Below are 140,477 nucleotides of genomic sequence, written 5' to 3' on the forward strand. Positions count from 1 at the left end.
TACTTGTTCACCTGCAAAACATCACATCAAATCCTGTTAAGCTAATTGGGAAATACTTTTAAAATGGGAAAGCTGCTTTCACCTTTTCCATTTTGTCTAGCCATTTCTGAGTCTACAGAGATCTTGTCTCAACCATCACTTTAAGTGCTTATTTGTATTTGCTAGCATGCAAATTCCTTTTAAGAAATCCGCTGTCTTTGGATTAGAGGGCTGAATGGAAGCCTCAAATGCCAAAGAAATCAGCGCATTCATTTATTTGTCAACATTCCCTGATACAGTGATCCTGTGACGCATCAGTCAGATGCTCATTACCAAGAAGGAATGGGACTGCAGTCAGTGAAATGAAACTGAATCTAATGATGCATGCCAGCAGCAGGGGGAAAAAAAAAAGAAGAAGAAGAAAAAAATTGCTTTGAAAAAAAATATATATATAAGCAAACTGTTTCAGTTGTTTGTTTCTCCAAACCAGTACAGCCTCTGGTGTCACCCACCTTTGCTCCTTGCTGCTCTTGATACAAGTTGCTACAGCAACTTGTTGTTTATTTAAGGATTCAGCGGCAGAAAAGGAAAAACAAATGTGGAAAAGCTTACTGCTTTGCATGCTTTCACCTACTACAAAATACTGCCAATGGCTAAGAAAAGACAGAAAATGCACCAGCTGCTTTTGTGGGCTCTTGTGTAATTTCAGGAGGGCACACACTGCTGCCATGGCTCACCTGGCAGGGAAGTGACAGTTCAGTGCTGGTGAGAGTATGGCAAACACACGATGCTCAATTCTTCACTGGTCTTTCAACTCTGTATCTGTGTTATTACCTGGGCAGTACATAAGGACTAAGCCAAAACCAGAGGTAAGAATCAGCAGGGTAGTGTTGGTAAATGGCTGTGTTTTAATGAGAATGTTCTGCCTTAGTCCCCGAGTTTATGAACTATGTGTTTGTTCCTCTTTATTGCTCTTCTCCATCTTACAGGCTGTGAGCTACTCTAACTTAATACTCTTGCATTTCCATGTTCACACTGTTTTTCTCATGTCTTTTTTAACCTGACTCATATTTGCCACATTCTAGGCTCGGATGTGATTAAGAATCACCAGATGGTATTACTGGAGATGGCTTTGCTGATCTTATTTAAACAGACTTAGATTTCCTTCCTGAAGAAATGTTTATGCTCAAGCAAGATACATTGCTAGTCTCAGTTGTGGAAAGGCTGATGAATAAAAACTATTTTGTCTAAGTGAGGGGGTTTTTTGAAGACTGATGTGTGGATTCTGTCTGTTGATTACGTCTATGCAAGCAAGAAGCCAGAAGTCTTGTAAATCCAAAATGAATCTGTGGAGAAGCTGGCCGGCATTATTAAGTTTGTTGGGATCCTAAAAACAATTGTGAAGGTCTGACACTCTTGGGAGATGGACAGTCAAAGCAGCATGAAAGCTTTGCTGGATCACTGACAACCTACAGAAATGTACTGCTTTGAAAATCAGATCTTTATCAAAAGAGCTTTGGGCATGTATTGGCTGTGAGAGTTAAAATGGAAAAGCAGTTTTTCTTTCATCATGCTATGCACAGTAATCAGGAATAGAACAATTCAGTCTGATAACAGTTTTCACTCCTTTTCTTTTAGGGGAAAAACCCCATACTGAATAGCTCTTTGCTTTTCAGTACTTACCTTGTTTCTCTACGCTAATGTACAGCTTTCACTTGCTTTTTCGACTGCCACTTACACACTTTCTAAAGCACAGGGAAATTAGTTTTTCACACAAAAGGGAAGAGGTGTTTCATAAATAAGGAAAAGCAGGAGCTCACTTTTACTGCAGTCATTTGTCACAGAATGGGCAGGAAAAGTGAACAAGGTCTTTGTTTGGTGGCATTTTTAATACTCTTGAAAATACTCTGTAATATTCTCTGTAACCAGCCTCAGTTTAAGAACTACCTCTTGCTGCATCTGCAAAGAAATCTGCAGCAGTGAACTAGAAAGGATACATGTTAGAGGCCATATTATAGCATGAAGAAAAAGAGATCTAGGCATGGTTTTTCCAGGCTTTCACTTCCTCTTATTATTCTCTCCCAATGAGCCTTTAACCATCAGCTCCCTCACTGTATCCTCAGTGTCCTAGGTATAGACCCTTCTAGAAAAATGAAAGGTTTTCAGACCAAATGCAATTCTCACCTGGGTAGTGGGACTCTGCCCATACAGTTTAATAGCAGCCAGACTGGGCCTTGAGGACCTCACATTTCAGACTTTGGGACAACCGCTGTGATCACTGAAGAGCCTCATTTAGTACAACAGCCAGCCCATAACCTTCTCACCTCACTCAGGAGAGCACAGAGGTGTTTTAAGTGATGCCATGATTGTAAAGCTTCCAAAGTTACTTCATCATTTCAAAAACTGAGCTAATTAAGTGACAATAGCAAGTTTTGTGCTGCAAAGGAAACGAAAGAACATTTTCTTGCCTCGAGGTGATTATTGTTTAAGCCTTGATCCTGCCAAAGTTTATGCACCTGCTTAAGTACATAAACAGTTCTGCCAGCTCTTAGCTCACTCAGCCTGTGCTCACTGACTCCAGCCACAGCACTATCATCTCCATGCAGAAGGTCCTGCACAAATGTCTGCAGCATCCCTGGTGTTGAATCGCAGCACCCTGGAACATGAACAATGCCAAGGTCTGGATGGGTTGGTAGCGGACAGCTACAAATCATGGTCATCTTTCCAGATAAGTGGTGTGTGGAGCTGAAAACACCATGTTGGTGGGGAGAAGTGGAAGAGATTGGAGAAAGATTCACCATGTTTATCCTCAGCTGTATCAAACTTAAGCATCAAGTCTAAACTAATTGTACAGGCTGTTTTAATAGTCAATAGAGTGAAGTTAAGTGGCTCATCTAAGAGGTCAAAGTGGTGGCTGTACCTTGCTCCACTGATGACAGATGGAGGCTGGACAAGTAGCTTAGATAAGATACCCAATATTTATAGAGGCCTACATTTAGGTGAGTTGAATCCCACAATTAGTGTCTGATAAAGGGAATCTGAAAATGTGGCATATGTTTTTTGCACATGGACAAATATTGACACTACTGCTTCTCATTCATTTGTTGTGCCTGCAGCTGGCACCCAAGACACCAGTCCAATGCCAATGACAGACAGTGAGTAATGAGACTGATGTCTCACAAATTCCTCTTCCGTTTACCTTGAAACTAAAATAGCTTTAACAAATTAATAGAATTAAAATTAATACAAATTAACAAACCTCTTCAACATCAACCACACATATATAGAACAAACTCTAGTGTGGTAAAACATGTCCACTCAGTCTTTCAGAGTCTGTTGCTCTCTTGCTGACAGTAAAGCAATTAGATGATTTTTAGTTCTGGCTGTTTTGGGAGCAGTTGCCTGTACTACACCGACACCTATTACTGTTTCCGTAGGCCTAGAGACTGGAATGAGAAAGGGAAGCTAGAATTAAATCAGGCCCTCTTGGGTTTTATGGTCATGATGAGTGAAAGTGAAAATAGAGAAAAAAATCAATCCCAACACTGGCAGCATTCAGAACCCAAGTGACTGCGAGCTTAGGAGTAACATGGAATTCAAGCTCCTATTAATTTGCCCAGTCCCTCTCTCACCTTATTGTAAACCTTGACTCATTTGGATTACATCAATGGGACCAAACTCCTATAAAATTAATGTAAGATCTCAATGCAGCCCAAAGCCTCTGCTAAAAAAAAAGAAATAAAAAATTTTCTATATGCAAGGGTCCATTCCCCAGAGCTATTTTGTTCTGTATTTTCCCCTTTAAGTCTGAAAGAAAGGGGTCCTTTCAGCAAAACAAAAAGCAGTTATTCAGTGTTTCATATACTGACAACATTCATGCTCAGGAAGTCTTTGTTGATTGTGCCTGGCATGTATAGTAATAAAGTAAAAGCAACACAAAACTGTGCTGTCTCCATATCCTATGGATGACATGAGACTATTGTCCTGTTATATTTGAACAATGCACCCCTGCTCATGGAGAGTCTCCCCAACAACAGTGACCAGTTACCAGGGGTCAAGCAATCTCTTCAGCCAATTAAAAATAGCATTTGTAGACACTGCCTCATTCAGAGATTGTTTCTGGTTTGGAGCCTGATGAATGATAGAAAATAAGGCAGATGAAATGTTATATTACATTGGCGTAACATAAGTAAACAACAATTATCTCCTCAGCACAGTTTTTGTTTCAGTTTAAGCAGCATAGAACCAGACTTGAGTGCAATCTATCTGAGTGCTACAGTTCATTAAAAAAATGTTCAAAGAATTAATACATGTGTACATAGAGATTTAAAGCCTATATAAACATATTACAAGAGGGATATGGATGTGCTGGAGTGTGTCCAGAGAAGGGCCACGAGGATGATCAGAGGGCTGGAGCTCCTCTCCTATGGAGACAGACTCAGAGAGTTGGGGTTATTCAGTTTGGAGAGGAAAAGGCTCCGAGGAGACTTTATTGTGGCTTTCCAGTATCAGAAGCAGGCCTACAAGAAAGCTGGTGAGGGACATTATAGGATGTCAAGTAGTGATGGGACTAGGGGGAGTGGAGCGAAAGTAGAAATAGGTAGATTAAAATTGGATATTAGGAAGAAATTCTTCACCGTGAGGGCAGTGAGACACTGGAACAGGTTGCCTGGTGAGGTAGTGGAATCCCCATCCCTGGAAGTTTTTAAAGCCAAGCTGAATGGGGCTCCGAGCAACCTGCTCTAGTGTGAGGTGTCCCTGCCCATGGCAGGGGAGTTGGAACTGGATGATCTTTGAGGTCCCTTCCAACCCTAACAATTCTATGATTCTGTATGTATACATGCATATGCATATGAGTCTTAAATTAAAGACATATGAAAATCCTTAAATAAAAAACCTGAAGAATTCTGAAGTCCTGTAGACAAGAGACAGGAAAACCAGATGTGCAAGAATGATTTTTTTACCTCAATTTAGTATTTTTAGTACTAATTTTATAAATAGTAAATATGAACTACTCATTTTTAGCTGCTTGCTGCAGACCCTTACAATGTAAACACACAAACAAACAGACAGAAAACCACCACAAAAAACCTAGCCTCCTGATAATGTAAAAAACAGCCTGCTCTAGTCAGCAGGACAGAGGGATGATAAAACACAGTCAGTACTCCAAGGTCCCCACTGAGTTTGGTTCTGCGCAGCTAATAGGCTACACTCAGCCTTGAGCTGCAGCAGCTTCTGTAAGGCATAAATGAAAGCTGGGATCCTGGTGGCACCAACAAGCAATTTGAGCTTTAGCTGCTGTGTTTAACAGTTTCACAAAGCCATTTTCCTTATACATCAGACTGAGAGTAATTTCTGGTGCTCTTTCACCATCCCCTCTTGAACATTTCCTATGTATTTTTCTTTAATTATTTTCGAGATGGTTTCTTTTGTAATGCTGAGTTTGGCAACCGCCATTCCCCAAAACTCTTGTTCCTTTTTCTGCTGAGCTGTCATTGAATTTGAAACAGCACTTTCAGGGGTCTTTGACCTCCCTCTTCTCCAATACTTTAATAATTTTTGCCACCATAATCCTTACAGCCAGTTGCACAGGACTTTTTAATTTCCACATATTAAGGATCATTTTACTGCTATGCTTTGAAAATCCTTTGACAAATTTGTTTCAAGTTCAGAGCCTGAGCAGTGTTTCAATGTTCCCCTCAGTTCCTCTTTGTCAGTAAGCTGATATGCAGAGGGGATGCTTCTCTGCTAAAACTTCTTCCTGGCTCTTTTCTGTTATATAATAACAATCTTCTTCCAATTGTTTTCAGGGTTATTTTTCTGTATGGACTGAAGAGATGTATCTGTTAATTCCTGGATGTGCAGATAGTCAAATCACCTCAAGAATGCTGGTGAGTTGAGCACTCTCAACAGGCCTGGGGACTTCTTGTTCTTATTTATGTTATTCCTTCCCTTCTCCTTACTCCACCTTTGTACCCTCCTCTATCAATCTTCACCTCTGCCCTTAGGAGTTCCCTGACTTAATTGATGACATGAGTAACTTTAACACCATTATGACATATCTCTCCTACACCCATCAGAATGGCCTTGTTCAGCTGTGTCAGGAATAACCTCTGGCACTTGGTATCATTTGGTTCTCTCCCTTCGCCTTGTATTTGAATACAGGTAATGCAAATGTGAGAAGGGAAAGTAAATGCTTAAAGCACATTGGAACATTCAGGGGCACAATGTAAGCTGTTTTAAATAGCTGTGCAATTCCACCTTCCAGCAAGATCTGTCTTACAAGTAACTTAAAAAGTAAATAAATAAACCATGATTCTGGCCAGCAATGTGTATTATAAACTCTACAAAACCTCAGAGGTCTTTTTGTTGCCACCTTGCTGTTTCTGAGACAGGTGAGGACTGCTAAATCCTATTCCCAGAAGCCTTCTGGCACTGAACGAGAGGCCAGTAGGACCCACATGCTGGTTTGGCCTGACACAGAAGCAACAAACAGGCAAAAATTAATGTTCTTCTAATGGGAAAGGAATTGGTTTATAGAACAATGGAATCATAATTATTTGGGTTGGAAAACACTTCTAGGATCATCAAGTCCTACCATCATTTTGTCTCAAAAAAAAACATAAGTGAAAACACAAAATCTGAGGTTCTTCCTGTGGCCACTATTAGAAATTGACAATACACAGGAGTGGACAGAAGGCAGCAAGCATGCTGCAGGATCCAGCCCTCATTTCCAGTGTAGCTTTTTGCCTGAACACTCCCTTGCAAGGTGCATGAATTCAACAGGACTGAGTCACACAAAATTAAATGCAAGCTTGGCTCCATATGAGTTAACAAAAATGGCCACGTGTTTCTACAGAGGTATTAAAAGTATCCTGTTGACTAACTCAGCGTGTTTCTTGCTGCCCTGGATATCTTGCCTCTGTGGCTGCCAGAGAGGGAAAGAATCCTGATCTGTCTCACAGCCAAACCTTGGAGAATTAAACCCTTTGTCTCAGGAGCCTTTCACTTTCTCAGGCGGCCTTGAAAATCTGGAGAGAAATCAGAACCGATGGATGTTTTTGTCGTAAAAGAAATTTCATCATGATGTGTTCTGTCTCCTGAAGATGCTTCTCTTCACAGCCTGCCTCAAGTGGAAAATGCCAGAGCGCTGCAAGGGGCTGAAAGCTTTTAATGTCAACCTGTGAGTGTAAGTTTGATGTGGTCTCTAACCCCAGCAATAACAACCATCGGAAGACAGTGCTGCTCTTTTGAAAAATGACAGTTGGTCTTACGTGCTATCGATGGGTTGTTCTGCCATTTAGGCTATAAAGGACGTGAAGTTTTGTGCTTTGGGGCATAAACCAGCCCCTCTGATAGCCTTGGCAGCAGTGGAAACTTAGCAAATAAGAAGATTATAACGTGATTGTCCATTGTGGAGGTTTGTGTGTCTTTCTCTGAAGCATTTCATGCTGGCCACTGCTGGAGACAGGATATGACATTGGCTAGACTACTAATCTGATTTAGTATAACAGAGCTTTTATTCCTATTAAGCACATCTCAGCACAGAGTCAGGTTTCAACTAGTACTGATGACCATGGAACACTAAAACCACAGCCCAATCTACTCGTAGATACAGGCACAATTCTTCTCTAAGGGAAGGCTGCTTGGCAAAACTCTACTTACTTACTTATGCTATGTCATACCTTTCAAATGAGGAGCAAAATATCAGTTGTATACTTCATCATTTTCCTACATCAATTGCCAGAGTAATGATGATGAATGATTTTGTACCTCAACAGCTAAATTCACATGACAGTTTTGAAAGGGAGATTTAATGGAAATAAGATTTGAGTATCTGAGTACAGGATGAGGTCCTGAAAGCAGAATAGCCTTTTTAGCTCTCTGTGTTGTTAGCACTCCTCTTAAACAGCACTGCCCTTTTTGCTTGGTCCTTGAACGTGGGAAAGATTTGTTTTCAGATGTGAATGCCTGTAGCACTTTCTCGAGGTTTATCTGAAAGCTGATTCCAGACCTAGCATGCAGTTACGCTTTTTCAGGGTCTCTTGCTCCAGATGACGACTGCTGACCGCAGCTCTCATTTCCTCTCTGCGCAGAATGAATGCTATCAAAACAGCCTTTCTTAGTACGTGCCAAAAAGAAAAGGTCTTTTTCAGTTTGATATCGGATCCTGCTGGATTTCAAATGCAAGCAAAACTGGTGGGATTTACCCCTGTTGTCATACATAGCACAGCTTCTACCAGCACCTTTTTGTATTTATTTGCCCAACATAAAATGCTATGTAGCATCTACCAGCTGTGTTGGATCCTCCACATTTTTGTGTCGGGTGATCATAGGTGAGAGCCAGGGTAAAAACTCATGCAAGTGTGATATAAATGTCAACTATTGGCTAAATCCAGCACTGTGAAGCTTTGAGGATGGAAACTGACATTTGCTTGTCTTCTGCTATGTCTAATACAGTGGCATTCTGGCCTGCAGTCATAATTGTAGATTCAACTATGTGTTATCACTACTACTAGTACTAATGATTAAAAAGCTATCATTTTGATGTTGTCTCTTGGACTGCACAGCTGGGTGTCAGAGAGGAACTGATCTTCATCCATACAACACTTGGCAGAAAAGCTGACCAACTTAAGTGAATACACAAAGTAGTAAGGACAGTCTTCTGATTCCTCCTGTAATCTACTACTTCACCAACATGAAATGCATGATCCTTAATTTTAAGGGATTTTTACACCAGAGGCAAAATTAGCAAAAACCACAGAATCATACTGGTTTAGGCTGTATGTCTTCTGAATTCTTTCTTACAGTTCTGTCCTACAGAGGTACCTATCTGTATCATAGTATCATAGTATCATAGTATCTGTCAGGGTTGGAAGGGACCACAAGGATCATGTAGTTCCAGCCTCCCTGCCATGGGCAGGGACACCCCACACTACATCAGGCTGGCCAGAGCCTCATCCAGCCTGCTCTTAAACACCTCCAGGGATGGGGCCCCAACCACCTCCCTGGACAACCCATTCCAGGGCTTCACCACTCTCATGGTGAAGAATCTCCTCCTCACATCCAGCCTGAATCTCCCCACCTCCAGCTTCATTCCATTCCCCCTAGTCCTATCACTACCTGAGATCCTGAGAAGTTCCTCCCCAGCTTTCCTGTAGGCCCCCTTCAGATACTGGAAGGCCACAATTAGGTCACCTCTAAGCCTTCTCTTCTCCAGCCTAAACAGCCCCAACTCCTTCAGTCTGTCCTCATAGGAGAGGTGCTCCAGCCCTCTGATCATCCTTGTGGCCCTTCTCTGGACACGTTCCAGCACCTACATATTCCTCTTGTAATAGGGGCTCCAGAACTGGAGGCAGTACTCCAAGTGGGGTCTCATCAGAGCTGAGTAGAGGGGGAGGATCACCTCCCTCGACCTGCTAGCCACACTTCTCCTGATGTGCCACAGATGAGCTCAACCATCTAAATAATCTAAGAGAGTCATCTTCAATGCAGCAGATGTGCCCTGCTGCTGCCTGCTTGCCTTGCTGACCCCTCATCCAGTTTGCCTGTACTTGTTGTTGTCCTTGCTTGCCCGACTTGCTTCGGCACATGGACTTCCTGAAGCTCAAGCAAAGAGTGTTTCCATATAACCTTTAGCAATTCACCCTGTGAACAGTAAAGTATTGCAAAGCCCCTGCCTTCTTGTAGCAGAAGAGGTGGGAAGGGTCCATGTGCCTCAGCTGTCATGGCACCACCAAGGACAGAATTTTGAGTTGCCACCAATTTCAGTTTACATAAGGAGATGGTTATGAGCTGCAGTGCCTGAAAAGCAGGCAGTGGTACCTATTATCTTGCCTGTGCTATGAGACTGTTAGCAGGAAAGATAGGGGCAAAACTCCTCCTGGGTTAAACTAAGATCATCTCAAGGCACCAGTATAGGGCTGCTGTCTGCATAGAGTGAAGGTCTGCAGGATGGCCTTGGAGTAGATCTGAAGAGCCTGTTTAAACTTAAGCTGTTGTATGAAAGGGGTTTTTATGGTTTTTTTTTTCAGGGAAAAGCCCACATTAATCACATTCTAAGTATAAACTCTATTCAGCAAGATCTATTTATAGTGCTTCAGTCTGTTGCTGATTTAATCAGAAAGTTATGCATGCCCAGGAATGCATATTATCTGGGATGGAGAGAGATCTTCCCTTTGGACCCTCATCTGTAAGTGTTATTATTTAGATGATTTATGAAAATAAAATATTAAAATCACATTTTTTAAAAGATGAGAACCCCTTGTGTTTTCTCTCTCCTTCAAGGTCAGAGAAAAAGTAAGCAATGCTTCAAAAATGTGCTATTACTCCCACAAACACAATCCTTTTTATTCCCTTGGTGGCTAGAAGACCTGGCTATGATTGAAGTTAATGATATAAGGTACTACAAAAAAACATTTTTTTTCAGGGGAAAGTCACAGCCACAGCATCATTTGTGTTGGAAGGGACTTCTGGAGGTCATCTGGTCTAATCCCTTGCTCAAGCAAGGTCAGCCAGTGCAGTTTGTCCATGACCATATCTAGTTGGGGTTTGGATATCATCCACACACAGGCTTCACAGCCTCTTTGGGCAACCTGTGCCAGTGTTGGTTACCCTCACAGTAAAAATATAATAATTATTTTCTCATGCTCACATTGCATTTATTAATTCTCATCTGGTTCTCATTGCCTTGTTCTGTCAGAGAGCACCACTGAAAAGAGCCTGGCTCACTCTTATCCCTTTCCTCACACTTCCACTGCTGAGATCCCTCTGAGACAGAATCACAGAATCACTGTGGTTAGCAAAGACCTTTAAGATAATCAAGTCCAAGCATTATCTAACTCTACCAGGGCCACTATTGCACCATGTCCTTGAACATGTCTAGAATATAAACATGTCCAGATGGCTTTTAAATAGATCCAGGGATGGCAATTCAACCACTTCCCTGGGCATCCTGATCCAGTCTTGGATAATGCTTTTGGTATAGAAGTTTTCTCTAGTGTCTAACCTAAACCTCCCCTGTTGAAACTTTATGCTATTTCCTCTTTTCCTCTCAGTTGTGAGCTGTGAGAAGAGACCAACAACCACCTCCCTATAACTGCCTTTCAGGGGGTCATAGTAAGCAATAAGGTCTCCCCTCAGCCTCCTTTTCTTCAGACTAAATAACCCCAGCTCTTTCAGCTGCTCCTCACAAGATTATTCTCAAGACCTTTCACCAGCTTTGCTGCCTTTCTCTGGACCAACACCAGAAACCCGATGTCTCATACTGCAGCATCCAAAACTGAACACAGTACTGAAGATGTGGCCTCACCAGTGTGGAGTACAGTGGGACAATCACCCCTCTAGTCCTGCTGGCCACACTATTCCTGATGCAGGCCAAGATGCTGTTTGGCTTTCTTGGCCACTCACACACAGCCAAACAGCCCCAGCTCTCAACCTCTCCTCCTGTGAGAGAGAGCTCAGTCACTGCCTCCCCAAAAAAATGTACCATCTAAGCAAACCAGGCTGACAAGGGAGGGAGTGATGTGCCTGAAGTTACACAATGTGTGACAGCACAGGATCCTCATGGAGGCCATGTGTGTGGGGCCACCTCTGCAGGCCCCCAATTCTTCTCCCAGGCATCAAACAGGGCTGCTTGCTGTCAGATCTGTCTTCTGAAGCCATTAGCTTTGTGCTATTTTGGAATAGAGTATAAAGAAAAGAATTACAACCTCTGCTAGGGCCAGTGTCATGCCAGGGATTGCCTTTGCAAGTCCTAAAGAGGAAAGGCAGTCTTGAACTTTTACTGTTAAAGGGAACAACTCTAGTCTTAATTTCCTGTGGTTTTACATGAGGTCTGTCCCTGAAGGAACCAGGCTGCATCTATCACAAGCTCCATCTGCCTGATCTTTTTTTTTCCCCTCGGACAGCTTTACAGTATGAGCGTATGAATGTGTTTCTACACACTCTTCTCAAAAGGCCTACACATTTCTCCAGGTAGGTGTTTTGTCAGGTTTTCTCGTGGCTTTGAGGTGGGATATATTTTTCACCAGGTAGAGTCTTTTGTTTTTTTGTTTACTGCTGGTATCCAGGAGCAGCCTGGAATAAGGAATTAAATACCCACTGCAATACACCATTTCAGATAGCATGGATCCATAACGTGAAGCTTTTCAGGGAGCAGGATGACTTTTGAAGGGAGCATTTTGCATGCTGAGTGCTCTTTCTCCAGATGCTTCCAAGTTGGGAGTTATAATGACTGGTTGATCTTAGAAAGTCTTTTGCCATTGAAACGATTCCATGATTCTGTAATTTTCACTGTGAATCTTACAGGAGCTTTCTTCAACAAAACTAGGCAGTTCAGGGGGGGGGAAATGTAAGAAAAAAGAAAACCAAGAACCTTGGTATTTCAAATGCTAGAAAATAATGTAAGAAATGAGAAAGACACAGAAATGTTGTGCAGGCCTGGACTCGTGGATCTAGGGCACAAGATAAATAAAATGGTTTGATTTATGGTGGTTGTTTGTTGGTTGCTGGAGTTTGGGGGTTTGGGGATTTTGTTGTGTGTGGGTTGTTGTTGTGTGTTTTGGGGTTTTGGTTGGTTGGTTGGTTGGGTTTTTTGGAAGCTGCCCACGCTCTGGGAATGGGATCCATGAAGAAGGGGCTCCAGGGGCTCCACGGGAAGCCCGGAACGATCTGTAGGGACCGCAGACGTCATTGGGCAAACGACACCTAATTTGCCCGGGTGGCGGCTGGGGGTTTCCCAGCTGCCAGGGCGACGAAACGGCGGCCAGGCCCCCGCGGTGTCCCGGGGACCCCACGGTGCGCCCAAGCCACGGCACGGAGAGCGTGGGGCGACACGAAGGGCCCCGGCACCCAGCGGAGAGAGGCCCCGCACCACGGCGAACCGCTTCCCACCGTAGCAACCGTTGCTGAGGAGCGGGGGCGGGGCTGCGGTGCAGCGCGGCTCCGCGGGACCTTGCTGGCGCCGCCCCGCTCCCCTCGGCAGCCTACAAGCCCCATGGTGCCGCGCGGGGTGGCGGTGCGTGACGCGGCGGGAGCGGGGAAGGCGGAGGCGGAGGAGGGGGTCTGTCTCTCCCCTGCCGTGTCCCCTTTCTCGGCTCCGCGGACGCCATGTTGGTTTGAGCCGAAGATGACAGGGGGCGGCTGCGGGCGAGGATCGCGTTGAGGACTGGCAGCTCCGGTTCGCAGCGGGGCGAAGCAGCGCGGCTCGCGGGAAGGTGGGGCGCCCGGAGCCGCCGGACGACGAGGCGAGGGAGGGCGGGCGGGCTGAAGCGGCGGCGATGCGAGCGGAGACGCGAGCGGAGACCTAAGGCTGCGGGAGGCGGCCGCCGTTGAACGTCCCCCGGCCCCCGCCGAGTGCTGTCGCCGCCGGAGCGCTACGGGGGAGGGCATTCCCCTCCGGCCACCCCTCAGGCAGCTCTCCCCGGCCCGTCGCCCTGCCAGACCCTGTTGAATGTCGCACATCGCCTAGAGGGGATCCGAAGCCGGGCGTCCTGACCCCAGCCGCGAGCCCACCCCGGCCCTCCCGTCTTCCTGCCCCGCCGCCGAGGGCAGGACTGAGGTCCTGCCTGACTGCCTGCGCGACCGGGTCGCCTGCGCTGACTGAGGAGGTGACTTGGACGCACCATTATCCCGTGAATCATCCCGTCGTCATTTGTCAAGACTAGGAGAGAAGGAAGAGGGAGTGAGGGGGGAAAAGCCCGTACGCAGCTCATGTGGCGGTGTAGTCCTGCCTGGTCTACCTGGCACCGCTGGTGCTGCTGCTGCTGCCGCCGCTGCTGACAGGAATCTGCTGCCATCTCTGGTCTCCCGCTGGCTCCTCTGGTACAGCCCCGGCACCGCTTGTCCCTGGATATTTCTCCTCCTCAGCCGGCCGTCTCTCCGCTGTACATCGGGCACCTCTTCTTCGTAGGCAACGTGGAAGTTGCTGCCTCCGACATTAACACTGGTTTTGCTTAGTGAAGATCTCCGGCGGGCTCTTCTTGGTGCTTTTTTTTTTCCCCTTTAAATTTTATTTTTTATTTATTTTTTTTTTTTAAAGTTGATTTTAAGCCATTTAGGGTAACATCAAGATGTCCAGCAGCGTTCCAGCTGATATGGTAAGTCTTACGCTCCTCATTTGAAAGGATTACATTTAACATTTATTTCGGCCTGTTTTGTCAGAGACGGTGGAAAGACGTGGGGTGTGGGAACAAATAAACAAAAAGTCATGGTTAGACGTTTAGGGAACAAAAAGTTCCCAGTTCATACCCCCACCCCGCACAAAACCAGAATGCTGGTTCTGCTTTGCTTTTGGTAGCGACGTGGGAAATCTGCAGCGTCGCCTTCTGTGTAGCAAGGCAAGGGGGCATGTCTGCTTACTGTTACCTATGGCAGTTAATATCTGTCTGCTCTGCATTATTTCGTGTAGCACTGCTCTTCAGCTCTGCCGAGTATTTCTGGGGGGAAGAGAAAGGAGAAGTAGAACATTCAGAATGGTTGAAGCGACCAGTTTCCCTGTTTTTTCCTTCTTTCTGAACCAGCTGAAATATAGTCTCAATCTTCTTCCTTTTTCTCTAAAACTTCGCTTGTTTCTTACCCATGCTTTGTCTTCCCATGTTGATAAGAAGTTAATCTCATCACTTGCTGCCAGATCAAGAGCGAGAGAGAAATTCTCATGCTTTTATTTACATAGCGAGGTCCTTTGTGCACTAGCTGCAATCTGGACATTTTTCAAGGGCACTCCTTGTACTTCTTATGGCGGACTGTACTTCAGCCTGTATTGGATAGTCGTCTCGGTACATTTAAAATAGGAAGTTATAGCAAGGCATGAAGAGTGAGGATCAATCAGATCTGCTAGATAGTCTTTCTGTCCAGCACGACTTTTCCAATTTGTATGTATTTCCATAAATCACTTAACTGGGAGGGGGGAAAAAGTTGTGGCTGCAGTTTTGGTGTGTTAGTTCTTTGTTCTTACGGCAGAATATTTTCGTGTATCTGTTCGTATTTAAAGGTACTTTTATTCTATAAACAGTAGGCTTGTCCATGTATTTTTGTATTTCAAGATGAAGTTCTGAGAGTAAAACCTGTAGTGATAGCAGTAAAACCGAGTAGCCCTTTTTTTCAGCCATCAATATTACAATTAATGGTGCATATGTATGACAAAAGGGCTATTGAAATAATGGTATCCTTTAGTTGCTTGCTTTCAGTGTTTCCTTCACGGCTTTTGTACTGCGGTTGAAACGAGTGAATTCTGAACAAAAAGCAAAACCAGCAAGATCCTAGATGATTATCACATACAGTTTATTTTGGTTGGTTGTTTTTTTTTTCCCTCCCTCTACCTTTCTCGAATATCGTGAATAAAATTTGCCCCCTGGACAAGAAGGGGGAGATACCTCTGATACCCTTTCTGCTATCAGTTTTCATATATTTCTTTTTAGGATCTCTCTCTCTCTGAACATCCTTATCACTCACACGTGTCTGCCTGGCATTATATCACAGAAATCCTCGCCTGAGCTGTGGAGGGTTAGATGCAAATCTCTCAGTGCCGCTTTATAAATTGCCTGGAGGAGTCCTTTGAGGGTGACATGAAGCACTATTCTTCCCCCTCACCCTGGGCAGAGTGCACTGCCACCTTCACACTACTTTTAGGTCCTGCCTGCCAGGGGGGCATGATGCTGCCACTAGGTTTGTAGCGTTTGACATTTTATACAAAATACACGCATTTTAACATGGGTAAAATGCTATTTTATTTCTATGAAAAGTGTTTCCTTCTGTTGTTATGATGTAAGAATACTGCTGACAGGGATAACTAGGCCTAGTGATGCTCTGTTTCTTCAAATCCGGAAGAAGCTTGTTATACATCATGCTGTTTAAATACTGAGTCATTACAAAAACATTTCAATGGAGATGTTACCAATGTTGCTAGTATTGAACTAGATACATAGATACATTTTCGTCTGTTAGAATGATTTTGTTGAGTTTCTACATTATTAGCTGCAGTTTCTTTCTGCAAGTTTCAAGTGTGTGGTAGAAACACAGTGTCAACAGAGCTACTAAATATTACTTTGTAAAAAGAGTACTTGAAAACTCATTTTGAGTCTCCTTTTGACGCTGTCCTCCTTATTTCAAAGGAGATTGTTCATGAAAGAAAATATGGAATTGGTTTTGGGTTTTGTTTTTTTTTTTGATGGCTTTTTAAAGAGCAGCACTTACCAGGCTGTCACCTTCTTTTTTTTTTTTTTTTTTTTTTTGTATATGTTTTTATTTAATGTAGGATTTTGCAGTTTGCATTTCTCTTCCCCACCCACTGTGCAATTTGCATTTACAAAAAAACCCCAACATTTTCCATTCCTGTAGGAGTTGGCATCGATGTGATGGCATGTCATGGTACAAAGACTATCACACTTTAGTAAATCTGCTATGAATTACTTAAGGGTTATAATAATTATGGTTCAAACTGTTTACCTTATCATCATCATCATCATAAAACAATTATAATTGCTACTTCTCGCCAATGTGTTAATTTGTCTTCCTGTCCCATCGTTGTGAAGGATCTGCTATACATAAATTCATAGTAAATTTTCGAATCTTTGGTAAGTATGTAGGCATAATTTGGTCTAGCTCCCTTTTCTCTGACATTTAGTTGATTTCCTTCCAGAATTACAGCAAATTTTACAAGCTAACCATTTAAGCATCACTTCTTAAATAATTAACACAGTACTTTATCATTTACATTCCACTAATACATTGTATAGTGACACACCACATTCCGGGTATTTTAAGTTCGTGGCGCGTTATTCCTTAGCAATGTATGCTGCTTACAGGTTAAAAGTCCCACTGCTGGAATGAAACCTGCTAATATTGACTTCTCTACTTGAGTAGCTTCATTAACTTAATTGGGACTAGAAATGTATGAGACTGTGCTTGAAAACTACTGTTTATGTACAGCCTAATTTTATTTAGCTTTTTTTTTCCACTAATGATTGTAGTGGCAAGAGGGCATCTCTGAATATATCCAGTAATTTAATCAGGTAATTGATCACTTTTGCCATTTGGTAGCAGCTAGGACTTGTGAATTGCAAGGCTGTTTGTAAGTTGTATTTATTTTGTAATAATGAAGAGGCATGAAGTAGTTTGTGGACTTGTGAAGTAAATCACAGTGTTTTTTTTGAGTGGACCAAATGAAATTGGTTTGGTAGCTGTAGCTGCCTATTTTAAAACAAGCTCTGAAAAAAACTGTACTTAGTCCAGAAGTTATTACTCAGTAAAATAATCCCCTTTGTTTCAGTGAAGTTATCAAAAGAATATGGGCAGCTGCCTCTGTGTTCTGTGTGCCCCTGGTATTCTCTTTAGAGATAAAATTCTTTAGGGATCTTAGAAATTCAGAGTAAGGGACCTGTGTGACTGAAAACTGTAACTGTGTCCACTGTTCCTGTATTGGCGTGTTCTGTGTAGATACAAAAAGGCTCTGCCAGTGCTTTTTCCCCAGGTAGTTCTTTGCATGCCCTTTAGGATATCAAATTATTTTTCTGTCTGAGTAGTAATGGAGAATGATGCTTGTGGCCCAAGATGGTTTTGTTTGCTTGGGTGTTTTCTGCATTTGATAAACAGCAGAAGACTGAAATCTATCAAGCTCTTAAGCTGACGATCATTCCATTATTATGTACAGCTACTATACTTAAGAAATGTAGGCAGTATGGGAGAAATTATTGTTTAAAAACCCAGAACTTTTAGTGTGAGACATTTGCAGACATGAAAGAGGGTAGAGGCTGTGGTCTAAAACACTTCTATATAGAATAGAATTAACCAGGTTGGAAGAGACCTTTGAGATCATTGAGTCCAACCTATCACCCAACATGGACAGTGTTAGAACAAGGCAATAGGGTAGAAGAAGAGGAACAAGTAGAAATGCTGCTCAGTTCATGTCTTCTTGGTATTGACATCTTTAATGGATGTGTGTGTGTGTGCCTGTGCTCCTTTTTGGGAAATTTAGTATAGAATGGTGATGAATAGCTTAATGTATACAGGGACTTCCTTTTAAATACAAATTAATAGAGGTTAACAGGGGAGAAGGGTGAATGTGTAACTGATGCTACATCAGTAGTGGAAGCTTGGCAACCAGGAATAGGGTTAGACAGGAGGGACTAAGAGGAGCTGCTGATTGTATGGTGGTTGAGTTTTGTTGCCCATGATTCAGTCTAAACAATTATTTCATTTAAGAATAGTAACTGTGGTATCATTATAATGATTGGAACAAAGAATGAAAATACTTGTTCACTCATAGAATTTTAATGTATCAGAACAAAATAAGTTATGCGTTTCTGTTCTAATTTAATTTAACTACTTTCCCTTGTGCCTTCAAGTAGATCCTTTTTCTTGGTTTTGGAAATTATTGTATCCCCAAAGTAACCTTTGTGCATTAAGTTAGGCCTTTATGTTTGGGTTGGGTTTTTTTTTAATAATAATCTAATAATTTCTCTGTATTTTTGCACTCCCTATGTTGAACATTCTAATTTATCACATTCTGAGATAAAAATAGCTCATTGGGTTTTTCTGTATGGATATTTTTCCTTTCTTGATTTTTTCACTATTGTTTGCTGACTGTAGTAGATAAGAGTATTCTGACCTTTGTCATTCTCAGTGTTTTGGGTTTTTTGCCTCCTTTTGGAGAAGAAATTGATGGGATCTGTTATGAAGAAGAATGTCAAGAAGCTCCTTGCTGACTCCTTAAATACTGAGCCATCTTTTGTGGCATATTGAAGTTTCATGTAGGGAGATGAAGAACCTGTTTCTTTATCTGCAGCAGTGGCCAGGGATAACCGTGCCCAAGTTATCTTGAATGTATGTATTTGGGTATACTTCAAAATTATTTGTATTTACAATTGTCCTCCTCATCTGCTCCCCTTTTTTCTTCAGCATATTAAAAAAAAAAGTCTAACCTATTTATCTAATAATCAAAAAGAAATATCTTATTAATGACTGGCCTTCTTATGTATGACACTGTAGTGGAAATCCCACAGCATCCTAGCACATTAAACATACTTCAAAACAATGTTTGCATGTCCTTAATCTTATTTTCTTTGAGGATGGACATCTGTAAGCTGTGGATAAGATAATGACTGATATTTGTGCTGGGCTTTGGTTGCAGCACTATACTTCAGATAGAAGTGCAGGCTGGCAGTGTAAACTGTCTCTTCCTTCCTGCCACCCACCCTTGTTGTTGTTACCTGAATTGTTTCTCTCTACTTTTGTTGTCCAGCTCCATGTAATACTGGAGGGGATGTATGCTGAAGGACATTTAACTCCTCCTTGTTGGGAATACTGGAAAGTCATCAGTAGCTGCTGGCAGGTTCCAGCAGGGCTGAGAGATGCAGGGGGGGGGAAAAAGAATTATGAGTATCTGAGTGTAGCAAAATAATCACCTCTGCATCAGGAACATTGAATTATGCCTGTTAAAAATTGCCAGGCATCATCTGTGGGAACTGAGCAGCTCAGCCAGGACTTGAACAGGGACAAGTTGCAGCTCTTGGTTGTGGAATTAGGGACAACTTCAAGTACTGGTAATCTGTATTTCACCTTGGAGCTTGTGAATACTGTTCATGCATATATAACTTAATTTTTAGCTCATTCAAGGCCCATAGCTATCTTCCTTGGCTTGGCTTAAGGCTGTAGTAGGAAATTAGCCTGTCTGAATGCAGTCCTTGCAGCAGACTTGGTAAGCAGTGCTTTTATGGTATTGCAAACAAAATGACTAAGAGCATGCTTTTCTGTTTTGGGGTTGCCTTTTTTTTCTTTTCTTTTCTTTCTTTTTGTTCAACTGAGAGTTCTTATTAAGTGCAGCATCTGTGAATGCTGAAAGCCATGGTCATGGCATATACAGTAAGTGGGGTTTACTACTTTTACATTTCAGGTCAATCAGGTTTGTTTCTCAGTAAAAGTCAGAATGTAAACTTTTGGTTTGCCTCTATGCAATCACTTATGCAATAATGGGCAGAATGAAGAGTTGAGTTCTGACTCAGCCTGTGAGTGCTACTCTAGCTTGCAGGAATCCAGAAATATCTGAAATGTGACTAATCATTCTTGTGGTTTTATGTAAAAAAGATAGTAAGTCTTATTTTCAATCTTCTCTTTGTATGATACTGGATTTGCTAACTTGGTTATTTCTCCTAACTATGGTGAAAGGCAGAGCTGTTGATCAGTACTCTTTTCAATGTTAAGTCTGGTTTTGCAGCAATTATTTGAGCCTACTGAAGCAGCAAGCCTTCCATGCCACAATTTTGCATGCATAAATGTTAGCTCCCCATAATTATTAAAGGGATACGACTGAGTGCAGTGCTTTCATTTTAGAGGCGATTGAAAATGAGCAGAATGTCAATGAGAAATTTTAATGTCACCGTTCTCATGTCAAATCTAAACTCTGAGACCCCATCTCTTCATCAATTTTAACTGATAATTTAGAGGTCTGCCTTTTGAAATACAGCTATTGTTAAAAATTGCCCTGTAAATTCTGCTAGGAGGGCAGCCTTAATTTTTGACAACTTCTCTTATACGTGTCTTACAGAGCATTTTAAAGCCGAGACTGGAACGTTTTTCACTTGATATACCTCCAGACAAATTTAAATTCACAGCTGGAAAATTAACCATTGCAAGCCATGCTAGTGGAGAAGATACTGAGAGAAGAAAAGAATTAAGAATCAACACCCTGCAAGAAATGTTAAAAAAAGAAAAAAGAAAGAAAGAAAGAAGTAGCTGAGACATAGATTGGGTTCTGAAAATGCCATTGTACACTCCAATACCACGTGCTTGGGTTTTTTTTGGTTTGGGTTGGGTTTTTTTGTTATATCTGAAATTAAGTGGGGGGGAGGGGGAAGTTTTTAACAGGTTTTCTAAGGTTTTAGAGAAAAATACTTAGGAGGTCTCTTTAGTTTTGAGAGTAACAGAGAAAAAGTTAAGGCCTTCTTATAGGTCTGCTGGACCTCAGAGCTACAGTTCTGCAGAAATACTTAAATGCTGTTGCAGCTGAATGCTGATGTTTGTGGAAACCTGGTGTATTTTGTGGTCATTTACCAGGGTTGCGTTTAGCTCTTTGACAGAGGATAAATTTGCTACTTGTAAACCATCCACAGTGAAGGTGGACTCAATTTGTATTAATATCCAGTGTGTTGAAATCTGATTTAATCTGATTTTTAACAAATGTAGTGTGTGTTTTCCACTAATGGAAATGTTGTGTAAAATGGAGATTGGACAGATTACCCAAATCTGATGCTGCCATCAGTCTTGTAGGTTTTTTGGTGGTGTTTTTTTTTGGTGAGTTTGATTTAATTCATTTTTTTGTGGCTTTTTTGGTTTGTTGGTTGATTTGTGTTGGTGGGGTTGGTTTTTTGTTTTGTTTGGGTTGGGTTTTTTTTTAAACTTACTTGAGAAACTTACAGTTTCAAGTCAAATGGAAAGTTTGTGGCAGAGTTTAGCTGAGGCTTTGTTCCGTGATACTGTTGTTATGGAGACGGAAACAAGGAAGAAACTCCTTGAGTTTTATGTGTCCCATATGAATTAACCAAGTGAAAACAGACATTCTGCCTACTTCTTCCTACTTCTAGGTTTGTTCTACTATGAAAAAATATATCTGTGCCTTACTGAGATGTAAGTACCAAAATGGCACTTCATGTTCAGCAGTGCGGGGATGCAATCTGGAGATGTTTGTGTTGGTGTCCACCTGCTGTGACTGTTTCGATTTCTCCTAAGAGCTGATACCGATTACTGCTCAGGCTAATCTTATTTATGTCAATGGCTTGGACCACTGCTGAGGAACAAAGGTGGTCTTCTCCTGGAGTGCTCTTTAGCTGCAGCTGAGGATCTGGATTTTAGTCTGTGAATCTGTTGGCAGCTTGGATGAGAATGAAAGTTTACCTCAATTTTATTTATTTTCTTCATTTTAAGCACCATCCTGGGCTTTTCAGGATTTGCTGTTACATGCAAAATTGTCTCAAGCACTTGATAAAAGTGTACCATTAATTAAAAAGTAAACACAAGGAAACCAAATATGATTTTATTCCAGAGACTGAAAAGAACAAGGTGCTAAATCTAAAAAAGAACTGTATTTCAAAGTCATATATTCCAGCCTTGGTTGGTATCTCCTCAGTGGAGTTACGATATGGTAATACGTTGTGGTCTGGCAGAGATCCACATCACCATAATCACATATATTCTGGATGGTACTACTTAATCTGTCTCCAGAATATGACATATCTTTTAAATACAGAGAAATAATGGAATAGTGGTGAAATAGTGAAATGCAATGTTCGTCAGAAGTCTTCAGTAGCTGGAGGTGTAAATTTATGATTCTCTGCTTAAAGGTAGATTAGTGCCAGTCTAGATGTGCATCTATGTGGCATCTGCTGGTGAGCCTCAGAAAACTTGTTACAAATGGTAATTTTATAAAATAATTCTTCTAAAAGTCCTTTTGAGTATTTCTTTTAAGAGTAAATATTGTCTAATGTTTTTCAGGCATGTTTATCTTTTATATACTATAAGGGAGTGACGAGAAGCCTTTGTATGCTTTTAAAGCCTGGAGTACCTAGTTCCAGTATTTAAAAGAAAATATAAATATAAAGTAAAGAAAATATAAAGTATATAAAAGAAAAAATGATAGAATTCATATTTGTAGGGACAGCAAGATGAACGTGAAATTTAATTCTTGGTGTTGTGTGGTTGCATTTGATGCTCAACACATGACTTAAGGCTTATTAGATCCAAATATTTGTCATTTTGCTTTTGAAGGAACACATTTTTTTTCAGTCTGCAAATGAGTTACACGTCATAACAGCTGTAGTTGTGACAGCGAAAGCTCACCTCTCACTTCTGAAGCTGTTTTCTTGATCTCTGGTGGAAATGAAGTTTATAAGACTTGCGGGTTTTAGCAGTTTATAGTTTGTATACTTTCATGCTGTTTTTGGCAATAACCCCCAAATTTTCAGAAAGCTTTATTAAAAGATACTAAGTGAGGGGAATAAATGCCCATTCACTAACTCCATATGGTTCAGGAAGAATTACCATGAAATCACACACAAAATTAGTAACTTCCAATATCTGTATTGCAAACACATAAGTGACACTGAGGATGTGTTATGGTGTGTTTATAAGTATAATGAAAAAGCTGCTCTGTCAGTAGGGTTGTGTGCTCTCTTCCAAGGCCTTTCTAAGCTTTCCCTTGCATTAATTTTCTGGATTTGAAGTGTTGAATTTCAACGTCCCATATTAAGCAGGACTGATTGTAGGGCAGCATTGTGTCCAGTTTAGGTGCCCCCGATAGATTCTCAGTCTGGGCAGCCCTGCAGGTAAATTCTGCCTGAGGTCATGACGCCTTGCTCTCGTTAGTGTGGTTGGGGCACTGGAATCAGTGGCTTAGCTGTTACTGTGAACACCTAAAGAGATGGATTGTTTTCTATGTTACACAAATGGCAATATTTCTTGGAGTCATTCTAGTTGACTAACTCAGTCAACTAGATACAGTTGACTGTATCTAGTCAACTGGTCAGGACCTCTGTATATGTAATACAAGGTTTGTCTGCCTTGTTACCTTTGACCTTAAAAATGCATAGGGATGATTTGACTTGAATGTTCAAGGATTTTTGTACCAAAATGTGCTGTAACGTGGATTCTTCATGCTATAGATTTCCATGAGAAGCTATTTTTAAACCACCTTTATAATTTAAAGATGTGGCAAGCATTTTATGCGAGGAGCAACTCTATGCTAGATCACGTCAAGCTCAAGTGAAAATGAAGTGAAGCTTTTATCTAAAAAATAAACAGACTAGCATCTTTTAAAATTGTCTAGACACGAGACCAGGATTTTAAGGTGCAATATGTCAGATCTGGCACAAAGAGAGCGGCTTGTTACTGAGAAATTTGACTTGTTTTGAGGATCTCGTTTTCATAACTAATGTCAAGATGACTAGGCACTGTTATTAAAGAGAAACTGCAACTGTGTGTGATTTCTGTCTGCTTATTGTCTCTGGCCAGTATAGTCAGGAATGAATGTAAATCTGGAAATGGATATTTTGTTTTTTCCTCCTTACATATGTCTAAAATTATTGGGAGGTTTAAAATATGCACTGTAGTGGGTGCAGTACTAGGTAAACCATAAGTGGGGTTGTGATGAGGACTTCAGTAGCTATGGCAGTGGGTATTTGCAAAATCATTTTAGCTTGGCTATGGTTGCTTTTGCAGTCCCTGTAGAGGTGATTCAGGGGAAGAGTGTAGGTGCTCAAAACAGGGTAGCAGAGCGGTTTGGTGATGGGCTCTAATGTTTCTTCATTAGCAAGGATCTGAAAGATTCTAATTTTTCAGATTAATTGTAAAAAGAAAGGTTTAAGCATGCAGTTTTGTAATGAACTTGCATCATTCATCTCAGCTATGATGGGGCTCTTCACCTTTCTCCTGCGTGTCATTTTCATTCCTATAAAAACTGGGCCCTTTGTGCCCGTTTCTGCCGTGGTGGAGCTACCCAGGGAGATGTCCTTATAGAGAGGCCTATAGTGTAGGTTCCAGCACTCTGATGCTGGTACTTAAGATGCTAGAGTGTGTGCCTCTTGGGCTTATTGTGGGAGATGGGTAGGACTTGGAATTTTTTAAGTGGGGAATGTATAAAGTTTTGATTAGGGTAGACTTTAGATACACAGCTGTATCTTTCCCTGAGCTGACTATGAAGAGTATAAAAACATATCAATAGACAGTGGCAGCTCTAAGCTGAGGTTGTCTTTTTCAATACAAATTTGTGGGTTTTAAGCAAACATAGTTCATCTTGTATATTTTGCCACTGTGAGTATGGTCTATGTACCATAGAGCCATTTATGTTGTACATGGGAAAACTCATATGAAGAAGGAAGCCTTCCACTTGTAAAATGAAGTACAAAACTGGTCATATATAGCAGGATCAAGACTGTGCAACTATATTTATCCATCCTGTGGTATCAATGCATATTTGTGTCTCCTTCCAGAACCATGTGCTTTTCCCACTCACAGGATCTCTTCCTTATTCAGCACTTCCTCATTGTTCAGTGACTGGATCGATGCCTTACCTTCCTGTACTGCTCAAATTTTTCTTGGAAGATAATTCTTAGTTCATTTTGAGCCTTCCTGTGATACTAGTCTCCTTAACAAGCACATCATAAAAATCCATTTATTTGGGGAAAATGAGTTAGAGAAAAGGTTATTTATTAAAAAAAAAAAGAAAAGTGGATATTGCAGAATGTAATTTCACTTAAATGTACTCTTATAATAGATAACTCTGCACCAGAGTTGCAGGGAATTAATCCTTACGGTTTCAACTTCAGTCAGAAACAAAATGCAAAAACCCCAAAGATTTTCCTGTGACTTTGATTTATTTTTTCCATTTTTATTTTTTAAAAAAATGTTGTTGTGTATTTTAGTCAAATTCTGTTGAAATGTCTCTGGTCAATTCTGCTCTGGTGCATCTTCAGTGTCTTTCCATTTTGCTTGTAGAGAGTAGTCACATTGCATGACTACCAGCATTTTTGTTAAGCTAGCATGCTCTTTGATGTGAAAGTTATATTCCAGAAGACCTGTGGGCAGAGACTTACAATTACAAACCCATCAATAACATATTTATAAATGGATGTTTCCAAAAACACTTGGAGAAAGGTTGTAGCCATATCTAACAAGTTGTAAAAAGTGACTTTCAGGGCTTAATGCTTTAGGGGAAGCTGGTTTTCATACCTGCTTTGCTGCGGGGCTACGTTAGCATTTATTGCAACCTTTATTATTGATTGTGAATCACCTGATGTTTGAAAGATCAACCAAAGCCCTCCAGTAAAGAAACAGAAATTTTGAGCACTTTATTATCAACTATTGTCTCAACATAGCTGTCAACTTTCACGTTTCTACTTTCCAAATAGCGGGCTACCGATTCAAAGCAATCTTGAGAGGAGAAAACAAATCCACCACAGCAATTTGTGATGTTCAAGGACATGGGGATTTACTTCTGTTCTTAAGTTATCACATGCCCAATTCTGTATTTTGGTTTGGGGGATTTTTTTCAGGAAATGAAATGTAGTAAAGTCACTTTGCCCTATCCATAGAGTACAGAATGATTGTCAGTCAGTGCCTTTATCTGCAAATGTGCTGCTTGGTGAATTTCAATCTCAGTTAGAAAAAAAAAAGGCTAGCTCTGAAGTGAATAATTCAGTTCTGACTAATGCCAGATAAGGTGGAGTGAAGGTAAATAGTTTCCTTACTTCTGTAGTTGATTGTGCTGCTCCATATCTGCCTTGACTTTGATGTTTAAATTGGTGTCCTAAGTTATGAATTTTATTTATAATGAGCATGGGCTTAGGAGGTGATTTCTGTTCCCCTTTGTTGTTCTCTTCTGGAAAATAAAAAGCAAAATACCCCCAAAATAATCACCCACCCACACTCCACAAAACCCCCAAACAACAAGGAAACCCCAGATTTTCTGTTTTGTCTTACAGTCCTAGCACACAGAAATAAAGACAAGAGGGAAAGAAAACAGACATAGTTGATGCCTCTATTAGTACAGTTTTGAAGTGTTTAGGGGTTTGGTGGGTTTTTTTGTGTTGAGTTTGTTTGTTTGGATTTTTCCCCTGTTGCTAGTTGTTGTGCCGGAGATGGAAGATAAGAGATTTATACTTGAATGAATACAGCATTTTCTACAGTCTTTACTATCACACAGTTGTTTTTCATGTGAAATCAGATTGCAGCATGTCTAAAAAGTGGGATGCAGTTTTTAGGAAGAATCATAGCTCTTTGTTCTGGGTGTTTGAAATTTCCTGTACAAAAATCACTCACTTAAACGCAGTAGTCTTGTGATTTTGTTCTGTCTCTCACTTTGGAGTAAAGCCAACAGTTGTTTTATGATGCTGTATTGGAAGATGTATTGGCTAACCATAGAGTGTCCATGGTGCTCCTAGGATGGGGAAGAGAAACCTTTTGGATTGTTTCAAAACAGTTCTTGCTGGGTTGCAGGAAAACATGGTGTTCACTTTCTGCTAAAGGCATTTTGGACTGCTATAGCTGTTTGTGAGATGGGTGGGGGTGGCAGCTGAAAGGATTGCAGGGAGAAACCAAATCATGATTATACAGCCATCCAGTGACAAAGGTACAGGCACTAAACATAGCACTGTCAAAGCCTTCAGGCTTATTTATGGACAGTAATTTGCCACACAAAAATGATGGGCAGCAAAAAGCAGTTAAGGAGTCATAATTTTCTTTTATCATGCATACTCTTGTTGATTGAATTCTGTTGAATGAAGTTTTTGTGTGGTTTTGTGGAGTGTATCAGAGAGTAACAGGTTTCAGATGAAGTACATCCTCATCTTTCCTCTGCCTACCAGGGACAAACATACCCAAATCCATGCCTTAATATTTGCATTTCCAGTGCTGGTGCTGAATGAAGATGGAAAAGCAGTGTGTGTTACTTTGCAGGATATGTGTCCCTGTAAGCATTATCGCGCCTTCTGTCAAAAGTAAATGTTATACTACCAGATATAGGCTCTAAAGCAATAAGGCTTCACAGACTTGATTCAATTGCCTAAACATGGCATTTGAAGCCTGTTCACACTTGCCAATATGTCCAGAATGGGCAGAGAGAGCAGGCAGCAATGACACGACTTGTGGAAGACTCATGCCCTTCTGGAGGAAGCAGCCCAGGGAGTACTGGGCCCCTCAGTTTAGGAAAGATGTTGACTTGCTGGAACATGTCCCGAGAAGGGCAACAAAGCTGGGGAGCGGTTTGGAGCACAAGCCCTATGAGGAGAGGCTGAGGGAGCTGGGGTTGCTTGGCCTGGAGAAGAGGAGGCTCAGGAGAGACATTATTGCTGTCTACAACTACCTTAAGGGAGGTTGTGGACAGACAGTGGTTGGCCTCTTCTCCCAGGCAGCCAGTACCAGAACAAGAGGACCCGTCTCAAGCTGTGCCAGGGGAAGTTTAGACTGGGTGTTAGGAGGAAGTTCTTCATAGAGTGATTGCCCATTGGAATGTGCTACCTGGGGAGGTGGTGGAGTCACCATCACTGGAGGTGTTCAGGATGAGACTTGACAGGGTGCTTGCTTGCATGGTTTAGTTGATTAGGTAGTGTTGGATGATGGGTTGGACGGAATGATCTTGGAGGTCTCTTCCAACCTGGTCTGGTCTATTCTATTCCAGAAATAGCACTGGATGGATATGTTTAGGTAATTCCTTTGAACTCTGGGGACTTTGTAGACCCTCACTTGCAACACTTTCATACTGGTTTTCAGTAGGTTGTCTTTTCCTAGTTTGTATCCAATAAGTAGAGCTTCAAAATCATTAAATGTTTTAATTTACAGTAAATCACAGTTCTGACAGCTTTGTTATTTCCTACAGAAAACTTCAACATCTACAGTTGTAAACGCTGCAGTAGAGGGAACATTTTCCAGCATTTTGTTCCCTTTAGCATAGCAGATCTTCCTCTAATTACTACAATTATATGGAAATGTGAATCGTTGTAGGTGTACTACTGCCTGTTGTGAAGTAGGTGCAGTGTGACTGCAGATCTTTGCCAAGCCTGATCCAGTCTAGTCTGTTGCACATGATCTGTTAAAGAGAAGAAAATGGGAGTTATGATGTTGTCATAGTACATTTCAAAGTAAGTTACTGTGGTGGTTTGGCCCTGGCTGGAGATGTGATGGCCACCAAAGCCATTCTATCACTCCCCTTCTCAGATGGACAGTAGAGTGGGAAAATAAAACAAGAGACCCATGGGTCAGCATAGAAACAGTTTAGTAAGACAAAAGCAAAAGCCCTGTGTGGAAGCAAGAGCAAACAAAGAATATTATTCTCTACTTCCCATCAGCAGATGATGTCCAGCTGCTCCCTGGGAAGCTGTTGCTCTGGAGGACAAATGCCATCAATGAATGCCCCCACACTTCTGTCTTTCCCTTAGCTTTTCTGGCGAAGCTGAGGAGGAGACTCAGGGGTGACCTTATTGCTCTCTACAACTACCTGAAGGGAAGTTGTAGACAGATGGATGTTGGTCTCTTCTCCCAGGCAGCCAGCACCAGAGCAAGAGGACACAGTCTCAGGCTGTGCCAGGGGAGGTTTAGGTTGGATGTTAGGAAGAAGTTCTATACAGAGAGAGTGATTGGCCATTGGAATGGGCTGCCCAGGGAGATGGTGGAGTCACCATCATTGGAGGTGTTCAGGAGGAGACTTGATGGGCTGGTTGGTGCCATGGATTAGTTGTTTAGGTGGGTTGGATTGGTTGATGGGTTGGACGCGAGGATCTTGAAGGTCTCTTCCACCCTGGTCTGGTCTGGTCTAGTCTAGTCTATGGCATGGAATACCCCTTTGGTCAGTTTGGATCACCTGGCCTAGCCATGTCCCCTCCCAAGATCTTGCCCACCCCTCAGCCTGCTGGGGGGTTGAATGTTGGAAAAGCACATCCTTGGTGCTGTAAGAGCCCTCCTCAGCAGCAGCCAGAACACTTGTCAACACCCTTCCAGCTGCCACTACAAAACGCAGCACTACTAAAGGTGTTACAGGGAGAACTAATTCCATCTCAGCCAAACCCAATACAGTTACCAAACAAATCAAAGTTTCTGTACAACTGGGTTCATTTTGAAAATTGTCTGAAGTCAGTCCTTCAAAGTCCATCCTTTTTGTAATCCATTGTGTAAAATGGGACTTGAATGGTCTGTTCCAGGTACCACAGCAGAAACAGGGTGTGCTTTTGCCTAAGTGTGTGATTGCTTGTGGAGCACAGGCAAAAGAATATTGGCTATACAAATGCTATGTTCTTTTAAAGGTACTGAATTTTTTATAATGACATCTTGCAAAGAAAGTCAGACGTAGTGTTTGGGGTTTTATTAAATATGAGATTAAAAGAAGGAAGCTTACTGCTTGAAGCTTGACAGGTCTCTCTTGATAGTTGGCCTGAAATGTTTGCAAGATATTTCATGTCCTCAGAGCAGAAACTAATACGAGTGGGTTGAAAATTTGTGCTTACATAATTAAATAATGAAGATTAGGCTTTGGCATTACATAAGATATGAATGTGGGGAAGCTTGTTGTCATTGCCCTGTCAGGGTTTCTGTTGTATACTGGAGTAAATTTCTTACCTCTCATTTGATAAATACATGTGCAAAATGTATTTTGGAGGGCAGCTTTTGGTACATGTGTTTTGCTAAAGGCTGAGTTATGGATTGAATAGAGCCTTTATGCTGTGTTTCACATTAGCACTATTTGTTTGCCTTAATGAAACATTAATTGAGGTATTGGAGTGTGTTGTTTTGTTGTTTCTTTTAGTTAAGGTTAAAAACTAATGATCATAAATGAATTCTTTTTTTTTTCAGCCAAAATTGTAGTATTTGTAAAAGAGAAAACAGTATCCAAGCTACATCATGATTGTCTTGAAACTAAACATATTTTGTCTTTGTGTACTTAAAGGCTACATCTTATTTTGCTTAAACACTTCATGTTTTGGGGAATTTCATGTAGAGGAATAAAGATATCTGTATAAACATAGTCTTGGTTGCTTTGACAACACTAATCTTTGCATTTCTTCTTCGAGCAGACCTCTTTAGGATAGCTAGAATTGATATATCAGGAACCCTGGAAATAAGACTTGACCTGAAGAGCTGCAATTAACAATAAATAAATTTTTAAAAAATATCAAGTGTAAAGAAGCAGAGAAGTAGCAGCCAACAAGATTTTAATCCAGCTCTATCCATATTCTGTTGTAGATACACGGTCTGTTACACTTTATAATACAGCTTCTATTTGTGGATGAGTGTATCGTGATTGTTGAATGCAGGCAGCTTATTCAAAAGACTTTTATTGTTCAAATTAAGCTGAAAATGATCTGTAGGCTAAAGCAGTGACCTAGTTCTGGGTTTGCATGCTTTGGAAAGCATTCTATTTCCAAATCTGTGCACATATATGTTTTGGTTTAATTCTCTTTCCTTCTCTTTGAAGATTGATAATTAATAAATTATTTTTATCTTAGTAGTTACCTATCTACAAATGGAATATGCAAAATATTTTGTTCAATGTTACCCTTTAGGGTTTAATTTTTGTGGAAAGACAATTTTTCACTCAATGTATTAGAGAGAAAGTAAGCCTACCTAATTCATGCTGGCTCAGAAGTATCATGCACATTTGTAGCATCAGCATGCTGCCTGTGTAGGAAGAACGTGCTGCCTAATCTGTAAGCCAGGAGACGTTTAGGCTCGAGATGAGGAGAAAGTTCTTCACAGGGAGAGTTGTTAGCCATTGGAATGGGCTGCCCAGGGAGGTGGCACTTGGTGTCATGGTTTAGTCATAAGGTCTGTGGTGAAGGGTTGGACTTGATGATCTTTGAGGTCTCTTCCAACCTTGGTGATTCTGTATTTGAATTTTTAAGTTCAATAGTGTACACATTACTCTATCAGGAATGGTCAGGTCTCTGTAAATGAGCAAATTTATTATTAAGATGTATGACTATTAGTTTTTAAAAATCATTATGCAGAATTGCAATTAAGCAGCTGCAGACTCTTTTGCTTTGCTTTTCAGTCAGTGAAACGTGGGGCTGTGCTACTTCTCATAGTAGCTTGACTCCAGGTTGAGCTTGACATCTTGTGGCATTGAACTTCCTGGTTAAGGGTTCACAGGACATTGCAGACATTTATTTGCAAGTTTTAAGAAAGATCCCTACTATAAACCAAATATTTTTCAAGAAGATCATTTTGCTCTTCCCTATACCATGTGAAAATGATTAAGACTTTGATTTTATAAAGTAATAGAAGGGAATTGTACTTGTTATTTAAAACAAATCTCCTTTCCTATAAACTGTGATGTAAAACGAAGATGATGGAATAACTCTTTTGGCTGTGAAAACTGGGTGTGGTGGCATGGGGCTGCATGCCCAAGGAGTGTGTATATATAAAGTAGCTTGGTGGATATATGAACAAGGGGAAATTTTTTATCATTCAGGGTTCTTTTTCCTAGCAAGCAATATAATATTCAGACATATTCTATATATCATAGCTATATTCAGACACAGCTTTTTAGCTTGGCATTCTTTTAACTTTTTTTTGCTTGAAGTACAGGAATGTAAACCTTAAGCTCCTGATATTTCTAAGCATGGAATTTCTTTTTGTTGGTTGGTTGTTTTTCTTTGCAGACAGCAGAAGTGTGGAGTAGGATATAATCTACTGAAACATGTTTCGTTCTAAACATAAGTATATGTTCTACAATGAGTGCTTAGTTGTATTTAATTTGTGAAATATTCTAAGGCTACATTGTATCTCAGTTATGTTAAAAAAATTCTGTTTGGAGACTGAAGCAAAGACCAATTTCATAACCTGTGCCACCATCTGTTAAATACACCAGAAGCTTATTTTTTTTTCTGGATGGGTTTAGCCAGCTGTCCGTTTTGCACTGTTGCCTGGATGGAGGCGTGCATTTAAGAATAACACAGTAGGCTTTCTGTGAGTTGACAAAAAAGCTTTTTTTATTTTGATCTGAGACTCCTTTAGCTTGTCTGACACTTCCTTATATTTAGTCTCTGGCAGAGGAATGTATTTGAAACCTTTCCCCTGTTGCACTCCTCTAGTCTACGCTTTCATGTTCACCCACTTAGATCTGGAGCTGCTCCACAGGACAGGACGTGTGCCTTCACACCAAACCCTCTGCGAGGCATGCAAATGTGTTTGCTAGTAGCAACCCACAGTCCATTCTAATCCTATTGACATCTAACCCAAGTGGCATTTACTTAATCTGTCTGGCACTCTCCTTTCTTTGTCTGACCCTGCAGGATGATACAGCTTTTTGTAACCTTATTTTCTTTTAGGTAAGTGTTTCAGGATGGTAATACAGACCAGCAGAGTTTACTGAAATAATTTCTCTTTTCAAATGTTGCTCTTGTGACAAATAAGACCCTATTCAATAACAGTGGATTGCCTGAAGGTGACATGGCAGATTTTAGTGTTACATTGTCATTATGCTTAATTGCAATTTTTATAAGGGCTGATGAGACAAGGCAAAAAATGGGTATTTACAGAAATCTGGGAAGAATATTGTGCAGGTCAGTTAATAATTCTATTCTGCTGTTCAGTTTGCAGCAAAACAACCTGTATTCAGGAAAAAAGTAATGCAGGAAATGGTTTAGAAATAGAAAACAGCTCTTTGCTGACTGCCATTTAGAGATGATTTTAGAGCTAAAGTACAGCCTTAGAAATTAATTCTCTGACTTCCACAAGGGCTTTGCTTCTTTAAGATTGTCAAGTATCACCCAAGTAAAAATCTAGCAGAAATCACCTGAAGAAGCTACCTGAAGCAACACACTCTATTTTCTGATTTGGATTGCCATAAAATACGTTGTGTGCTGTGTCTGATCACCCACACCAAGAATGGCAAAGCTTCTTTCATTGCCTTGCTCTGCTCTGTCAGGTTGAGACTGCTGCATTGAGAAAGGATTTGGCTTCACTTCATGTGGAAATCTTTGTTTATTCTTCATCAGAGTTAGCTAGAGACGTCTGCACCACTTAAGAGCATGAAACCCCTGAATTCAGTATTGTGTATGAATACTCCAGTATAGTCTCATCCTGTCTAGCTTCATTTTCTGATCCTCTCAGAACAGCAGCACTCTTGTTTTGGTGCAGCTTGATGGAGCAGCATTTTGCTTTTTCTCCAGAGTGCAGATAAGCATATGAAATGGAAAGAAGAATTTGTCACTATTGTATGGAGGACATCTGTGCTACTAATGAAGCTACAGCATCAAAATATTTGAAATGCTTGCTATTCTTATATGCATGTGTCAGTTGGATAAAGTGAACTTGAGAATTAATTGCATCCAGTCTCTGCTGTTTGTACGTGGTTTGCTTTGGCTTAACTTTATTGGCCCAGCTAATCAGTGGCTTATTCTAGGAAGATCAAGGACCTCAGATCTACACGTTCAAAATCTCCTTTGCCCCAGCCTTTGTATTCAAAGTCTCACTGGAAGCTTTGTAGCTAAAACCAGGGTATATAAGGTGATTGCAAGACAGTCCATTTATCTCTGTTCCTGGCAGGTGGACAGTCAAACCAAGTGCTTATTGCCTTTGTTGAAATGTTTTGATGAACTGATGGTCAAAATTGTGCTATAAGCCCTATTCCTGCAATTTAGTTTCTCTCTCTACTTTCCCATCTAGTCAATTGTCTGTATGTAACTAGCTGTATAACACTTGCCCTCCACTGGCAAGGGTCCACCATGTCACAGAACCACAGTCATTATAGCAGGGTTTAGTTAGTGGTCATGCAGCTGAAAAAGGAATTGATTTAATGGAAATCACTACTGGAAATTCTTGCAAATCTTTCCCATACTTCCAGCTTTAAACCACTCATCTGATGATGTTAGGTTCACTAGGTCTAACCCTAGCACCGGGGAGAAAGGAGGAGCATCCCTTTCAATGGTAGCCTGCATCCACACAAGTTCAAATGTAACAGAAAATGCACTCTTCATAAAGAGACAAGCACGCTTACATTTATGTAACCACCAAAGTACTGAGACGATGCCAGTCGCCAAGCAGGATTGTAACAATGACATAGCTTAAAGGATTAGTTGCTTGTCAGGCAAAACAGAAGCACTCTCCTAATTTTTTATATTGTGTGTGTGTGTGGATTGAATATTAATAGTAAAAAGGCACACAAATACCTAAATACTCTTAATTTTAAATAGGTATTGCTGTTGTAAACTTCAGACAGAACCAAATAACCAAGAAGGGATTTAAGGAGATAAATTTCTTCTATTGTAATAGCTTCTTGATGTGATACTTATTTATTCACTCCTCACATTCCTGGTGCCATATTTATCAGACATTAATCTCCCTACTGGTGCTGCTTTGTGAGTGTATGTGTGAAAATGAGAAGAACAGTGAGAAATCTGTAGGAATAAAAATCATTTGGCCTGACAGAGGACATAATCTTTTTAATAAAGACACAATGTGCACGTGTGTGGAAGGCATTCGGGGTGTTCATCTATTCCTTCTGTATTGTTGGTTTGTTTGTTGTGTTGGATTCTTTTTTTTTCCCTTTTAACTCTTGGAGTCTCACAGAAAATTTGTGAGTCAGAGGTTGTTGCACAGAGATACAGTTCTACACCCATCACAAATTATCTTTCCAGAATTATTAGATGGGCTTAAACCTGATGGTGGGGCTGCCAAACTTGGTCTTTGAGGCTGTACTCCGTTTAGCAGTGCCTTGATATATGGAATGTGATTAATACAAATGGTATTTGAAAGCAGGAAGCTCTATATTTATTTATCATTGGGTTTTAAGGTTATAAGAGACCTATGTGTGTTGTGTAGCTCAAAGCAGAACTGGCTGTGGTGGCTCAAAGCAGGGCTGACTTAGGTGATTCTGATTGAGCCTTTGCCACTTAAGTTCTGGGTGCATCCAAAGAGGGTGATTCTGTTGCTTCTCAGGGCAAGGGCTTAAAAAGAGATCTCTCTTATCTGCATGTCCAAGTGGGAATTTCTCTTGCTGCAGCTTGTGACCATCAAGATCATACAAAATGCTGTTAAGTGCTTAGCTCTTCGAATAAGAACTTGCACCCAGAATACATCAGAATTCCTTGTATTTTGAAGTGTGTAAGTGATGAATTTGAAATGTATGGTAGATGAGGAGTTTGTCTATGCATAGGAATTGGAGAAATACACTTGTGAGTTGTTTTTTTTTCAGAAGAACCCACCATTCTGCATTCTTGATTGCTCTTCATTAGGGTATTTACCCTCATACATAGATGGAATGGTTTTGATTGGACAGATATTTATTGGAAAATGGGCTTTAGGTGAAATTTCACCAAAAAATTGTCCATCTCAGTTATTTAGATGAGAGCAGGAAAGAGAAAGTAAATTCATCTTTTGGGTTGAGGGACTTAAAAAGGAGCAAGACCCTGCCATTAAAAATAGAAGGCTAAATAAAAATAAAGGAAAGAATTCTCCTCAAATGCAAACCAGGCTTTTGTATGTGTGAAGCTTTGGAGAGGAGCACTTGATAAGATTTTTACAAGGATAAAACCCCAAACCAACCAACCCAGAAAAAACCCACAAATAAACAAACAAAACCAACCAACCAACCAAAGAAAGACTAACAAAGAAACCCAAGGAAAAGTCCATTCTCTTTTTTTTGTTGTTGCTGATTGTGACAGGGGAAAAGTACCCTAAGTTATGTTCTTCCATCATTTGGGAGTCAGAAGTTAAACTTTTATTCCTTGCATGTAGAGTAACCTGTGTTTTGTTCACTCATGTTCTCTTTAAGGTCTTGGGGATTTTATGTATTTAACTTTATTTCAAGCACCCAGGCTACTGAAAGAAACAAAAAAGGGGGAAAAAAAGACACCATGAATATGTCATATGTAGTCTTTTATGTCAATGATAATAAAAGAGGTGGGGAGGAAAGTGCCAATTGTTTGAGTTGCTCTGTAAAACAGTGCATGATATGCATTTCATAATTTGTTGAAAGCACATATTGCAGGTAAAATTCTCATCTCTGAAATATGCATCCTGGTGGTATTTGGTACTAACTGCTGGAAAGGAGGAAGGTCTTCTGGAGCAAGATAATAGTCTTTGCTTATGTTATGGAAAAAGAAAGGGACATCAGTTAGTGATCTTGTCTCTTGTTGGGCACGCGTGCTTCACTGTCACTATGGATGCTTCACTTGGATGTTCATGCTGTCACTATACTCTGCACATAACAAAGACTCTTTTATCTTAATCTCTATTCTCTTGGCTTTATATAAAATTCAGCTTTCTGAAGTGTGATAAAATGTTGTGTTCAGGTGTTCAAGCTGTGCATGGGCCTGGTGCATATGGACATGGTTTAGTGTTGACCCTTCAGTTCTGGGTTAGGGGTTGGACTGGGTGATCTTTGAATTCACTTCCAACCAGGTATATTTTGTGATTCTGTGAAAACACAGCCAACATTCTTAGTTTAATCCTGAAAGGCCATTGGATCCTGTACTCTTCCCATACAGATAACGTCACATCCAAGGTACGGTACTTCCACCTGCATATTATCAAACAATGTCATCCTCACAGCAGGCTGTGAAATTGCTGGGTGGTATTTTAGATGAAGGGACAGTATTTCAGACAACATCCTTCACTTTATGACTGTTTATGCATATCCAGTTTGCTCTTTCATTCTAACTCCGAGTGTATACAGGCAATGAGTCAATGAAGAAACGCATGTGTGTGGTATTTGCATATCAAGGGAATGTGAATGACTGCTTATTCCTGTTGATGTTTTTGATCCTTTCAGTTTTACATGCCTGTCACTCAAAGAATTTCAACAGTGGAAATGAAATTATAACATGAGAAAACACCCAACCAACCTATAAAGCTTTATAGGCTCATTAAAGGGTTTGGGTAATACTCCAGGGAAGTGAAGCTTCTGAAGATCTTAATTTTAATGAAAATGACACTGTGGGTTGAATATAATTTTTTTTCCTCTCCCTTTGAATATAAACCATGAAGAGAAAAGTTCATGCTGTTTTAATGAATTTTTAAAATGACCTTTTCATAATCTTAGTAGTTACAAGAAGTAATAAAAAAAGCACCAAAAATACCTTCAAATCCCAAATTACTTTCCGAACAGATATTTATTCCCTGCAATCTGTTTGTCTTTCTAAACAGATCCAAGAATTGGTTTATTAAGTTTACATTTATTCTCAGTATGAAGAGGAAGGAGAAGCAAAATGAGAATAAAGTTTAAGTAGGTTTATATATCAACAATTGAAAACATTCTGATAAGGCATGCCTTTCTTCCCTGGACTTCTGCCTGGCCTAAAAGTCCTAAAATTCCTGTTCTGGTTGTAGGAAATGCTATGTTAATTTGGGCATTATGTAGACAGCCATATGGCTGGAGAGAAACCAGAATTGTTTTAATTAAGTAATGGTGAAGATACTGTACACTACAGCATCCTACAGTGCCAGCTGGAAACTATGCCATGCCCCTTATCAAATTGCTGAAGCTTCCCTTTTTGAACTTTCTTCATCAGGGCTTTTTACAAGTTCCAGTTTCTCTAAGCATAGGGATTAGTTCATCCCTGTAATTAGGAAAATGAGTAGATAAGCAAGGAAGCTCATGATTGGATCATTAAGTTTAAGAGGTGGTGCTTAATGGTTAGTTTCCTACATGCAGATTGGTTACAAGCAGACCCACAGGGCTCTGTTGTAGGACCTGGTTTGTTTAATATCTTTATCAGTGACCTGAAAGAGGAGACAGACTCATTAAGTTTGTGAACACCAAAGTGCAGCTGCAGCTGACCTGCCTGAGGGCAGAGCTGCTGTCCAGCTAGACCTAGGCAGACTTGCAGAATGGACCAACAGAACTTCATAAGATTCAGAAAGAACAAATGCCATGCACCTGGAGTAGACTAACCTCCACAGGTAATGCATACTAGATACCCAGACTGACTAGCTGAGGAACAAGGTGGACCAGATATGAGCTACCTGTGTGACTTGGCAGGAGTGAAGGTTAACAGCATCCCTGGGTGACGCCAGCAGGAGCATAAACCAGGGAATTAAGGAAATTGATTCCCTTTTGTTTAACACAGTAAACTGCATCAGGAATACAGTGTTCAGCTTTGGACAGTTTTTGCTTTACCACACTGGAAGATGAGGTGTATTGATCAACTGCAGTGTGTCCATCAGAGGCCACCAAGATTGTCTGAGCTGGAACACTTCTGTGAGGAGAGGCTAAGGGAACTGAACTTCTTCAGCCTGGAGAAGAGCTGGCTTTGGGAGCACCTAACACCAGGCTCCTAGCACTTCCAAGGGTGTTATGTAAAATAATAGATGCAGGTTCTTTACAGAAGCGAAAAGGTGGGAGGGTGAAGGACAATGGTCACAACTGGGAACAGGAGAGTTTTTGAATTAAGAGGGAGAAAGCACACTGTGAGAATAACTGGGGCTTTGCCTCTGCATTCATTCTCATGGAAATTTTTTGACTTGTAGCACATCTTCAGTGTTCAGGTTTACTTTCCTCTATCTTGTTGCTGGTCATAGGAGTTAGTAAAGTAACTTCCTCCTTTTCCCAATCGATGGTGACCCACACAACTTCTGAGGGTAGCAGATAGGCAGCAGAATATGCTGGGAAATAAAGATTCTTTATAAACTGACCAAATCTTTAAGGTGAGTGACTGCTTTGTAGTTAATAGTACTTACCTTGATATAATTTTAATTAAATCTCCATATAATTTGTTTTCTACTGGAAATAGAAGACAAATAGAAAACAGATGCAGAAATGGAGAGAGTTCTAGTTAATTGATTTACATTAAGAATGAGTGTAGAAGACCTCCTTCTTGTATACAGATGGTTTGCCATATTTTATTTCTGGAAACCCACCGTGGCAGGAATGCTGTCTTTTTGTGTTGGGTTCCATATGGAGTTGCTTATTCACAAACCTTTTAATTTTTAATTTCTTTTATTTTTATAAGTCTCTGGCTTTTAAAAAATTCTGAAGGGCTGTGAATATATTTAATCTCTCTCCTGAAGCAATGTAATTAATACTTCAGAGAATGCCTTCCACTATGCTAACACAAATGCTATCTTGCTTTCTTGAGGATGGAAGTGCAATTTTAAGTGTCATTTTCAATTGATTTTGTCCTGCTAATAACAACTAAAGAAGGCTTAAAACTTCTTGTTCTTCCTTGTCTTACAATACTTATAAATCTTTGAGAGGAATGCCATCTTGAACTACATCATCTGTCTGTGTCCAAGAGTCAAGAACACACTTATTACTAACATCTAAATGAGGTAAATGTTTGTACATCACTGTTGGTTGTAGATTAGGGACCAGGTGTGGTGGTAAATTACAGCTTTTGGGGTGACAATGAATAAAATAGAATAAACCAGGTTGGAAGAGACCTTCAAGATCATCATGTCCAACCTATCATCCAACACCACCTAATCAACTAAACCATGCAACCAAGCACTCTATCAAGTCTCCTCCTGAACACCTCCAATGATGGTGACTCCACTACCTCCCTGGGCAGCCCATTCCAATGGGCAATCACTCTCTCTGTGTAGAACTTCTTCCTAACATCCAGCCTAAACCTCCGCTGGTGCAGCCTGAGACTGTGTCCTCTTGTTCTAGTGCTGGTTGCCTGGGAGAAGCTTGTCTACACCCTCCCTTCAGGTAGTTGTAGAGAGCAATGAGGTCACCCCTGAGTCTCCTCTTCTCCAGGCTAAGCAACCCCAGCTCCCTCAGCCTCTCCTCATAGGGCTTGTGCTTGAGGTCTCTCCCCAGATTTGTTGCCCTTCTCTGGACACATTCCAGCAAGTCAACATCCTTTCTAAACTGAGAGGTCCAGAACTGGACACAGTACTCAAGGTGCAGCCTCAAGGTGGATTTGAGGTTGGTTCGGTTTGGGCTTTTTAGGTAGGTTGGTTGGTTGGTTTGTTAGCATTTTTATTGCACCCTCTTTAGGTGACTCTTAAACTCTCCATTGCTCCAAGCTTTCTTTTAGAGATTTCTCAACACTCTTCCTTTGGTACTTTGCTCAGTTGCATTTTGTGCACCCATCTCTGTTTTGTCTCTCCCTTGTTCACAGACAGAACCATCTGCTGTGCCAGGTTCGCCTGAAAACCTCTAGTCCAGGCTTATCTCCTCATCCAGCTAAAATCTTTCTGTTGTTCTGATGCACCCTTGGTTAACTCAAACGAAACTGAGCCTAAAGCCATCAACTTTGCCTCTATTCTGGTTAGGTAGGCAGTGTCAGCTTTCTGATCATCACTTGGGCCTATAATCAGGGTGCCATACAAATACTGCTTTAATGAGATCTTTGACTAAATCTTTCAGTTTCTTGTTTCATTGCAGCTCTAAGCAACTTGGGTTTCTCTTGAATTCTCCCTGCAGACAGAAATCTCTCGATTCTCCTCATCTCTTTTTCACAGTTACTGCAACATTCTTGTATGTGCTTCTGGAATGATCTGCAAAGATAAAAATGTAATATTTACTTTTTTAATATTTCTGGTTGACTATTTCTTTCTTAGTTCATGAAAAACAGATTGCTTGGCTTTGTATCATGCATGTTTTCTTCTGGGTTGTTTGCCTCCCAATGGCGACTGCTCTTGCACGTGCACTTAATGATCCAGTGAGTACATCTTGACCTTTATTTCATGCTGCCCATTCTGTTCAGGAAGAGTAGTGTGTATGTCCACTGCAAAACTGACATTTTGCTATTCTTTTTTCCTACAAGAATTTTAACAGCACATAGGTGATTCTCTAAGACTGTTGACTATCATGATGGTCAGCAGTGCTGTCTGATTTATCTGTATTTTTTGGATTTCCTTAGCAACTTTGAGTTATAAGGGGTGGTGTAATTTATTCTGCTCACATATGTGTTTAGATTTGATTTCTAGGCAGTATTGCAATACAGATAAGCAAGGAAAAGCAGAAAAAATAATATTCAAGGCAATCTGAAAATTACATGCTTGAATAATGAAAGTCCTGATAGTCACAGCAGTCAAAAATGGGACAATAGTGGTAGGTACAAGTAGGACAAGAGTTTGGATTTAAAGTATCAGCATTGGATTGTGCTGAGACTGAGCTTCCTGCAGATGAAATTAATTGTCAGATGTGTTGGAGACTGAGGAAATGGCATTCCTTTTCTTTTGCTTTTCATAACACAGAATCACCAGTACTTAACAGTTCTAGAGACTGCAGAGTCTCCCTCTCTGGAGATGTTCAAAACCCACCTGGATGCGTTCCTGTGTGATCTGGTATAGGTGATCCTGCTCTGGCAGGGGGTTGGGCTAGATGATCTTTCGAGGTCCCTTCCAACACCTAGCATTCAGTGATTCTGTGATTCTCATCCTCACTGCAGCCTGAAGTGTATTTAGTCACATATTATGATATCATGCAATACATTGTGTAAAAACGCAAGGTGGGTTTTTCCCTTGCATGTGAGTCTTGTGCTTTTTCTTTCCATTTCACCCTTTAGATACCGAAGTTTGGTCCTGCAGATCCATCATCTGATGGTTCAAGGCCAGGTTGGATGAGGCCTTGAACGGTCTGGTCTAGTGAAGGGTGTCTCTGCCAATGGTGGGGAGTTGGAACCAGATGATCTTCAAGGTGCCTTCCAACCCAAACTGTTCTGTGAATCTATGAAAAGTAGTTTGATGTATAATGACAGATAAATATGTGAACACAAATCAGTTACCTTGGTCTGAGTGCTGGTAAGTGAGGAAGAGTTAGGAAAATAGATTAAAAAATTGATAGGAATCTGAAGTTTTGAAAGAGGCATGAAGAGCAGAGAGCTCACAGAATCCCAGCAATTCATAGGAGATGGGATTAAACAGAGTGTTTTATTGCAGTTCTCATTCACCTTCTGGAAATAAATTGGGGTTTTGGCTCCTTGACAAGTCGCAGTCAAACAGTAAGAGTGATGTAATATGTGTGTGTGACTTGTGCTGTTTCACAAACCTTCCTATTGAAGAAGCAAGAACTTGCCCACCTAGAAAAAGTAAATTAAATTGTATAGGGTAATTGATGAGGGAACTTGAATGGGATACATAATGCTTATATAAAGGTTTTCTCAGCTGTATTGCTGTGGATGGATGGTTTCTTCAGTTTGTTTTACTTTTTTATGTAGTTGCATCTAATTGTGAAGTAAGAAATAAACCTTTACCTACAGAACAGTATTGTTGGCCAATGAATTAATTAGCAGGAAGCTATCAGCTTATGACATCCACGAACGATGACTTGTTTTGAAGCTTCTCTTTAAGATACAAGTCTTTCAGGAAGGGGTAAATGGTGTGCTCTGATATGGTGTCCAAGCTAATTGTAAATAGATGAATTTTATTCTCTTGCATTAGAAGGTAGCTTAATATTGAATATATGATAGGTCACTCAAGCCTTGCTGCTGCACCTTTGAATTCATTCTCATTTTTCTTAATAGAGTTGTTTCAAAACTCTAACAAAAGGAAGTGCTTCTCCTATTTCCTTGTGTCTCCCCTTCTCTCAGAAGTGGTCATTTCATTCTTGTCCTCCTTTTGGAGTCTCAAGAGTGTTGTGTTCACTGGCAGAAAGCTTGAATAGAAAACCTTGGTCAACATTAACCATTTCTTCCTTTCTAACACTATGTATTACTAATGCAGCAACTGTGGCGCTGCCTTCCTCTAAAAATGTTTTTCTGGACAAGTTTGAGGTGGATGTACAACTGCAGTTTTGTACATCAAAAATATGTGTATATAATCCTATTGTTTCAAGAGCAATTAATATGATTGTGACTATTTAAAGACCAAAAAAAAACAACTCTACTAGCCCTTTATTGTACAGAAAAAGATCTATTAAAAAATACTTTCTATTTATAGTTCAGGAACAGTTAATGCTTGCATTTATGGAAAGGGAAGCAATCAGTGTTGCTTCAAGATATTAAATATTTGTCCTGTGTTCTCTACTGCTTTCCTGCTTGAAGGTGTGCAAAGGGAAAAACATTTTGATTAGTAATACAATTGCTATGCTAAATTACACTTTAAGCTAAAAAAAAAAAAGAAAGAAAGAAGCTAGCAGAAAAATACATTAAAATTCTTTGAGACCGGTGCGAGTAAATGAAAGCTGTTCTCCCTACTAAGCACTCTCAATCAGAAGTTGCAAGGTCTCTGGCTGTGCTTGAGCACAGGGCACTTGTTACGGTGCTGGTTTGATTAGTGCTTAACATCTGTTCAAGGAAAATCTCTTCCTTTTGGAAGCTGGTGGTTCTGTAGTTTTATTCTTTGCATAGCGAACCACTGCCTGTGGAAAATACTGGTAAAAAAATGATGAGTTTTGTTTTGTTTGGGGTTTTGTTGTTGTTGGTTTGTTTTCTAAGAGCATGTGCTTGTACATTTACACTTGTTAGACATATGTCTAAAACTATATTAAAGTGTGCACAGGTCAAAATGGAAATGGAAGGTTTTCTTTGGCTGAGGCTTCTGCTTTTGGCCTATTTTCCCGACTTCAAGGTTCCAATTGTTAATCTTCCTGCATTCCTTATATGATAGTTTTTTTTTTTCCCCTATGTGTATTTCTTAGTGGTTCCATCTGCATGAGTTTCTATGCAGGAGAAGTGTCATATGACAGTATACAAATGGTTTTGGACAGACAGAAGGGGATGGAAGGGGGTCCCTTTAGCAGCTTGTCATCACTAGTATTTGTCTTTGGTTTTCTTTTTAATGCTTTTCTACAAATTCAGGAGAATCTGTTTGGCTTCAGCCTATTGCTAAGAGGCAGTAGAAGCAGCAGCCTGGAGAGCTGCAAGTCACACTTACAGCTCTCCCCCAAGCACACAGGAATCGTACAGAAACGCCTCTTGTAATCTTTGCATGTTGAATCAGTGCTGGCCACTCGGCATCCCCTCAGAAGACAGGGGCGCAGGCTTGAGAATCACTACGATTTTATCTTCTGTGGTTTGCCATGTCAGTTGTACTTCCTTCCTTGATGAAACAAACAGTACCATAACAAAGGATTATTAATTACTGTTGTATTTTCCTTTGGAAAGTTCGAAGTCATTGACTGAGCCGTGTCTGTGAATGTAGCTTGTGAAGCAGAGAAGTAGAGGGTTATGTCCCTCTATTTAGCATAAGTTCTGTCCCTCTGTGTAAGTGCTGTTACCAAGCCACAAAAGAGAGAGTTAGTAGGTTTTGTGTTACAATTTGCAGAGTTCTGAAGAAAAGTATTTCCTCTGTATATGCTTGTGTTTTGTGGTAATGACTATCAGCATTTCAAGAAAGATCAAAGTTACGTCCTTTGAAACCTCCTCAAGCAATTCAGACTTGCTGCAGTTGTATTTGCCTTCAACTTTATCTATACTTGGAAATACTGCATCCTGAATTACATTTACCATTAAACATTAACTTTTGAAATGGATTCTGAGTAGCTGTGAATTACTAGCCCTCACATTCAAGGAGAAATGTGGAGTTCTGGTATATGCAAGAGTAAAAATGCTGGTTTGGGAGTAGAAGGACACATTTCTTTAATAAGTGCAATCTTTCATAATAGACCAGACTTGAGAGGACCACATGCTCAATTACTGCTTTTTTGGACATGAAAAATACATTTAATCCATCATTTGAGATGGTAGTGCTGTAGGACTTCATGTCTGCATCAACTGTCTTTGGACAGGGAAGCAGATGGATTGTAAGATTTAAAGAGCACAGAGCTCATGTGAGGTAAGTATTCAGTAGAATTTACTAGTTTGTTTTAATGAGGCAAAAGCTGTAATTTAATAATAAGAATCCTTGTGAAAATTATTGTCGTGATTTATGTCCAACAGAGTTGTTAATTTTCAAGACCAAAACCAGTCATTGAGGGCAGGAAAACATCCTTCAATTGTAGCACTGTGAAACTGAGACTCCCTATAAAGATTTTACTCCTTTCTCTGAGATACCCAAAATAGAATTGTGTCAAAATAAGACTCCAGCTATGTTAATGTCCTTGACTTAGTGTAAGCACTTCTCAGCAATAACTAAACACAAGTGTTTTACCAACATCATTCTCATCCTAAATGCAAAACACAGCACTGTACCAGCTACTAGGAAGAAAATTAACTCTATCCCACCTGAAGCCAGGATAATTGGATGCTTGGATTGATCTTCAATGCTATTTTTCATTCCTTAGCTTTAATCTCAAAGGCAAGAAAAGTTCTAAACAGCAACTCCCTCTCCCCTGAAATTTTTTGCTTTGTAACTTCCCTCTTCTGTTGCAAAAATAACACAGTACTCTTTATATCTTGTTTCATTAAAGATTCTGCATTAAAAGTCAAATGTAGCAAAATTGAACATTTTGGAAACTTCTCAAATTGGAGTAGATTTAGTTGGGTTAACTTTGACATTCTTACACTGTAATTTAATAAGTGATTACCAAGTGTAGTTTTTGCCATGCATTAAAGTACACTATGGGGAGATCCATCTGCAAATCAGTATTCTTTGTAGGTAGTGTTTAATTACAGTATTACATCTCAGTTTAATAGCTGTAGAAATCTTTACTGGTGTATGGACTTTGCTCTTTTGTTCATTTAAAGGCTCTTTACTGGTGTGTGGACTTTACTCTTTATTCATTTAAAGGCTCTGATAATAGGGAAAGGTGGAGGTGTCATTTACAGAATGGCAATAACATTTGAGTTGTAAAAGAAGTATCTCAGAAGTTGAAGAGAAGTTTAAACTTGTGAGCTGACAAACATTCTAGAATGTAATATTGAAATACTGTCTTGGTTTCTCTTTATCTTTGACAGTGTGGGTTATTAATCTTGCATCTAGACTCAGACTATTCAGAAAACGGAGTTCTACAGACAATGTATCTTTAATTTTTCATAGCAGCAGTGAATGTGAGTCATTTTTCATTGTAATGCAACCAGATTGACTCAGCATAGGAGTTCCAGGTAATACTTAAAACACCAATGTGTTTTAACAGCACGAGTCACTTTTGTACTGCTTAATCCATTTCCTTATGTGCACTTGTGTTTGATCTGGTTTGAAGTTCCAGATTATTTGCCCTTCTCTTGCACTGATTGTTACAATATGGTGGCTGTAATTCTGTGATTATGGAGAACAGATCTGTTCTCTGTTCCAGAGCTTGGATGGGTAAAAGCTTGTGAAATCTGTGCTACTTAACACACGAGCATACAAGCAATCTTGCCTACATTGTTTTAAGAAGCCGACACCAAGGCTTTTGAGATTTGACTGTTAGCAGGGAATCACAATAATAATCTCTTCTTCCTACAGCAAATAGAACCCTGATGATTTTACTGACGCACTTGGGGAGGAAGGTGAATATGATCAGCTGGTTTAGTACTTGCATGAGAAGCTAATTAAGCTTTTTAATCCTACCTTTGAGGCATGTATTGGAAAGGTCAAAAATACCATAGGTTTTGAAGAGAGACATTTTGCTTACTGTCTTACTGCTCTCTCTACTGCAGTTTTTCTAATACGGAACTACTTTTTGCCAGCACAGAGTATAATTCTTGATAATTGATTAAAAGTTTCAAAACCTTTGACTTGGAGGTACTTTGACCACGCTTTCTGTTGGGACATAGGATGCTAGGTCGATTTAACTAATACTTCTCTGAAAGGTTTGCAGTTTGAGATTCTCAGATGATTAGTCCCTTGGGTTTACTTATGTTTAACCAGTTGGCCTTGAATATTTGTCACCGGTTACTTTTCATGACTTAAAGCCTCGTAGGCTTCACGTAACTTTACAAAGGTCGTAGCTGATGGCCACCAGTCTCATTCCATGTACTTGATTTTCTTCCTTTTGCTACTGTGCTGTTTCACTTGCTGATGTTATACTTGATTTCTTTGTAGTTTGAAACTGTGTGGAGATTGTTTGGCTCTTGTTTGCGGGTTGGAGTTGTTTTGTTAGGGTATTTTGCTTGTCTGCTCTTCTGTTGTTTTGGTTTGGTGGGGTTTTTTGTTTTGGTTTGTTGGCTTTTGGTTTGTTTGGTTGTTTTTTTAATTGGTTTGTTGTTTGGTTGTTGTGGTTTGTTGGGTTTGTTTTTTTTCCAGGGAGACAATTTCTAGGCTTTACAAATTTTTGTAGCTTGCCATCTTGTGCCACTTCTGCCAGATTCTTTTTGTGTTCTTTATTGAGCTCCTTTGTTTAGTTGCTTTGTAGTGGTTTCAAGCATTTTAATAAAGTCTGAAATGAAAAATAAATGTTGAGCATCATTTACACTTAAGCTGAATCAGAACTGAACTGTCCCAGGTGGTACTCACCTAGCACTAACAAAAGGATTTTCAAGAGTGAACCTTTCTGCAATGTGGTGATGTTTAGAGATCCTGGACAGTATCTGGCACAGCTAACCAGTTTTTGATTGGTAGTGTTAACACTACACAGTGTTCATGCAACACTTACTTTGTATAATTTGATAGGCAATGTAGTATAATTAAACAGTCTTGCCTGTTGGAAATAATCAATAGTTTTATGCACATGAGATTTCGTTATGTTCTTTGAAAACTAGTTGCTGAATGAGCATGTTAATATGAAGGGCAGATGATGCCATAGTTGTGTCTGGCACCACTGAGTGACAGTATCACTAGTCGCAGGTTGATGCTAATTGACTCTCAGATGAATAGTGGCCCAAGCCATGGGTAGCTTAAGACAATAGTTTTCTTGATTGCTGTTTCGTATGACAAATGCACTTTTCTTTCTAAATGTCAGATCCTCCTTTCAGCTTTGTGTAATGATTTGTCTCCCAAACTATTGGGAAGAATGGACTAGTTCTGACTGTGTGGAGTTCCATTCTCTCTCCGTAGAGCAGCTGTATTTTCTGAGTATATGCGAGACCTTTTGTAAGACAGGGTCTATACCTACAATTCTACTACTGTGCTGTGCCTTAGTAATGAGCCAGAAAATCAGTTGGCTGATAGCTAGAAACTTTGGAACTATATCACTGTTATATGCACAGGATTGTCATTCGGTCGATATATAATTTCCCCAAAAAAGATTCATCCTAATGGATGTTGCTAAATTCTGTTCTTAAACTCTTCTCTGCAAAGCCATAGTTTCAGATTTTATCATGTTAGTGCAGCAAATGCAAAGATATGGCATCTTTCTTTCCTATAATTAAAAGATATTTCCTCTTTTTTTGTATCCTCTCTCCTCTCAGGAGGAGGCTTGACAGGGTGCTTGGTTGCATGGTTTAGTTGGTTGGGTGGTGTTGGATGATAGGTTGGATGCGATGATCTTGAAGGTCTCTTCCAACCTGGTCTGGTCTATTCTATTCATAATAATTATTTTTATTAATGATTGGTCATCATGGCTGACATAGATGTCTGTCCAGAACTCCAAGTTGAACATGTTGAGTCCCAATAAGAAAGATGACCTTCTGGCTTGTTTGCTTTTGGTAGAGAGTGCTTGCTGTTTCTTACAACATCAAAGTAATCCTTCAATTGAGATAATTGTAAAAGTTTATTAATTGTTCAGGAAATAATCCTTCATTAACTACAGTTAGTCATAACCAGTGGTAGCAGTGAGATTTTTTCGTTACATGGTCAGTCACTGATGGTCTCTCTCTAGACTGTCATGCCTTTTTCCTTAATGACACATGGTGGTGAGATGGTCTTTAAAACCCGTTACAAAATTTGTGGAGTTTAATAAAACAATTCTAGTACTGTAAATGAACTGTAACTTGGAAGTGCATATAAAGGCAGAGAAGCTATCCTAAAAACCAAATAATCTGAATAGACAAGAAACAAAATGGAAAGAGACAGGTTATCACCACATCTTGGAGGATTTGGATGTGTAGAGGTGGTGAGTAGTATGTGCTAGCTGTATTGACCACATGTGCTACCAGGATGAGAACAATACAGTTTAGACTTTGGAATATGGCAAGTCTGAAATTACTTTATTCCAGCAAAAGACACAATTTATGAGGAGAAAAGCCTGTTAAGTGGTTTATTCTCTTTTTGCCTATGTATATAGATTTAAACATATTAGTTCAGAGTAGTACTACTCACTCTTTTTTGTTTTAAAGGAGACCATCATAGATACTTTGTGAAGCTTTCAATAACATACCTCTGTAGTTGTCCATATATACTGTTTTGTAAACCGTAATTAAGATGCAAGCTGTAACACATGTTGCCCCAGATTCACAGAAGCCAACCTTACTCACCACTTTGACACAGAGCAGATGGCTTGTTATAATGTAGTTGTTGATGTGCTAAGAACTGAAAGCCATGATGGGTTTTGCTTATAATCACTACCAATTAAAAGGCTATAGTGTCTTCAAGAAGGCATCACTGTTCTCCACTCCTGCAAAGGGTTTAACAGGGTTTTAGACCAAGATGACACTTAGGGTTGGAAGATGACTCAGTATTTCATCTTGAATTTGTGCTTTTTGTATATGCTTGTAGACAGATTCTTCTAAAGGGTTGGAATGAAGTAATTTTATGTCATTAGATGTTTGGGGGGTTTTTGTGTGGACTCTGGCCATACCAGACAAATGGAGAAATGGAAGGATATTAAATACATGCTCTCTAAAAAGCTTGTTTTATTAATTGGGTTTGTTTTGTTTTGTAGGTTGGGGTTTTTGTTGGGGTTTTTTGGTTGGTGTTTTGTTATTCTTCGTTTTTTTCCCTCCATATGAAGATCTTAATTTTTTTAAGGAAATTTTTTTTTGTGGATGAAAAAAATTAAGGTACTTTGCCAGGCAGGTGCAGTTTGCTTTGGAAGCACTTGACTACTGTGATGGCAAGTTCTTCACAAAGCTGTGTGGTAGATATGCAGGGATACTGCACCAGGAACTGGATCATTGAAGGAAGCTGAGCAGTAACTAGCAACTCATAAATTGTATGTTTCTGACTCTGCAGAAGAAAAATACTGGAGAAGGAGGAAGCCAAAATGAAAGGGTAGCTTTAATTGTTTCAGTCATTAGTAAGCAGTCTGAATGCAGTACTGCTCTTCATGATGTAAATAGGATAAGAATTACTATTAGAGTGCCAGCTGGTTGGGAGAATACAAGCATTTGACTAGCAGGCAATAACAGAAAGGTGGATAAACTATGCCTTTTAGTATTCAACAGCGAAGGTGGAGCACAATAAATAACTGAATCAGACCTGATGTGTGATGCCACTCCATTAACCCCAGTCAGCTGACTTCAGCAGGCTCAGCCTGGGGATGAGTTATTGCCATAATGTTTAAATAGGATGAACGCGTAAGCTTTCTAGAAACATTTTTGTTGAACAATATTAAGGTTAACTCATTGAGGAAGATAAAAATGGAAGGTAAAGAATGTTCATTATTGTATTCTGAGAGGTAAAAGCATAGGTCAAGGTTTGCTCTTGAAGAGTTATATTTTTAATAAATTGGGACCAGCGTCATTGTCCTTAATCTCTTATCACATAATTGTTTTCTCTGGGCTATTTCAGGAGGAAAACAATTAGAAGAGGCTATGTTCTCATTCATATCCAAGTTGCATGCTTTTCCTAGGGTAATGAGTTCTGTGGTCATTGAAACATCCATTTTGACTGAAATTTGAACAGTGTTTTTGCATCAGAGGCAAAAATACATAATGCCCTGTCTCTTGCCTTTAATTATTGCAGCTCAGTGATTTACATAATGCTTTGTAATGGTGAAGCTTTGGCTGACTGCCATAATATACAGTAAGCCCAGAGAAGCTAGGAACTGGTAGCTAAATAAGTAAACTAATTTTATAGTATTCCTGCCCATGTGAACTCAAATACCTAAGTCAAGGTCCAACTCTTTGCCTTTTTCATGTTTTAAGGGCTGTTCAAAACTTTATCCATTATGTTTTTGATACTATCTCAAGGCTTGAAAAATCTGGTCTTTTAGTGCTGACCAAGATAGAGAACTATGAGAGATGAGGCACTTGTATCAGAGTTCCAAAATGACTGTGGAGTGAGAAGCTATAAACTTGCCTCCCTTCGCTGGCATTTCCATTGAGATGTAGGTCCTGAAAAATCTTGGAGAATGTGGGGATTTTATCCATACAAAGCTCTTATAGCTCAGAGCTGATACGAGGTGATCTCTAGGGAACTAAATCTTTATTTATCTTTAGGGAGTGGTTTTCTTTTTTTCCTAGAAGTTCTCATGCAGTGTCTAGTTTAAATGGTGAGTAGTGGTTTCTATGAGCTATAATCCTCTGCTTAGTCGTGGTGTGCTTTTTGTACTGCACAGTCAACTGCATTAAAACCATATAATGCCACACTTACAGCAAGAGGAAACAGAATAGAAGGCAACATTGGATTCAGGAGGCTGTTTCCTTGCTTTTCACTTATTTCTCTTCTGCTCCACATCATGCTATTTTTGTACTTGGGTGTCAGTGTCCCTTTTGTGGGGCCTGAGGACTAGCACATTTTAAAAACAGGCTTTGCTTTGGAAATGAATTTGTTGCTGAAGAAAAGTGTCATCTCCTGAATCTTTATGCTCTCATACAGAACTAAGGGCTGCAACTTTAATTTCCAAGGTAATTGTGTGTGATGTTTTATTGTGTCCTTTTAAAATAAATGCATTTTTTTTCTTAAAGACTTTCTTCCAATGAATTTTCTAATTTGGCTAATGACTTCTGTTGTTTTGGTGAGAACTGAATAGAATAGAATAAACCAGGTTGGAAGAGACCTTTAAGATCATCACGTCCAACCTATCATCCAACACCACCTAATCAACTAACCCATGCAACCAAGCACCCTGTCAAGTCTCCTCCTGAACACCTCCAGGGATGGTGACTCCACCACCTCCCCAGGTAGCCCATTCCAGTGGGCAATCACTCTCTGTGTGTAAAACTTCCTCCGGACCTCCAGCCTGAACCTCCCCTGGCGCAGTCTGAGAAAAGGAATATATACAATTCAAAAGTGATCTTTAATTGCTGTCCCTGTCTGACGTGGCAGAAAGTGGGAACGGGGCAGGGGAAAGCGATTGGACTACAGTAAAGATTAACTCAGGAATGTAGAGAGCCCAATACCTGTTTACTATGTTTACACAGGTTAGGCCACACCTTGAGTACTGTGTCCAGTTCTGGGCCTCTCAGTTTAATAAGGACATCGAGACACTTGAACGTGTCCAGAGAAGGGCAAAAAGGCTGGGGAGAGGCCTTGAACACAAGCCCTGTGAGGAGAGGCTGAGGGAGCTGGGATTGTTTAGCCTGGAGAAGAGGAGGCTCAGGAGTGACCTCGTTGCCCTCTACAACTACCTGAAAGGTGGTTGTAGCCAGGAAGGGGTTGGTCTCGTCTCCCAGGCAACCAGCACCAGAACAAGGGGACACAGTCTCAAGCTGTGCCAGGGGAAGTTTAGGCTCGAGGTGAGGAGAAAGTTCTTCACTGAGCGAGTCGTTCGTCATTGGAATGTGCTGCCCAGGGTAGTGGTGGAGTCACCATCCCTGGAGGTGTTCAAAAAAGGCTTGGATGTGGCACTTGGAGCCATGGTCTAGTCATGAGGTGTGTGGTGACAGGCTGGACTCGATGATCCTTGAGGTCTCTTCCAACCTTAGTGATACTGTGACACTTTTAAAAACTCCATTAATAAAAAACAAAAACAGGACAAAACCCAACCAACCACGAAACAAAACACACACCCCCCCAAAAAAAAACCCAAATCCAAACCCCAAAACAAGTGAACGCCCCCCCATTTCTCCCTATTGAAAGTTAGCATATGGAACTGATGATATCCATGACCTTGTGCTGCTTGCAGTTATCCTTGTTTTAATTGCTCCCTGTTAGTAGTACCTCCCTTGAGATGTCCATCTTTCCCCCCTGTGTTTTTAATGTTTTCTTTTTGTTCTTTGTGTTCAGTTTTTTTGGTGTTGTCCCCCCTGTGGTTTGTTTGTTTGGGTTTGGTTGGTTTGTTTTATTTTTTACTTCTCACTGAACTTCATTTCTGGCCAAATTGAAGCTGATACTTGTTTTTATCCAAGCTATAACAGAAAAATTGCTTTCATCTTTCTCTGTGGTCTCACTGACATGTTCTGGCTATAAAATTGCAATGCCTTCTAGTCCAGGTATATTGTTCTCAGTTTTAGAAACTTCCATTATGCAGCAGGGAGCTCATTTTTCTGCCTCTCTTTTCTCATAGTGCACAGAGAAAGTGTTCGGTATGCTCTTGCCTGCCCATCATTAGTTTTTCTTTATCTGTAACCATGTAACAGCTGTGTCTGAAACTTCTAAGAATGTGGGTTAAATCAAAGTAAGCCCCACAATTTGGTTAAAGATAGGGAAGAATAATTGATGGAGGACTAAGAAGGAGTGGAGGGCATCTGTCTGCCTCTTGGACTTGGCAAAAGCAGCTATGTATGAAACGGGTTCCTTTAGAATTTTCTTTTGTTAGCAGCAGCAGTATTCATTTTGAAATCAAATGCTTTTCCCAAAACAAGCATCCACAAGCTTGATGGTCTTGCTCTTTTTGAAGATGACTCTGAACTGTTCTAAAGAATATTTTTCAATATTCCATAAATATTTTTACTAAAGACTACACGAGTTGTATCAGATTCAATACAAGTTGTATCAGAAGGAAATCCAAATTTAAGTGATGAGCATTATCATTATTCATATATGTACATGTATAAAATCATCTAGAATTAAGTAATAATCATATTACCTTTATTCCTAGTCTAAGCTTTAAATGCCAGTTGATATGAAAGGCTGAAAGCATGGTGATGGGGCTTACCCAGGGGCTGCTCCTGAGAGGAGATGGCAGGATGGCAATAGCCCAGATGGTATCTGCTTATTTTACTTTTAAATTCTGGAGTCAAATGTTGAGATGTGTGTCATTAGAAGTTATTTTTAGGAAGATAGAAATTGAAAATGTAGAAACAGACACCTTCTTCTCTCTCCTACTCACATGCTTTTCCACTTCAGATAGAAAACCTGGAATGCATATGTGTTCTGAAGAAGTCACCAAAGCTTGTCTTTGTTGCTACTTCACCACTAACTCCACATACTACAGCCCAGGGACCCCCAGCATGGGAGGGTTCCACCTTTACTGGGAGTCTCTCCTGAGAAGCTCTAGAGTACTGGAGTTACCAGGCAACGTCTCTGTGACCATGCTCACCAGAGTTAACCAGTTCAATCTGCAAGTGCCAGTTTCTCATGTGTGCTTTGTCATTTGAAGCAGTTTTATTATTATTTCCACTTTTGTGTGTTGAAATGACTGGTTCAACATGGTGTACTGAGTGATAAAATTATCTCTGCCAAAACTTCCTGTTAATCTGAGTATATCAGTTTCCCTGCTCTGTGTATTAGTCACTTTATTACCAAGTGAAAATGCACTCACTCCCAACACCAGGTTCAAAAGATGAACTTTGAAAACAGCAAGCTTGGATGCCCTGTGGTTAACTCGTTCTGTTGGTTTTGCTACTTACTTGTATTAGAGCTCAACTCCAAAACAGTCTTCTGTAATCCACCCATCACAATTATGATGGACTGAGACAATTCCGACCAAAGAGAAATTTGCTTTTTTCATGTGCAGGGTAAATGTCTCTGGCTAATGAGTCATTGGGGTAGGTCTTTCTTTGACTCTTCTCTGTTGAAGTGTATTTGCTTGGGGCCCAGCAAGAGAGAGGTTAATTCTGTACTCTGTTTAAAGCATGCACCTGGGATACAGCAGACAAAGTGCCATTTGAGGTGAGAAGACCGATTACTTAGCCACTTGCAGTGTTTCAGGTAATGGAGTGCTTCTGTTGTCATGTACTACTGGGAGAGGAATGCTTTCTGGGCAGGCATTTCTGACCCGTATTTCATCAAATTATTGAAAAATCTTTTGTTGATAGAATCAGGGTATTTCAAGAAAATATGGTTATTCTGGGTTTATTTTCATATTAAACCTGATTTTCAGTGAAAATTCTCACTTATTTACAGCTGATGTTTGCTATGCTCACCTCACCCCTCTGGAGAAACAAAACAAAACCCCAAACAAACAAAAAAGGCAAAAAAGGCCTTGATGAGAGTCAAGTGCAATAAAAGAAATGGCATGTAAACTCCACTGAAATCCATTGTATTCTATTGATGATTTGTGATATCATCTGTACTAATTTATTTTGAAGAACAATGTTTCCTAGGTATTTCTCCCTAAAAGATAACCTTGGAACTCATAGGCGGATATTGAGGAATATATTACCATTGTTCCTGTGTTATTTGAACTGAAGTGAGGGAGAGGATGAAGTGTGTGACTGAGCACTATGATTTTTAAGTTCAAGAATGTAATGGTTTCCATGGAGACAGCTGGCTCTATCATAGCTACCAAGTTAAATGCTTACAGGGTTTTGCTTTTTCCTCCTCTAAAAACTGATTATGCCTCATTTTGGTTTTCTCTTCACTTCAAACTTCGCTGAGATTTGCTAACTTAAATTTTCAGTTCAAAGCTGCCTTAGGCATTCCCTTTTTTTGAGAAAGCACTTGCACATAAAAATGTATTTGTTTCTCTGTGTAGTAATCTAAATATTAGTATGGAATTTGATATGGCTATGAAGTTTACTGTAGAGGGGGGATTCTGTCACACTTTCCATGGTGTCAGGTTGGGATTGCCCAATTTCCACAAGTGGTATGGCTCTGAGTGATGGGGATCTGTCAGCTGACTAGCAGTGAAACCTCAGAGCCTTGTTCAGTCTCACTGACAATTTATCCTACTTGTTATGTTCCAAGTCCATTATTTTTTTGCTGATATGAAGTAAATTTATCAGAGGTGCATGGTATTGTAAGGGTAGAGCAAAGTCCCTTTATACAGCTAAAGCTAAATGCGGGGCAGGGGTGAGTGTTGCCAAATGTAAGTTGTAGGTGTTTGGCTGAGGAAGTGCAATTAAGATACCTGTATTCCCTATTATTTGGTTAAACCAAGAATGAGTGTGACTCAGAAGTGTTATGTTTAAACATGTGGATGAAAATAAGATTAGCAGGAGTGGTCAGCATGGATTCACCAAGGGAATAGTTTTTTTTATGATGGCATGACTGGTTGCATAGAAGAGGGGAGAACAGTGGATGTTGTCTGCCTTCAGCACTGTCTCCCATAACATTTTCATAGGTAAGCTTAGAAAGTCTGGGTTAGATGACTGGACAGTGAGATGGATTGAGAACTGGCTGAAGGACAGAGCTCAGAGGGTTGTGGGCAGAGACCAGTTGGAGGCCCTTTGCTAGTGGTGTTCCCCAGGGATCAGTACTGGTTCCAATCTTGTTCAACATTTTAATCAGTGACATGGATGAAGGTATGGAGTGTAACTTCATTAGGCTTGCAGATGATGATACAAAGCTGAGAGGAGTGACTGGCACACCATAAGGTTGTGCTGCCATTCAGCAGAACCTGTACAGGCTGGAGAGCTCAGCAGAGGGGAACCTCATGAAGTTCAAGAAATTAACTGTAGAGTCCTGCACCTGGGGAGGAATAACCTGCTGCACCAGTACAGGGTAGATGTTGACCTGCTAGAAAGCAGCTCTGTGGAGAAGGAACTGGGAATCTTGGTGGACAAGTTAGCCATGAACCAGCAGTGTGCTCTTGCGGCCAGGAAGGCCAATGGCATCCTGGAGTACATTAAGAGGAGTGTTGGAAGCAGGTCAGGTAAGATTATCCTCCCCCTCTACTCTGCCCCAGTGAGGCTACATCTGGAGTATCCTGACCAGTTTTGAAATCCCCAGTTGAAGATAAACAGGCAACTACTGGAGAGAGTCCAGTGGAAGGTATGAGGATGATAGGGGACTGAAGCATCTCTCTTATGAGGAAAGGCTGAGAGATCTGGGACTTGTTAACCTGGAGAATAGATGACTGAGTGGGGATCTCACCAAAACTTACTAACAGCTAAAGGGTGAGGGTCAAGGTTATGGGCCCCAGAGACATAGCACAAATCAGAACACAGGAACTTCTGTCTGAACATAAGGTGAAGCTTCTTTACTTTGAGGGTTACAGAGCACTGGAACAGGCTATTCAGTCCAGTGAGTCTATTCTCTGGAGATAGTCAAAACCTACCTGGACATGACCCTGAGCAGCCTGATTTGATGAGTCTGCTTTAGCAGCAGGGTTGGACTAGCTGATCTCAAGAGGTCTCTTCCAACCCCTATCATTCTGTGAAAAGAACTATAGTTTCATTTATTTTACCAAGGGACTCTTGCATGAGAGTTCAAAATCAACTCTCTCTTCTCACTCATGAGAATGTTTGCATCATTGGGCTACAAAGTCATACTTCTTGCTTACTGTCTTACCTTATACACCTGCTTCTCAATCTCTCTGCCAGGTAGTTTCTTGGCCAAGAAGTGGCTAATGTTGTTGCTCTAGATGTATCTCATAATTCCCCAGGAAGCTGATGAATAATCACCTCAAGAAGGCTATTGAAAAGGAGCAGGGAATTAAAAATGGAGTAAAATTCATAGTACATATTGACCCAAGTTATCTTATGATTGATTCATTGGCCAGTTTTCTTTGGAAAGAGAGTGTGTTTTTCAGATGAGGGAAATGCAGAATAGGTGTCATCTGTCTGGAATTCAGTGTAGTTGATACTGCACTGGAAGGGATTGGTTTGGGAAGGCAGGGTTTGATAGAGTATGTTATTTTGATGGAGAAGATGGCAAGATGTTGACTTGCTGGAACGAGTCCAGAGAAGGGCAACAAAGTTGGTGAGGGGTTTGGAACACAAGCCCTATGAGGAGAGACTGAGGGAGCTGGGGTTGCTTAGCCTGGAGAAGAGGAGACTCAGGGGTGACCTTATTGCTCTCTACAACTACCTGAAGGGAGGTTGTAGACAGGCTGATGATGGTCTCTTCTCCCAGGCAGCCAGTACCAGAACAAGAGGACACAGTCTCAGGCTGCACCAGGGGAGGTTTAGGCTGGATGTTAGGAAGAAGTTCTATACAGAGAGAGTGATTGCCCATTGGAATGGGCTGCCCAGGGAGGTGGTGGAGTCACTATCATTGGAGGTATTCAGGAGGAGACTTGATAGGGTGCTTGGTGCCATGGTTTAGTTGTTTAGATGGGTTGGATTGGTTGATGGGTTGGACAAGATGATCTTGAAGGTCTCTTCCAACCTGGTGTATTCTATGTATATGTATACAGTTCAGTGTGGAAATGTCAGCCTGGCAGTTATGCTTAATGAAATTCTTTACAGATTAATTTTGGGTCCAGCTATCTTTGTGATGTTTTCATTTACACCACTGACACAGGGAAAAATCAATATGCTGCTGAAATTTGTTGATGATGAAAATTTGGAGGTGCCAGTAGTACAGATGATGATCATAGTGTTGTGTGGGAAAGACTGGGTTATCAGGAGTACTGAATGAATAGAAATAAAATTAATTCCTGTAATCTAAAAATACTCTGTTCACTATGAGTGGTCAAAAGCAGTGTTTTATAATGCAAGCTTGAAGGCTTATGTCATGGAAATGACAGAATTAGAGAAAGAACATTGTAAGGCTACTGCCCTGCAAAGGTGAGACAGTTGTGATGCTCCTATGCAAAATGGAGAGGAATTTGCAGTCAGTTTGAGGTTTTATTATCTTTGTATAAATTCCTGAAATGTTAGGTATAATTGTAATCATTCATACTTAAGAGAAATGAAGTAAAACTAAAGCAGATGCAGAGTAAAGTGAATTGTAGAATTGTTCACTTGGGAAAGGATCTTGAGAAACTTTTGTGCCCACCCTACTGCTGGAAACAAAGTCACCACTGAATTCAGACCAGGTTACCAGGAATTTGTTGTTTGGGTCTTGAAAACCCCCAAGGAGGGAGCTTTCAAAGCATCTCTGGGTGGCCTCTTCCACACTGCTTTGATGTCCTCAGAGTAAGAACTTCTTTCCTTTTATCACACTTCAAAATCTCGTTCCCATTTATGACTGTTGCCTCTTGTTCTTCTGTCTTGGACCTCAGTAAAGAGGTTATCTTGGTAATTTAGGCTTAGGAAGGTTGTTAATAGGTGCCTACTGGGCCTCCAGGCTAACCAAGCCCAGTTTCCTTAATGTTATTCAGAGCTTTGAAGACAGTGATCACACCAAGGGCCAGCCTATTAATGAGGCAAACCTTTGCTTGTTTATTTTAGCAAAGCATGTCCTTGTCTGCAGATGTGAAAGCAAGCCATCGCACCCCCAGGGAACAAGAGAGTCAGTTATAACTAAGACACAAAGTCAGTCTGACATCAGTGAATGGAACCTATCCAAGAATCAACTTCTGCTGAGAATTCAGAGAAAGCTCCACTCAGTGGGACAGTCAGGTTCTAGAGCAGCCTTCCAGGGAGTGTATAAACTGAAGGACTTCATTGTATTCAGGTGGATACATTTCCAGAATGATTACAGGAGATAGTGCATCTACCTAATGGAATCTAGATCCTTCAGGTGCCTGCAGACTTGGCTGGTGTAATGCTGCTGTTTGAATGTTATTCAAGCTTAGTTCAACCTCCTATGTGAATTTAGTGTAATTCAGTCTTTGGCATAGAGTTCTTAGGAAACTTTTGATACACTTCTGGAGGACAAACTTCTTACAATTCTGTAAGATGATTCTGTGCACTATGAACTTGAACTCGGGGGTAAAAGTACAGGGTTTTGAGAAGTGAAAGGTCAGTCTGTATTTCTGGATGGTCTTACCTCCTAGCTTTTCCTTCTGGTCCATTGTTACTTTTAAATTCAATTTCACATCTATTAAGAAAAGTTTAAAACAAAAAAAAAAGAAAAAAGGGAAAAACATCTTGGATATGTATTTTAGTCTTAAACACCTGAAGAAAAGAAGTTAGTTTCAACTTGGGCTTGTATAGCATGTGGCAATATGACACTTTTCCTCCTCTGCATTTTAATTGTAAGGTGGGAAGAATCTTAGGATGCTACTGGAGCATAAAATTGATAACAAAATAACTTGTCTAACTGAATAGATGGGAAATCACTGAAACATCAAGAAACATCATGTAGGTTGTAAATCTCTCTCTGTTTTTGATGTTTAAATGACTTCCCATTTATTTAGCTTGAGCTGTGAAATTACAAGTACTGTGGCCCTAAGACATTTTGGAGTGGTACCTTAAAGAACAATCAAACTGTTGCAGATGCCTGTAACAAACAGAGCAACTTATTCTATGTATGCATATACCTACATACACATGAGGGAATAGAGTTAGGCTGGAGAAGGGTAGATTTAGACTGGGTATTAGAAAGAAATTCTTTACAGTAAGGATGATGAAACATTAGAGCAGGTTGCCCAGGCGCGTTGTACATGCCCCCTCCTACACATGTTCTGGTGAGACCCCACCTGGAGTACTGCATCCAGTTCTGGAGCCCCTATTACAAGAAGGATCTGGACATGCTGGAATGTGTCCAGAGAAGGGCCATGAGGATGATCAGAGGGCTGGAGCACCTCTCCTGTGAGGACAGACTGAAAGAGTTGGGGCTGTTCAGGCTGGAGAAAAGAAGACTCTGAGGGAGGTGACCTTATTGTGACCTTCCAGTATCTGAAGGGGGCCTACAAGTAGGCTGAGGAGGGATTTCTCAGGATATCAGGTAGTGATAGGACTGGGGGGAATGGAATGAAGTTGGAGGTGGGGATATTCAGACTGGGTGTGAGGAGGAAGTTCTTCACTGTGAGAGTGGTGAAGCCCTGGAATGGGTTGTCCAGGGATGTGGTTGAGACCCCATCCCTGGAGATGTTTAAGACCAGACTGGATGAGGCTCTGGCCAGCCTGGTCTAGTGTGAGGTGTCCCTGCCCATGGCAGGGGGATTGGAACTAGATGATGTTTGTGGTCCCTTCCAACCCTGACTGATACTATGATTGTATGATTCAAGGCCAGAGTGGACAAGACCTTGTGCAATCTGGTCAAGTGGAGGGTGTCCCTGCCCAGGGTGGGGTTGCAATTATCTCTTAAGGCCCCTTTCCAGTCAAATTATTCTGTGACCCAAATTTCTGTTCCAAAAGACGTGGTCAGAATTATTACTACAGCCTCTGTGTGTGTATTTTAATATATGGGATTTGGTTTTGTTTACAGTATTTAGTCAACACTAAGGTTCTTTACTGTGTATGCAGTATAGCTGATGGGGTATTTACTGGAGCTGTAATTATGAGACTGGTGTTGGCTGTGCCGTGGGGGGAGAGAGGGCAAGGTTTGCATGCTTGAAATCACAAACAGAATGTGCTATTATATAACTGTGCAGAAGGGATAGAGTCCACAAATTGTATTTAATCCGAGTTTTGATACTCTGTCTCTTCTTAACTGCAATTATCAATGACATTACAGTTGGTCCTGTAATGCAGAACTGTGAGGATATGATGCTTATCAGTTTGCTGTAGCAAAAGGCTGGAAAAAAAAATAATGATTTAAAAACATGAGGATTGTCTTTATGTCCCCTGTGGAAGTGCAAGCTTGTCAAGACCATTACAATCATGAGATTTACAGTACTAGGCTGCACCTCGAGTACTGTGTCCAGTTCTGGGCCCCTCAGTTTAGGAAGGATCTTGACTTGCTGGAGTGTGTCCAGAGAAGGGCAACAAAGTTGGTGAGGGGTTTGGAACACAAGCCCTATGAGGAGAGACTGAGGGAGCTGGGATTGCTTAGCCTGGAGAACAGGAGACTCAGGGGTGACCTTATTGCTCTCTACAACTACCTGAAGGGAGGTTGTAGACAGGTGGATGTTGGTCTCTTCTCCCAGGCAACCAGCACCAGAACAAGAGGACACAGTCTCAGGCTGCACCAGGGGAGGTTTAGACTGGAGGTTAGGAGGAAGTTCTACACAGAGAGAGTGATTGCCCATTGGAATGGGCTGCCCGAGTAGGTGATGGATTCACCATCACTGGAGGTGTTCAGGAGGAGACTTGATAGGGTGCTTGGTTGCATGGTTTATTTGATTAGGTGGTGTTGGATGATAGGTTGGACATGATGATCTTGAAGGTCTCTTCCAACCTGGTTTATTCTATTCTAAAGCTTCAAGCGATGAAGACTTTGTTAACAACAAGTGGAAGAGTGTTAACCATGCAAGGGATAGAGATGCAACTTCCTTGGTTAGGTATTATCCTCTGTTAAAACTGAAGTCACCAAGTATCCTTTCAGCAATTGCAAGATTAAAATCTGCTGCTTTTAGTATAAAGCTTCTCCACCTAATCAAGTTGTGTTTTTCCTTTTTCCCCCTACTTCCCATGGACTAAGTATGTATACATGTATGCTTGGGGTTTTTTTTCCCTCTTCTCTTCTAGATACAAACTTTCATGAATGGCATTTTGACGTAGATGCTTCAGATGCCCCATAGTTTATTTGAAGCAGGGTTCTCAGGCTTGTAAAAGTAGCAGTACAGCACTTGCAAGCCCTTAAATTTCCAAGTGCTCTTGAGTGGAATGAGATTAGATGATAAATTTTCAAGGCAAGTTTTGGGATTCCTTGCTGCAGACCCTTTGAGGTAGTGTCATGTGCAACTCCAGACTAATGTTCCTTCAGCAGAGATTAATAAATATAAAGAGCTATATAGATATCATCTCTTTAGACAAACGTGCAAACTAAATGTGTCTGAGGCATGCTGTACTATAAATAAGAAAATACTTTAACCTTTCATTAGAGCAGCTGTTTCCTTGCACTTGATGCAACATCTGCTTGACTGATTTAAGGCTCTATTTTGGGCTTCTGCTGATACTTGGTGATATTTTTATTCTTTTTTTCTTTAAATAAAAATATTCCTCTTGCATGTTGCACATACTTTGTAGTACATCTTGTAGAATTATGAGTTTATCTTGATGTGCCTTTGATATTTTGTAGTAAGACTCTAAGAATTGTTCCTCAGTAGTAATCCATCTTGGGGGGGGGAGGGGGAATGGAACTAACATTTTTCACTCCCCCTTCCCTCCCCCCCCATGTTGCTTATAATATTCCTACATTGTATATTAACTGCAAAAGCATGACTTAATCAAATTTTCCAGTAAGCCAGTTCAGTTTTGATTATTACTCTGTGATATTATTCTCCTTTCTGTAGTCATCTTAGTCTGCCTGCTGCTTTTAAAACTCCATAGCACAAATACAAAGAAATGTCTCCTTAGTGTTATGTTAGATGAAGAATAACTTTAGTTCTGTATTAATGCTGTGCCCTAGTCACATTTTAAGTGCTAAGCAGGACTAATCTTCTGAGTTGTTGTTGTTGTTTTCAAAATCATCTCCTTGTAGGATGCAAATCAGACAGATCTAGCCAGCTAATGATTTGGTGTACTTTCTACTACCTAGGAAAGTGTTAAGATCTCCAAGGCAGGTAATCCCTGCCACAGAGGAATTACATACATGAAGGAAATGAAACCCTTAAGATAACCTGCATAAAATCAGAGCTGAAGGACTGCTTGGCCAGAGGGAGAAAGATTGTGAGAGGGATGCCTCAGGAGCCAGTTAAAGTAGAAGAAGTTAACGCAGGGAGATTGAAGTGAGAGGCAGGAGGGCTGCTGCTGGTGAAGAAGCTCCTCACCATTGTTGCCTACAGCAGACACTGCTGCCAAATATTTGGGGTTTAAACAGGTGGCCCGTGCCTAAGTCTACAACAGTTTGTGACACAGTCTAAACCTCCTGAATTTTTGGCAGTATGTTGGTGTTGTAATGAGATGCATTGATGCTTAAAGGGTAATTAAAGATAATGAGGTATAAAGAAAGCGGATGGAGCAAGGTACACCACACTTACAAAAGCCAGAGTGGCAGGCTTGACTTTTCATAAAAAGAACTTATTTTCTACATAGGCATTTTTATAGTTTCATCTGAATATGTACATGGTAACTGGTGTGGTGTCTTAGTGCAAAATGTGGGTTAAGTAGGAGAAATTATGATTTAACAGAATAATTGTGAGTGTATGTAGGGGCCTAACATAAAAGACGTAGATGAGAGGAGGGGAAACCAGCTCAGAGAGAGTTTGTTATTGGAATCAGTATGGATCAGCTGCCTGAAACATCTTTGTGGTGTGGAATGTGCTGCCCAAGGAGGTGGTGGGGTCAATGTCCCAGGCAGTGTTTAAGGAAAGACTGGATGAGGCACTTAGTGCCATGGTCTAGTAATTAGTTAGGGTTGGGTGATCGATTGGACTTGATGATCTTGGAGGTCTCTTCCAACCTGGTTGATTCTGTGATTAATACTTTCCACCTGGCCTCCTTTCCCTGAGAGAGATGGAGTAATAGGAGTCAGGTGAAATATGGAGCCTTGTGCTTTAAGACATTACAGCCACAATGTCAGTTGCAAGTTCAGAGGCTGCATAATTGTAAGGATCAAAGCAGAGAAGGGTACTAAGTAACTGAGCAAATCATATAGCACATTGTGAAGCTCTTGGGACACAATCACAGAAGTTGTTTCCAGCAGACAGAGGAAATTACTGTTGGTATCTGGTGAGATATCACTTGGTAGGCTTCAGAAATGGCCATCTGTTTTGAGAAGAGATAAAAATTGAAATGTGCAGAGACTGACTCCTAGGGTTGATCACAGAGTATGGAAGAGACCTCAAAGATCATCCAGTCCAACCCTTGACCCAGCACTGAAGCATCAACACTAAATATTAAACCATGTCCCTAAGTGCCAGGTCCACACACTGCTTAAATACCTTCAGGGATGGTGACTCCACCACTGCCCTGAGCAGACCATTCCAATGTTTGATAACCCTTTCAGTGACGAAGTGTTTCCTAATATCCAGCTTAAACCTCCCCTGGTGCAGCTTGAAACCATTTCCTCTAGTCCTGTTGCTTGACACTAAGGAGAAGAGGCTGGCCCCCTATTTGCTGTAACCTCCCTTCAGGTAGTTGTAGGGGGCAACAGGGGCCTCCCCTCAGTGTGGAAATGGGTATCTCACTAGAGAAACCTTGAAGAGCTTGTCTTGGGTAGTTTAGCTAAAGAAACCATATATGCAAGTGTTGTCTATAGATAAACAGGTGGATACAGTTTAGAGTGGGGAAACTACTTGAACTGAAAGACAATACAAGCAAAAGAAGAAGTGGACAGTCTAGCCATCCTTTAGGCATAACATTTTGAAGATGTAATTACAGTAGTCAAGTTTTTGGAGTAAACAGGGATAGTGGAACTTGATCTGCTAGATCTTGATAAGATTTGAAAATAATTCTTTAATCATTCTGGAAACATCAAAGAAATTGGAACTGGAATGTGCTCTGAATTTGGTGAATTTAGTCTTTGACTAAACAGCATTCCTGCAGCTTCTCTCCTTTAAAGTTGGAATTATTTGTTTTTCCCCAATTTTCTGGTATGCAGCAACACTCTCACAGTAGCAGTGGTGCTTTCTCAGAGTCAGCTTCAACTTGGCTTCTTTCCTGAGCTAATGGCAGAACTTGTATTTTCTGAAGGGTGTTAGCAGGGAGCCAGAGATGGGAACCTCCTCCTTTTATGCTCTTTTTGTCCTTGCTACACTTTGAAATAGAGACTGGATTGCTTTATGGAGCAGTCATTTTCTTCACTGACCTTGAAGTGTGCAGGGTGATAGAGATTGTAATTTGGATATCTCCATTAGGTGCTTAAAGATAGGTGGGATGAATCCAAGCCAAAGCATTCAGAACAGAACAGGAATGATCTGGAGAGCTGCTGAAATAAGTGGTGAGTAGGTAACTGAGGCAGGGCTGTCATCTTCAGTGGATATGATGCGCTGAGATTTTTGACTCTGCAGAAGTCCTGAAAATGTTGGACATCACTGTCAATTTTTCCTTTTCTTGTTTAATCTAGGAAACAGCTTATTGAATTCCAACAAGGAAAGCTTTGTTGCAGCTTAGCTCAAAATGAGAGCCACAATTTGAGAGTGTGATTTGGAAGGGAAAAAAGAAAAAAGTATCCAAGCAGTTTGTATGCCAAAAGTTGATGCAATTTAGGCTTACAGGGCCAAAACACAAAAGCAGCTAGACTGAAACTTGCCAGGGGTGTTGGTAAGTGCTAGCTACCCAGACACATTTTGTGACCTTGCTAGCAGTTGCTTGAGGAGTCAAAATGTAATCTCTTGCATGCTATAATGAGCTCTTTATACAGATCATTTTAAATGCTACATGGAAAAGGAATTGTATTCTGTGATGTGCAAGTAGAAGAGAGGAAAATTACAACTGAAGGTGTTGATGGTTGTATAAAGCAAGCCAATGGCAGAAACACTGTGATGTAGTGGATTACTGTGGAGCTCAAAAAAATCTACTTGTTGTGCAAGACAGTGGTGGAACAAAATTCTGGATTCAGAAGACTGGCAGAGATTCAGTTTCTGTGGCAGTTGGGAGTGAGGCAGGATGCTGCCTGACTCTGTTTAGGTTAATTTTTCAGGCTTACAGTTTTCTCTTCATTCCATACAATATGCTGTCAGTGTGTATTGACTGGAATTTTTATATACTTGGCTGAAAGCTGGGTGGTTTGTTTTTTCCCAGTGGAAGAGTTGATTCACTCGCTGCCTATCAGAATCTTCTGGTGTTTATCATCAACAATGCCAGCTGTTAGAATTTGATCTTCTTAGATGAAGTGTAAACAAAACAATTGTATTGACCTCTTCGAGACCCTATTTTTAACACCAGCTTAAACCGTTTTCTCAAGTGACTTTGGTGCTTTCTTCTAAAACTAATGACAAGGTTTTGGTAACTTTAAAAACAAAAAATAATTGAAGCCTTCTTTGGATACTTTCCTAATGCTGCAATTATTTTCTTTCTTTTCAGATAAATTTGCGCCTCATCTTGGTGAGCGGGAAAACGAAAGAGTTCTTGTTCTCACCCAACGACTCTGCCGCAGACATCGCAAAGCATGTGTACGACAACTGGCCCATGGGTGAGTACCTGTGTGTGTGGCTGTGGCTTTTTGAATGGTGAGCTAGAAGCCTTCCTTCTGTTCTCAGACTAAAGCTCCAAGAAACCAATCTCTGTTCTCAGCATTCAAATTGGACTAGACTAGAATAGATCAGGTTGGAAGAGATCCTCAAGATCGTGTCCAACCTATCATCCAACACCACCTAATCAACAAAAACATGCAACCAAGCACCCTATCAAGTCTCCTCCTGAACACCTCCAGTGATGGCGACTCCACCACCTCCTCAGGCAGCCCATCCCAATGGGCAATCACTCTCTCTGTGTAGAACTTCCTCCTAACCTCCAGCCTAAACCTCCCCTGGCGCAGCTTGAGACTGTGTCCTTTTGTTCTGGTGCTGGTTGCCTGGGAGAAGAGATCAACCTCTGCCTGTCTACAACCTCCCTTAATGTAGTTGTAGAGAGTAATAAGGTCAAAGTATTAAGTATGTTTGTTGTGTATCAGGGCCTAGATTTGCATGGAAATACAGTTGTCTAGCAATCTTTTCCCTGTTTGTTCAGTTGGGCAGAGATTTAGATGTCTAGGCTATTTCGCACTTAATTTGTCTCCTTCTCTGGAGACTTCCAAGACCCATCTGGATGTCTTCTTGTGCAACCTGAACTAGATTACATGGTCCTGCTCTGGCAAGGGTGTTGGACTTGATGATCTCCAGAGTTCTCTTCCAACCCCTAAGATCCTGTGTGTAATTTCTAACTTTTTTTCTCTCATACTGAAGTACTTCTTTCCTTCTATCTTTAGGCACTTTTCTTGATCAGTTTTGTTAGAGGATGAGGTAAATGTGTAGAAAGGTTGGAGATACAAAACTTCCTGTGTGAGCTAATGTAAAACATGGCATGTCACAGGAATGCATTAGTGAAATTGAGTCTGAAGTACTTCTTCCTTATTGCACTATGTTGGAAATTATCTGTAATAGTTATATATGCCCAGGAAGTGAAAACAAAATGAAACAAAACAAACAACCCCAGCTTTTTGAGAGACATTAAAAGGCTGAGGGAAACTGAGGTTGTTTGTATGGAAATACTTGGTGTTATGTGCAGGAGTACTAGCCTCTGAATGTGAAATTGAAAACCTAAGATGTATGTTCACACATGTGAACAGTTCCACAGAAACAGAGTGCTTCTGTTCTCACCAACTATGATTTCATGGGAAAATAGCCAATACACAGAAATAGCATTGCATACAATGAAAGAAAATGCTCCTTTTGGTACAGGGCTTCATCTGGATTGCTGTTCTGATGTTAAAGACTAGTCTTTACACAAGCTAAAACATTGCAGTATCTGTTTCTGTACTGCATTTGTCAAAGAGGCATGGTGGATGATAATTCATGCAAAGAAGTTAGTGTTGACAATCCATTTTTTAGGCCTTAAACTGGTCTATGAGGCAAGGAAAAACAGTTTCAGGGGACGACTTTGTCGTTTGTTTTGCTGGGATGCAGCAGTATGTACATAGTAGAACATGCAATGAAGGAGGAGGTTTTTAGTCCTCTGAAGTATTAGATACAAGATGTAAAATACTTTCACTCTTAAGAAATTTGGTTGGTGTATCATTTGTGTAGCTACTGTACATATCTTAATATGTGGCTGCAACATAGTTGTCATGATAAAATGCTCTTTGTGTACTTTTATCTGTACTAGTAAAAGCAGAACAGGTTTTTTCATACTCAGATTTATTCCTGAACATGAAGGTTGCAGATTGAGTTTAAAGTTGGGAAGGTACCCAGACTTTAAAATCTCTTTATTACAGCAAAGAAAAGTAGAACTGGACATTGAAGCCTAAGTTCAAATACCTGCTCTCCTGAGGGAGCGCTGTAACTCTTGATGAATATTTAATTGCCTGTGCCAAGAAGAATAGTGTCAGTTTAAAAGACTGAGGAAAACTCTGCTTCAGAGTAGCATATAGGCTTTCACAAACATTAGCCCACCAGCTGGTTTCAGACTGAGAGTGCTTTTCTTTACAACAGGGCTGAGAAATTTTGATGAGGACTGAAGTTTCCTTGAAAAAGAGATGACATGAAATTATTTTGATTTCCTGTGATCTTGTGGGGAAAAAGTCATGAGATAGCCTCAGTCACATGCTGTCAGGATTAAGGCAAACCTCCTGCTTTTGGCAATACAGTTGTTAATTAAGAATCTCTTGACACGTAGTGGAAACCACCAAATTTATATTAGTGTCTATTATCTATATAGGTATCTGGTCTGTTCCTCCTCCCCTCATTTTCTTCTAAATGATGTTTTTTTTTCTTGTAAAGCAATTATCTGCTGAACTTAAGTAAAAAGGAAGTTGTAGTTAAGTATTTTCTCCATGGCTCATTTAGTCATCAGTGGAACTTCAAATTTGAAAATATGTCAGAAAGAAATGTTTCAGACTGTCAGCCAAGAAGCTGGAATTAAAAGGATGGGTAAATTGGCAGCTCAACAATGAGCAAATACCTGTGCCAAAATACTGGCTGTCTTCTTCTGATTGCTGTTGTATGTCATGATGGCACTGTGAACTGGCTGAACCTTGCCTCTCTACAGCCATAGGACAGTGGAGTTCAAACCTTATGGATTTAACCAAAAAAAAAAAAAAAAGGAAAGTTTGGTATCTTTCAAAATATCCTTTACCTCTAGCAGTGTGGTAATTCAGATCCTTAACATAGCCAACTTCACAGAGCAGCAAAAAGGGCATGTGCTCGAATTGCAAGACAATTGAATCAGCCTGTGAGTGGAAATACTTGAAATTCAAATAGCTCTGGTTGCCTAATTTGATCTAATCTTATAAACTAGGCACATGGCAGCACCTGGGGATATTGCAGCCTCTGCTGTGGATGCCAGCCCTGCCTCCTCCACAGGCTGCAGTGGCTCCTGCGGCCTGCCTCTGCCTGCTTGCTTTCTCGCACCAGATGCCTCTCTGTACGCTCTCTGCAGCCGTGGCTTTTGTTTTAGATGCTGCCCCCTTCTCCCCTTTTCATTTCTGCTTAGTTTGTGGTGCCAGTTGCTCCTGCGTGGATGTTAATTGTATGTTCCCAGTGAACAGGTTGGTTTCTGTTGCTTGTCCTGATCCCTCGCTGAATATTCATCTTGCTATATAAACACTACAAAGGCAGAAAGAGTGAACATTTGTGAACAGCTGTTACCAGCTATCTGGTCAGCTAAGAAACAGAAGACATTGTACTCCCAGAGAGCCCATTGAAATTCAGCATTTCAAGTTTATATTTGTTCTGAAAGAAAATTATGTATTCATTTGTTGGTCACATTGCAACTGGGAACAGTAAAAGAGAAGGAAAAGATCATTTAAGTTTGTAAATTATTGATGATGACTTAAGCATTATAGGAAATGCATTACAGGGAAATGCATGCTTGATTTCCTGAGTGACTGTTTGCCACATTAAAAACATCCACAGACTGTCCTTTGAGAAGTTCCTTAAAATGTGTGGGTCGTTGTGTGCTCTGTGAGAGCCCTCTGTTCCGGCTCAACACAGTGATGCTTTGGGGCTGCTCAGGTCACGGCCCCCTCTGGACATTTAACCGGTTGGATCTGGTCATCATCGAACACCGCTGAGCAGCCAGCCCAGCCTTCTCGGGGCTGTGAGCTGAGAATCCTGCTTCAAATGGCCCATCACATGCACTTCGGATGTGTGTGGGCTGCTTTGCATTGCTGGAGAGTGGCTCCAGCTAAACAATGAAGTGGTCAGGAGCATGTCTTCAGAATCTTCTGAAGGGGAGGAAATTAAGGCACTTTTAACCAAGTGGATATCAAGCCGCAGGAAGCAACTCACAGAATATTTTATGAAATATTTTGTATGGTCTTGTCTGTAGTAAATAGCTCAATGAAATATCTGTGTAGGACTTGTATATGTGGCAAATATCTCAGGCAATCAGTGTACTAAGTTAGTAATATTTCTATTTGCAGGCATAAAGTTATGTGTTTCGATGCCCAATGTCAAATAACAAAAAACAGATTTCAGGGCTGCTAGCCTTGAATCATCTTTCTGTGTCTGCAGTCTGTGCTTTCTCTGCAGTGTTTCCTGCAAAAGAATGCTGTTCTTAGTTTTCTTCCTGGGTAGAGGCAAGAGAAGTACAAAAGGTGTTTTTATTGCGACATAGCTGTGAAAATTCTCTCTCTTTTCAGACTGGGAAGAAGAACAAGTCAGCAGTCCAAATATCTTGCGGCTTATTTATCAAGGGAGATTTCTTCATGGCAATGTGACACTAGGAGGTATGAAAATCATTTTCATCCCTGTTCCAGCCAGGTGAAGGGGTTATTTATTTACAGTGCAGTAAATATTGCTTTACTGTTCAAGATCACAATATGGCTTTCTATTTTAACTCGAACCTCAGGGGGTACCCCCTGGCAAGTCAAATCTCCTCTTGTATAAGAAACAGAAATACAGTTTTTATTTGTTGTCTTTTTATACTGAATACTTTTTCTTCCCCCTTCAGCCTTACACTGCAGTTGCAGGGTAAGATTCTTCATAAATGTCTGAAGTGTTTTTAAAAGTTTGGTGAAGATTATGATAATTGTTTAACAATACTTTAAATCTTAGTGCAATGGAGGAAGACACCCTATGAATGAGAATGAGGGGAAGCATTCTTGCTGTCCAGGGCTCTCCCAGGGATACAATTGCATAGTTATGTGAAAACAAAAGTAAATGGCTTTACTTCATATGCTAAGGAAATGCAATTCAACTATGCCCCCTTGTGGCAACTAATTTCCCACAACGATATGTTTCAGTGGGTCTCTTTGGTGCAGATATGACACAGATCTGTAACAGGAATCTTTCCGTTCGTAGATAAAAGCTGCCCGTGTGGTTATCAGCTATATCCATGGCTAAACAAGAAGACTCTCTTCTCAGCACAGCTTTAAAAGTAAAATGATGCTCTTGCTTCCTCTGGATGTTCAGATTGTTCATGCATTGGTCCTCAAGTGGGATACAGAGAGGAGACTATAATGCAAAATCACTAATGAAGTGGTTTTGAAGTTAAGATAAACCTGAGAAAAATGTCTCTGGACTGCTTATGATGGTTATTCCATGAGGAAGTGACTGGGATGACATAGTAATTGATCCACTTGCTACTGTTACTGATGTTGGCTAGTGATGTACTTTTAGAATAGATTCACTCTCCATATAAATCAATCTTTAATGCTGCTGTATATACAAACGAGATCATTGTAGGTTCAGCTGGGAGAACTCTGACAGTTTTATTCACTCTTTAATTTGTGTGTTTACCAGGTGCCAATGAGTGCAGCTAGTAACAGTTGAAGTAGGGTTGAAAGACAAATGTTACACAGCTCAGATCATCTCTGCCAATTACAGAGGTGCTAGGTTGACCTTATATTTTCCAGGCAAGGAAGGATAGCTAAATGGGTTTTCTTGGCCATTCATCTCTAGGTGTTAACTCCTGCCCACCAGTGCTTGTTCCCAGTGCATTTATCTAAATACATAACATCTTTGACTATTTGTTTCATATATGTAATACATTGTTCAACAAATTCAGCTGCAAAAAAACATAGTTGCATGCTGTTGACTCTTGCATTAACTCAGGTCTATGGATTTTGAACACTCACTTGGATTCAGGGCATTGTAGTTCATTCTGGTTCACTCATGCGTTGCAATTTAATCATGATGATTTTTTACCCTAAGGATCTTCCATGTACATTAGTGTTCTTCAAAGACCTTTTTGTTGCTATATTGTTTTAAGAAAAGGAATCCCTGAACCATAGGCTTGCTTCATTCAGTGCTAATGAAGTTATCTGGAGTCAGATTATACAGCCGAAAGGGGAACAGCTAATCATGAAGCAACCTGAAAAGGCTGTTGCTTCAGTTTGTGGTGTTCATTAGATGTAACCTGAAGTGAACTAGCTATCTTTAAAAGGGGGGAGGGAGGCAGTTTCTTGTTAAATACAACATTTGGTTTCTTGTGCTGTTACAATACAGTTCCATTATGCTTTTATATCAGCAGCTCTCTATAACTGTGTTATAGCACTTTGTGTTTTATTTGCTCTAGGTAATTAGGAAATATTGACTGGAATTTGGACAGACTGTGCACTGAAAGTCACTTTATCAACTAGTGAAACAAAAGTTTCCAAGGAAACAGCTCAGTGCTTTCTTTCCTTAACTAAAGGCCATTTTTGTGCACATTTTAAAATGACACTGTAATGTTCTTAGTTGTAACCTCACATGTCTATATGCTGCCTCAGGAATTTGAGACTCCTATAACCTAAGAAGCATCCAAAAAAATTACAAATTGATAGGAAAAAAATGGCTTTTGAGAAGAAAATTTCCTTTTAAAGAAGCCATCTCTTTTGCCAGCTTCTCTGAATGGTGTGTCCCTAGAGGAGTGGTAGGGCTAATGGCATTGGAAGGGGAAAAGAAAACCAGACCCTTCTGTAAAGCTTGCTGTGCCAGGGTTGCCTGCGATCCTTGAGCCACACTGTTGAGTTGTGTCCTGCCTGTGCAAAGGGTTAGGGAGTTAGCTAGCAAGGCAGGGTCTGTTGTTGAGCTTCCAACACAAAATTTCATCCTTCAGCTGATTTTTTTGGCCTGCAGCTTGCATTTGAAATGATGAATTAGAGAGGTGATCCATAACTGATGGCTTCTTTTTTGTATTTTTCATAGATAATGGTAATCAGCAACATTTTATTTCCATATTTATTGGGGAAGGGGGAAAGAAAGCCAACCCACCATGTGCCACACACATGCCAAAAGAGGGCTGACAACAGAAAATCTGGAATAAAAGTGGAATTAAACACGTGGGGAAAGAACAGAAATAAAAGTGTAGTTTAAGTGAAAGAAAGGAAGAAGAGAATAAGGACAGGAGCAAGGAAAGATTAGTGAGCGTAGGTTAGGGTACTCGGATTGTCATGGTGCTCCGAGCAAGGAGGTGGAAATAGCTAGTAAGAACTTGTGTGAACTATACAAGCTGAAATTAGTTAATTGAAATATTAGCATACTTTTACTTGATTACTGTAAATGTTTAATCTCCACAATTCACCAGTCAAGTCTCCTCAAGTGTCTTGATGCTAGGAAAAACATCTCTAATCTGATTAGTTTATATTATTTTGCTCTTTCTGTGATGGCTTCTTAGGGTTTGTCCACGGAGGCAACTCTTTTCCACTGAGTTTAACAGGCTCTTAATACGCTCTTTGCAGAGTTTTCAGTTCTTTGACAGAATCAAGTACCCAGAATTCATACGTGTTGTCAAACTAAGCTATCAATAGCTTCCAGTTGCAGGCACAGGCCATGCCTCAGGTAAACTGAGCAACTGACCTAGTAAACTAAGAGCTGACCTTCTGTAGAGATGGCTTTACCCAAAGCCACTTCAAAGAAGCTTGTGGAGCTGTGTATCCCTCTGTAGGCTTATATGGATGACAGAGATTGGGAATCAATGCAGCTGATCAATATGGTCTAGTATTGTTCCTTTATTGCTCCAGTGTTGTTCGATTATAATGCAAGCACAGTAGAGAGTGGACAGTAGAGCTGACAGGCTAGTAGGAGAAGTGCATAGAAGTGTGTATTAAGGGAACCTTTACAACTTACACAAACTCAGAGAGCATTGCTGGCACAGCTTCATTGGCTCCTCACGAGTGACCACACACCGTACTACTATTGACCGTTGGTTAAACTAGTACTAACACGTGAGATTGTTGATGCACATGTGCCCTGTTATTCCAAGATAACTCTCTGTGTTTATAGCTACCAGTGTCCTGCTTTGGTTACATGGTGCAGGCACAGCACTATTCTGCTACACTGCTAGCCACTTCTGCACCCATGCTGGACATGGCCTACCACCATGTCAAGCTCTAGCCCTACACTGCCAGATTGCTCACACTGCTCGTTGCCACCATTACCACAGGCTTACACCTGTGTTTAAATCATACCTGGCAATTTTTCAGACAAATGTCTAGGCAATAAACATGATTAATAGCAATGGTGTTGAAGATGTGTAGTAACCAAATACAAGGTATCACAGTATAACTAAGGTTGGAAGAGACCTCGAGGATCATTGAGTCCAACCTATCAACACAGACCTCATGACTAGACCATGGCACCGAGTGCCACGTCCAATCCTCTCTTGAACACCTCCAGGGACGGTGACTCCACCACCTCCCTGGGCAGCCCACTCCAATGACGAATGACTCGCCCGGTGAAGAACTTTCTCCCCACCTCAAGTCTAAACCTCCCCTGGTGCAGCTTGAGACTGTGTCCCCTTGTTCTGGTGCTGGTTGCCTGGGAGAAGAGACCAACCCCTTGCCAGCTACAACCACCCTTCAGGCAGTTGTAGAGGGCAATGAGGTCTCCCCTGAGCCTTCTCTTCTCCAGGCTAAACAATCCCAGCTCCCTCAGCCTCTCCTCACAGGGATTGTGTTCAAGGCCTCTCCCCAGCCTTGTTGCCCTTCTCTGGACACGTTCAAGTGTTTCGATGTCTTTCTTAAACTGAGGGGCCCAGAACTGGACACAGTACTCAAGGTGCAGCCTAACCAATGCAGAGTACAGAGGCACAATGACCTCCCTGCTCTTGCTGGCCACACTATTCCTAATGCAGGCCAGAAAGGTGTATTAATTTAAAATTTTAGCACTGAATGTTGAATCTCCAATGTTGTGAGTAAAATTGGGGCATTTCCCTCTTCAGTTACCTTCAGCTTTATTGGACACTCATTATTCATTTATTCACTCAAAATGTCTTGGGATACTGCATGTGAAAATAGAAGAGGTAAACTGAATTTGAGACGACAAATTCTACTCAAGTCAGACTGATTTGTGTATTTAGGGTTAAATTCTTGTCACATTTATCACTAGTGTTTATTCCTTTATAAGGGAAGGAGGACAAAACTTAGAGCATCTTTACCTTACATTTCTCAGAAAAATAATCAGAGAAGATGCTGGGGAGAGGAGATCAAACCAAAGTTATGTGCAACATGTGAAAATAACTGCCCACAACCAAATAATTGGAAGAAGTCAATGTTCAGAATATTGAATCTGGCAATGAGAGTCTGCTAAATAAAATGAGCAACAAAGAATCCTTTTGCTTCCAGGAGACTAGAAGTTTTGATAAGTGTTACCCAGTGCTAAAGCCATAAATACAGCATTGTGTTGGTATGTGTAGATCAGAATGTGAAAGTGATCATTTTAGCATCAGAAAGAAGCAGAACCAATTGCAGAAAGCTCCAATTTTGTTGTTTTGTGTTACTAAAGCTCACCAAAGCAGCATTGTGAGAACTACTTTATCTGACTTAGTGTTTCAAATCTGCTACTTTTCACATGCAGCTGCTGATGTTAGAGATTAATATTAAAAGGCAAGATGCAGGTATTATGTATTTTGGAAAAGTCTGTATCATGGATCAAAGTGTGTTTGGGGAAAATCCGTCCTGCAGCAGTGGCTCAGCGTTTGGGTGTCTCAGGAATGAGAGTTTAGTTAGAATTAGCCACTTTTTTGCATCCACATCAATAAAGAGTACTTAGCACTTGAGCCTTGGTATGAATGTGGTATGAATGCCCACTTCTACTTTTACTTAACAGAGGAAGGATGTTTCCTAGCAGAAATATGTCTCTAAGAACACAATGGTTTTAAGTGGTGATTGTCAGGTCCCAAGACCCTGATCTGCAAAATTTCAGCCAGAAACACCTTTTTAAATGCAAGTGATTCAGACCTAATTGTGCAAACTTCTGAACTGATGCTAATCTAATTATAGTTAGTTTCACTTGGGTATTTTGAAGAAAGAAGAGTGTTGTACTGTGTTAATACATCTCCCTTTCTCCTTTTGCAGCATTAAAACTTCCTTTTGGCAAAACAACAGTGATGCATTTGGTGGCTAGAGAAACGTTGCCAGAGCCAAACTCTCAAGGTACGCTGTGCACTAAAAGGTATTTTGTACTCAAGTAAGCAGCAAAGGCACCAGGTCTCTCACAGGCTTGCTGGGTATTTCATAAGTAGGGAAATGTCCTTCTGCTCTTTTGTGAAGCAAGTCATGAAATACACAGAAACAATGGAAACCTATCGTTCCCCTTCTGCAAATAGTTCTCTTTCATCCAGTCTTTGCTTTGCTTCAGTGGCTCTTTGGTCGCTGAATTACTGAAGGCATAGAATAGAATAGAATAGAATAGAATAGAATAGAATAGAATAGACCAGACCAGACCAGACCAAGTTGGAAGAGACCTTCAAGATCATCGTGTCCAACCTATCATCCAACACCACCTAATCAACTAAACCATGCAACCAAGCACCCTATCAAGTCTCCTCCTGAACACCTCCAGTGATGGTGACTCCACCACCTCCTCAGGCAGCCCATTCCAATGGGCAATCACTCTTTTTTGTGTAGGTTGATCATGGAAAACTAAGATATTATCTTACTGGCTTAGCATATTTGTAGGCACTAAACTCAAACTTTAAAAGCTTTCATTTTTATCATTTAAAAACCAGTTCTGATTTATTTTCAGTTAGATATGCATGTGTTTAATAAGAAGAAGAAATAAGAAACCCCATATTTTGATCAAGCACACTCACACAGAGAATGCCCCAATTGCTTTAGAACTTGCATGTAAGCAAAACTTTTCTTCTTGCTCCGCAGGTCAAAGGAACCGTGAAAAAACTGGAGAAAGCAATTGCTGTGTAATCCTGTAAACCCTGTTAGCTTTACCTGCTAAGTGTGATGTAATATAGTCTTTGTCTTTCATGCTGCTGGAATAGAAGAGGCCCTACCTTGCTTCAGACACCTGTAGGAAGAGCCTGTCTGTAAATCCATGGAACTGAAATATGAAATGAACACTGTCTCATTAGTTTTTGGTTCTGCTCAAAAAAAAGAGAGAGGAAAAAAAATTCTATGAACGCTTTCATTGGAATTTTTTTTGTTGTTGTTGTTGTTCTGTTTTTGGCTTTCTTTAATTCCTGCTCTTTGTTTGTTGAATAACCTTACAGTACATCAGTTCTTGAAAGAACCCCATCTCCAGGGAAGTTCATGTGGTGTTTTTGGGGTTTGGTTTCTTGTTTTTTTTCATAGCAGGAGTCATTTTGCTACCACACACACACACAAAAAAAATCTCCATTCACTGGATCTAACCAGTCAAGCTTTCTAGATGCAATTTGCACTAAATATGGTTGACAGTATATTCCTCACCAACAATATTTGAGACACCTAGTAGTAACCTACAATGTGTAATGCAACACTGGAAGATAGTATCATTAAAACAAATTTCACTTATGGCCAAATCAAAGGAATGGAAAAAACAACCAACAACCTGTTAAGTCAATTCTACCTAAGTCAACCTTGGTGGCCAAACTGGCACAGAATACTAACTAAAGCAAGTCTAACTATATATATATATTTTCACTGCAACAAGCAAACAAATGAAAACTATGTGCCTGTAATTTAAAAGCACTCTGTCGAGGGCTGCTGAAACTGATTCTTTTCGTTACTGCGTGCACTCTGATCGTGTACCTGAGTTGAGTGCTTATTCAGACAGCACAAACGAGTGCAGGGAGTGCATTTCCTAGCCTTAATATGGGAGGGGTAAATTCCTGTAGTTCATAGGCTTTTATTATTGTGCAGCAATGTTAGCAAACCTCATTTACTAATCGATTTTATCTATTTGAATATTGGCAGTCGGTGTTTTTCAGTCACTTTTCTCATCTGTACCTTAGTGTCCAGTGTCACGCTTCCTCATTAGAGACTTTGGAAGAATTATTCAAGAGTTTAAAAGGGCAAAAAAGAGGGGAGGGGAGGAGGGGGAAAACCTCCCCAACCCTCTGCCACAGTCCTAGTTTTGTTTCTTTGAGTAACCTGCCTTTGGTACTAGTGCTTGCAGTTGTATTACAAATCAGAAGCTGATACTGTTTTCTTTCTTTGGAAGGCGTACGTTACTAAGCGGGATGCCGTTCTTTCGTTTCATATCAATACTTGAGCTGTTGATATGCTGAAGAAATTTGCACAGCACCGAAGCATGAGCTCCTTTCATCCTAAACCTGTACAAAAGAAAAAAGACATGGGAAAAAAAAAAAAAAAAAACTTTAAAAAAAAAAAAATAAAAACAAAGAAAAGATTTTATATTATTTTTTGGTTTTCTCCTCTTCCAGCCGGGGGGAGGCCTTCTCCCTGGGTGAGATTACAGATATGTGTAGAATATATTTAATAAAGCAAAATAAATCTTATATAAGATGCCTAACTATAGAAGTTAACTCTAGATTGGCGTGTAGTATAATAGGACAATACTCCATATAAATAGCTTTAGCCTTTGCAAAGGAAAACGAGTCACAGGTTGACATTGTGTTCTGTCCTTAAGCGTCCACAACTCTTACAGAGGTTCTGTGTGATCCTCTGGGGGGTTGGCTTTTGGTTTTGCTTATGTTTTGGTTTTGGTTGTTGTTTGGATTGGGTTTCTTTGTTCCTTCCCTGAATGATTGGCGTCATTCACGTGTCAGCGGGTTCTTTTGTCCCATCCTTACTGCTTCGAGGACATGCTTTACATGCAGTAGATTTGCAACAATATTGTTCATACTGATCAGAATTAAATTTGTATAGAGCAGAGTTTTAAAATGAACTGTAAATAGCACTAAACATTTTCTTTCTGCAACCTGTACTGATAGACTCTTCTGTAAACTAAATAAAAGAATATTGTAGTGCATTTTGGTGGTGGCTGAAGGGTTGTAATTTGGTCTGTAACTACTTTTAATAATACTTCTTAATCTGGAAACTAATCGAGGACTCCATTTTATTTATTGAAAAGGAAAAAAAAAAAAGGTGGGGGAGAGGGAATAGGGAGGGTGCAGAAGCTGCTGAAAACTGCTACTGGGGTTTATCAGTTTGGTTTTATTTTCCTGCCCTGTCAGAAGTGGCCTGGAGGGGGTTTTTGTGTTACAGAAGAATGCAAGCATGGACAGCTGCTCTTGCAAATGTATGTATGGCCTGTCACACCCTGCTCTACCTCTCCACAGTTATGTGCTGTGAGCTTTTTTTGGTCCTTGCTTACAGCAAAGAGCATCCACAGAGCTCTTAAGGCATTGGGAACTCAGATGGCAGCATTATTGTGTGCTCATTGCCTTAGTGAATCTTGGGAAGGAGGATTTCACAGATTACAGTATCACAGGATAAGTAAGGTTGGAAGAGACCTCGAGGATCATCGAGTCCAACCTATCAACACAGACCCCATGACTAGACCATGGCACCAAGTGCCACGTCCAATCTCCTCTTGAATGTCTCCAGGGACGGTGACTCCACCACCTCCCTGGGCAGCACATTCCAATGACGAAGGACTCGCTCAGTGAAGAACTTTCTCCTCACCTCGAGTCTAAACCTCCCCTGGCGCAGCTTGAGACTGTGTCCCCTTGTTCTAGTGCTGGTTGCCTGGGAGAAGAGACCAACCATTGGGTTTGCATTGGGATTGCATTGGGTTGGAAGGGACCCTCAAAGGTCATCTTGTCCAACTGCTCTGCACTCAGCAGGGACACCTCCAACTAGATTAGGCTGCTCAGGGCCACATCAAGTCTGATCCTGAATGTCTTCAGGGAAGAGGCCTCAACCACATCCCTGAGCAACCTGTTCCAGTGTTTTACCACTCTCATTGTAAAGAATTTCCTCCTTGTGTGCAACCTAAATCTAACTTGCTCCAGTTTAAAACCATTGACCCTCGTCACTACAAGCCCTTCTAAACAGTCTTACTGCAACCTTCAGATATTGAAATATAGCTATAAGGTCTCCTTGGAGCCTTCTCTTCCCCAGACTGAACAGAATCAATTCTTTCAGCCTGTCTTTGTAAGAGAGGTGCTCCAGACCTCTGATCATCTTTGTGGCCCTCCTCTAGACCTGTTCCAGCAGGTCCATTTCTGTTGTATTGGGGCCCCTAGAGCTGGACACAGTGCTCCAGGTGAGGTCTCCTTGTACTCTGTGGTGTGGTTGCTAAATCATAGAATCAATAAGGTTGGAAGAGACCTCAAAGATCATCAATTCCAACCTGTCACCCAACACCTCATGACTACTAAACCATGACACCAAGTGCCACATCCAATCCCCTCTTGAGTACCTCCAGGGACAGCGACTCCACCACTTCCCTGGGCAGCACATTCGAAGAGCTAACAACTCTCTCTGTGAAGAACTTTCTCCTCACCTCAAGCCTAAACTTTCCCTGGTGCAGCTTGAGACTGTGGCCTCTTGTTCTGGTGCTGGTTGCCTGGGAGAAGAGACCAACCCCCTCCTGGCTACAACCACCCTTTAGGTAGGTGTAGACAGCAATAAGGTCTCCCCTGAGCCTCCTCTTCTCCAGGCTAAACAATCCCAGCTCCCTCACAAATAAGTAACTGCAGGGACATCAATCTTAATTAAAAAATGATCATTTTATAAACATCAGCTTGAGAGAGCTGCTGTGAGGATGCTACCACCTTCGAACTAGAAAATGAAATCGTCCTCTTCCACAATGCTGGCCACTGACATAACAGAGGTGGAAAGCAGCTACGGTACAAGAAAGGGATTGAGACACGGCGTGTTTTGTTAGTTCAGCGACTCTTCCAGGTGCACTGATTTTCCAAAACCTATGCTTAAAATGCGGTCTTGGATTGACAAAGTAGCAGGGTGCTTCAATACCACATAAATACCTGAAAATCCAGTAGCTGCCAGTTAAAATATTTGGCAAGCTTGCACGGTAGAGTACGTGGAGTTCCCTTTTGCTGAGATGATAAGCTGCGTATATGCACATGTCCAAGCAAATCCTTCCGTGCCGCTTGGCACTTAAAGCACGGGCTTGCCAAAAGAACTCCTGCAGGAGGCGGGTGGAGCCGCTGCCTTAATGCTCCTGCTAAGTGTCAGAGCTATCTGCCCACTGCAGAGCATTTCTGTTGTGGTGTGAGGTAGGTAGTAATCCTCTCTGGGGGAGAATTACTAAGAGGCTTGTGCTGTTCCTTGGATCCTTGGCAGGGTGGATTGTGTGTTTGCCAAAACAAAAGCAATAGCTCTTAATCCCTGATTTCTCATCCTTGCTAAAGTTCACATGTATGCTTCTCTTCTGCATTGATTGGAGTCGAGAGGATATGTGCAGCTCATAAAGATTAAAGCTAGATCTCTGCAGGGTCATGCTGTTGGACAGTCTGATGATATGCTGAAGAGTCTGACATTTGATTTTTACTGTTAGGCAGAAATTGTATTTTCCCTGTGGATGAGTTAATAGATGTCACGAAGGAAGGGAAGGATGAATTGGAGCCCTTCGTATTCTGAAATACCAGGAGGAGACCACAGCTGTCTCCCATACCACTGTCTGTGTTATCAATCAAAAATTAATATTCACACTTGTGAGGAATAAGGTCTGGTAGCAATGAAAGTACTCTGTAGCTTCTGTTTTCTTACACCAGAGCAGAAATATGACTGCTGAAACAGCCTTGGGAATTGGCTCAGCTGCTGGAGGAGGAAAGTACAGCCTCTCTAATGTTGGAAGTGCTGCATCAACATCAATCCAGCAATGACCTCTGCAGCATCTGTAATATATAGTTCACGGTATTAAGCTCTTAAAAATCCTCATAAGGTAGTTGCACACTTGTCCTTCTGTGGCACAGGTAGGTGTGTGGGTGTGGGTGTATAAATATATATACACCTGAGGTATTGGAGCAGATCCAGAGGAGAGCACTGAGACTGGTGAGGGGGCTGGAGGGAAAGTGATGAAGAGCAGCTGAGGCAGCTGGGGTTGTTCAGCCTGGAGAAGAGGAGACTTAAAGGGGACCTATCACTCTCTACAGCTACCTAAAAGGAAGTTGCAGTCAGTTGGAGGTCAGGCTCTTCTCCCAGACAGCTAGTAACAGGACAAGAGGGCATGGTGTGAATAGAATAGAATAGAATAGAATAGAATAGAATAGAATAGAATAGAATAGAATAGAATAGAATAGAATAGAATAGACCAGACCAGGTTGGAAGAGACCTTCAAGATTATCGCATCCAACCTATCATCCAACACCACCCAACCAACTAATCAACTAAACCATGGCACCAAGCACCCTGTCAAGTCTCCTCCTGAACACCTCCAGTGATGGCGACTCCACCACCTCCCCGGGCAGCCCATTCTAATGGGCAATCACTCTCTGTGTGTAAAACTTCCTCCTGACCTCCAGCCTGAACCTCCCCTGGTGCAGCCTGAGACTGTGTCCTCTTGCTCTGGTGCTGGCTGCCTGGGAGAAGAGACCAACCTCTGCCTGTCTACAACTCCCCTTCAGGTAGTTGTAGACAGCAATAAGGTCTTCTGTCTCTCCTCTTCCCCAGGCTAAGCAGCCCCAGCTCCCTCAGCCTCTCCTCATAGGGCTTGTGTTCCAAGCCCCTCACCAACTTTGTTGCCCTTCTCTGGACATGCTCCAGCAAGTCAACATCCTTCCTAAACTGAGGGGCCCAGAACTGAAACTGAGGGGCCCAGAACTGAAGCTGTGCCAGGGGAGTTTTAGGTCAGATATTAGGAAGCACTTCCTCACGGAAAGGCTGATTAGGCACTGGAATGGGCTGCCCAGGGAGGTGGTGGAGTCGCCATCGCTGGAGGTCTTTAAGAAAAGATTGGATGTGGCACTTGGTGGCATGGTTTAGCTGATGATGTGGTATTAGGTCATAGGCTGGACTTGATGATCTCAGAGATCTTTTCCAGCCTCAATAATTCTGTGAGTCTGTAATGTAACAACTGATTTGCTTACCAATTTATCACACTAAATTATGGAAGTATGAAAAAACCTCTATCCTTTGGGTTTTTCCAAGTGTTATGGTTGACGTTTGCTCCTTTAAGTGTATGAGTTGGGGGGTTTTGTAGTTACTATGCAAAAAGAATGATCACTGAAATGGGAGATGGTGAAGGCTGTTAAAATCAAGCTCAGGAAAAACTAGGGATACCTTGCCAAGCTCATGGAATGGATCACAGTGAGGAAGCTCAGTTCTGAACATAAAGCATGGTGTAGTTAAAGCAAAATACTTGCACAGCTCATGAGTTTTAATATAGAATAGAATAGAATAGAATAGAATAGAATAGAATAGAATAGAATAGAATAGAATAGAATAGAATAGAATAGACCAGGTTGGAAGAGATCTTTGAGATCATTGAGTCCAACCTATCACTCAACACCATCTAATCAACTAAGCCATGGCACCAAGTGCATCATCCAGGCTCTTCCTAAACACCTCCAGTGATGGTGACTCCACTACCTCCCTGGGCAGCCCATTCCAATGGGCAATCACTCTTTCTATGAAGAATTTCTTCCTAACATCCAGCCTAAACCTCCCCTGGTGCAGCTTGAGACTGTGTCCTCTTGTTCTGGTGCTGGTTGCCTGGGAGAAGAGACCAACCCCCACCTGTCTGCAACCTCTCTTCAGGTAGTTGTAGACAGCAATAAAGTCTCTGAGCCTCCTTTTCTCCAGGATCAGCCTTTTCTCCTGGATCAGCCCAGAGGTGAGCTCTGGGGCACCACAGGCAAACACTTCATACTGCAGGTTCCTTAAGGTTTGGAAGATGTTAACAAAAAATAACGAGACAGCAGAATTATTACAGAGAGAGTGAAGAGAATGAGTGGTTAAAAATAGCTACAGTTGTGACTAACAGAGAAAATGATTGGAGAATTCCTATTTTTGTCTTACAACCTCATGGGCTCAGTTTTTGCATTTGTCTTTAAGGGTGACAAATTTGATAGAGGAGTTTTTTGTGGAGTCGATGTCACTCATTTGCCTCCGAAGTAATTCAAGGAGAGAAGCTGAGGAAGATTTAAAAGGCAAATGGATTGTTGTATTGATGAGAATTGATAGAGTTTTCAGAATGATCACAGTCAGTGATAAGGGGGTGGGGTGGGTGCTTCCTCAGCAAGGTGCTAACCTATCCTTCAGTCATTGTGCTAATTTTTTGTTAAGAACCCAGCCCCAGGGGGGGAAAGTTTTTCTGGCACATTACCACCCTCACTGTGTGCAAGCAATTGCATAAAGTGAACCCCCAGCCTGTGCAGGACAAACTTGTTGTGTACCCTGGTGAGAGCTTATCTCTACAAACCTGATGCTTCATGGGAAGAACTTCTGGTCAGAGTCAAGGTGATGTTTGTGCTTCCCTAGAGCAGACCAGAAGGACTGGAAACATTCAAGATCAGACTTGATGTGGCCCTAGGCAGCCTGACATTGTTGTGTTTGTGGTGGTTTGGCCCTGGCCTAGGGGCCAGATGCCCACCAAAGCCACTCTATCGCTCCCCTTCTTCAATGGACAGGGGAGAGGGGGAAAATATAACAATAGCCAGTAATAAGATAGAAGAAATTTAGTAACAATAGTAAGCAAAGGCAATAGACCATGCAGAAGTGAAAGCAGAGAGAGAGCAGGGAGAGAGAGAGGTTAGTCTCTACTCCATCCAGGAGGCTGATGGTCGGTCTCGGCAAGCAGGGCTCTCTGAGCTTGGTGGTTCCTTAGGAGGATAGATGCCATGGACAAATCCCCCATTTCCTCCTTCCACTTCCTTCATGTATCTGAGCTAACCTCATATGGCATGGAATACCTCTTTGGCCAGTCTGAGTCAGCTGGCTCAGCTGTGTCCCCTCCCAAGATCTTGCCCACCCCTCAGCATACTCTTGGGGCAGGAAAATATTGGAAGGACGCAGCCTGGACACTTATGCAACAGTAGCAAAACACTGCTGTGTTACCAACTACTGCTGCAGAACACAGCACTGGAGAGATGCTGTGAGAATTAACTCCAGCTCAGCCAAACCCAATACAGGGTTCCAGCTGCCTGCAGGGGGGGTTGGATAAGATGACCGCTGAGAGTCCCAATGCAATCTGTGACTGAGTTACTGTGTTCAGCTGGTGGAGAATGTGAATTGCACCCTGTTCCTCAGGACAGAAGTCAAGCAGTGCAAGATGAAAGAGCCTTGCTTTATCAATTCAGAGGATGCTGAATGTAGATATAGCAAATGTTTTTATTTTTCTACCAGAAAATACTTCTCAGCTACTATTTTTTACTTTTCATACAGGCAAGGTAAGGGAATGAAACAAGGCAAGCTGTGGCAGAACAAGAGCACACAGTCTCAAGCTGTGCCAGGGGAAGTTTAGGCTCGAGGTGAGGAGAAAGTTCTTCACAGAGAGAGTTGTTAGCTCTTGGAATGTGCTGCCAGGGAGGTGGTGGAGTCCCTGTCCCTGGAGGTGTTCAAAAAAGGATTGGATGTGGCACTTGGAGCAAGGGTTTAGTTGTCATGAGGTGTTAGGTAATGAGTTGGACTTGCTGAACTCTGAGGTCCTTTCCAACCTGGTTGATTCTGTGATTCTGTGAAACAAAGAACAGTTTTCTTTTTGTGCTGCCTTTTATCTACTCTTTGAACTATAGATCATGAAGAAATAATGGGAGAAGTTTTAGACACCTACTGTTGCATTCAACCATTAAAGGACTGGTCAAAATTCACCTACCAGCAGCTGTGGGACCACAGCCCACAGTGTAGGAACCCTAACTGTCAGGGTGATGCAGCTCAGGATGTGAAGTGTGTAATACTGGCTGCTTCATGTTGTTGCCTGGCCAAAAAAAGGGGGCAGTGGGCACCCTGCACTAGTTTTTGGGTGGCAGAGTGACAAGGTGGAACTGCCTGTAGAGGTTAGATTAAAAACACATGAATAACTAAGCTCATGGTACTGGAAGTCAACTCTGCAGGAGGCTGGATGCTGGATACTGCACTTCCAGACAAAGACAGGGAAATACCTATTGGTGTCTGTGTTCCCCGCATCTGTCTGTTTCCTGTGCTTGCTAAGTTAAAGAAAGATTGAGTTTCAGTTCTTCAATTTCTGCAGCTCAGATGTGTCTCTAAAGCAAGAGCACTAATCCCCAGTGGTGCCAAGGTTACAGTTCTGCTGTGGCTGGCAGGGGATTTGCACCCCACAGCCTTGCCGAGCGGGGAGCCAGCACCACAACAGCGCGCAGCAGTGTAAGATGAAAAGCATGCAGGGCCTGAGCTGGAGAAATATCCCTGTGGCAAGTCATCAAGTGCCCAGGCAAAGGAACTCTCCCAAATCCACGTGGCTGTACCAAGAAGCTGAGTTTTCTGTCTTTCATTGGAGTAAATTCAGTGTGTACTCTTCCGGAAAGCAAACAAGCAAGAGTCTTCTCTTCCACTCTTGGCCTCAACTAAGTGGTGTCAGCCAAACCTTTTGGCTTCTGATCTCCCTGATGGCCAGCATCCCAGGGAATGTCCTTCTCAACAAACACTTATGAAAGCTGTCTCAGTCTCTGTTTCTCTTGTCCTCTGAGCAATGACAGTCTCTGGCTTCATCTCCAAAGTCTTCAAGCTTCCTGCCATTCTGATTTTGTCCCAGCCTGGTGCTTCTGGCAGCAGATGGAGCAATCACCGCTGGACACTTGCTCTGCTGAGATGTGTCCATGGCAAAGAATTGAAAAAGACATTGTCATCGTGGATGTGGTGTGTCTCTGCAGCCACCTCTGCTGAGCCATAGACACGACCCCTCCATGGCTGTTGTTGATGGGCAGTCTCAGCTGTTTAGAGGAGAGGAATAGGCCTTGAGGTTGCAAGCCAAGGGCAGACCCTTCATGAAATTGCAGCCAGGCCTTGACTCCAGCTATGTCTGCTTCTTTCTAGCTGGGCATAAGTGAGAGTTGGAGGAAAGAACCCCACTGATGATAAAATTGGTAAGAGCTGTCCCCTATCCTGCAGCAGGGAGGCCATAACCCCTGGGGTGCTTGTACAGGTCTAACTGTGAGAGCAGATATGGGTCAGGAGTATTGTCACTTCTGCCCCCCACTGCTAAGGTGAGCATCAAGCTGGTGTAGGGCTCCCCATAAAAGTGTGGGAAATGGACAGGAGGAGGGAACATGGGGAGGTGGTTTGGGACCTGGCCATGCTCTTCTAAACTGCTGGAGCTCCTTCTCACAGCAGGGCATGGCTGGGTCCACCACCTCCAGCAGTCCAAGCTGTCCTGGGAAGAACTTGCTTGGGGACAGCTCAGATGCCAATGCAATGTTAACATCTCAAGGTTTGCTACAGTGAGAATAGTCTTCAGTGTGCTCTTGGGAGACCCGGGTGGAACAGTGGGGCTGGGACGGCCTGAGGCAGCCCTGTCCGTGGAGAGCCGCTGGCAAAGTGCAGTCAGTGCAGATCATTTCTGCCAGCTTCCCATGACTGCACAACTGCTCATCTTTGCTTCCAGCTCTGGTTTAAAAAGCTGACTTTGCAGGGATCAGCCTATCTACCAAGTTGCAGCCTTACTGCCTCCCTCTTATCCTCAAGACCACCACTCATGCCTGAGCTGGTATCTGCTGCAGGGCAAAATGCTCTGCTGAGCTCCCCAGAGGTGTGCTGCCACCAGTGAGATAAGGAGACCTGGGATTCCAAAACCTCTTGCAGGGGACCAAATCTGAGTCCATGGCTTTCATTTGCCTCATCATCCCAGCAGCTGCTACTAGCCAGCAAATGCATCACCTCCCTCTGGGCTCAGCCTGGAGAAAGGAAAGCTCTTGTGAAATCCCATAGCAGCCTTACAATATTTGAAGGGGGCTACAGGACAGCTGGAAAGGGACTTTTTATGAAGGCATGCAGTGAGAAAATGAGGAGTAATGGCTTCAAACTGGAAGAAGCTAGACTTACATTAGACATTAGGAATAAATTCTTCCCCATGAGGGTGATGAGGCACTGGCACAGCTTGCCCAGAGAAGTTGTGGAGACCCCAGCCCTGGAAATGTTCAAAGCCAGTTTGGACAGGCCTTAAGCAACCTGATCTAGCAGAAGGTGTTCCTGCCCATGGCAGGTGGGTTGTAACTAGATACTCTTTAAGGTCTCTTCCAACCCAAAGCATTCTGTGATTCACCTGGGTGGGGACTGAAGGAGTGATGGGGGTGACACGGGTTGTTTCACTCTTCAAAGAAGTGGTTTCTTCTGCCTGGTGGTTAAAAGCTAGGAGGAGGCTTTTGTTCCTGTTAAGTATTAAATTCTGTGCCTGGCTGTTTTAATCAACTGAAAATTAATGGTTAAGCTCAGAGGCTGTGGCCAGGCACTGAGAAGCCTCTCATTACCTCTGGTAATGAAGGCAGCTGGAAGGTGTGGTGACTTGCTGCCTGTGTACGTGCCAAACCCCCACCCTGTCTTTGAGGAGAGCTCTCTTCTCATTGGTGTGCAGCTGTGCTCCCTTGTGACTGTTAGAGGTTCTGGCTGTGGCAAGGCTTGCACGCACAGGTTCAGGGGCTGCTTAAAGAAATGTGATCTTAAAGATGTTGGTTTCGTGTAGTGGTAGCTACATTTTTAACTCTGCTTTGATTTAGCAAATAAAGTTCCCCCATTTCCTGGAAAGGGGAACCATGGTGCAGAAATTATTCAATTCTTTTGGGTTTGTTTTGTTTTGTTTTGTTTTCAGGTAACAGTTCTGCTGGAAATAGTTGCCTGGAAGGCAAGTGCAAGTATTTTCCTGTGCTCCAAGAGGGAAGAGTTGGCCCACAGATAGTCAGTGTGGAGGATCCTCACATCCTCCTTAGGTTGAAATGTAGCTCCTGCCAGGGAAAACCTGAAGGGTTCCTCTGATCATTTCAGGCTGATTCTAAAAACCTGGTGAGACACTTCTCCTTTCTCAGGTGGAGAAATGAAAAATGGAGGCAAAAATCCTTTTTTTATATTGGTGCATCAAAACAAATGCAAGAGCCTGGAGATAACACAACTGCTGAGAGCACCACAGGATTGACATTTAATGCACAACTCTTACCTTTTCGGCTGCTGAGAGGCGTTTCAATGTGAGTCATTCAGCTCCTGCACCTCTGGGACACTGTAGTCATTAATGCCTAGGACAGGACATGCATGTGAGAAGGGGAGAGAGAAGATGACCTTGTGTAGAAAACACCAAGGGCACACAAATGTACTGGGCACCAGAAGCTTGTGCTGCCATTCAGTGAGACTTGGACAGGCTGGAGAGCTGGGCAGGGAGAAATTGGATGAAATTCAACAAGGGCAAGTGTAGAGTCTTGCATCTGGGAAGGAACAACTCCATGCACCAGTGTAGGATGGGGATGGACCTGCTGGAGCGCAGTGAAGGTGAAAGGGACCTGGGGGTCCTGGTGGATGGAAGGATGACCATGAGCCAGCAATGTGCTCTTGTGGCCAGGAAGGCCAATGCCATTCTGGGGTGTATTAGAAGGCCAAGAGAGATTCTCCTCCCCCTCTGCTCTGCCGTGGTGAGGCTGCATCTGGAATATTGTGTCCAGTTCTGGGCCCCTCAGTTCAAGAAAGACAGTGAGCTGCTTGAAAGAGTCCAGCACAGATCCACGAGGATGATTAAGGGAATGGAACATCTTCCATATGAGGAGAGACTGAGGGAGCTTAGAGAAGAGGAGACTGAGAGGTGACCTTATCAGTGTCTATAAATGTGTAAAGGGTGAGTGCCAAGAGGATGGAGCCAGGCTCTTCTCAGTGGTGCCCAATGACAGGACAAGGGGCAATGGGTGGAAGTTGAGGCAGAGGAAATTTCACATAAATATGAAGAAAATTTTTTTCACTGTGAGGGTGACAGAACATGGAACAGGCTGCCCAGGGGGATTGTGGAGTCTCCCTCTCTGGAGATACTCAAAACTCACCTGGATGTGTTCCTGTGTGATCTGGTATAGGTGATCCTGCTCTGGCAGTGGGGGTTGGACTAGATGATCTTTCGAGGTCACTTCCAGCCCCTACCATTCTGTGATTCTGTGACTTTGGTAGCTAGGAAAGGAACACTCCCTGACTCAAAAAACCCAAACCAAACCAAAACCAAAACCAAAAAATTCCTTGAGGAAAACTAGTGGGATTTGCAAAAATCAGACTGAAACTTCTTATCTGCTGAGTGAGAAGACAATGAGATTTGATAGCCTTCCAGTGCCCTTGTCCCCACGTCGGGCAGCGAGCCTCGGGCAGCCCCAGCCAGGCCGGCACCGGCGTGGGCAGGAGGGAGCCGGGGCTCGGCAGCTGCGCGACGGAGCCGTCTGCGGTCGCACTTCGTCTGTGCAAGGAGGTCTAAATTAGAGTTGCACGAATGCCTAATTGCACAGCTTGGCCAAGTATGTCAAAAAGGGGGCTCAGCCAAAACTATTCGTGGAACAAGAAAAAGATTCATATGTGCAGCTTGCCCTGAAGCAGAATTGCAGTCAGAGATGCTGATTTCCGAGGCAAAAGGAAGCACAGTTAGTGGAGGGGGAGGGAAAAAAGGCTGAGGGCAATTCAGCTGGAGAAGAAAGCAGGGTACCCCGCAGCGCCTGGGCATCAGCAGTGAAAGGCTAGTCGTAAATAATGCTTCTCCTGGCACTTTGGGATCCTGCAGATTGTCATATTGAGGCTGTATCGATTCCTGGATACAGGTGCTGAATTTTGACACCTAATAGTCATTTACACTTGCAGTTCTTGAGCTTCTTTCTTTATAGGAGTGCAATTTCTCTTGGTTAAAAGAGCTTTGTGTCAAGAAGTACTCCAAGGGAGGAGAGCTGGTTTTATTAAGAAACGCAGAAGTGACTGCTGTGAGGACCAGAGGCTTTTTATCTGACATTCTTGCAAGGTCCTGACAAGGCATTCACAGCACCTACAGATCAGGACTTTTTTGCTCCTGTATCTGCTGCCATTCCTGTGTTGGGATATTTTCTTTAATGTGAAAACAGGGTCTCTCCAAATGATAAATACCAAAGCAGGCACTTTGTAGTCAGCTTTACTGTACTGTAAAATAGCTTGACTTGTTGCCCCAGTTTTGGCATGAAAACAGTATTTTTCTACTGAAGACCAGGCAAAAAACCATAATTCTACATGACACACCAAAGAAGCAGAAGCAGATAATAGAAGCTATTGTTCATTTCTAGACTGAAAAACCAGGCACAATGATTGAAGCTGGTTCAATAAAAAGTTGCTTTTTCCCATGCGATGTTTGTTCTTTACACCTCTTTGAAGTACTGAATTCACTGCACCAACAAGAAAAATCACCTTTCTCTGCAGCCTGAACTCTTGGCAATGCTTGCAGCATCAATCTTGCCATGCCTGTAAGAGGAACTGCATCTTCTTCTCTATGGCTGCTCCATCACTGCTCCATTTTGGGACTGATGACTCAAACATGGAGAGAGGCAGGGGTGGTGATGCTAGCCTACTCCTCTGGGCGTGGATCAGGCCCAGGATGAGGCTGCCAAGTTTTCAAGTGCTATCAGGAAAGTATCACAGTATGACTTAGGTTGGAAAGGACCTCGAGGATCGTCGAGTCCAACCTATCAACACAGACCCCATGACTACACCCAAGCTGTGTGCAGCGCTAGGGTAGCTCTGAATCAATGCCACCATCAGGAGGAGAGTATTTCACTGGCCAGATGAGGAGAGAACTAGCACGCATTTCCCTGCTGTTGCCTAGGCAGCTCCTCCTGGACTGTTCCAAACCTTCAAATCTAGTAGCACTACTACTGCACAGCAACACTGGCTACTAGAATAGAATAGAATAGAATAGAATAGAATAGAATAGAATAGAATAGAATAGACCAGACCAGGTTGGAAAACACCTTTGAGATCATCAAGTCCATCCCAACACTATCTGATCAACTAAACCATGGCACCAAGCACCCCATCCAGTCTCTTCTTAAACACTTCTAGTGATGGGGACTCCACCACCTCCCTGGGCAGCACATTCCAAAGGTCAACAACTCTCTCTGTGAAGAACTTTCTCCTCACCTCCAGCCTAAACCTCCCCTGGCACAGCTTGAGACTGTGTCCTCTTGTTCTGGTGCTGGTTGACTGGGAGAAGACCAACCCTTACCTGGCTACAACCTCTCTTCAGGTAGTTGTAGACAGCTTGAGAGCTTTAAGAGAGCCCCTGCCACGTCCCTGCAGAAGACAGGCAAGCTGGCTGTGAGAGGGGAGCCTGCCCTTACTTACCAATGGGCAGGTCTCTGAACTTCTGTAGGAAGACCCTACAGTAGTTTCCCTGTTTTGTATCTCTGCATGGATCCAGTGGTCTGTGCATGTATAGGCTTTTTGTTGGGTTTGGGGGTGTGTGTTTTGTGTTTGTTTTGTTTGTTTGTGTGGTTTTGCTTCGTTTTGTTTTCAGTAATTTAGGAATCACTGAATTTGGTTATCCAGCCTGCAGCAGCAGGAACCAACCCCCTTTCTTCAGGTAAGGTACATATCTTCTAGGATGCAGTTGTGTGTGGAGTAAGAGCTGCTAGCTCTAATGCAGTCATTCCTAAGCAATCAGAGGAAAGGTTCAGAGAAAATAGCTGAGAACCACATCCTGCAAGTCATGCAGGGAAAGAGGAAATGAGGCAGCTCTGCTCCAAACTGATATATAAAATGCTTTATAGATGGGAAGATGAGCTGAGGTGCAGATACATCATGTGAAGACCAAGTTTGGGCTGGTGTAAATGAATGTCCTGGGACAGTGGAGACCAGACTGGCAGGCTCTTGTCTGCTCTTGCTGGCAGCCATCTCACAGACTTGCTCTTAGTTTCTTCCTCTAGTGCATTACCTCTCTTGGGCCTTTTGCCCTCATTTGGATTATGCCAAGGTGCAGGACAATATTCACATGTGATGAGAAGCAGGGAAGGGAGATTTTTCTTTTCCTACCAGCATGTGAATATAAATCTAAGCCAGTCTAGGGCAGAGGGGAAAGGAGGTTGTGCTGCTTTTGCCCTCTGTAGCTTCACTCCTGTGTTGGTCTCTCAGTGCTTCTTTCTTTTTTCTTCCTCCACCTGTAAAAGCTGAGGATCAGCCTTACATAAACACATGAAGCTCATGTGGCCTGTTAAATCTGTCAAATCCAACTGGCCTGATGAACCATTTGAGAGCTGTGGCTGCCTGGTTTTACTCGATCCTTCTCAGCCCAGACCACCCTGGGGTTTATCAGCAAACTGGAAACTGCTGTGCAATTTCATTTCTTTCCTTTCAAAGGCTGCAAGTTGTGACTGAGTTGCTTCAGTCAAGTGTTGTGAGTCATTCAGCAGTTGTGTGTTGCCTCTGAACAGGCATGTGCTCTGCTGAAAATGTTTTGGAAATGAGAAGGGCTGATGCTCATTCATGTGAAGGACCACATGTGCCATGAGGAGGTCTCAGCATTAGCAGATGTGAATTTTGCATGTGTATGGAGCCTTTCAGTGCCTTTGTGCTGACAGTGATGCAAAGGGCTCCCAGTCCACTGAACCTAGATGACACTCATGTCATTCAAATCAAAGTGATTCCTACTAATGCATAAGGGACAGAGAGTCCTGACCGAGCACCACATAAGGCTAGCAACTGCAAAAGGACTGATCAAGGACCCAAGACCTTTTGGAGTCTCCTCCAGAAGAAATTGTATGGAATGACCTACAGAATGCTGGAGTGTCAACACAACTGTTTTCACAAACTTTAATTAGCTGAAACTTCATTTTGTCAAGCTATCCTTGTAGCAGGAAATTATAATGCACTAGCAGAAGTAGCTAGTGCAAAGCTATTGATTTTTAGGTGCATGCTGATAAATGAGGAGCACAGGAAGCAGACTTGGCTGGTCTCCAAGAACTGCCAATAGATAGGACAAGCAAAAAGGAAGAGGTACTGAGAAATGTGGCCCCATCTGATTCCCAGGGTAGCTCATCGAAGGCTACTGTGGGAATAAATTACTTCAGTTGTTCATTTTTGCTTATGGCCCATACCATATAAGGTGAGAATTGTGATGGAAGTTTCCCTCTGAAAGGCTTTCTCCTTCTTCTGAATCCAGGAAATCTTAGTCCTTTTTGGGACCAGAGTCAAGTCCCTCTGGGATGGGGATCCCTCTGGATTTTAGGATTGGAAGGGACCTGTGCAGATCATCCAGTCCAACCCCCCTGCCAGAGCAGGACCATAGAATCTAGCACAGGTCACACAGGAGCACATCCAGATGGGTCTTGAAAGTCTCCAGAGAAAGAGATGCCACACCCTCTCTGGAGAGCCTGTCCCTGTGCTCCATGACCCTCACAGTAAAGAAGTTCCTCCCCATGTTGAGGTGGAACCTCCTGTGCTGTAGTTTATATCCATTGCCCTTTGTCCTATCGCATGTCTGAGTCAACACCCTGGCTGGTTCATAAGTTTCCTTGGAGGAACCCCTGCAAGTGGCTAGAAGGGGAGAGTGGTCTTTCTCTTGGTGTCTTGTTATTTTTCTGTAGCCATAGTACAAGTGCAGCCACAGAGAAATCCAAGGACAAACTTATCTGTCTAAGTGATTGTGGTACCAGGTAATTATGGTACCACTTCATGGGTGGTGCTGTTATGTTTTACTCCCGCTAAAGCTTTGTCACGCCTACTGTCTTTGAAAGCAAGCTACTGTGTTGTTAGCACACTTCCAAATGACTACTGAAGGGGAAATACAATTTGTGAACAGGAAAGGAGGTGTTAGTAGTGCAACACCTACCATAAGGGTGGCCAGGTCTCAGACTGAGTTGTCCAGGGACAGCATCCTGGTTCTTCGTCCTCAGAATTTTTTGAGACCCATCTGGACCCCAAGAAACCTGTCCAGACTTCACAGCTGCCCTTGCTCTGAGCAACACATTGGACTAGAGACCTCCTGAGGTCCCTTCCAGCCTGAAGTATTCTATGATTGTAAAGTCAGTGAAATGCTGAAACATGGTCAGCATAATTTGGTGCATTACCCTCTCACAAATGCAGCAGCCCCAATCTCATTTGGTATCTGTTCCCAAATAGTTTCTCAACAATGTCAAAAACCCAGCAATACTTCTGTTAAGAATTGTCCCAGTGTGGTCAGGGATGATGCTGCTGACTACTAGGTCCAAAGCTATTTATTCCTAATTCTGCCAGAAACCTCCTTACCTAAAACCAGGCAGAGTATAAAAACTAGATGGCAGAGCGCTAGGAAACAGCCACTCATGCTCTTTGAAGTGGTCCTGGGGGAGGAGAAGAGGAGCAGGAATGGTCACAGCGTCCTCCAACAGGGCTCTGCTGGGACAGAGAACAAAAACTGTGATGTGTGAGTGCTGAGGAAGAGGAGAAGAAAGGCCCTGCATGGTGGGTGGTCAGGACCCCCACATACCTGAAGGCCTTTGCCTCCTAGTTTGGAGCGAGGTAGGCAATCCATATTAAGATAAATGTTAGAGAGTAAGAGAGGCCACTCTGACAGGGATGATTTATTTTCTTTGTCATATTCAGTGTTTCAGCTCAGATGATTCTGACCAAAAAAATACATGGGTAATAAGACAAAAGTATCAGGCAGTTCATTTCCTATCTAGGCCAGCTTTTTCCTCTGGCAGATATCTCACAGCTTCAAAGAAAAATAATCATATGCCGTCAGCTAACCAGCCCTGGCTTCCCTCTGCATGAGAGTGGTCTCTGAGCCTCTAAATCAATACATTCCTTCCTGTCCTTCTGAGATCACTTACCTGCTGTTACTTCACCACTCTTCCTGCAGACTGCTGAGCTTGTTGGTTTGCTTATTGAGCTGGGCACGCTGCAAGAAAGCTTCAAATTCCCATACCCTAGCTCAGTGTGCCAGTTTGAAGGCATTTCCCTCTTTTGCTGCAGCAAAGCCCCATCCCTGGGAGCTGCAATTCATCCTGCTGCTCCATTCCCTGTGAGGCCATTTGCCATCAGTGACATAACATGAAGTCAGTTCTTGATGAATAAATAAAACCTTCTCAACAAATGACCCAATGTGCTGTTTGGCTTCACTACAAGCCTGTGCTTCCAGTGGAAATTTTGGAGGGTTCAGGCAAGGGTACTGTTGTATCCCACTCCTGCCTGCCCCACAGCCGCGCTGCACCCTCACAGCTCTACATCAAACTGCAGCAGGGAGAGGAGGTAACTGAAGACACTTTCACTGCCTCCAGCAAGTTTTGGCTACTGCCTAGCAGATTTCTGAGCTGTCATATGACTTTGGCTTATATCTTGATACAACGTTCACAGAACCCCTGAGGGAACTGCTTCTGAGCTCTGTGCATTTCCCTCTGGGCGTGTACCCTGTGCCAGGGGATGCTGCTGGCCCCTCAGCTCTCTCTCCCCAGCAGGGCTGCACTCACTGCATTAGTGCTTCCAGGCTCAGCAGCAGGGTCACAGAATGGGGCTGAGGTCACTCACAGGAGCGTGGCACACAGCATGGCTTTCACTGGGTGGAGTGCTTCACTTGGCTGCTTGTAAGGAGAGCAAGAAAAAGAAAAGCATTTGTTTCACAGCAGTGCATGCAGCAGAGCCACATACGATGCTTCAGGGAGAATACAGCAGCTTACCACCACCACAGTCCTATGCATCAGATAGACTCTGAGGCACCTCCAAATTGGGACACAGGGAGCAACCAGGCCATAGCTCAGCCCTGTTGCTTCCCCAGCCGTGGACCATGCACGCACACGTTTGTCCTGGCACCTCTCTGCTAGGGGTGAATTTCATCCTTGACACAGAAGGCTTCCTGAGTCATAGCTGTCGGCTGCGTGGTGAGAGGTTGGGTTCATGAGGCCGTGCTGGCACCTACCAGCTTGAAAATTTTCTCTCATCCTTATAATTGACTTAATTATCCAATTACAGGAGTGAGATGCCTACTGAGATTCCTGTTAAAGGGGGAGCCAGGAGGATGGCTGCAGCCAGGTGAAATTCTGGCTCAAAGGCAAAGGCCCAAGTCTCTGACATTTCACGGTGTCACAGTATATTAGAGGTTGGAAGGGACCTCAAGAGATCATCAGCTCCAATCCCCCTGCCAAAGCAGGATCACTTAGTCTGGGACATTTGTCTGAGGCATTTTCATCTCTGGTGCCCCTGTTTTTTTCACCAAGAAAAACATGGCATTGTTTTGTGCTTTTGCAAACACAGGAAATTTATTAGTGTGCTGCTGCCTGGCCCCAGGAGCTCAGCACATCACTGCCATGAAGATGTGGGTCCAGCACATGGGTTCAGCATGTGCTTCTTTTCCCACAAACCATGAAGAAGAGGGAGAAGATAGAGAGCAAAGCCATCTCAGCGTTGTTATCTAACTCATATTCACTATTTTCTTTTAGGGGCTATTTAATGCTGGCAGAGATGGTTCCAAATCAGAGGGCATCTTGAATGCTCACATTCTGCCTGCAGAGATGGGCATGGCTGAATGTGGTGACAGCAGGTAAATGTGCCCTGCTTCTCTGCACAGCCTTGGCATCTGTATGAGCAAACAGTCACGAGGGAAAAAAAGGGCCACTGCAGCACTGGGAGTGCTGGCTGCACTAAATCTGAGGAGCACTGAACAGTGGCCACTTCTCTGCCTGAGGAGCACCCCTTGGGTTTTGCTCATCTATTTTTAAAGTACTTTTTATTGAGCCTTATATGTGTGCAGTGATGTGGAGGCACAGCTGAGCGCTGAAGCTTTTGGGCTCCTTGACAGGCTTCACAGAATCACAGAATCATAGAATGCCAGGCTGAAAGGTACCCCAAGGATCATCTGGTCAGTTTAAGAAAGATGTTGAGTTGCTGGAACGTGTCCAGAGAAGGGCAACAAAGCTGGGGAGGGGTTTGGAGCACAAGCCCTAAGAGGAGAGGCTGAGGGAGCTGGGGTTGCTTAGTCTGGAGAGGAGGAGGCTCAGGGGTGACCTTATTGCTCTATACAACTACCTGAAGGGAGGTTGTAGACAAGTGGGGGTTGGTCTCTTCTCCCAGGCAACCTGTAACAGAACAAGAAGACACAGTCTCAAGCTGAGCCAGGGGAGGTTTAGGCTGGATGTTAGGAAGAAGTTCTTCAAGAACGAGTGATTTGCCATTGGAATGGGCTGCCCAGGGAGGTGGTGGAGTCACCATCGTTGGAAGCGCTTAAAAAGAGCCTGGATGAGGCACTTGGTGCCATGGTTTAGTTGATTAGATGGTGCTGGGTGATAGGTTGGACTCAATGATCCCAAAGGCCTTTTCCAACCTGGTTAATTCTGTAATTCTAATTCTGGTTGAACCTTTCTAGGTGATATTGTAGTTTCAGTGAGATAGCCCAGCACCCTGTCAAGCTGTGTCTGAAAACTGGCCAGTGTAGGGGAATCCATTGCTTCTCTTGGGAGATTATTCCAAAGCCCAACAGTTCTCGTGGTGAAAAATTTTCCTCTGGATTCCAGTTGCAGAAAGGAAGTCTCCATCTTCCTGGTAGCCACCATTTATTAACTGGTATGTGGTAATAAGGTCTCCCCTAAGCCTTCTCAAGGCTGAAGAACCCCAGGTCTCTCAGCCTTTCCTCCTGTGGCGGGCTTCACCTAAGACAAGCTGCCGGAGGAGGGGCTTCTGGCCCCTGCTCTGTCTGCTGCTGCTGGCACATGCTGCCCATGCTGGCCTCTTGACCCTCTGGCTGGACACAGGACATGCTGGTCTCAGCTCATGCCTCTTTATGGTATTTTCACTCTCTTTTAGTGACATGGATCTAAAAAGCTGCCATCCTGTGCCCTCTTCCAAGGAGAACTGGGAGGGTTCAGGACTAACTGTCCTTGAGGTAGAGAAAAGGGGCTGCTCTACCCAGACTCCAGCTTGTGTTTGCTGTACAGTGTTGTAGGTGTGCTGTGTGGGAAGCACCCTTCAGTGTCCCACTCTGGTCTGGCAGCTGGGGTGGGAAGGAAGATAACAGCAAGCTACAGCTGCAGACAGCTCATGGAGTCACCAGCACATTGTTAGTGTCATTTTGCTGTGACTGCAGTCAGACAGAGCAGAAATGAATGCAGCAGGAATACGTTCCCCCTGCTCTTCCCTGAAGTCAGAAACATCCCACTGATACGCCGTGGGCTGGCACAAGTCTGGCAGGCAGCGGTGCCAGCCCTTTGAAAGGGATGCAGGTGCGTAGTGCAGGCAAGTCCTGCCTTCAAAACAGGCTTCTCTGTTTTTTCAAGGAAGCTGAGTAAGAGTGGGCTGCAGGTGGGCTGGGACTCAGCACTGCATGAGTGAAGATCCTGCTGGCCATGAGCATATCTCTGTGAGGCTCCCCAAAACACCAGAAGCATGGAGGGTAGATGGATGCATAGCCAGTGGGCAGCAGACCGACCACCCCTACACCCCCAGGCTGAGTGGCAGTGTGGGGCAAGGGGTGCCAGCTGAGGAGCACAAAACTGGTTTCATATTTAAATGGTTCCAGCCTTATTTTCTGTGACTTTGCATCTTTGCCCAGGGATGGATTTCTTGTCACCCAAAGATAGGAGAAAAATCTGTGTTATTGGGAGATTCTTGTTGCCACATATAGGTATCATTTCATAGAACCATAGAATCAATAAGGTTGGAAAAAACCTCAAGGATCACCAAGTCCAACCTGTCACCCAACACCTCATGACTACTAGACCATGGCACCAAGTGCCATGTCCAGTCCCCTCTTGAACACCTCCAGGGACAGTGACTCCACCACCTTCCTGGGCAGCCCATTCCAATGGCTAACAACTCTCTCTGTGTGAAGAACTTTCTCCTCACCTCAAGCCTAAACTTCCCCTGGCACAGTTTAAGACTGTGTCCTCTTGTTCTGGTGCTGGTTGCCTGGGAGAAGAGACCAACCCCCTCCTGGCTACAACCTCCCTTCTGGTAGCTGTAGACAGCAATAAGGTCTCCCCTGAGCCTCCTCTTCTCCAGGCTAAACAATCCCAGCTCCCTCAGCCTCATAGGGCTTGTGCTCGAGGCCTCTCCCCAGCCTCGTTGCCCTTCTCTGGACACTTTCAAGTGTCTCAATGTCCTTCTTAAACTGAGGGGCCCAGAACTGGACACAGTACTCAAGGTGTGGCCTAACCAGTGCTGAGTACAGGGGCACAATGACTTCCCTGCTCCTGCTGGCCACACTATTTCTGTTTCTATTTGACCTTTTACTCTCACTTGTCCAAGATATGAATAAGCCCAGAGCAAACTTTTCACATCATCATCAAAGAAACTAAGCTGCTGTCCTAGCACAGAAACTTAACTTCAGCCTAGATTTCTGAGGAAACTGAGTGTGTAAACTCGCACTAGCTGTCTCTCCATCTGTTTCACCAGCCAGGCAGCCAGCTGGGTCTGCCTGCTGTCAGTGGCTTCTGATGTCATTGATCTTCTCTATCTCAGTCTTACAGGCAGCTGATAGTCCCAGCGGTAAGAAGATCCTACAGGAGATGCAAGGAGTGATGGGGGCGTGGGGGTGAGAGGGATGGAGATCCCAAGTGGGAATGAAGGTGCATGAGTTTGATTATTTGTTGCTGGTTTGATCCACCAATGGCCAACACAGGGAGCTGAGGGGACATGACAGCAGCATGTGGAGATGACTGATCTCCACCAGAGTTACTGAGCAGATGGATGCCATCTGAGGACATGAGTGGGAAACAGGACTTGAGTTACAATGTGATAAAGAGATGAACAGCTGAGGGGTGAAGATTTTGAATTCAACTCACTAGGAAATTAGATTTTGTTCCCTCTGCCATCTCCAGAAAAAACAGCTTTTGCAAAGTGGAACTCAGGCTGGGCAGCCAGGAAAGGCAGAGGTGGGGGAGAGGCTGCCTGGGGCTGGCTCAGAGGGCATCGTTATTCTCCCATTATTTCCCCGTGGTCAAATCAGGAAAATGCATTTGCATTTCGTGTGAGGTCTGAGGGACCAGGCACTCTGCTTCCCTCCCTGCCTGCCCCTGCCTCCAGGATCTGCCTGCCTTAGGAGACCACAGGCTCATTAATTTAACTCCTACTGTGCAGGCTACAACCACAGCTCGGAAACCCTGATTTACACTGCCAAGAGTGGCAGATAGAGGCCAGGGCACCACTTGGTACAGAAGAGGGAGGCAATGGTCCTTTTTTGCCCTGTGGATGTGCTCTTTGAACTCAGGACACCCTTGGGTTCATGGGCTCCATAGAATCATAGAATTGTTAGGGTTGGAAGGGACCTCAAGGATCATCTAGTTCCAACCCCCCTGCCGTGAGCAGGGACACCTCACACTTAAGCAGGTTGCTCAGAGCCACATCCAGCCTGGCCTTAAAAACCTCCCGGGATGGGGCTTCTAGCACCTCCCTGGGCAGGCTGTTCTAGTGCCTCACCACCCATGCAGCAGGAGGATGGTTGAGTGCAGTGAGGAAGAGGCATTTTCCATTTTGAAAATAACAATTTTTAATAACTAATAACAACAACTCTTGCCTCATTTATCCTCTCTTCTGTCTTTCTGCCCCTTTAACATACGTAGGCTTGTTCTAAACCACAAATCTTCGCAAGATTTTACCTTGAAATAATTCCACATCCCAAATTCAAACATACTAGGTATTCTGTTTCCAAGCATCATGAGCCCTGTGGTGATGCTGCAGGGGAAAAGCACAGGGAGGTATTACCAGGGCTTGCTTTGCCTCATCGCTGCTTTTATGGGGATAAAACTGTGCTGCAGTCTGGGTGCCAAGAGCCCGTGGCATTAATGCCCCTAACTTTCTTTAAACTCTTACAACAATAACTTTTTTTTTAACAGGTCCTAGATGAAAAGTAACCTTCTCTGACTTCTAGATGCCATTTTGTTGTATCCAAACATCTTGCCACTGTTTAGAGTCTTGCAAGCTGTTTTCATCTGGAGGGAAAACAGCCCCGGGAAGCGTATTTCAAAGGTTTCTTCTGCTGTTGTTTAGCATTTTCCCCCTGTTGCCTGTTGTTATTTTTACCTCCTTTTTTAGTTATGCCTGTTCACACTTGTGAATATCCAGGAAAACCCACCCCTGTGATTTGTTGTCTGCCTGGGCCTTGGAATGGTACTGCAAGAAAGGAACTGCTGACACCAATGGGACCTCCAGGCTGCAGTATGACAATAGAAAGGAGAAGCTTTTCAAGGGCAAAACCATGATTTGGTTGTAGGTTTGCCACTTCCCATGAACCAAACGAAGGTGTGCCAAAAAATGCAGGTTTGCAACCCTGAAAGACCTTTGAGCTCCAACAGAATGCACCAACTGTGCATGCATCTGTTTGCATGGAGTGATTGGGCATCGCTTTCCTTTGGAACAGAAACAGAAGCACAGAATTGCCAGCGTTAGATAGGACCTCAAAGATCAGCCTCTTACAAGCCCCCTGCATTGGGCAGGGAAAACTCACATTAGAGCAGGTTGCTCAGAGCCACATCCAGCCTGGCCTTAAAAACATCCAGGGATGGGGCTTCCACCACCTCCCTGGGCAACCTGTTCCAGTGTCTCACCACCCTCATGGGGAAAAACTTCTTCCTAACATCCAATTTGAATCTACCCATTTCCAGTTTTGCTCCATTCCCCCATGTCCTATCACTACCCAACACCCTAAAAAGTCCTTCCCCAGCTTTCTTGTAGGCTACCTTAAGATACTGAAAGTCCACAATAAGGTCTCCTCAGAGCCTTTTCCTCTTCAGATTGAACAGCCCCAACTCTCTCGTTCTGTCTCCATAGGAGAGGTGCTCCAGCCCTCTGATCATCCTCGTGGATGGTCTTCGTTTCTAGAGCTTGCTCTTTCAGAAGGCTTTTGCCCTTCTGGAGCTTTTCAGAGTCAGTGAGATGTTAAACAGGCCACTGGGGCGAACTCTACCACATACAGGGTGTTTATCCACCAAGTTGTACTCCCCTCCTGGAGGCTGCATGGCCTCTTTCACTGATGTTCATCACTATTGTGGTTTTTGAGAGTAATTTGGAGCAGCTGTATATACCTTTAGTTTCACAGGAAGAAAATGAATGACATGCTGAAGTCAAAGCCAGTCATACAAGGACTGATGCTGGTTGAGATGGGGACACAGAGGTGGGTTGATCTGAGCTTGCCAGGGGTTTCACAGAAAGGGTCTCACCAGCTATGGGAGGAAGGCTGCAGCAAAATCAATGGGCAATGTCCACTTACTGTAATGTGCTTTGGTTTGGGTCAATGGTTCCTTTGTCCTATTAATCATTGTTGCAGTCCACCATGCAAAGGCAGTGCTAGAAGCTGAAAGGGGAATCATCCCGTCCCTGCAGAGGATGAAGACAAGCCATTAGCAATGCACACGATGCTCTTTCACTTGCATTTGCCCTGTCTTTTAGCTGTGTCAGGGGTTACAAGTGGAGGAAGGGCAAGGCTCAGCTCATATCTCCATTTTTCATCAGAAGGATTACTTGGAAAGAGATGTCCTGCACACAGGTTCCCCTGATAAATCCCTGGCATGTCTGAGGGTCAGAGGTCTCTCCATGCTATTCAGCTTCCTGACAACATTTTCTTCTGGCTTAACTTGTTCTGAAATCAGATTTTTAAATGACCTGTAAGTCCATGTGGGGTCTTATGGAGAAGTCAAGTGGGTTCTTATTAAGAAGGAGTTTGTCATGTGAAGGCTCCCAGCCATGTGCCACATCCCCTGATCCCCTTGAAAGCCCCATGGGAGCCAGCTGCCATGTGTGCTCGCCCAGCCCAGTCTTACTGGTGTTTGTTCTCAGTGATGGGGAATAGCTGGGCAGCCTCCACAAGTGTGTGGCATCTCTCCTCTGCTTCTTCCAGGGGAGGGGATCAGCAGCAAGGCACCAGATGCAGGGAAAGTGCCTTGTCCATCAGCAGTGGCTTCAGGTGCGAATCATGGCTGCTTATGGGCTTGGTGAGACCTAGGCTGGATATCCATGGGGCTTGACTTCTCCTGGGCTGAAGTGCCTGTAAGTGACTAATGAAACTGTTGGTGATTAGAGCTTTTAAATGGGGCTAGCACTTGGAGGCAGTCCAGGGAAACACAAGCTGCTCATGGCTATGACATGACACACAAAGGAGTTGTGCTCGTCAGATAAATTATTCATTGCCATTTTCCCAGCTGGGCTCTCTTATTGACTTGGTATCACTGATGAATAAAGACCTGCAGAGAATGCCTGACAAGGTGGACCAAAAAAGCAGAAAGTTTAGACAGGTGCAGGTGAACACCATGTCAAATGAAAAACATCAGGAAGAGGCAAAGATTGATTTGGTAGGTGAAAAAACCAGGACAAGCTGAAAAACCTGGTGAACTAGCAGCAGAGGTGAGGGCTGTGAAACTGGCACCAGGAGAAGCATGGGGCAAGAAACTCTGCAAGGACTGCAGTGAGCTTCCAATGTTTTGCTAAGCCAGGAATGAGCATGTCTAACACAGCTCCACTGAATGGGTCAGGGTGCTGGAGCATGAGAAACAGCAGCGACCCTGGGATGGGGACCATGGAAACAATCCAGCTGGGAAGAAGGCTGCCAGGACTGGAGCTGCAGAAAATAAAAGATGATGTGATGAGGGAAACAGCTAACATGAGAAACTGTGCTGCTACTGAGGAGTTTGAAAAGACAGCTGTGATGACTTGGATGAGTGTCAGGAATGGCTCCTAGGAGATACCCTACGTGGAAATGCACATGGGAGTGTGAGGCACTAGAAATAGAAGAATACTGAGCATGGGGCAGGCTGAATGAAGAGCAAAAGTGGCCTAAATGAAGAAAGGACCAACAGAGTAGAAAGAAACCTCTTTACTGAGCTGATGGACTAGGAATAAATAATAATTTTCTTGGTTCAGCTAATTTGTAGAAGAATTTAAACCTTGGCTTGATTCAACCAAAGAGCACCTCTGGTCCAGGTGCTGGAGCCACTGGGGCCCTTGGAAGGAACTGGAAAAATCTCTCTTGCTCCAGTGTGACAGTTAGGGTCCATCACTATCCTAATAGCTTCTATTTACAACCAGGACACCAGCATGCACTCATGACCACACATGTGCTTGGGGGACACAATTCACAGGCAGGCCTGGATATTTTACTGCAACCTATTAAACAGTAGTCTCCAGACTGTCTGGGTACCTACATCCCACTGTAATCCCTGGAGTAGGGATTAGCACTGGAAAGGCACCATCCTTCCTTCATTTTTTTCTACCAGATAGGAACTATGTGGCATCACAGATGCTTGTTTGGATTAGGGATGGTTCAGGAAGCTTTTCATAGATTCATAGACTACATCAGGTTGGAAGGGCCCCTCAAAAGTCATCATGTCCATCCCCCCATGCAGAGAGCAGGGACACCTCCAACTAGATCAGGCTGTCCAGCACTACACTGAGTCTGATCTTGAATGTCTCCAGGGATGAGGCCTCAACAACATCCCTGGGCAACAAGTTCTAGTATTTTACCACACTCACTGTAAAGAAATCCCTCCTTATGTCCCCAGTCTAAATCAACCCAGATCTACCCTTCTCCAGTTTAAAACCATTGCCCCTTGTTCTATCACTACAAGCCCTTCTAAACAGTCCTTCCCCAGCTCTTGCATTAGTCACCTTCAGATATTGAAATGTAGCTCTAAGGTTTCCCTGGAGCCATGCAGTTCTGTCTGTAATTCCTCTTTATTTATGTGAAATTTGTTGCCTCTACCTCAGATTTTAGAGCTTTGAAGTCTACTTGAGGTAGCAGCAAAGGGATGGCAGATATTAAACAAACAGTGAAATGAGGAGAAGCAGTTAGCACAGACACAAGGCAGAAAGCACTGCTGCACGAAGAAATTATCTCATTGCTTTTCTCATAAACATAAAACATCTTCCTTATGCAGATCAGATCATTTGGCTCTCAGGAATTCAGATGGGACTGACTCGGTTGAAATAACAAATATGGCCAAGCAAGCAAGCAAGAGCTTTGATTTACATTGCTGAAGGAGTGCTCTTTCTCCAGCAGGATGGCTTACACTGCAGTGGCTCTTGTGCCCACCAAAACTGAAGAGGGGTTGTGCCTCAGGGCACAGCTACCAAGGAAAACAGGGGTAGGAGTCAGTGCATCGAGTGAGAACGTGGCTGCCTACGATTCGCTAAGTGAAAGCAGCGCTTTGCAAGCAGCAGTGTGAGTTGCATATCTCATGCTACCAATTGCCTTTGGGGAGGCTCCCCCAAAGCAGTGCGCCTCCTCCCTTCCTTTGTGGGTAAGGCGGACCCATGAGCATCCAGGTATTCAGGTTGCTGCAGGAGGACTGTGATTTATGGACAGCTGAGGACATGGACAAAGCGTTTGTATTTCTAATTATGGTTGAAAACCTCAGCCACAAACACACGAGCAGATCTGGCCTGGCTGATGGATCTGTCGGGGCTTGCTCTTCTCCAGGATTTAGCTGTCAATCTGTCAAAGGCAGCTGCTCAGAAGCTGAGTTTCATTTCTGCTTCCACAGTCATCAGTTTTTCAGACAATCCCAGCCTGGCTGGCTGCTGTAATCTTTCACTACATTGGCTGTGCCACTTTCTTTCCCCCTGGTGGGAGCCCTGGAATGGAAGGGAAGCTGGGGCATGGGGGCAGTTGCCCTCTGAGGTGCCACCAGGCTATACCTCCAGCACTGTTGTTGTATAGCTGTTTTAATTCACCCAGAGCAATGCTTTCAGGACAAGATGTAAGCAAGCAAAGACCTTTATTCCATTATACAGCAAAGTTATATAGTCTGTCATGAGGCACAGGTGTCACATCTCAATTGGTCATTTTCTACTGGCATGCATGTAATTAAGGCATACAATAGGTCAAAATAACAAAACAATATTATAACACATCCAACCAGATCCTGCCTAGTTTCTCTCCTTCAGTTACAAGGTGTTTACATTATTCTCAGAGTCAAAGACAAAACATAGCTTTCTCTAATTTGAGCAAAGGCAAACCTTCATAGCCTTCCACAGCTACCTGAAAACAACCCTTCTCCTACACTCCAGCACCTCCTGGAATGGGTGGCACTCAAGAAAACACAGGGGAAAGGAAAAAGTGTCTTTTTCTCCCTTCCATAGGCTGTTTTTCAAGCATTCAAGAAATGCTGGAGATGGACTTGCAGCTGAAAAAGTAATAAAATTGCTTGGCTTTCTTAGTAGTAGTAGTAATACAGGAGAAAGTATAATGCCTTTTTTTTCCAGGAGGAAATATCATTTTAAGGGAAACTCTTTAAGGGAAACTTTTTAAGGGAACATTTAGAGAAACAGCTTGAAAAAATCCTGGAAGCAAGGAAGGAAGCATTGCAGTAAAGTCATACAATTACTTTGCTTTAACCCTTCCCCTGTGAAATGCTGGGCTTATTCTTCAGTGAGGCAACACATTGTTCTGAAATTCATTTAATGTAAAGAAAACCCCTGTCAGTTGTTGAAATGACAACAAGTACTTTGAGAGGCATCAAAGGATCTACTCCTCTTTCTCAAGCTCAGTTTCATAGGAAATTCCGAAACTTGTTGGTTTTAATCCAGCAGAGAATAAAAGCCCATTGCAAACCTGGGGAATTCCCCATAAAAATGGAAATTCCAGGTCCCACTCACTGCTAGTTACTCTCAGCACCTTTGCTATCCCTCTGCTTCCTGAAACTCCCTGGGGGAAATGCAGAAAGGCAACAGCCCAGCCATGGCAGCCATGGCCCCCCAGGTAAAGCACCAGCTCAGAAGAGCGACGAGGGACTGGGAGAGGGACAAGTGTTGTTGTGTTTTGCCACCAAAAGCAGTCCAGGAAGAAAGCAAAACAGGGCTGATAGTTTGGCTCAACATGGTCATGAAGGCTGGGAGTGTGCTTGTCCTGCTGCACAAGCCCTGCTCCAAACCTGCAGGCAAACTGAACTCAGATTTGAACAAACTGTCGGCAAAAGAGGAGTATCAAAGCCCTGCTGGAGCTGTAGCATGAACCAAGCCTGATCCCTCCTGGGCTAGTCCCTGACGGGAGTATGCCCACATGGATCACCTGCCTAGGCAGGAGTGAATTCTTCCTCTTTGCCTAGACATCTGTATCTACCAAATGAATAGGATTATTCCTCTTGCTCTGCAGTGAAGTTATTTGTTGAGGCATGGATGGATGGATGGATGGATGGATGGATGGATGGATGGATGGATGGATGGATGGATGGATGTTGAAGCACTTGTGGGTTAACTGCCCTCTGGAAGTCCAGGGAGCCCATCCATTACTCCTCCAAGAATGGAGAATTATATCATTTCATGATCACTATGCCCCCTCCAACCATCATATCACCCAATATCCGTCTCTGTTCACAAGCAGCAGGTCCACCAGGGCACTTTTCCTAGTTGGCTCACTCACCACCGGTGTCAGGAAGTCATCTTCCACACACTCCAGAAGCCTTCTCTGCTGTGTTGTGTTTCCAGCAGGCATCTAGGGAGTCAAAGTCCCCCCAGGAGAACAGGGGCTAGTGATCGTGAGATTTCTCCCATTTGCTTATATAATAATTTACCTCTCTCTTCATCCTGATTGGGCAGTCTGCAAAAGACTCCCACTGTGGTATCTGCCTTGTTGGCCTTTCCCCTGGTTTTAACCCATAAGCACTCAACTACATCATCACCACCATAGAGCTGAAGGCAATTAGAACACTCCCTAACATATTAGGGCCACTTTTCCTTCCTTACCTCTCCCATCTGAAGAGCCTGTAGCCATCCATGGCAGCACTCCACTTATGCAAGTTGTCTCACCATGTTTCTGTGACAGCAGTCATAGTTTTCCTGCTGAGAATGGCTTCCAGCTCCTCCTGTTTGCTGCCCGTGCTGCGTGCACCCATGTACACACACTTCTGTTGGGCTACTGATCTTGCCACCTTTGTGCAGGGAGAAGACTTCATTCCTACCTATCCATTCTCAGGCACTCCCATGGTTACTAACCAGTTAGTAACCCTTGTGTCTCTGCTACTGAGTAGTTCTCTGTTTCCATCCCCTTCCCCTTTCAAATCCAGCACTACAAAAGAACAGGCTAAAGTCACAAAAACTTCTATTTTCAAATTAGGAACTCATAATGTTTGTCCTAGGTAGGGGCTCCTCTGCAAGACAACCTCAAAGTACTGAGTCACCAGCAATTAGGCAACTAGCTAGTCAGGATTCAGAAGAGAATAAATAACATTGGGGCTAATAAAGTCCTATTTCTGCTTGCCACAGAGAATGAGGCCTGTAGGACTGACAGGACTCTTCTGGCTCATCAAATTGAACCCCCTTTTGCCCTCAGTGCCTCACCACATGGTACTGCTTATAAAGTCACAGTGCTTTAGCCCCAGATGGATATGAGGCTTTTTGTGTTGGGTCAGAGACTGCTCTGAGGCCACTGGGACTCCTGTAGAATGCCCAGCTGAGATGCACACATGACAGGCTGCCATCAGTTTGTTCTTGTGACAGCCAGTTTTGCATCTCAGAAAGCTTCAGCCTTCCACTGCTTTCCCTCGAGGTATGAGGAGAGCACTCTCAGCCCCTCTCATCAGGCTTGAAATGCCCACTCCATCAGCATCCTCTCCAGACGGGGAAGTGCATTCAGCCTCCGCTGTGCTCCTCAAGGTGAAATGATCGGTGTTTTGGCAGAACATCACCATTTGAAAGAGCTGCATCACCAGACTTTTTGAGGTGTTAATGTCTCACCCACAGGAGCGGACATTCTTCACTGGATGTGGGTAGCCCCTTGCATTATGCTCACCCTAGGTGAACTGATAAAGTTTGAAGGCACCAAAAGCCCTGTCTTGAGACAGAGGCTTTCGCAGGAGATATAAGGACACAAGCAGGACCAAAAGGCTTATGGACTTAGGGAAGCTTTTAGTGGTAGACAAATGCATCTAAGTGTGGCTGATGCTACAGCTACATTCCTCATATGGCTTGCTGCAGTGATGGAGGTTTAATGTTTAGATTAAATTTTAATTTATAGGAGAAGTTGCTTCATCTACTTTTTCATTTCATATTTACATTTATAAAGCACAATTATTGCCAGCACCTGGAAGACTTAAAGTGAGCAATTGGGATAATTGTTTTTATTAAGATAACACCAGAAAGCCCTCAGTGAGGGTAAGGACCCTGTGGTTTCTTGTGCTGTTCAAAGACAAGGCAGAGACTGTTTCTGCTCTGTCTTGTAGTCTGTCTCTTGCTTGTTATTTATTAAGGTAAACAGCAGTCAATCTCCTACATAAGCCCAGGACAGAGCCTGAGCAAGAGCTGAGGATTTGGCCTACTGATGTTGTTGGGCAGTCAGAGTTAAAGTCACGGAGAGCTGTCTGTGAGAACAGTTTCCTTCCGAATTAAAAGCCCAGGGAGATCTGACAGGTTTTGCAGTTTCCTTCAGAGATTGCTGGGGCCCCTGAATCACTGCTCCACTGTGAATCACTGCAGAAATATTGCCTCTGGCAGCACGGTACTGGTGAAGCACAAATCTTGTGGACTGAGCTGAGTGAGAAGTAGGAACTCCGAGGGCTCACAAGCTCATGCCAATGCAGAGCTGCTTTGGGGGTCAACAGTGTGTTGTCCTCTGTGGAGAGGGTCATTGGCACTGGACTCCTGCACTACAAAGGCAGTAAAATTGAAACAACCTGCAATGAAAGCAACTTGGGTTGTTGTTTAGAAAAAAACTTGCCCCATGAAGAGTGATATTAAGGGCTAAGCCTTAGTATAACAGATGGTTGAGGCCTCAAGCATCCTGCTCAAATGTCTCCTATGATACTGGCATCCGAGAGAGCAGCTTAGACATTTGATTTCCCAGTGCTGGCTCTATACAGCCTGGCTGAGGAGGTGGGCCTGTATCTGCAGGGCCATAATCTACAGGTACCTCCCCAGGGTGTTTTGATGGCTTCTCTTTATTGATCATGTAAGCAGGTAGGGTCTGGGAATGCTGAGTAACTGCAGCATTAATTGCTCACTACTCTCTTGAACATGGACTCCACGGGAGGCATGAGTGCCAGCTGTCTGTGCCATAGCAAATACCCTGCACAGCATCCTAATCTCTTTGTGAGAGACTTGTCTAACCAAAGACATGGCTGATCTAGGTGGAGGTTTGTAAATAATGACTTCCCTCAAATGGAGCTCCAAATAAAATTTCATGATGAAAACCTTAATTATTGCCTAAACAACTTGAGTTTAATTGCCAGCTCCAGCTGAACAGACCCACTGGGACATAAGAGAATTATAGCTAACGCAATGAGGACTCCAATGTGTTTCTCCACAATGTTGTGTTAAGTAAAATCCTTGAACTCCTCCAGTGTTATTTTAAAGAACTATGTGTGATAAGTCAATTTAGTTATGTGCTCTGTGTGAAAAATTGCCAAATATCCCACAGGGCAAATATGAAAAGGCAGCAGAGAAGACCTTCTGAAGAAATGAGACTTTATTGACTTTTTTTGGTTGTTGCTGTTGAAGGCTGCAATTTCACAATTTCATTGTGATTCCAGAGAGTGGGCAGCAAAGTGAATCTCCTGTTGGCAGGACACTGATTGTGTGGTTTTATTATTTTATTTTTTTTTTAAACCAAAAAAAAAAGAGAAACAAAGCAAGAGGGAGAACAGTGATGGAAAGCAAGGAGACAATCACAGTCCTCGATTCAGTCCCTTCTGGTATCAATGACACCTGGTGCTGGTCTGTCAGGAGAACAGGACACAGAGAGGAGACGAATAAGATGGAAAAGCAAAATTCATCATCAGGGAAATAACTTCTGAGCAGATCAAGAAAATCTGGCTCCCATATTTGGGTTGGTATGGGTTGTTTGGCTTTTTTTCTTTTAAGCAGAAACATAATGAGTAGTGACAGAGGTATCTATTTAGTCTACAGGATATTTTTCTTGATCTTTTCTCTTTTGCAGTTGCCAAATACTGCTCTTCCAGCAGATCAAAACTGAAGAAGCCTTTTACTCTGTGCCATATCATGTTTCTGTTTTGCAAGTGGTAATGTCTTAAACAGAAAAAAACAACCCACCAAAACCAAGCATATGATAAACCTATTAATTCATAGAGGACCACCCACTGTCACAGATGAAGTTCAGCTGTAAAGCTCCCAGCAATGAGTCAGTGCTCAGGAGCCAAATTGTCCTTCATGGGCCTCCATTCACACATAACCACAACAGCTTTCTCCCTCTATCTGGCCACGAAGATGTAGGGGCTGCTCTACCATCTCATTTCTACCGTCCTCTCCAAAGCTTTTACAGTTCCAGATGACACACTGCATTACCAGGGGACACCTGTGATTGTTTTCTTAGCTGTATGTCTCGTACTTCAAGGGCCAGAAGTTTTCTTTTCCCTCCTAACTGTTTAGATTCTAGGTAGACCTATAGACATCTCATTGTATCTGGTTTTACCTATTGCTATTGTAGTCCCAAAGAACTTATACTACCAGCACAAGCCCTATGAGGAGAGGCTGAGGAGCTGGGGTTGTTTAGCCTGGGGAAGAGGAGGCTCCGGGGACACCTTATTGCCCTCTACAACTACCTGAAGGGAGGTTGTAGCCAGGTAGGGGTTTGTCTCTTCTCCCAGGCAATCAGCACCAGAACAAGAGGACACAGTCTCAAGCTGCACCAGGGGAAGTTTAGGCTTGAGGTGAGGAGAAAGTTCTTCACTGAGTTGTTAGCCATTGGAATAGGCTGCCCAGGAAGGTGGTGGAGTCACCATCCCTGGAGGTGTTCAAGAGGGGACTGGACGTGGCACTGGGTGCCATGGTTCAGTAGTCATGAAGCCTTGGGTGACAGGTTGGACTTGATGATCCTTGAGGTCTTTTCCAACCTTATTGATTCTATGATTCTATGATATCCTCCAGTGCCTTAAATGGCCTTGAGCTGGACTACCACCAATGACACCAGGTGAGGCTCTGACACTGATAACCTACAGAAGCAATAAGTTTTAAACACAATCTCCTTAAGTGAGTTTGTGATGTGAGCAACAATGGAATAGGAAAAACTGGAGACAGCTGCATGGTGAGGAAGTAACAAGGAACATCAGAGATAAATGAAATTGCATATGGAAATGTCAAACTGAGGAGGGGTCAGGCAATAAATAATGAAGTAATTTGTGCTAAATTATAGCACCCAGCTGCAGGTGAATTGTTGCCATGAAGTGGTGTCACAGGTGAATTCAAAATGTGCAGAGACTTTCAGAAGTCTCCCTGGGATCCTGCTTCCAGATGTTGCTTCTCAGGGTTTGGGTCCAGCTGGAGATGGGACAACATGAGTTCAGATGCTGGCAGTCAGTGATGCTTCTCCCTGGAAGGCTGTGAAGAGCTGTCCTTATTAACATTTCAAATGAAATGTCCTTGAAATGTTGGTGTGACAGTGTGATGAAAAGGATTTACAGCAGAGCTGCCCAGAATGTGTATGAGGCAACAATGACAAGCAAGAAAAGAACAAAAGAAAGCAAGCAGAGCTGTACCATAGAATCAGTCAGGGTTGGAAGGGACCACAAGGATCATCTAGTTCCAACCCCCCTGCCATGGGCAGGGACACCCCACACTACATCAAGCTGGCCAGAGCCTCATCCAGCCTGGTCTTAAACACCTCCAGGGACGGTGCCCCAACCACCTCCCTGGACAACCCATTCCAGGGTTTCACCACTCTCGTGCTGAAGAACTTTCTCCTCACATCCAGCCTGGATCTCCCCACCTCCAGCTTCATTCCATTCCCCCTAGTCCTATCACTACCTGATATCCTGAGAAGTCCCTTCCCAGCCTTCCTGTAGGCCCCCTTCAGATACTGGAAGGCCACAATTAGGTCACCTCAGAGCCGTCTCTGCTCCAGACTGAACAGCCCCAACTCCTTCAGTCTGTCCTCATAGGAGAGGTGCTCCAGCCCTCTGCTCATCCTCATGGCCCTTCTCTGGACACGTTCCAGCACCTCCACATCCCTCTTGTAATAGGGGCTCCAGAACTGGACACAGTACTCCAGGTGGGGTCTCACCAGGGCTGAGTAGAGGGGGAGGATCACCTCCCTTGCCCTGCTGGCCACACTTCTCCTGAAGTGGCCCAGGATCTGATTGGCTTTGCAGGCTGCAAGTGCACACTGAGAGCTCATGTTGAGCTTCTTGTCCACCAGCACCCCCAAGTCTCTCTCCTCAGGGCTACTTTCCAGCCACTCACTGCCCAGCCTGTATTTGTGCCTGGAATTGCCTCGACCCAGGTGCAGGACCCTGCACTTGGTCTTGTTGAACCTCATGAGGTTGGCTTGTGCCCACCTCTCCAGCCTGTCAAGGTCCCTCTGGATGGCCTCCCTTCCCTCCAGCGTGTCTGCTGCACCACACAGCTTGGTGTCATCAGCAAACTTGCTGAGAGTGCACTCAATGCCACTGTCCATGTCACCCACAAAGATGTTGAACAAGAGTGGTCCCAGGACTGATCCCTGAGGGACTCCGCTTGTCACTGGCTTCCACTGGGACATGGAGCCATTGACAGCCACTCTTTGGGTGCAGCCATCAAGCCAGTGCTTTATCCATCTAGTGGTCCTAGCTGTAAATGAGTGAAAATATAGGGTTTGTTTACTAGCACAGAATTCAACATCCCAGTTGTTCACTCTTCCACTAGAATACGTGTTACATACCACTGTTCTCCTGCAAGCTTGTTTCTCTTAGCAGTGAGAGACTTTCTTCCCTGACAGACTTTGAATGTGATTTTCAGATCATCTTAATTACCTTCCAGCTGAGTCAAGATACAGGAATGTTTCTTTTGGACTTGTGCAAAATGAGTTTTTCTTGGAGATTCACTTCTATTTCTGTATGCAGCTCATGAAGTGCCTGGTCTTAAAATCTTATGCAGCTGACTAGTTTCAGTGGCATATTTGTACACAAAAGGCATCTAAACAGACCCTAGGTGATGCTGTGGATGAAATGCACAGCATGATCCATGTGAAACTGCCTGATCAGACAAGTATTTTCCAGTGAACTTGAAGGGAGAGGAGTACCCAAATTCCATGGGCATCTTCTGTGATGAGGATGGCTGTCGAGAATGGAAGTGAATGATGGGGAGATGCATTGAGCTGCTTCTCTGTCGTGTCCTGATTAATACAACCAAAAGGCAGAGGCTGTAATTGAACCCCGTGCTGGGGTCACTAACAGACGTATTCTTTGATGAGAAGAGAGCAGATAGGCCAAGATGTATTGGGGATGCAAACATTGCTAAGTATTGTCTTTACCTCAGCATTAAGGAGGAAAAGAAAACAAAACCAAAACAACAAAACAGCAAAACCCTAACCCTATAAAAAAAACCCTGTGATTTTCTCTAAGTTTAAAATATTAAGCAGAGGCTAAATAATCACTTCTGAGTTCTGAAAAGCCTGCTTACATGCATTGTTGAAGAAGTGAAGATGTGTTATTTAATTTCAGCACTTGGTTAGGCCACACCTCGAGTACTGTGTCCAGTTCTGGGCACCTCAGTTTAGGAAGGGTGTTGACTTGCTGGAACAAGTCCAGAGAAGGGCAACAAAGCTGGGGGGAGGCCTGAAGCACAAGCCCTATGAGGAGAGGCTGAGGGAGCTGGGGTTGCTTAGCCTGGAGAAGAGGAGGCTCAGGGGAGACCTTATTGCTGTCTACAACTACCTGAAGGGAGGTTGTAGCCAGGTGGGGTTTGTCTCTTCTTCCAGGCAACCACCAACAGAACAAGAGGACACAGTCTCAAGCTGCACCAGGGGAGGTTTAGGCTGGATGTTAGCAAGAAGTTCTTCACAGCAAGAGGGATTAGCCATTGGAATGAGCTGCCCAGGGAGATGGTGGGGTCACCATCCCTGGAGGTGTTCAAGAGGGGACTGGACATGGTACTTGGTGCCATGGTTTAGTTGATTAGATAGTGTTGGATGATAGGTTGGACTCAATGATCTCGAAGGTCTTTTTCAACCTGGTTGATTCGATTCTATTCTAGTCTAGTCTAGTCTAGTCTAGTCTAATTGTGTCAGTTCCTTGAATGGGACTTTGGGGTTTTTTACTAGGAAAAACATTTCCTGGAAGAAACTGCTTTATCAGTGGGGTTATCACCACCCTGAGTCAACTCCCTACTGGCTTTTGTGAGTGGTTGTCCTTCCTCATGCAGAGGTGCTTAAAAGAGGGAGGGTGTAGCTGGGGGTCATAGCTATAGTTGATGGGACTGGCTCTATCTGTATGCTGGGGAATAAGCTGATCACTGTACTTTTGCATGAACTGGTTTATTCTGCCTTCTCATGATGAATGTAAATCCTTAAGGGGAAAGACTTCCTGACTGCAGTTATATTTGTGCATGTTACGGAGCCATTCCTCATCTTGTGCTTAATTTACTTTCCTAATGTTGTCAAGCTGCTCCCCAAATTAGCATCCAATTTTTGATATACCAAAAATACCAAGCAGGACTCTCCAAGCCCAAGTGGTCTGAAGCCTGTGTAGAATCACCACCTAAGAGACCAGGGAATTGCTGGAGAGAATTTCTTAGAAAAAGGTAATTAATAGTAGAGCTATTTTGGGATGTTCTTTTAAAATCAGTGGCTAAGAACAGTAGCTTCTAGCACAGGCTTCATTGTGACTGGAAAATGGATCCATCCACAGAGCTCAATCACACATATATCACCCAGGCTGATGGCTCACATTCAATTACCATTCTTCAATGCTACATTTCAAAGTGGTAATTATTTTAATGGGTGATTACACTGGTTTTGAGCAGTTCAAGGAATTTCTGATACAAGTAAGCAAGTGCAACTTCAAAACCTTTGCTTCATATAAATTTGCCCTATAATTGATCACATAAATCTCCATGATACAATCTCTAGAAAATGAGATGAGTAAAACCTATCTTTTTTTTTATCTTCCCTGCTTTGAGATACTGAGATCCATTAAACAAGGTTTTCCAGTCTCTCTTTAATTATTTGTTCTGGCAACAAAACCTTTGGTGGCTGTTTCAGAAATAAACATGGAGTTCAAAAATTCCCAGTAGGAACCATGGTGAACATAATTTTATTATACATAGCATATAACATTATTCTATTTGCTGGACCCTTTGTGGTCTGTTGAGAGAAATGCCTCCTCCTGTAGGCTATAGGTTGGATCATACCTAGGTTTTAATTTTGAGCTCTGAGACATCAGTGTCAAATGAGTGACTGACCAGATGAAGAAGAAATACAACAGACTCCAATTTTGTTTTCTGCTTGTCAGTCTTGCTCTGGCCCTGTTTTGGACACAAGACAGACAGATGCTTGTGTAAACCTCCTTCATTCTGCAGGGAGCCACAAAAAGCAACTGCCTGGAGGTCATATTTCGGTGATCATTGGATGAGCAAGAAAAGCATAACCATGAAAGTGGTTGACACTATGTCTGTTAGGAGAGAGATTCCCCTAAGGGGAAATGTCCTCAAGAAAACTGCAGCAAGTGGGTACCCAAGGAAGGAGAAGGTGTGCTTTTTCAAGAGCCACCATTAGATGGGAAGGCTCTGGAGCTACTGGTGCTTTTGCTTCTCATAGAGAAGAGTGGGGCAGGGGCAGATGTAGCTGTGTTGGATGTTTTCCCACTTACTGCCTCAACAAGGTAGGGAATTACCCAAGTATTTCCCCTATTCTAAATGGCCACAAAGGCAGATGTATGAGTATGTGATGAATGCTCTGGGAAAAAAGAGCTGCTGCAAACCACAGTGCTCCCTACTTATGGTCAAGAGGGAGGAGAGCAGATGGATCTGGTTTTGTCCTGTTTCTTATAACCCAGAGAACATAGCCAGGAGGAAGCAAGGCAAGGTAAGGCAAGGCAAAGCAAAGTGTGGCAAGCAGAGGAGTATATGGCTTTCAGGTAGAAAATAAGACATAGGATCTTGACATTTTCTTTGACTTGTCCCTGAGTGTACATATTAGCACCAAAGACCTAATTGGCCTATTTGGCATTCAGAAGGCCTGTGGTATACAAAATGTCCATCATTGTTTTGGTTTGTTCTTACTTTCATACTCCTGATGAAAAAATATGGATGTATGTGTGTGTGTGTGTGCATATATATGTATGTATGTAAGTATGTACATAGATCTCAGAATAGTGATAAATTGGAATAAATGTATTGGTAATAGAGGACAGCCTTCTTTGTCACGGTAGGACACAAGTCAATAATTCCCTGTATGTGGTATCAGCTCCCACTAGGCAGACCCTCATAATTTTCACTACTACCTCAATGTGTCCTGTGAACAGGGAGGTCTCCAAGTGATGTGGCTAAAGCTGTAGCCTTTGTGAAAAGTGGAGTGCTGTGCCTTGCAAAGATGACTTTACGTTATTAAGAGCAGTATTAGGATTAAAAGCAGTATTATATTATGAAAAGCAGCGTGGCTGGCTCAGAACAGTGCGATACCAGTCAGACATGAAACATCATCACTCTTCATTGACAAGGACGTTTGAAGAGGGCTGATTGCCTGAATGTTTTGGGCAGTTCCATTGTTCCCAGACACCTAACAAGCAAATCTGGACACAGCTCAGAGAAGAGGTCCAGCCCCAACTCACTGTGCATGGTTACAAGCGCTCTGCAGTGCCACAACTTCCCCTATGCAGTGGTGGGAACATTTCTGCCGGCACAGTTCTTGGATCCACAAGAAGTACATCTCAGTCAGCTCTCCAGAAGTAGTGCTCTTTTGTCTGCTGAGACTCACTGAGTGTCCTGAAGGGCAAGAGCTCCTTTGATCACATTTCATCAGCTTGCTTTGCCAAGCGGTTTTGAGCCAACATTTGACCTGTGGCTGGAAATGCAGTCCTAACGAGCCTGCAGCCACGTCTCCAATCAGATGGCAGCCTCTGGCTTCAGGAAGTGGACTTATTGAGAGGGCACCTACTGTGGCACGAGTCTTACTCTAGGCTGCCAGGACCACCAGATACTGCTTTGTCATGCTGTAAAAAAATGTATATTTTTATATATTTTACTACTTAGTATCTTGGGCAGTGGCAGCTTCAAACACCACCGTAACTCATTTACAAAATGTATGCACAGGGTCAATTATTTAGTAGTGGGTTTCACACTGCACATATAAAGACAGTTAAATCATTTAAGCACAGATCTAACCTTTCCAATACAGCAATTCAAATTGGAAATACAGGTGTGGTGATCTGGGATTCCGTGGCAGATGAGCTGGGTACTCACAACTTGCTCCTCTGTCTGGTATCTTCCCAGATGCTGTGCCTATAATTCAAGCAGTCCTTGGCTGAGAGAGGGCTAGGGGGCCTCTCTTGTTGTGCCCAGTCACTGGGCCTCTTCTGGGATTCAGTTTACTTGGAGCTTTTCCCCTTTCTGCCTTGGTCCAGGTGCAAGGCCTGGGTGAAGTTGTCAGTCTGCTGGAGCAGGTTCTTTGGCTGCTACTCAGGCAGCATTCAGGTCTTGTCTCTGTGGTAAGTTGCTACTCCAGCAGCATTTGGCTCTAGTTGCTGTCTGGGTGAGAACAAGGTAAGTTGCCTGGCTTCTTGGCTTGTCCCAAGACAATTAATACCCTTTGGTAACATAGAACCCTGATAACTGGACCTATGGGATGGGGCATATCCAAATGTGGCCAAGGGCACACACAGTTCACAGCTGTGTTACAAAGTTAATTACACGTGGTACATGTTTATCTGGACCCCAGGAAGTGTCCAGGTTTGCACATTCACAGGTGCTTACAAGGTTAATCACATGTACTATACATTGGCCTTGTCTATCTGGACCCCAGGAATTGCCCAGGTAAGCACATTTGCAGGTGCTTAGCACATTGTCTGGGCTAGGGCTTGTTTGGGGGTTTGACCCTTCAGGACACATACACATCTGGATCCACTGCACTCCCAATGTGAGCAAGCTGGGATTTTCTCTCAGGAAGAACTGCTTTTGGTCAGCTCTAAGTGCTACACAAAAGCCTGTGGTGAAATCTCAAATGCAGTTAAAACACCCAGTCAAATGCCAGAATTGTTTTTCTTACCTGTAAATGTATTTTGCCTCTATGGGACAGCATTCCTGAGGCATATGCCAACAGCTCAGTCTCACCATGTCCTTCTTTCTCAGAAGAATGTCTCCCCTTCAGTGTCATGACAGTAGCACATTTGTGCTGGATGAAAACAGGTGAGCATTAAGTAGAGCTAATGATGGTCCTGTAACATAATTCCTCCTCTGCTCACCCTCACTTCCATTTCTGCACTTCGGTTGAACCACAGCAATACAAAGACTGCAAGGTACCAATGTGATCGTTTAGGCTGTGCCTTTAAGAGAAAGATTGCTGCAGAATTCTCTAGCTGAACAGCCTTGGTACAAAAAGGTAAACAGAGATAATTCTAAACAAATTTCATTGGTAGATGAGTGGGATGTAGTTTTACGATCTTACATTTTGTTCTCAGTCTGTCTTCTGTTTCTTGGCTGGAATGAATGCATGTTGCCCTTGGACAGAGACCGATAAGATAAGCAACTAACTTCCAACAATGAGCTAACTGAACTTCTCCTAACATATTTCTCCTTTTTCTCTTTTTCTTCTAATTAACTAGAGGGAAAAGTGGAGGGAGAGAGACTGGAGAGAGGAGAGGTGGAATCCTCCTGCTGAGGAGGATTTCTGTGTTGTTGTTTTTCTTCTTCTTTTGTAAATACTTGTACAGTATTGCAAATACTGTATATTTTCTGTATGTATTCATTGCATTCCATTATTGCTTGTAAAATACAGCTTCAATCACTTTTCCAGCTGAGTTCAGCTGAGCTTTTTGTTGATGTTGCTGGGCTAAACCATCACATGGCCACAGCCAACTATTTTGGGATACTTCCCTCCATCCCCCAATAAGTTGGTCACACCCAGAGTTCAGCTCCATGGTGCTGACAGTTCCACCTGCTCTGCAGATGGCCTCAGCTGTCTCTTGCCAGGGGAGTACTGGACATAGAAGCCAGTGATTTCTCTTGTTAATCCACATATGCTCATGTTTGGGTGAGTCTAGCTTCAGTTTCTTGAAACAGTCACGGCATTTGGCCCAGATGATCACAAAGCATCTAGAAAAATAAAGCCATGGACTAGGAGCAGTGAAGGCCACTGCAGTGGTTTTAGGCTATGCCTTGAAAAATTTTTCACAAATCTTGAACAGTAAGCAGCAAAAATGTAAATAAATCTCTACTGGGTGTAAAAAGGAAAATAATGATAGTTCTAAACAATCCCATTGGAAAGATAACAGACTTAAGCCAGTAATGTAAACAACTTATCTCTCTTCTCCCTTCCTCAGGCTAGGAGATACTAACTTGCCTCTGCTTGACCTGCACTGCTTTTGTTGTGACTGGTATTAACTTCTCTGCTTCTGTCTCTTGTCCCTTTTGTACAGGGGCTTAAGGGGGAGAAGCTGTTGCAGCTCCCCTGGTCTTTGGCCAGGGGGTTCTTGTGCTGCTTATTAATTGTAAATACCTGTAAATATTCTATATTTGTACATATTCATTGCAGTTCATTGTGGATTGCAGTTTTGCTAGTAAATATAGCTTTCATTTGCTTCCAACTGAGCTGGTCTGGCAAATTTAATGTTGGGGGGGGTGTGGAGAATTACAGTGAGTGGTTAACTGTCTTTCCAAACATCTTGTAAGCAAAAGATATTTCAAAGAAGAAATACCTAATTCTTTGCCTTTGAATGCTGTTAATAAGAGCATAGAATTTACAGCTTAGCATTTGCAGCTCAGACATGACTGACACCCACAAAATGCCATTGAGTTTACCATCCTGTTTGCACTGAGTTTACCAGGCCAAGTGCATGCCCTGCTGCTAGCCTGAGCTAGAGGATGTGTTCCAGCTCTTCCTTATCATTAAGTTGTCATACACATCCAGAAGGGTCTGCCACAAAGATGAGAGCACCTAACAGCCTGGAGGCACACAACCAGTTCACCAGCTAGGACAATGCCATGGACCTATCTCCTCTTCTGGGCTTTGCTGTGCTGGACTCATTTTGAGAGATGACAGATAGGTATCAGTAGTAAATAAGCTACCAAGAAAGAGGATACTTTTCCTAATTGTTACCAAATCTCCTGTGTGGGAAGTAGGGGAAGGAGTAGAGAAAGAATCTGTGTGTCACCAAGCTGTTTGTGTTGGGTATCACTGTTTTAAGTCTTCTAACAACAAAACATCGCATTACAGCTCTGAATAGTAAGACAGCTCTTCTACAAGAACTGAAGCTGTGTGAGATCTGTTGGCCTGCCATGGCTTGCCTTTAGCTTCTCAGCCTCTGTTATGCCTACTTCTCTTAAATTACAGCTCATCAGAGGTATTTAAAAGGTTTTAACTCAACAGATGGCTTCCTGTGTGGACACCATCTTGAACCATGCTGGTGCCCTCCATCCTGGCTGCAGGGACCTCTTTGGTACAAATAATTGCCTGCCAACAGGGCAGGGCTTGTGTTGAGCCAGAAGAGATTTGTACATCTTCTCAGGAGTATCTGCCTCTGCCCCAGTCTTGGAACAGACTGTCCTGTCTCTGTATGAAATCTCTATTCCAAGTGATGTATCTCCTCACAAGAAACAGATGTGTGTCTGCTGGCCCTTGTGTTCTTTATCACCAGAGCCACTGGAATAAGGCAGCTACCACTGCATCAGACATCTACAAAGGCTGTTTGGTTTTGCCTTGTTGCAGACAGTAAGCACAGTGATGCCTGCTTTTAGCTTGTTTGCAAGAGCTGCTGCAGATGCAGGTTAATGCTGACATTTCTTTAACTGGGTGTCAAGTAATAACATGGTTGATGTTGCCTAGGGAATTGGCTGGGCCCTGCAATGCCTTCTGCTGCTTCTTGGTGCTCTCGGCTTGTGTATCTGCTGTAATTGCTTTCCCCAGCATCAAACCAGTGTCAATCTCTCTCACAGGAAAAAAAATCCTGTAACATTTAATCATGAAACTTGATGGTGAATTCTCTACACTGTGCTGTGAAAGCTTCTTCAATAGAATCAACCTTGCCATGACTAAAAAGAATCCTGTCTCTCATGAAATATTAAGTTGCCAGCATCAGCATCCTAGGATTTTGCTTTTTCCCAGTCATCAGGTTGAAGCCAAACATGTTGTCAGCCCTTGGCCCACCAAATACAGAACAGAGCTGTTCCGTGAGCTGTTTGTCAGCCTGACTCTTGCCTAAATTGCTTGAGTCTTATTTTCCATTTGATCCAATCATCCTCACCCTTGAAATTAATTGTTCTGGAGCCAGCATCTGGCAGTGGGATCCCCCAGCCCTTGCAGGCATTGTTAGAGTGGGTTCCTGCAGAGACCATTCAGAGAACTCCCTCATTCTCTTCCCAAGTTTGTTTCCCCACTGTCACCATATAGTGCTTTCTTGTTTAAATAAAAGCTGCCCATCTGCTATGGTCTCTGTAGTGTGCTTCTAGTCAGCTGTTAGCAAACCAGCCTGAGGAAGTGCAACACTTTCTGGAAAAAATCTCAGCAACCTCCCCTCTTCAGTAGCCAATAAATCAAAGCTCTCACTGCAACACCCTCTGGCAGAAGGGTGCAAAAATGGCATTACTGCAAAGGGGGAAGGAACCCCAGGAACACACACAGAACAATGATAAGAGGAGACTTACAACAAGGCATTCCTCAGCACTAACAGTGTTTTAGAGGCTCTTCCCAGAGCTGCTCAGGACATGCTGTGGTGCTGTGCAAAGGCTCCTGCTACACAGTGCTGAAAAGCTAATGCTGAAGGGAGCAGTCTCTGTCAGCTGCCTTAGCTCTGTGTGGTTACTGAGCACCACATGGTACCACATGTGAAATAAAATGGAAAAGGCCCCTAGTGAAAGGGAAACCATTCAAGGGGATAGCCATGCAAAGGAAAGACGCAGCACAAACAGCACTTTGCAACATCAACAGAGGTTGCCAAGAGCTCTAGAGCACACATGGGTGATCAACCCCAAACCAAACAGGGTATTTGTTTATTTTAAATTGGATACAGATTCCTGAACCAGCATGGTGACAAACCCCTCTTTATTAACACTGGAAGAGCCACTATAGATAGCACAAGACATGCAGTAAAACCTAAAGACCTACATGAAGTAATATTGACCAAGGAAGGGTGTGAAATGCAAGCTCAAATAAGAACCAAAGCGAAAGTAAATGTGTTCAGTTCAGGAATATGTATGTGCAGGAAACAGAGTCTTTATTATTTGGGAAATACTACATGATGGATATCAGCAGAAAAGATGGGCTCTGATGGGAGAGGAGACTAAAAGTGAGAGACCAGAACTGAGGAACATACAAAAACCTCGGCTGATGGACAGATTTCAAAGGATTCTTGTAAATGTGCTGGAAGTGAGAGATTTCATTGCATGCAGAGGGAATGTTTTCTTGGGAATGTTTTCTTAAGGGTATATTTGATGCCCAGGTATTTTCCTATACTTGCCTCTCCATCATTAGCAGGTCTCTGGCAGGGCCATAAAAAACCCTGCACGTTTGTTTACATTCAGCACTTTGTTTGAGAGACACTGTTGTTCTCCAAACACCACCAAATTTGCATTCAGCAGCCCAGATGTTTCATCAGCCCAAGCATCCATCTTTTCTTTCCCTTACTACTGGAAGGGATGGAGACTCCCCTCACAGGTCTTTTAAAGAGTACATCAAGCAAACAGCTATCTGGTGTAGTACTGGTAAAGCTGATGCTGCTTTTGGGCCAAGAACCTGACACAAGGCCCTTCCATTCTGCATTTCTACTATACTAAGACCTGGGGAAACACAACAGAAGAGATCATGCCAACTCACCAAGCTGATCTGACACCAGCTAAAGCAAAGAGATGGTAGTGGAAGACAGTTACAATATGCTTCTCCTACCAGATAGGAAGATTTATGGAAAAATGTGTGTCTCATCTTCCTCAAGCAACACCTGTCAGCTACACAACACAGAGACTGGAAAATTGGAAGGCAAATCTTATTCAGGTGGAGAAACTGAAGGAATCACTTGAAGTCCTGCTGTAACAACAACAGCAGGCTGGCTGAGGCAGATGTAGGCAGAGCCAGAGGATAAGTTTGTCCAGAGTGCAGACATTCCCACACAAGTGCCAACATGTACACCTCAGAAATTAAGAAGACATTCTAAATCTGTGAGGTTTATTTATGCTGGATACTATGTGTTATGATCATTTCCAACCCCTAACATCTATGATTCTATGATTCTATGATTCTATGATTCTATGATTCTATGATTCTATGAAATTGTTACTTGCTATTATATTGGGCTTGGGGAAAAAGTTAGGCATGAGGAGCTGCCTCTTTAAGGGAGCGTGGCGAGAGCTGGGCAGAAAAAGCTGTGCCTGCAGAGATGTGTCAGGCAGCCCAGAGCGGCTGGATGTCAGGCTTTGAAAAGAGCATGTCCCCATCCGTGTCCTTTGCTAGAGCTGATTGCAGAACATATTTAGTTTTCTACCATTTAAATGTATAAATGACTGCTCTGTGACTCAATTAACAGCTCCAGTGCTCCTGGCCAGGCTCTCTCCCTTGAAGGGCAAAAAGCAGCTCTCTGTGACTATTAACGCTCCTATAATGCTGAAGACTTGTTCTGGTTTTCATGACATGGCACTCCAGGGCAGAGCTGATGCTGGCCTCCCAGCTGGATCTCCTGGACATGCCTACCCACCATGTTCCCTCTGTCAGGGCAGCATACCCGCTTCCTCAGGGACAGATCAAGAGCAAAACTCTTCTCTTTGTTTTGGAAGAAAATTGCTACAATTTCTGATAAAACTGAACATAGGAAGCAATTCATTACCTCTGAGAAAAGGGTGTTACAGAGGATGCCTGTCCCCTCTTCAGGCACTGTGACCCACTCCTACAAGCAATTCTCTGCCACCCCACACCAAGTGACTGTGGGGAAGGATTTGAGCCTGTTGCTACTCCTATTCATGCTATGCATGGTCACTAAAGTGCACTGCTCTGAGCTCTCTCATGAGCTCCTGCAGTCCCAGGGCATGCACAATCACTGTGTCACTGGGCAGAGCCAGCACTTGTTGAGGGACAGTGATGCCCTTGCCAGGCTCAGTGAACCCAGTTCAAGGTCAGTGCCATGGGCCAGGTGGTGGGCCCCCACAGGGCATGGGCTTTCCCAGTGATGTGTTTTCACATAACACTTCTTTGACTTACAAAGAGCCGGAGAAACAGACTTGTTTTGGGTGAAAATATTGCGTAAGGTAATTAGGTATTTTCTGACTGAATTTAACTTTGCAGAAAGCAGTGAGGGAAGCAAGAGACAGTGAACACCAAGGTGCTACATTTCAGAGACAGTGAGGGTCCGAGAGGACGAGGCAAAGATCAGAGCAGCCCCTGCTGTGATAAGGACAAATGTTGTTTACTGACTAAGTATTGTGCTCTGGAGAAAGGTAATAAACAATGGGAACATTGGGGGATTTCTAGGTGGCATTACAACAGGGGCAGAACATAGTAACTTCTCTGGCTAAAAACCCCATAAACAATAGCCAACCACCATGATGTCTCAGAGGACTGCATCAAAGATTTGTGCATTAAAATAAAGCCACTTAGAAGTGGTAAGTAGATTACTAAGAATGCCCAAAGTCTCCTAACACTGCAGAGGAATGGGTGACACTAAGAAAGTATAAAAAGAGAATCACCATGTGCACAAAAATCCATGCTGCACTTTCATGGTCAGCCTCAAGTGTTCTGCAAGGGTAGCACTTTCTCCCTGAAGACTGCAGAAAATGTTCCTTCTTGATTTCTTGGTTGAAGGTAACCATCTTGGAACAGCAGAGGTGACAAAGGAGAGATGGTGGGGGAAACCCATGATCAAGTAGAAAAGCATAGATTTTCGCAGGAAGGGCAGTGAGCAGAGATACAGGAGACATATTCCTGCCTGGGATAGATGGCCATATCTGCTTCTCAATTCTTTGCTATGGTGCTGCTTGAGGGAAAAACAAAGGAAGCAATCTCAAAGATGCTAGCTTGGGGGGGACTGGTTTCAAGCCACAGCTGCTCTATGACAGTTTACTCTCTACCAGAAGGGCTGTGAGACCCTAAAGCAGAGGAGAAGACACAGGCCTGAACTGTCTCATAACAGCAGGACTATTGAATACAGAAGAAAGACAGGGTCTGAAAGGCTGGAAAAGGCTGAACAAGCTAACTAACGCAGAGGATTTCATCTGAAGCATTTGAACTTATCTTCAAAGACTTCAGAAGGAACAGGAGCAGGGTCCTTGCCGGGCCACCTCCAGCAATACTAAGAGTGTCCAGTTCTGGGCCCCTCAGTTTAAGAAGGACATTGAGACACTTGAACGTGTCCAGAGAAGGGCAACGAGGCTGGTGAGAGGCCTTGAGCACAAGCCCTATGAGGAGAGGCTGAGGGAGCTGGGATTGTTTAGCCTAGAGAAGAGGAGGCTCAGGGGAGACCTCATTGCCCTCTACAACTACCTGAAAGGTAGTTGTAGCCAGGAAGGGGTTGGTCTCTTCTCCCAGGCAACCAGCACCAGAACAAGGGGACACAGTCTCAAGCTGCACCAGGGGAAGTTTAGGCTCAAGGTGAGGAGAAAGTTCTTCACTGAGAGAGTCATTGGTCATTGGAATGTGCTGCCCAGGGAGGTGGTGGAGTCACCATCCCTGGAGGTGTTCAAGAGGAGACTGGACATGGCACTTGAAGCCATGGTCTAGTCATGAGGTCTGTGGGGACAGGTTGGACTCGATGATCCTCGAGGTCTCTTCCAACCTTAGCAATACTGTGATACTGTGGTACTGAGAGCACTCCCACTCAATGCTGGTGGCTGTACCCAGGCAAACGTGGGACCTTGTGCATGAAGAGCAAAAGGATACTTCTAGATAGTGCATAATTTTATTGAGGGAGAGGACAGACATACCTCAAATTCCAGAGTCCATGTGTGCCCTGGTATAATTATGCATGTTCAAGTAAAAGCTGCAGTAATGGCTCCTTTTGCAGACAATATGCTGTATTTGGGAACCTTTCAATGTGGAGGCTGATGCTCTTCCCTCAGAAGAGCATGCTTCAAGGATGTATCTGGGCTGGCTGCTCTCATGACACCAAGAGCCAGCCTCGGGACAGTTTGATTTCAGCAGGTCTCCCACTGTGTTGTCCATGTTGTCCCTGTGCAGGGTCTAACCTGGGCAAGACTTGGGACCTGCATCAGCCTTACCAGCACCTTTCAAATTGTTAGTATCTTCTTTAAGGCAACCAAACATCTAGGCACCAGAGTTCAGGCTTTGAGTGGGAATGGTTTCCCCCTTACATGCTTACTGCATTGCGTCATGACTGTGACATAACTTCTGGTTGAGAAATACAACCACCACCTCTAGAGCATACAAGTACTCAACAGCTACGGGGGGGCTGGTGTTTTATCTTTGCTTTATTTTTGTATCAGTAAAGGAGAGTTTGTAGGGGTCTTATTGGCTGGAGACTCTGGAAAAAAATAGTTAATAACTACAGAGATATTTATCCCACCAAAATCATGGGATTAAGCTCCCAGATGTTTTTGTGGGTTGCTTCCTCCTTGGGAAGGTTTGGGGACAGAAGGTCAAGCTAGGCAACCAAAGGGTTGTCCTGCTTTACAGCTGCAGTGACTCCTGTTAAAGCAGCTCTCCATAAACCCCACGAGATCTCAGAAGCGCACCCCAGGGGGCTGGCCCGGGGGGGTGTCCAAGGACCTCAAGCTCTGGACCCCGCGGAGCAGCCACCATTCCCTGCGTCAGGACGGGGACTGCAGGCCTCTTAGCCCTCGCCCCTGGTCAGCCCGTCCGTCCTGCCTATCGTGCGCAGAGCCAAGCTTGCGCCTCCGGACAGCAGGGCCCCGGCAGGCCGCACGGGGGAGCCGCAGGACGGCGCCAGTGCCCGGCGGGAGGAGGCGCGGGCGTGCCGGCTGAGGGCGGCCGGAGGCACGGCGCTGCAAGCGGCAGGTTGGCCGCGTCCAGGCTGGCCCTGCCGGCACATCCAGCCGGCGCCACTCTCACAAGCGCCAGGTGCTCATGGTGGAAACACGTCCTTGATCGCTCATGATCCGCTCGGGACCAAACGGATGGATTTCTAACAACTCGCATAGCACTTAAGCACAGCAGTGGTGATTACAGGCATGCTCTCCTGGCTCGCCTGTGGCCTGGCTGGTATTTTTTTACCACAGACCTAGAAACTATCTTATAAAGCAGTTGCAAAGGGACAGTAAGAATGTCTCATCACAGGCTGCCTGTGCTGTCAGCTGTGATGGGGAAATAGAGCAAGGCCACTAGTTCCTTCCATGCATGGGGAGCCCTACCATCACTGTGTGGTCCTGATAAAGGAGAGATAAAGGAGGACAGACAGAATAAAATCGATGTGTTACTGCAAGGAGTGAGATGGGGAGGGAAAAAAAAACAAACCAACCAAACCAACCCAAACAAAACAAAACAAAACCCCAAACTACAAGCAAACAACAACAACAAAACCCAACCAACCAACAAAAAACCACCAAAATCATAGAATCACAGAATCAACCAGGTTAGAAAATACCTCGGAGATCATCAAGCCCAATCTGTTACCTAATACCTAACACTACCTCATGACAACTGAACCATGGCTTCAAGTGACACGTCCAATCCGTTTTTGAACACCTCCAAGGGCAGTGACTTCACCACCTCCCTGGGCAGCACATTCCACTGGCCAAGAAAAACCCCACAAGACCCCCCCCCCCTTCCCCCCCAAACCAAACCAACCAACAACAAAACAAATGCAGAGGAGGGTGCAAGGATTTGTATGAGCAGGATAACAGGACCATAGAAACCAGATTTGAGTATGGAAGAATATTGCACATAAAAACATGAAGGCATACTGGGTGAAGAACAGTATGAAACACTATCTCAAAGAGTTGGAATAAATAGGGCTACGTCTGGCTAACAACTGTTCACCAGTGGTGTTCCTCAGGGTTCAGTTGTAGGACCAGTTCTGTTCAATGTATTCATCAACAACCTGGAAATGGGAGTTAAATGCGGAATTAGCAAGTTTGTTGACGATACCAAACTGGGAAGTGCTGTTGAGTCTTGAGGGGCAGGATAGAATAGAATAGAATAGAATAGAATAGAATAGAATAGAATAGAATAGAATAGAATAGAATAGAATAGAATAGAATAGAATAGAATAGAATAGAATTAACCAGGTTAGAAAAGGCCTTTGAGATCAAGTCCAGCCTATCACCCAACACCATCTAATCAACTAAACCATGGCACCAAGTGCCTCATCCAGTCTCTTCTTAAACACTTCCAGTGATGGTGACTCCACCACCTCCCTGGGCAGCCCATTCCAATGGCCAATCACTCGTTCTATGAAGAACTTCTTCCTAACATCCAGCCTAAATCTCCCCTGGTGCAGCTTCAGACTGTGTCCTCTTGTTCTGGTGCCGGTTGCCTGGGAGAAGAGACCAACCCCCACCTGGCTATAACCACCCTTCAGGTAAGTTGTAGACAGCAATAAGGTCGCCTCTGAGCCTCCACTTCTCCAGGTTAAGCAACCCCAGCTTCCTCAGCCTCTCCTCATAGGGCTTGTTCTCCAAACCCCTCCCCAGCTTTGTTGCCCTTCTCTGGGCACTTTTCAGCAATTCAACATCTTTCCTAAACTGAGGGGCCCAGAACTGGACACTGTACTCAAGGCGTGGCCTAACCAATGCTGAGTACAGGGACAGAATGAGTTCCCTTCTCCTGCTGGCCATAGTATTCCTGATACAGGCCAGGCCTTGCAGTGGGATGATCTAGATTGGAGCACTGGATAATGATTCTGAACTGAATTTAATAAATCCAAATGCTGGATTTTGCATCTGAGATGGAGTAATGTAAGGCACAAGTATACAGTGGAAGAGGAGTGGCTGGAGAGCAGCCCTCTACAAGGTATCTGGATGTGCTGGCTGGCAGCAGGCTCAATACAAGTCAGCAGTGTGCCCTGGCAGCCAAGAAGGCAAATCATATCCCAGGGTGCATCAAACACAGCATAACTAGTCAGTCAAAAGAAGTGATTATCCCACTGTGTTCAGCACTGGTGTGGCCTCACCTTGAGCACTGTATGCCATTCTGGGCCCCACACTCAAATGCATCCAGAGGAGGGCAACACGGCTCGTGAAAGGGATGGAAGGAATGTCCTATGAGGGGTGTCTAAGGACTGTGGATTTGTGTAGTTTGGAGAAAAGGAGGGTGAGGGCATGACCTTTTGCTTTCTACACCTTAGAAGAGGGAGCAAGGAGCTGATCTCTTCTTGGTATCCAGTGACAGGTCATGTGGGAATGGTTCTGAGCTGTGCCAGAGGAGGTTTAGGCTAGACATTAGGAAGCTTTGTGTTACCAAGAGGGTGATCAAACACTGAAACAGGAGTCCTGGAGAGGTGGTCAATGCTCCAAGCTGTCAGCATTTAAGAGGCATTTGGGAAATGCCCTTAATAAGACACATTAATTTTTGGTCAGCCCTGAAGTTGTCAGGCAGTACTAGATGATCATCACAGGTCCCTTCCAACTGAAAATATCCTGTTTCATTCCATTCTATTCCATTCCATTTTAACTGTTCTGGTTCAGACTGAGGATTTGTCTTCCCAAGGACCCTGCTTCCAGAGGCGGCTACAAGTAGGTGCACAGTGGAAAGTAAGAGCAGTGCAAATATATATATATATAAACATCCACTGTAGTCCCCTGGGAAACTCCATCTCTTTTCAGCTCAGGGGATTTCCCAAGCCTCCTGTAGTTTGTCTGTGGCTCTGATGGGTGGCTCTGCAGAGCACTTGTCCAGTGTCCCTGCATGTGTTTTGCATCTGGAGCACCATTTGCGTTTGACAGCTCCTGGTTCTGGTTCTGGAAGAGAACTGAATACCCTCTCTATTGACTCATGGGATCCACCTTTCTCACTCATCATCTCACAGCTCTGCTAGCCTATCTTCTATCAATCATCTCTACTTCTGAAGCAGAAAAATTCAAGCCTACTCAGCTGCTCCTTACATATAAATCATTCCATATCTTTAATGTTCATCCTGCCCTTCTCTGAACATTTCAGGTACTGCTATCTTCTTTTTGAGAGAGAATAAGCCTTTATTTAGAATAAACCAAACCAGGTTGGAAGAGACCTTCAAGATCATCGCGTCCAACCCACCAACCAATCCAACCCACCTAATCAACTAACCTATGGCACGTTTCTCAAGTTATGAGCAATCCAGAGCTATAGCAATGTTTTCTGTACTGTTCTCTCTTCCTTCCCTCATGATTCTTATGTTAGATTTGTCTTCTCGATCATTACTGAATGATGGCACAGTGGCAGATAATAAAGAAAACTGAGATAAAACAGGAAGAAAACAGGATGAGTCGAGTTAAAATTCTTTGGGAAAGGGTGGTGAAGGGGAAACCCAGGATGGTGTTAGAAGCCTGTCTTACAATGTCTCTTTAATATAAAGAAAATAAATATACTGTGTCTTGCCAATATGCAAGAGTTTAAAGTTCCAAGCTGCAAATTGAAGAATAAAGGGATGTGATATTACACTTGCTTATCCCCACAAGCAAAACTGCATGTATTTTAGATGCAGTTTTTGGTAGTGAACAGATTATAGAAGAACTGGTTTACAGTAAATAATTTTGGATCAGTGTTGATAGCATTTCAATGGAATGGGTTAAGATGGGATTAAAAAATATCTTAGGTTTGGTTTGTGTTTGGTTGTTTGGTTTGGTTTTTTTGGTGTTCTTTGTGTGTGTGTGTGTGTGTGTTTGGTATGTTTGTTTGGTTTTCCACAGGGAAAATGTCAAGAAATTTAAGAAGAGCAGAGACTGGAATTAACCAGTTTGACAAGCTCAGGGGTTGCACATGAAGGAAGGCAAGAATTTACATCAGAAGTAGAAAAAGTTTTGTGAGATTTGCATGCTAAACAAAGGAAGAACAAATGAGGAAGTTCTTCAGAGTTACCTGGATAAATGTCTGTCCAAGGAAGGATGCGAGGTGTAAACAATATATGGGAACGGATAAAGAGGTCAGTTGGTCTACACAGCTATGTTTTGAGGGTCAGAAATTCAGTGCTAAGTGCTAGAAGTCAAGCTGAGTTAGACCTTGCAAAGATCTCTGAAGATAAGGTTTGGTAATTGTATAAATAGAAACACGAGTTAAAAAAGGAGGAAGTAGGGCTGCTGTGTACAGAGTAGGAGGTTGAGATCAAACACAGTATTTGGATCACACTTAGATCAAGGGCCAGACCCAAGAGGGTGTGCAGGACTGTAATGCCAGGAAGTTAATTTGGCTCTGGGAACAAAATTCACAATGCTGAGGACGGTGTCTTACTCCTTTGTATAGTAAAGGAGATAAAGTTACATTCCCAGGACTAAATCTACCATGAATGGTGTGATGTCTGAGTTGCTCATGAAGAAATGCCAAAGACACCTGCTGAAAACTCTCTTGTCATGTTCTGAGTATGCAACAAAACCTCAGCCTCTCTGGCTACATCTATGCTAGTAAAAAAACCGTGGTGAGGGTCCAGGATGGTGTACCAGTCTGTGCTTGCCTGTGCTGTTAATAGTTCCTGCTACAAGTACAGTCTGTGCAAGAAAGCTCCCTCCCAGACAATGCCTGGGTACCATTCATGGAACAGCATGGGATTGCTCTTCCCAGTGAGCAGTTTGGAGGTGGCCACCTTGCTTTGGACTTGTTTTGGAGAAGAAAAAGGGGGTTATTATGTATACTTTATTATTGGAGTCCTGGTGGAGAGCAAGTTCTCCATGGGTCAGCAATGTGCCCTTGTGGCCAAGAGGACCAATGGTATCCTGGGGTGCATCAAGAAAAGTGTGTCCAGCAGGTCTACTTTGCCCTGCTGAGACCACACCTAGAATACTGTGTCCAGTTTTGGGCTCCCCAGTTCAAGAGAGACAGGGATCTGCTAGAGAGAGTCCTACAGAGAGCTGTGAAGATGAGTAGGGGACTTGAGCATGTCCCCTATGAAGAGAGACTGAGAGACCTGGAGTTGTTTAGTCTTGAGAAGACTGAGAGTGGATCTGATCAATGTCTATAAATATCTGAGGGGTGGGTGTCAAGTGGATGGGTCCAATCTGTTTTTGGTGGTGCACAGTAATAAGACAAGGAACAACGGATACAAACTTGAACACAGGTTTCATCTCAACATGAGGAGAAACTTCTTTACATTGAGGGTGACAAAGCACTGGAACAGGCTGCCCAGAGAGCTTGTGGAGTCTCCTTCTCTGGAGACTTTCAAAACCCACCTGGATGGATTCCTGTGTGGACTACCCTAAGAGATCCTGCTTTGGCAGGGCAGCTGGACTCAATGATCGTTGGAAGTCCCTTCCAACCTCTAACATTCTGTCATTCTGTGATGCAAGCTGTGCTGTACAGCTTGCCCTCAAGGACAGAGAACAGGACACAACCCATCCCATTTATTAACCTAAGTCTACCTTCTGAGATTGAGATGATCTAAATGACTGAGATGTTGCTAAAACAGAATTATAGAATCATAGAATGGTTTGGGCTGGAAGGGACCTTTAAAGGTCATCTCCTCATCTGAGCTAATGAGCCTCCATAAGTCTGGAAGAAGATTAGCACCACTGCTTTGAATGTAGAGGCCTTTACTCAACTCAAGTTGCACGTTAGGCTGCCAAGTCCTTTTTCAGATTTGTCCTAAATGGCCAAAGTTTCCAGCAAGGATATTGAGAAGGGCAGACTGGGATTCTGCTTGGAGCAGAGCAAAGAAACCACAGATCTTAATGTACACTAGCTGAAAAGCAGATTTTTTTCTTTTCCCCCTCAGAATTAGAGGTGGTACCACACAATTGTGTGAGTTGGAGCCCCATAGGACTCTGACTTTAGTAGTGCAGAAGACACTAAGACACATTTTGGAGTAAAACTATACAAAGCTATGGATTTAAATGAAAAATGGAACACAAAGGCAAATGGAGTTCTCAAAAGGAGGCCATCTGGCTTGTTTGATTAAGGTCACTTTCTAGACAAGAGAAACACAGCATATGTAACATCGCTCAATGGCAGTAGAGTAAATGATACTGTGCTATCTTGGAAACTGTCTGGGCTGAAGAAGGGGGTAGAACACAAACTAAGGAACCAGGAAGGTGAAAGGAAGTAAGGCTAATGAGAAAGGAGATGACATTGTGTCAAAAGAGGACTACCAACACAGAGAAAAGCTATTAAAGTTATTAATCAGGGTCCATCTTGGGCCCAGTTTTATTTGGTATTTTTTTTTATGGATTTGACTGAGATCCTTCACTTGAGTTCTGTGTGATTTGACTTTATCCTATGAAGGACTTACTAGCTGCAACACTGCTTATCTTTATTACTATAGCACCAACAGACTTAGCCACAGTTGTGTGGCATTGTGGTGGAGTGGGTGTGGAAATCGATCCCTAAATAAAGGGAATATAAGGAAAAGTCTTGTGCAGTGCACACCAGCAGATGCTGTTTGGTACAAAGAGAGATATTGAAGGGCTGCAAAGTGAAAACCATGAGGTCAGTGCATGGAATATTAAGGATATTTTTGCAGCATTTTGGTTGGGTAAGAGCAGGGTATGACAGAGTTTGTCCAGGCATAAGAAAAAGGTGTTACAATAATCAAGGAACAAGGCAGGAAACAAAAAATGTATAGAAGACTTGTCAATAGAGTCAGTCCCTCCCGTCAGGAGAAAAAATTTCCTCAGTCACCATTTGGTCCAGGAATGCAAAGAACATTCAGTCAACACCTTCCACCTTCACACACACACACACACACTCTGTAAATATTGGTGTGTATCCGGAAACCACAAAGCAACCTTTCCTTCTGCTTCTATTGTCCAGCTGGTAGTTGTACCTGTGGAGAGGGAGTGGGAAAACCAAAGCATTTGGATGTAGCCTGTGAGCAGACAGTGAGGGGATTACACTGTTTTTCCCCTCCAAATCAGTTGAAATTTGTCAGGGTACCATTGTAGATGAGAAGACAAACTGGACCTGGAAGGACTTTCTGTGATTGGAATTATTTAGTTCATCCTAAAACAGAGTTTTGGTCAACCTAAATGTTTTCCTGTGTGTAATTCTGGGTTGAAATTGATTTAGGTTTTGAGATACACAAACAAACAAAATCTTTACAATCTCCCTTTCACTTGCAATTAATTCATTAATGCTTGGGTTTGTTTGTTTCTTGAGATACAGAAGATCCATAGGTCTATGTGAGGGTGACTTGAACCAGTGTTTTGAATCTTGTGGGTGACTCTCACTGAAGAAATGCTTTATTTCTGAGGATGAACTTTTGGATGCTTCTTGCCTGGCTCTACTGTTATTTACAAGAGGGGAAAAAACCTGCCAGCTTTTGGCTACACTTGAATCCTAACTTTAAATAAATCATAGGAATTATATTTGCTCTTCTTTTGCTTAGAAAAATATATTATAGGACTTAGTTCTTCCCCAACCCTGGAGTAAGATGGTTTCCACTAACAAGGAGCAGGACAAAGGCTTGGTCAAGTGGAATGGATCCCACCGTAATCAGAGCTGGAAATTCAGGTTGAAAACCACTCTGTGGGTACTTTACATTGAGTTAGCTGAGTCAGAGGTGTCTCTTACTTACACATAAATGAAGACTCTGATACATTCTCAGGAAAGGTCACATGGACTTCTCAGATACCTTTGTCTTCAGCACCCATAAGAAGAGAGTGACAAGACAAGTGCCACAACAGGTTGTGATTAAGGTCCTTCTGGGGTGAGGCTCCTTCTTCCATGGGACATGGCTTGCCAGGAACCAGCTGTACTTGGTGCAAGGGGAAAAAAGTCTGGTCCTGTCCTATCAATGAGTGCGCTACATACAGGCTCAGCTACACAACAACGGGGTCCAGGAGGTGATCTGCTAAAGTTTCTTGCTGTGCCCATAAGATGTGATGAATCTGCTAAGTGTAACGTAGTTTATAGGATGTCAACAGTAACACTGTGGTCCACTGTGATACAGCTCTACAGCTCTATGGTTTCCAGGTGTTGAATACTTTATTTCTGAGGATTTATTTTTTTATGGGTTTTAAATATTCTTCAAAAGTCACTAAAAACCTCAGCAAAATTCCCTGAACATGAAAACTAAACTGCCTGTTTAGCAACACATGAAAAGTCCATTTGGATCCAACCTATTCCTCAACATTTAAATAAATGTACAAAGCCAAGAGGACAACATATGTTGCAGACACTGTGGTTTTCCCTAGAAAATTTCTCAGTATCCTCTGGCATGCCTGGATGTAGCCTTTCCATGATTTGCCTGTGAGTGACACCATGTCACAGGTTGGAAAATCATAAATGACTTTGCCAGAAACAATGATTTTTTTCAAGAGCAGAAAGTACAAAAGTCTTTTTTATCTCTGGCTCTTTCAGAGAGCAAAAAAACACAGGAACTAAGCTAATAATTTCCAATAATATCATGGCCTGCTTCCCCCCAAATAAACACAAGATTCTGGAGGAAGTTTGCTACACCCATTAAATCCTAATGGGAAAAAAGATAAAAAAGGGGGACACTGACCCAAGCATAGTAGCAGGTGACAGAACAACTTTGTTAAGAATGAGACTAACCCAAAGCGGGGACAGGATATTAGCTGGTTATTTTAATAAAAGATTACAGAGAAAAGGGTGGGATTGAGGGTGGTGGCTTCAGATAAAAATCATCTGTAAATGAATACAAAACCCCTTGTGTTACACCACCACCTCCTGCGGCTTTGGCCAAGAGCATTCCAAGGCGTCTCTTTAGAGTTACAATAATATTATGAAAAATACATAGAGCCCACTTCTCCTTGCCATTTCACTGTTGTAAGTGTGGGGCCACTCCATTCTTGGCAGTCCCATCTCTCCTTGTTTCCAGTACTGCAGGAATAGAATTTGTCTGAAGGGATTTTGAACTAGAATAGAATAGAATAGAATAGAATAGAATAGAATAGAATAGAATAGAATAGAATAGACCAGACCAGGTTGGAAGAGGCCTTCAAGATCATCGCGTCCAACCCATCAGTCAATCCAACCTACCTAAACAACTAAACCATGGCACCAAGCACCCCATCAAGTCTCCTCCTGAACACCTCCAATGATGGTGACTCCACCACCTCCCTGGGCAGCCCATTCCAATGGCCAATCACTCTCTCTGTGTAGAACTTCTTCCTAACATCCAGCCTAAACCTCTCCTGGCGCAGCCTGAGGCTGTGTCCTCTTGTTCTGGTACTGGGTGCCTGGGAGAAGAGACCATCATCCGCCTGTCTACGACCTCCCTTCAGAGAGCAATAAGGTCAACAAAGTTGGTGAGGGGTTTGGAACACAAGCCCTATGAGGAAAGACTGAGGGAGCTGGGGTTGCTCAGCCTGGAGGAGACTCAGGGGTGACCTTATTGCTCTCTACAACTACCTGAAGGGAGGTTGTAGACAGGCGGATGATGGCCTCTTCTCCCAGGCAGCCAGTACCAGAACAAGAGGACACAGTCTCAGGCTGTGCCAGGGGAGGTTTAGGCTGGATGTTAGGAAGAAGTTCTATACAGAAAGAGTGATTGCCCATTGGAATGGGCTGCCCAAGGAGGTGGTGGAGTCGCCGTCATTGGAGGTGTTCAGGAGGAGACTTGATGGGGTGCTTGGTGCCATGGGTTAGCTGTTTAGGTGGGTTGGATTGGTTGATGGGTTGGACACGATGATCTTGAAGATCTCTTCCAACCTGGTTTGGTTTATTCTATTTTATTCAATTCTAAAAATAAAGAAGGAGAAACCCTGAGTCTCCTCTTCTCCAGGCTAAGAAACCCCAGCTCCCTAAGCCTCTCCTCATAGGGCTTGTGTTCCAACCCCCTCACCAACTTTGTTGCCCTTCTCTGGACTTGTTCCAGCAAGTCAACATCCTTCCTAAGCTGAGGGCCCCAGAACTGGACACTACTCGAGGTGTGGCCTAACCAGTGCAGTGTACAGGGGCAGAATGACCTCCCTACTCTTACTGGCCACACTGTTCCTGATGCAGGCCAGAATGCCTTTGGCCCTCTTGGCTGCCTGGGCACACTGCAGGCTCATGTTCAACCTACCATCGACCAGCACCCCCAGGTCCCTCTCTACCTGGCCGCTCTCCAGTCGCTCTGACCCCAGCCTGTACCACTGCATGGGGTTGTTGTGGCCAATGTGCAGAACCTGGCACTTGGATGTGTTAAATCTCATGCCGTTGGATTCTGCCACCATCTGATTTAAAGGTGACTTTTTGTCCCAGCTTTTGTTGCATCAGGTTTGATTGATGCATCTCCTTTGATTCCCAGGTCCCCAGACTAGTACTGAACTCATCAAAGCACAAACAGACCAAAGGGAAAAAAAAAAGGAAAGAAACATGGGAATATCGCTCTGGCCAAAGCAGGAAAGAAGATCCTCCCACTGAAATGGAAATACTTGTTCATAACTATCCTTCAATAATTTTATTTGCCTGTGCTTTTTATTGTAAGGCAGAGTAACTTGGGAATGAGCAAGTTACTCCCACAACCAAGCAAGAGACGGGAAAGGGACAGATAAACAGCTCATCAGGGTCCATTGGATTTATTCTGTACATTTCAACAAGGTGCATTTTAAAACTACCTTACCCTTCTCCAGGACACACCAGTAAAGATGCCATCAGTTACAAACATAAAGGTGACTGTAATGTCTGGGCTGAGCAGCATTTTTCTTAAACACAGCATACATCCCCAGACAGGACTGGGAGGTCCAAGGGTGGGCCCTCCAGCCCGTGCACTCTCTGTTGCAGTGTAGCTTCTCTGCAACCAGCATTGTGGAGCCTTCAGTACAGAAGCTTCTGTCACAGGTGGCAAATACCAACTGAGTGGCACCTAGGAGGACTCCTGCCAGGCATACCAAGAAGACCATTTATGAAAGAACATCTGCCAGCTTCCAGGAAGATTCAAATGCTGTGGGAACTGGGAGGGACCACCTCATTCAGAGCAAGGACACATACAGCCTGACCATCAGACATGACCAGTCCATGCCACATCTGCAGCCTGTCCTTTGTGCTCATCTGGATGATCACAGCAGTTAGGTCCAGGAAAGCAGAGACCACAGGGAATAATGCCGTTCTTGGGTGCCAGAGATTAAAATGAACA

The 140,477-nt window shown here is 43.0% G+C and overlaps 1 protein-coding gene across 1 annotated transcript; it reads left to right on the forward strand.

Moving 5' to 3' along the window:
* The first annotated feature begins 13,036 nt into the window (after positions 1 to 13,036).
* Positions 13,037 to 79,793, forward strand: UBL3 (ubiquitin like 3). The gene is made up of 5 exons (XM_068143295.1): positions 13,037 to 14,078; positions 66,978 to 67,086; positions 71,233 to 71,319; positions 76,870 to 76,947; positions 77,671 to 79,793. The coding sequence occupies exons 1-5, from the start codon at positions 14,052 to 14,054 to the stop codon at positions 77,721 to 77,723; spliced, it is 354 nt and encodes a 117-aa protein (XP_067999396.1). The 5' UTR covers positions 13,037 to 14,051; the 3' UTR covers positions 77,724 to 79,793.
* Positions 79,794 to 140,477: the final 60,684 nt, after the last annotated feature.

The sequence above is a fragment of the Melanerpes formicivorus genome, unplaced genomic scaffold (assembly GCF_026170545.1).
Source record: "Melanerpes formicivorus ecotype bairdi unplaced genomic scaffold, bMelFor1.0.p_v2 SCAF_1, whole genome shotgun sequence".
NCBI lineage: Eukaryota > Metazoa > Chordata > Aves > Piciformes > Picidae > Melanerpes > Melanerpes formicivorus.

Coding starts and splice junctions, on each gene's coding strand:
- UBL3 (XM_068143295.1), top strand. CDS start 14,052: ATGTCCAGCAGCGTTCCAGCTGATATG. Junction 67,087..71,232: donor GTACGACAACTGGCCCATGG/GTGAGTACCTGT, acceptor CTCTCTTTTCAG/ACTGGGAAGAAGAACAAGTC. Junction 76,948..77,670: donor GCCAGAGCCAAACTCTCAAG/GTACGCTGTGCA, acceptor CTTGCTCCGCAG/GTCAAAGGAACCGTGAAAAA.